The sequence below is a fragment of the Silurus aristotelis genome (assembly GCF_946808225.1).
Source record: "Silurus aristotelis genome assembly, chromosome: 7".
Lineage (NCBI taxonomy): Eukaryota > Metazoa > Chordata > Actinopteri > Siluriformes > Siluridae > Silurus > Silurus aristotelis.
The window spans coordinates 27,976,171-28,114,185 of NC_139580.1; the positions used below are offsets into that span (position 1 = coordinate 27,976,171).

A 138,015-nucleotide genomic window follows, 5' to 3' on the forward strand; every position below is an offset into this window, starting at 1 on the left:
ACCCTTGGGTGTTGATGTTATTTTGCTCCATATAAATACACTCACACACGCCACACACAAATGGAGGCATCCATGATCCACTTTCCTGAATGAAAAGTGGTTAAAAATTTAATTCTGTGTACTGACTTTTGAGGTCAATTTAATACAGCAGGACTGTATCTGTATCTGCTTCAAAAAACAGATGCATTAGAGGTTGCAGAAGTGGAATGGTCCACTTGCTCAGACCACGTCGTCCCAAAAGGAAGCCTCTTCTGAAGCTGGCTCACAAAAAAGCCCACAAACAGTTTGCTGAAGACGACATGTTCAAGAGCATGAATTACTAGAACCATGTCCTGTGGTCTGATGAGACTAAGATAAAATTTTGTGTATTTCAGATGGTGTCCCATGTATGGTGACACCCTTGTGAGAAAAAAGAATATTGTGTTTTGCCTACAGTCAAGCATGGTGGTGGTAGCATCACGGTCTTGGGCTGCATGAGTGCTGCTGGTACTGTGGAGCTGTGGTTCATTGAGGGGAAACATGGATTCCAACATGTACTCTGACATTCTTAAGCAGTACATGATGCCCTCCCTTCAGAAACTGAGCCGAACGGCAGTTTTCCAACTTAATAACAACCCTATACACACCGCCAAGATGGCAACTGCTTTGCTGAGAAAGGTGAAGGTGATGGAGTTTCCAAGTAAGTCTCCAGACCTGAACAATATTGAGCGCCTGTGGAGGATCTTTAAACGGAAGGTGGAGAAGCGCCATGTGTGTAACATCCAGCAGCTCCATGATGCCATTATGGAGGAGTGGAAGAGGATCCCGGCAACAACCTGTGCAGCTCTGGTGAATTCCATGCCCAGGAGGATGAAGACAGTGCTGCATAAAAATTATGCTCACACAAAATATTGACACTTTGGACACAATATACCATATTACCACTGGATGGCACCTACATTATAAGAAAAGAAATAATAGACTTTATAATACACAATAAATGAGAGAAATCTGCCACTTTGAGGTCACAATTTGTACAAAGGCGATGGTTTGACTGACTTATTGTTTATTTACAGCAATATGTACAAGTTAGCATATAATACACACTTTCTGAAAATGACACAACCTCAAATTGTCACAAATGAGTCCATTTTTTAAATGACGAAACTTCTAATGGAAAATATAGGCTTTGGCATGTTTCCAGTAAAATGTTGGCTTTTTTCATTACACACACACACACACACACACACACACACACACACACACAAAGGAAATGCACACAAGCCAGAATCATCAGGGTCTGATTCAGAGTTTACAAAAAGTTCCAAACCCAATGCTAAATCCTGAGTTAAACTGTGTATCGTGCCACAATGAGCTTGTTTACTTCAAGGATTTGACCAAATATACTTCAGGATCTACTTTCTGGAACGAACCCTGAACAGGAGATGGATGTGTTTCACGTGTAACACGCCATCACCAAATATCACTTTGTCATTTGTGTTTTCACTGTAAGAAGGAAATCATTTCTTCGTTCCACTGCATTTTATAAATCTAAAATAACAAGGCACACAAAAGCATTCAGTATCAGATGCATGACCCTGCACACATTCATCTTTCTACACCACAGATCATCAGATCATATCGGCTTCATCGGATGAATCAGATGTACAGAACCGTTAAAGCAGAAGTTCTTAATTACAGATGTCAGGAACCAAGAACTGATCTTCACGAATGGGAGCGCATTGTTTCGAACATGAAACACGGTTCTGTTAGTCCTGGGGTGTGGGATCAATTAAAATCATGTTTAATTCATATTTTTTGGTCGGTGAAGGTTCAGCATTTTCGCTCTCTTTCACCTCAGAATGATATGAAGGCACTGAAATATACAAGAGTATTTCGGTATTCTCATAACTAGAGGTCGACCGATTAATCAGTTTATAGTTGATTGCTGGAACGATCTCAAATGACCGAAAATCGATTTCTCATAATCACAACTTAATTTATCTGTATATTCAGAATTATTAATAGTTTTTAAAAAATTAAGTACTGAAACAATGTTTGTGTCGAGATCACAAAAAAATCAAGTCGTGATAACGAGAAAACAATTCATTTCGTCAAGATCACGGGACAAAATCTGTTTTTTTTTTTATAACGCATGGCTTCTTAGGACTTCCATAGCTATCTGAAAAAATCCATACAGATTCCCCGCTTCCGGTTCACTGTTATTACGAGAGCGGCCTCTAGAGGCAAATCACCAAGTGCTGTTTGTTTTGACTTGAGAATTATATTTATGTATTTATATATTTATTTCATATAGCACATGTTTTCATGATTCAGTACTGTTTTGTTTTGTAATGAAGTTCAGTACTAATTTACATGGCGTGTTTGTTTTTTTAATCAGTATCGATTTCAAAACTATCGGCCGATTAATCGGGTTATTGGCAATACGATTCAACCTAGCTATAGCTATTTGCAAAATCCGATCCGATCGATTAATCAGTCAACCTCTAGCCATAACTCCCAAAATGCTTCAGAGTGCAGAACAGTACACACTAGAAAAATAACCAGTATATATCTTAAAATTACGTGTATTTTGGGATCATTTTCTGCATCTTTGTATATACAGTAATCCCCCGATTTACCGCAGTTTGAATCTCGCACACTTGCTTTATTGCGGAATTGCATTTGCCACATTACTCATTTGTTTGGCTGATTTTCCCGATATCTCACGGAGAACACGATTGACCAAAAAACTTATAGGGAATTGTTTTTACGTTGAAATAATGAAAATATAAGTATTAATTATAAAATGAAGTAAAATGTTAATACAGTACTTTATACATGAAATAGCATTTTTGGGTTGGCGTCCGTTTATTGTGGTTTGTTTATTGTCGTTTTTTCGTAGGCGGATTTGGAATGTAACCACCGTGATAAACGGGGAATTACTGTGTTTATACATCATTGCAGAAGAGTGGGGTATTTTTTACTCTGCAATGTTGATCATTAGATTAGTTTAATTGTTAATGGATGTTGTAGGAGAAAATGAAACCGGATGTTTGAAATGTTTGGACAATAAAGCAGTCTAATTCACCCGCCTGGGGTACATATAAAAGATGCCATGCTCAGGTCTGCTTACTTAAAAAAAAAAAAAAGATTTTAAAAAGAGAAACATTTCCACACATTTCAACACAAACAATAGGCGCTATACGAAAACCACAGGAAAAACAGCATCACTGACAAATCTGCATTTAAAATCAGAATAATGTTTAAAAACATGTTATTTTGTGAGCTGTTATTATATAAAAAGACCAATTAAAGCGTAACAAACACCAAAGCACCGATCACACTGATCATCATAGTGATCACTGTCCCTCGGTTAACTGTAAACTGGTTTTACAGCCACAAAGTGCTGATATAAAACAGAACTGAAATGACACACATAACAACACAAAAAAACATCTTCAGATATGAATGATAGATTTTCCTTATACAAAAAAGGACTTTTTAAACAAAGTGACCCCCTTTCTTAAGTACCTTGGGGTACAGTACCAGTTAAAAGTTTGGACACACCTTCTCCTTCCACATTAATACAGAAGAATCCAAACTATGAAAGGAGGATTTATGTAGTAACCTCTGAACAACCCAGGATATGTTTTAGATTTTAGATTCTTCAAAGTAGGTCCATTTAGCTTTGATGACCTGGGATAATTTTCCAACGATCTTGAAGGAGTTTCCAGGTGTTGGCTGCTTTTCCTTCACTCTCAAACTATCCCTCTCAAACTGGATTTAGCTTAAGTAATTTTAAATGCCAGGTCTTCTGATGCAGCACTCCATTATTCTCCTTCTTGGACAAATAGCTCTTCCAGAACCTAAAGGTGTTTGGGGTCATTGTCTTTTTGGAAAAGATGTTGAAGATCCCACTAAGTGGGATGGCATGTCACTGCAAAATAATGTTGTAGCTATGCTGGTTAAGTGTGTCCTCAATTTTACTTAAAAAACCAACAGTGTCACTAGCAAAGCATCTCCTCACCATCACAACTCCTCCTCCATGGTTCACAGTAGGAACCACACTTTCAGAAACCGACCCTTCACTTGCCGTACATCTAACAAAGACACGATCGTTAGAACCAAAAATCTCAAATTTAGACTCATCAAACAAAAGGACAGTTTTCCACTGATCTATTGTCCAGTTCATGGGTTTCTTGGCCCAAGAAGATCTCTTCTGCTTGTTGTTCTTCTGAAATAATTGTTTCTTTGCTGCAATTAGACCATGAAGGCCTGATTCACACAGTCTCCTCTGTTTTAACAGTGGATGTTGAAATGTTTATCATTTATCTGGATTCTAATCTAAGATGCTGTAAATCATTGGTTTCTGAGGCTGGTAATTCTACTTATTAACTTATCTTCTGCAGCAGAGGTAGCTCCTTTTCTTTCTTTCCTGAGATGTTCCTCATGAGAACCTGTTTCATTATAGCATTTAATGGTTTTGGCCATGAGGTTACTGAGATCAAAGCTAAACTGGGCTACTTTAGACAATCGAAAATATAAAACATATTCTGGGAATCTCAGAATTCCAGATGTGTTCTTTCGGAGATAAGATTTTAAAGATATCTTTGTATATAGTGATTGTTATGCATCATGCGACTTATTCTTTATTCACAGTCTGATAATATACTATGAGCAGATTTCCATGTTAAGGAATACAAATGATGTATTCAGGGGCACGGGTTTTTTCTAATTATACTTTTCGCAAATGAATTTGAAGTTCTTTAGTCTAAGGGAAGAAAAACATTTTCCAGGCTGGTGATAAAACAACACAGTTAAAAACGTTTCACCAGAGACTGTGTGAGTTTCAGAAGTGATGCAGGTTGATGCATTATATTCTTATTAACTCTTCAGCTCTAATTAATTTGGAATACTTTCTTGATCCTACATGGAAATTATTATTTCTTTGCATATCTCAGTAATGTTAGGAGGCTGGGGTCAGAGCACAGGGTCAGCCATGATACAGCACCCCTAGAGGATAGAGAGTTAAGGGCCATGCTGAAGGGCCCCAAGAGTGGCAGCTTGGCAAGACTGGGCCTTGAAACCCCAACCCTTCCGATCAGTAACCAAGAGCCCTAACCACTTAGCAGGCACCTCCCACTTCTTTGCTCTTTGTTTTTATAAGATATACGAGATAGTATCGAAAGTTTCTAGACTAGTTTTGTAACACGCCAACAGATGGCAGCACAAGGCTGCATGCACAGTCACAGGGAGCACCGACCTTCATAATCAATGTACCAATAGACGTCGGTCCTGAGTACCACGTCAGAATTACCACGTCTGCTATTCTGACCACGTGCGTTTCCCTGTCACCAAGCTCTCAACATAATCGCACTTCCGCACCCACCCTAATCTACAGATTTGGTTCCTGTGGACTTCAACCTCTTCCCAAAGATGAAGTTCAAAGGTCGCCGTTTTGACACCATTGCAGAGAAGGTGCTTGACACGCTTAGAAAAAGACATGTTCCAGAAGTGGCAGGAACGCTGGGAGCACTGTATTGCTGCGCAAGGCGACAGTTTTGAAGGTGATAGTGTGTAAACGAAAATAAATAAAGGACTTTCTTGTAAACAGAGCTAGAGTCAAACTTTTTGATACCATCTCATATATTTCTTGTTAGATTAGGTCCCTCCCTTTGGAATGCACAAACTCAGGACTAGGAGCATAGTGGACTTTTAGAACAGAGAAACTGAAAACTAGGGGAAAAATCATTCAAGGTATAGAATGAATGAATGAATGAATGCATGAATGAATAAATGAATGAATGAATGACAGAAGTGTGTTTTTGCATGAGATACAGATGAGCTACTCGCAAGCCAGTTTGCTGTCAAAACTGGACAGGCCGATAGCAAAGGCTTGCAGTGCACACATGGGGTAGTTGTAATCCAGTGTGAACACATCCTCAGCAACACGGCCAAACTGCATCACGATGTAGTCCGCTAGGGGGAGACACAAATCAGAAAGAAAAATGAAAATATACACATTTACACAGATATATTTTCCAGCCATTTGTGGTTCTTCCCCAAACTTTAGCACAAAATTTGAGACACACAATTGTATTTTTTCTTCACTTAAACCAGAGACCCAAACCTGTTCCAGCATGACAAAAATCTGCTCTTCATGGTTTAGAGTGAAAGATCTCCTGCTATAGAGCTTCAAGCCTATTGGGATGAATGTGAACACCAACTGCACCCCCAGGCATCTTCACCTTCCCTCCTACATGAGTACCTGACTTTACTAACACCCCTTTAGTTGAATGAATCTTCACAAATCTCCACAAAATCTATTGGAACATCTTCCCTGAAGACTGCACTTCATTATAACAAATGAGGACTAAATGTCGAAGCATACTTACGATCGTTATCATGGACAATCTGAAAGTTTTTCACAGAAGCCTGCGTGACTCTTCCGTGGAAGTTGAGCACGTAGGACTGTGTATCGTCGTTCCACACCGGAGCCTTATTGTGCAACTCGATGAGGTTCTCCAGTGAGTGATTTTGCCATTTACTTAATAAAGATTCCTGATCCTGTTGATATAATAGAGAAACATTTAAGAACATGAATATTAATGAGTCAAATGGAGAAATTAATGGGACGGAAAACTATTTTCTTGAAACGGACAAATTGTCCTTAAATTGCTACTTGAGTTAGCATATGATACACAGTTGTATATTTCAGCAAAGCCAGATGAGAGAGATCAGCTTAATGTTGAGGAGTGTGTAAAGGACATTAGACAGTGGATGCTTGATAGCCTTTTTCTGCTCAACTCAGATAAGACGGAAGTACTTTTCCTAGGACCACCTGCTGCTAGAAGCAAACTTTCCGATCACGTAGCATCTCTGGATGGTGTTTCTGTCTCACTGTGTTCAGCAGTCAAACACCTTGGTGTGATTATTGACTCGAGTCTTTCCTTTGAGGCTCATGTGAATAATATTACCAGGATCATCTTCTTTCACCTTAGAAATATTGCTAAAGTTAGAAATATGATGTCGTTACAGGATGCAGAAAAACTAGTTCATGCTTTTGTTACTTCTAGATTAGACTACTGTACGCTTTACTGTCTGGGTGTGCGAGTAAGTGCATAAATAAGCTTCAGTTAGTTCAGAATGCAGCAGCAAAAGTCCTCACTAGATCTAGGAAATATGACCACATCACCCCTGTTTTAATCAGTCTACACTGCTCCCAATTACATCTCACATTGATTATGAAATACTGCTACTGACGTATAAAGCACTTAACGGTTTCGCACTGCAGTATCTGAGTGAACTTCTGTACCAGTATGATCCTCCACGCCTACTTAGATCAAAAGGTGCAGGCTATTTGTTGGTACTTTAAATAATGAAGACTGCAGCAGGGGGCAGATCTTTCTCCTATAAAGGCCCACAGTTATGGAACAGCCTTCCAATCAGTGTTCGGGACTCAGACACAGTCAAGGTCAAGGTTATGTCAAGGTTGAAAATGTATTTATGTAGTCAAGTCTTTTATTAGTAGATTTTTCTTAGGTAAAGGAGCAGATCTGGAGGGAATATGTATATGGAGTGTTTGGTGAACTGGAATATTTGTATGCTGTCGTCCCCTCACTCTCACACGTTCACTCAGGTTTGTTGACGGTGGTGTGGTGGGTCGTCTCTTATCCCAGAGATCCCTCATGTCTGTGTTACCTTCTGGTTCTCCCTTTTAGTTATGCTGCCATAGCGAGTCTTGCCAGAGTCCAAACTGCACAGTGACATTAACTTTCATACAACAATAAGGACACTTAATAGTCCATATCCTTCTCTTCCTGTCACCCTCTTCTCTCTCTCTCTCTCTCTCTCTTGGTCGAGTTAAACATGCTCCTGAGTTTCCACTGACCACTGTTCCTGCCCCTCCCCCCACCGTGGATCTTCCTACTTCGTACAGGTCTGCCTCTGGATAGTGTTCTCTTCGACTGGAGGCCACTTTGTGCAGCTGGGGACGGTTTCTCATCAACCCCTTTGGTGGTTCCATGAAATTCCGGAGTAAGAGCAGGAGCTTTGAGGATGGATTTGGACTGTAGTTAATGTCAACAATCTATTACACAGACTCAGGACTACAGTTTGCTTCTGATCTCCATCACTGCACGCCGCAACATCGTTTATCTGTAATAAATGGACATTCGTGCCAACCCAGATGAGGATGGTTTCCCTCTCGAGTCTGGTTCCTCTCAAGGTTTCTTTCTTATGCCATCTCGGGGAGTTTTTCCTTCACCAAAGTCGCCACCGGCTCACTCATCAGGGACAAACTTACACTTATAAAGAACATATTCATTTTTTAGCACCACATTATCTGTGTGAAGCTGCTTTGAGACACTGTTCATTGTTAAAAGCGCAATACAAATAAAAATGAATTGAATTGAATTGAATTGAGCTTTTTTATATGTAGAGTGAGAGAGAGAGAGAGAGAGAGAGAGAGAGAGAGAGAGAGAGAGAGAGAGATACACACAAGCACGCGCACACACACACACACACACACACACGGCAGTCCTGTGGAACCCAAATAAGGATATCCGTGGTACGCCCTGGAGGGGCGAGGTCCACACAGTCCAAAAATAAACACACCGGAGGATAAGGGGTAATCCGGGGCGCGCTTTGGGGAAAAAGCGCAGAGAGAGTACAGAGTACGGAATGAAAGGCGAGCATAAGGACACGTAGCAGCACCATACATTCAACACATACAATAACGAACAAGGGAGTGAGTGTGAGTGAGGAACTTATGTAGGAGCGGGGGTGGAGTGATGATGAGCCCCAGGTGTGCGTGCTTAAGCCTGGAGCTCCAGGGAGAGTGGAGGCATGAGAGCCACCAAAGGGGGTGTGGCAGGTGGATCCCTGACAATTACAAAGTCAAATAACTTTTTATTCAACTACATTCTGTGAAATCAGTCGTTCCATTTATTTATGAGCCGATAAAATCTTCTCAATTACGCTTATCTTATATTCTACTTATCATCGACATACAGTTCAGCGTCAGATATACAGCAAGCAGGACGTTTTGTGAAGAATAAATGATGGAATAAACTCCTGACTCCAACTCGCCACAGCACCTGTGGTCTCATCTGTACGATTTATTAGTTGAAAAGAAGGTTTGGGTCACTTTAATGGAAATCAATCAGTGTTTGACTCATTAATATTATTTTATTCATAGATCGATGTGCTAAGAGTCACATTAGAGTCTTTTCTTATAAACTGAGTTAATTAGGCAAAGAGTCTCATGACAAGAACAATAATAGGAACATTATAGCCATAATAAATCATAGTACTTAGGATACTTAAGTACATTTAAAGGCAAATACTTTTGTACTTTTACTCAAGTGAAAATTTGACTCAAAAACCGAGGTACGTAACCGAACCGTGAGTTTGGTGTACTGTTAAACCCTTGGCAGACTTGAGATTTCATAGTGATTTCTTTGCACAGATTTACAGCTTTTAAAGCTCCAGTTTTGTCTCATCTGTCCAAAGAACATCTCCCACAAGCATTGCGGCTCATCAAGATGCATTTTAGAAGATTTTTAGAAGATTTGATCACTATAGTACAATTATTTATAGTTTTATTATAGGGATACTATGAAATATGTCTGTATATTCACATAAGGATGTATTTTAATTAAAAAAAAATTAAAACCACTCACATTCGTGGGACGAACAGGAACACGCTCGAAGTTCATGTTCATGCCAGGGATGATGACGGTCATCTTGCGTGGGCCTTTGAAACCAAGTACGTTGGTTTCCTACAAAGAAAGCACACAACACAGAGGGTCACACAGCTGCATTTCTGGACTGTCTAAAACAAGACACACGTGTCAGAACTCACATAGCAGATAGCGGCTAGTTCCTGCCGTGTGTTGCTCTCTTCCAGCAGAGCTCCGGAGTTCTTGCTGGGGTTTGTGCCGTTATCATAGACGGTGAACTTCGTTCCCATAAGATTGGATCTAAAGGTAAGCGGTGGAGACAACAAATTATCTTTTTATTTTTTTGAGTCATATTTTTGTCAAAATATGATTTTTAATGTCATGCTTGTCAAAAAAAATTTTTAAGCAGATTTTCATAAAATGATGCTAATAAATAAGAAAAATTTATAAGAATTGTTCTTAATAAGAATTGTTCTTGTCAAAACAATTTATGTCACGTTTTTTTTCTTTTATGTTCACTTTTTAACAGTTTTTCATGAAATTATGTTTAAGAATATTCAAATTCATAATTTACAAATAACTTAAATTAAAAAAAAGTACATTTTATCTAAACATGATTTGGCATGTAAACTTGAAATTTTCCGTTCACTTACTGCACTTTTGAACATTTTTTAATAAAATTGTGCTTATGGATATGAAAATGTATATTTTTTAAAAATGATTAGATTTGTATGTATTGTTTTAAGTAATATTTTTGTCAAAACATGGTTACGTGTTTTCGTAAATTTTTAAAAGTTTTTCTGGCTTCAGGATCGCTGTCTTTACAAGAGCGACCTCTAGAGGTGAATCAGTAATGCCACATGCTGTTTGTTTTTTCACGTCTGACCGTCTGACACAGGGAGCGCAATATTTTATTTAATAAATTTAATTTAACAATTAGCTAATTATATTTATTAATAAATATATTCATATTTATTTCAATGATTTCCATGATCAAGTGCTGTTTTTTTTACTTTTTATTTTTGTAATAAACTTCAGTTCTATTTTACATGGAGTGTTATGTTTGTTTTTTATCCAGTATCCATTTAAAAAACTATTGGTTGATTTATCGGTTATTAGCAAGTAGGTTCCATCCTGGCTATCGGTATCGGTTAAATCTGCTATCGGTCATAAATAAGGACAGCTCTTCAAATTTGAAGCTCATTTGTCTGTATGATGCAGAACAAAATAATAAACTAATCTAGCATTAGGAGAATACATAAATAGGATAGGATAAATACATTTACTGTTACAGAGCAACACCCAATAAAAAAATATTGGGGACCCCTAGTGTAGGAAAATGTTATTATACCTTAGAGTTTTTCCTCTTTTACTGAAGATTGTAGAAATCTTTATTTCCACTACAAGATTCAGATCTTTCAATGACTTCCAAAAACAAGTGAGGTTGTGTGTTTGTGTGTTCAGAAACCTGAAGTGAAAACATGACCGTTCTACAATGGGTTTAACCAGAGTAGTGCTACATAAAGCGCCTACTGTAAATCTGAAAGATCTCAAACTAGCTGGTTGTTTTTTTACCTTAATTTACCTTTTCTCGCTTCATTTTAAACGAGTCTTTAATGCGTTTCAGAAGAAGGAGTCGTTTAAAATAGTGATTGATTCATTTTGAATGAATCTCTAATGTGACTCAGAAGAACTAGTCATCTCAAGAGAGTTGTTTGTTGTATTTTATGTGACTGAAAAGAACGAACAGTCTCAAATAGGAATACATTCAAATTGAACGAGTCTTTAATGTGACTCAGAAGAACGAGTCTTCTCAAAGAGTGATTTGTTTATTTTGAATGACTCTCTAATGTGACTCAGAACGAGTCTTCTCAAAGGGTGATTTGTTCATTCTGAACAAGTCTTTTATGTGACTCAGAAGACCAAGCAGTCTCAAATAGAAATACATTTATTTGAATGAGTCTTTAATGTGACTCAGAACGAGTCTTCTCAAAAAAGATTTGTTGATTTGGAACGATTCTTTGATGTGACTCAGAAGAACGCGTCGTCTCAAAGAGTAATACATTCATACTGAACGAGTCTTTAATGTGAGTCAGAAGAACCAGTCTATGCAGTCATATATACATTTATAAATAATTGGAACTATAGTTAAAGTTGGTGCATGTAGACGTGTTGGGGATCTGCTTATTGAAAATGTAACATTATTTATTTCTGATTAAAGGCATTAAATAAACTAAAAAAAAAAAAAAATTCATTTTGATGAACTAGATAAAAACAAAAATGACTAAAATGATCCGATCTTTCCATCACTGCCCCCCTAGTGATCAAGATGCTTACGTACAACCCTCTCGGCATGCTGCGGTATTCACAAATACGCCGTTGTGGAAGTATAAACCCGGCATGAGAAGCAGCTGCGCTGATATGGTGACAGGCAGACAGAAAGCAATGTTTGTTTAGGCAGAAATAAACATGCACCTCAGTTTTCCCACAAAGCTCTCGGCCTCGCGAGACAGATCTGTGGCATCTACTGATATCAAATAGTTAGAAGTCTTGCTCTTTTTCCTCTTTCGGCCAGCCAACAGGAACAACTGAGAGCGACAGGAATGTAGATAAAAGATGGAGACAGAAAAAAAAACCTGCAGTCTATATTTAATTCTTTACTTGATTTTATTCAGTTTTTTTTATTTATTAGATATAATAAGGTGTAAATAAATACATGGAGGACTTGCATGGTGTGATACATGGTGTGATTTGGACTATTAGGTTTGAAAAAGCCTAAAACATGTTCTGGGGCCAAAAATAGATTCATGTTTGCACAAAATGTTGAATTAATGAAGTGTTCGGGCTACGTGTCGACCCAAGCACTCTGCACCCTCTGACCTTCTTGCCGTCCTCTCTTTCCAGGTGCATGAAGTAGGTGGGGTATAAGCCGCGGTCCATTCCCTTCTTATCGCGTGTAATACGGCACTTTACTGTAACGCCGCGTGGGGCCGGTCTCAGCACGAACTCCTCCGGGTTGTCCACTTCGACAGAGGGACCTTCTGCTGTAGGTGAGGTCGCAGTCACACACTCCTAATGGGAGCATATGTACGTGTGAAAACACATCAGTGCAACAATAGAAACCCGTGCGTGTGTATTAAAGTGTGTACGGAGTTTGAGGCCTTACTGTACTGGACTTGGTGCTGGATGCCGAGGCAGGACGTGTGGACTCGGTATTAGGGGAAAGAGACCCGGCTCCGTCTTCGTCCTCATTATCATCATCACTGACTTCATCGTAGTTCACGCTGTCTGGGAGTCCTGGTGAAAAAAAAAATATATATAATAAGATCAGTGAGATTCTTGGGTATGTGCCACAACTTATCCAACCTTTTAACCCATTGGTCTTCAACCAGGGGTCGTCGGCAGGACTGCCGGGGGTCCCATAATTAATGTTGAATCACAAATAAATGTTTGAAGAAAATATATAAACATATTTTATTCCTTTGGTTCAGACAGACAGCAAATCATTAGTTTTATCAAATACCTTCTGACTTCTAAAGCATGGCCCTTTCACAAACACCTTTGTAGTGCAAAAACAAAAAAAGAGGAAATACAACCAAAAGTTCTTTTCCTGCCCTGTCTCCAGGAAGTTACAGCTCTACCTCTGCCATGTTAATCTGTATTCTAAGTGACTCTCAGGACACTCCTCGGTCTCCGTAGTGTTGCGATACGTCATATACACGTAGCGGCAGTGCTGCTGAGAGAACGCGCCCGAGAATTGAGGAGAAATCAATCAACATAGAAAATATTGGTCACGTTCCAAATAATAAAAGTACTAACAATGCTAAATGATTCGATAAATCGAATTTCAATCGATGCATCACATCGTTAACTTTTATGTCAAATCTAAATCTGAATCTTACTATCCCTAAATACACACTGTTATAAAATGAGGGCTTAAGTCATTAATCTGTAATGTATGGGTTCAGGTCATAGGGAATGCAAATCCATGTGACACAAAGGAAGGAAACTAAACAATGAGGGATCAGTTCATGTTAGAGACCTCCGGAGGGGGCGGAGTTCAGCTCCATGCTGTTGGATTTTACCCATGGTGTGTGGTAATTCAGGATTCGTTGCCCTCAGAGAGACAGAGTTGGGTAAATGACAAGAGAGCAGAACCTCACAGATAGAACGGAGTGTAGACAGTACAAGGCTCATAGCCAGAAGCAGCCAGTGTGTGTTTGTTTTGGCTCAGACAGTGTACTGTGTGTAACTCCGTACTCACCCCGTCTCTGCAGCAGCGTGTGAATGTCTGTTTTAGGTTCCAGCAAAGTTTCAGTGTCTCCGTCTCTGTCAGGCTCCTCGAGCGGAGGAGGGGAAGGCTTCTGTGGCGAGCTGACCGACTGCACTTGGATCTTTGTACTGAGATCAGGAGCTTCTGAACCCAAAAAAGCTGCAGGTCCATCAATACCTGCTGGAGGACAAGCACCTTTGAACACTTTTTTGTGCTTCCGGTGATGCTGGAGAAAAAAGTTAGTGCCAAAACACGGCCTGCTTCCCAACACTGATTTAAAACACAGACATTAGAGCCAAAGGTTTATGCACCCTGACCATTACACCTATCGACACTTCTTCCCCAAACTGCTCTGATTTTATATGAGGCTGTATCAAAAAGTTTCGAGACTTGCTCTGTGTACAAGAAGGTCGTTTATTTTTTTCTACGTTTACACACTTTTACCTTCAAAATAGTCCCCTTGCACAGCAATACAGCACTCCTAGGATTCCTGCCACTTTTAGAACGCGTCCTGGAAGTCTTCTTTTCAAAGTGTGTCAAGCACCTACTGCGATTCACGCTGGATCTCCGCAATAGTGTCAAAATGGCGACCATTGAGCTTCGTCTTCGGGAAAAGGAGCCAAAAGGAGCCAAATCTGCAGGAGCCAAATCTGGTGAGTAGGGCAGACGCGGAAGTGATATCACGTTGTTTCAGGGCAGAACGCACGTGGTCAGAATAGCAGATGTTACAGAGGTTAAAGCGCCCAACGTCTTTTGTCACACTGACTTATGTAGGTCGGTGCTCCCTGTGACTGTGCAAGCAGCCTAGTCTCGAAACTTTTTGATACCACCTCGTATTCTCCCTCTGCACGTTGATGCATTAGATCCTTACCATCGAAGATCACATCGTTGGTGATGCTCAGACGGGAATCAACAAGTAGAGCTTGTTCCTCACTGCGGCGCGGCCGACTGCGGCGTGGCCGAGCTTCTGGGTTCGGCTGCACCATCAACGGCTCTTGCCGCTTTCGTCGCTGTTTTTGCTCCAACAACGCTCTCTGTGTATCGGTAAAAACACAGATACTTGAAGAGTGAACTACAAATTAGAGGCTTTTTCAGACCTCAAAAATGCAGGAGCAAATACTTTGTCACATCCTGTAGCAGCACACAAATGAAACACCATAGCGAGACACAAAAATATCGGAAAGAAAACCAATTCTTTAGTTTCTACCGTGTGTGAAATTCGGACAATAGAGTGGAAATTCGGATATCATTTTCTGATACACTATATGGTCAAAATTTTGTGAAGACCAGACCATAAGATTGGTACAGAGCTGTTTTCCACACCTTTTTCAGTATGTTTTTCATGTTATTATGCAAGAAACTTCATGGTATATTTTGATGTTTCCAGTTTTGGAAACTCCCAGAGGTTTGCAACCCTTAGAGGTAACAATAGCAATTAAACTGTTATCTATAAAGTTACAAAGCATAGAGAGTGTATATAAGTTGATTTTTGAGTTAAGGTTAACATCATAAGAGGCGTCCTGTATTGTACACTTTTAAATTACCATCTGGACGACGATATTGTGTTCCTAGCTGCTCGAAAAACAGGTCAAAATTATCTTTTATAGCCCAAGCAATTAAATTCTTCATCCTCTAGTGGTAAATGATGGTCAGCTAGACTGGTTATTTTGAATCAAATGTATCAGCGTTGAATTCATTCATTTATTTATTTATTGAAATATAAATAAAGTATGCTGCAAACATACTTTTCCTACAGGGATAAATTAACTGAACGGAATGAGAGGAAAATGTGCACGAACATGGTCCTGGGGACACAACTTTTAACGAATTGCCAGTGTAAAAGTCATCATGAGCCACAAGGCTGTTTAATGGTGGAACAGAATGAAGACATTAGGGGTCGGATGATTAATCGGTTTTGCAGATTAATCAACACCGATAGTTGATTGCAGGAACTATCAGCAAAAATCCATACAGATAGTTTTTCCATGTCGCGTCTGAGAATATCCACTGTCATTATACAGTACCAGAGCGACCTCTAGAGGTGAATCACTGACACCACGTGCTGTTTGTTTTGACACGCGAGGCTGCGCGCTGCACCTCATTCATATCAGTTCATAGTGCGTTAACTAAAGTTGCCAGATAAAATAAAAGGTAACACAAACAATTTTGGAAATGTTGAAATTAAACAAACCATTTCTCATTTATTCGCTTTTACTTTATCTTTATATGCCTTTACAAAAGCCAGAGTATTGAAATTATTAACATTTTTTATTTTTATACCTTATGTTTAGTACTATTTTACATGGTGTTATGTTTATTTTAAATCCAGCGTCCATTTTAAAATATATCCTTTGATTAATCGGTTATTGGTAGGTACAATCCAACCTAGCTATGGGTATCGGTTAAATCTACTATCAGTCGACCTCTAGAAGATATATTGTGTAAAGTTTGGACTGAAATAACTCGACTGTCCTCCACAACCCCACTGAACACAGAATTTCCATTCGATTCAACACAATGCAATACGGAAAATGTTTTTTGCAATATGCAAAATCTGATGCTCTGCAATTCAGTACTGTACAGATTTTTCTTTGGTTCAACCAAACAGCAAATCATCAATTTAATTAAGTGCCTTATGACTTCTAGAGCAGGGCACTTTTACAAACAGGCCTTTTCAAATAGAAATAAAAAGCCAGATGTTATTTTCCTGTTCTGTCACCAGGAAGATGCAGCTCTACCTATGCCATGTTACTCTACATCAGGGGTCACCAACCTTTTTGAAACTGAGAGCTACTTCTTGGGTACCGATTAATGTGAAGGGCTTTCAGTTTGATACACACTTCTGAAATAACAAATTTGCTCAAATTACCTTTGATTATATGTTATTATTAATAATTAATGATATTCATCTATATCTAGTCATCTATATTTTAATAGTGTCGTTTTCAAATTTACACTAATGCAAGTGAGATTTTAAAAAAGAATAGCAACCAAAAAAATGAAACGCAGCTGACTGGTAAGTGGCGCTATGGTGAGCAATTTTTAGAAAAGGCACGCAGGCGACTCATGTGGTCCTTGCGGGCGACCTGGTGCCCGCGGGCACCATGTTGGTGACCCCTGCTCTACGTGACTCTCAGGAAACGCCTCCGTCTCCGTAGTGCTGTGATCAAATATTGCTCACAAATTATTGGTCACTTTCTACGTAATAAAAGTATAGCGCATCCACTAATAGATAGAGCGGGCAGCCCGGCCAAACTGAACGATCAGGGGGAGAAGGGCCTTAGTCAGGGAGGAGAGAGGAGAACCTTCCAGAAAAACAACCATCTCTGCAGTCTTTTACCAGTCAGGCCTGTATGGTACAGTGGCCAGACGGAAGCCACTCCTTAGTAAAAGGTATATAATGGCCCAGCTCGAGTTGGCCTAAATGCCAAGCGTAAAGTCTGGAGGAAACCAGGCACCGCTTATCACCTGGCTAATATCATCCCTACAGTGAAGCATGGTGGTGGCAGCATAATGCTGTGGGGTTGTTTTTCAGTGGCAGGAACTGACCTCAGTTCAGAACTGAATTTCAGGAGATGCCTTGGTCTCCGTAGTGCTGTGATCAAATATTGCTCACAAATTATTGGTCACTTTCTACATAATAAAAGTATAGCGCATCCACTAATAATTTTACATGAATAATATGTTAAAAACAATGCATCAGAATGCAAATGCCAACTTGTATCCGATGCATCACACAGTTAACTTTTATGCTAATGCATTGATGCAAATCAGTGAATCTTACCATCCCTAATATATACAGTATGTACTTCGGGCCAAATATTGAACATACAGTTAAATTTGGAACAGATGTTTCTGTATGTCGTTTATGGTCATTTGAAATGATACTCGAGAAGGTAAAAAGTTTGCATTTGCTCCTACCTATTGTTCATTTCAGTTTAGAGCCTCCTATACTGCTGAGGACGGATCTGCATTTATAGCTTAAAGATCACCATTGGATTGCTGTAGATTGATTTTTTTTATATGGATATCCTGAAGTTCAGAGCTGCTCAAAACCATTTGCGCTCAGGACTCGATCAATGGAACCAAAAGAAAATCCTTAATGCCTCTAATGCTCACACACAACACACTAACACTGCCAAACTTAGTACCAAGGTTTGGATGAGTTGCTACCGTGTTACAAGGATGTTCTTGGAGTTATTAACTGTGCATTTTGCCTTTTAAGAGCCACTAAATTATCTTTACACACCGTTATTCAGAAAACATCATTTCCACACCTGCAGCAGGTTCAGCTAATTGTTAACATTTGTGTTAGACAAACATCCCTGAATATTGTCTTTTGAGGAGGAGGGAAAGAAAAAACAAGTGATGGTGATTAGAGAGAGAGAGAGAGAGAGAGAGAGAGAGAGAGAGAGAGAGAGAGAGAGAGAGAGAGAGAGACAGAGAGAGAGAGCGCTACTGACAAGGAAAAACATTTAATGATCTGATATACGGTTTTGTTTTGTGTGTAAATTATGGAGATACATTAGCTAATGAGTCAAGGAAGCTCTCAGAAATGCTTCAGAGTCTTAAAATAAGCACCAAAATACATCGATCCATATCGGTGCATCAGCATAAACATTGCATTGATTAAAAAATTGTGCATCTGCTTTTTATACAAGTTGCCATTTGTATCTCGATGCATCATTTTTAACATACTTGCATCGATAAAAAACAATTTATTTATATATAATTATTAGTAGATCCGATTTCTCCTTGATTTTTAAGCGAGTTCTCTAAGTTCCAATGCGGCTACATGAATATGACGTATCACAACACTACTGGAGACAGAAGAGAAAAAGAACATCTGGTTTTATTTAATCTTTTTTTTGTTGCACTACAAAGGCCTGTTTGTGAAAGAGCCATGCGTTAGAAGTCAGAAGGCACTTACTGTATAGAGCATCCGGAAACTATTCACAGCACTTCAGTTTTTCCAAATTTTATGTTACAGTCTTTTTCCAAAATGGATTAAATTCATTATTTTCCTCCAAAGTTACAACCAATACTCCATCATGACAACATGAAAGACGTTTGTGTTTGAAATCTTTGCAAATGTATTAAAAATAAATAAATCACACAAGTATTGCCATGACACTCAAAAAATTTTCTCAGGGGAATCCTCTTTTCACTGAACATCCTTGAGATGTTTCTACAACTTAACTGGAGTCTACCTGTGGTAAATTCAGTTGCGTAAGCATGATTTGGAAAGGCACACACGTGTATTTTTAAGTTTGGAACCGCCAGGACTCTTCTTAGGAGGGCAGCCCGGCCAAACTGAACAATCAGGGGGAGAAGGGCCTTAGTCAGGGAGGAGAGGAGAACCTTCCAGAAGAACAACCATCTCTGCAGTCTTACACCAGTCAGGCCTGTATGGTACAGTGGCCAGACGGAAGCCACTCCTTAGTAAAAGGTATATGACAGCCCACCTGGAGTTGGCCTAAATGCCAAGCGTAAAGTCTGGAGGAAACCAGGCACCGCTCATCACCTGGCCAATATCCTGTTTTTCAGTGGCAGGAACTGGGAAACTAGTCAGGATTGAGGGAATAATGAATGCTGCAATGTAAAGAGACATCCTCAATAAAAACCTGCTCCAAAGCACCCTGGACCTCAGACTAGGGCAACAGTTCATCTATTACAAGGACAACGACCCTAAGCATACAGCCAAGATACAGATGACTACATTATTACTGCATGTCTTCCCTTTACCACATCCATAAACCTCCTCCTTGGTCTTCTTCTTTACCTCCTTCCTGATGGCTCCATCCTCAGCATTCTCCTCCTGATATACCCCATGTCCCTCCTCTGCCCATGTCCAAAGCATTTCAATTGCGCCTCCCTCACCTTGTCTCCAAAACGTCCTAAATGCGCTGTCCCTCTAATAATCTCATTTCTAATCCTGTCCATCGTCGTCACTTTCAACGAAAACCTCAACATCTTCAGCTCTGCTACCTCCAGCTCCACCTCCCGTCTTTTAGTCAATGCCACTGTCTCTAAACCATACAACCTCTGCCAACCTCTTTCTCCTTATGCTTTCCTGCACTTCCTTGTTTTTTTATTTTAATACATTTGCAAAGATTCCAAAACACACTTCTTTCACATAAATAAAAGCGCTTAGCACCATGTTTTAAGCATCATATTGTGATTTGTGATGAGAGTAGGGAGCAGGTGGAGAAGAGCCTGGAGAGGTGGAGGTACATGCTGGAGAGAAAAGGAATGAAAGTCAGTAGGAGTAAGACAGTGTACATGTGTGTGAATAAGAGGGACGGCAGTTGCAGCGAGAAGAGGTGGTAAAGGTGGAGCAGTTTAGGTAACTTTTAGGTTTAGGAATTCCCAAAAGGGGTGGGTCTCCATCCCATTATGGATTTGCAGAAGCTGAACAAACACCTTAGAAAGTTCAAAATGCTCACAATAAAAACATTATACAATGTTATTCGTCACAGAGACTGGTTTACATCAGTAGATCTGAAGAACGCTTAATTTCACGTAAGTTTATATCCTGCACACAAAAAAAATTACTCAGGTTTACCTGTTAGGGCACAGCCTACAAATGTTTTGACAGTTACTTTCGGCTGGAATTACCAAGGATCTTTACTAAATGTATCGAGGCTGTGCTAACACAGCTAAGAACAGCAGGTCTCAGACTGTCAACCTGTTTGGACGCTGTGCTTCATCACCGTAGCAGGCAGAGGTGGATACGAATCTGCTGGTGTCCCATGTAAAAGACAAAAAGCTGCTTAGTGCCCACGCAGGAAATACTTTATTTGGGTCTCAGTCTAAACTTAAACCTCAGGTCCATTTGTGGTTGTCGCTCCCTGTCATCCCATTCAGACTGTTGCAAATGAGAGAATTTTAGTGCTAGACAGGTGATTGTGTCATCACTTTGCCACTGGAAGAATTTGCACTTTTCTCGAATCAGGGACCCTGCTGGGAGCTGTTTCTCTGAGAAGAGTAGTAACAACAGATGTGCCGCTCACGGGTTGGGGTGCAGTGTGCGAGGGCAGAATAGCAAAAAGGAAATGGCGTCTTGCTACAGAATGTGCACATACACTTCCTTGAACTGTTTACAGTGTTTCTATCATTTAAACTTTCCCTGCAGTTTCTTTGGAATCACCACGTTTTGGTCAGGTCAAACAACAACGCGGCAGTGGCATATTCACAGTCTAGCACAAGAACTCATGGTGTGGGGCATGAAGCATTTTCATTTATTACGGGCCACTCATGTCCCGAGAATAATGAATGCGGCGGAATCTCCTGTCCAGGGGGAATCCCCTGTACGGGTAGTGGACTCTCCACACTCAGGTAGGGAAACAGTTGTGGGTGAAGTGCGAACGAGCTGAAATACATTTCTTCGCCTTGCAAGAAAAAACCCCACTGCCCTCTATTCTTTTTTCTGGGGAGAGACGGTGTACCTATGGGTTTGGATGCTTTGGCTCACCCGTGATAAATGTACTGCTTTACTCATTTCCTCCACTGAGTTTGTTCGTTCCAACGCTAAAAAGAGTAAGAGCTCCTTCGAACTGGCCAGGGAAACTGTGGCTGACATAAATAATCCAGCTCCTAGACGATCGGCTCGGCCTCTTCTGTTGTGAAGGAAGAGTGCATTAAGCAATTTTTTACCCGGCACCAGAAAAAGTGGGTCTCTGGGCCTGGATTGTGTCTGGATAGAGGTTGAATTTAAGTGTTAGAGGTTTGCCTCTGAGGGTGATTGAAACAATAAAAAATGTAAGCGCGGCTTTGACGCACTCTGCATGTGATAGGAAATGGAATGTATTTGAGCTATGGTGCGCACATAGGCAGACTGTCTCTTTTCACTGTTCGGGGGTAGAGATGTTTTCTGCAAGAACTTTTAGATAAGGCAGAGCCATCTCGATTGTTAAGGTTTATCTTGCCGCAATTTCTGCATGCCATGTGGGGATTGACAGGAATACTATAGGATCTGTCTGTGGTCCTTAGTGCACTCTTGATGCGGTTTGCTATGGTTTCCTCACGAGTAACTCTCAAGACTAGTTCAGCATTTGTCCCTAGAGTGAGCGAGTCAGCTTTCACTTATAGACAGGTGGATTTACTGGCATTTTATCCGCTCAATTGTTTGTGCCCTGTCCGTGCGCTGTGTTACTATGTGAACAAGATGAAGAGATTGAGATAACGTAATCGACTATTTGTTTCATAGACTGTTACTAATAAGTGTAAACCTGTTTCCCATCAGCCCCTGACCCACTGGTTATTGGAAGCAATTATATTGGGTTATAATAGCATGGGTCTTCGTCCTCCATAAGGGCTGAGGGCTCAGAGTGCCCGAGGGGTGGCCACCTCTTGGGGGTCGTTTAAGGGTGTTTTAATTAAAGACATTTGTGTGGCAGCGAGCTGGGCTTCATCATACACTTTTTTCCCACTCGTATGCAAATATACTCGCCTGTGTATAAATAATTATAAACCTTTATTGTGAAATAGCTTAAAAATTGAAGCTAATCCGCACTTTTTCACGTGTTTTCTAATTCATCTAATAAAAATATGTAAGAATTAGCACATTTTATCTCGGAAGTCAATTTGTAACAGATAGATTTTTAAAGGTAAAATGAATAAACCTTCCAGTCTACAAAGCTTAATAAACACAATTTATTGGATATTCCACAAATCGTTCTCATGCTAATATATATGTAATCTATGGAAATATTTACTTTTTATACTGTTTTATGTTGTTTGATGCTGAATATTTGCTGTTGTTTGCAGTAGTTTGCCTGTAGCTTAAGCATTTCAATGTGGCTGCACATATGACTAATAAACTTGAAACTTGAACTTGAGATGTACACTACAGTGGTGTTAATACTCAAAATCAAAACCGTACATAAAATATCAGTCTCTCTCACCTGCTTCTCCAGCTTCTGCTGTCTCAGACTGTTGCTCTCATCATTTAGGGAACTGCAAAACAAAAAATTAATTGTTACAATTAAAGAAATGATTAATAATGTAATAACATTATAATATAGTATTGATGACCAGGCTTGGTTCTACTACCGGCTTGAAACACAGAACACAGACGCCACACGAGGACAGATATCTCTGCATTCATTAAAGTTTCAGACCGGCTGGGTTTCAGGCGGCTTCATCAGGATCAGTAAACAAAAAAACTCTGAAGCATTAAAGTGTCTGTGGTATAGACTTCAGTCTTCCAAATAAACGGTAAATAAAATAATAAGATAAAGATTTAAATGCAGTATAGGGACCTTTTTTCCTGGTATAATTAGCTCTACTATAATGCAAAGTCTTTCCAGTAAGTTTTGGGGTGTGATTTTGGGGATTTGTGATCAACTACAAAAGCATTAGTGAGATCAGACATTGAATTTGTTGTAGATCTTCTTCTTTTACGATTGTGGGCTTCCAACAGTGTGGGAAAAGATCACATACTGTTTTATTAGATATAAAAGGTGGAATAAGGTGGTTTCGAAAACTAACACACTATCACCTATAAAACAGTCCCCTTGCACAGCAATACAGCGCTCCCAGCGTTCCTGCCACATCTGGAATGTGTCCTGGAGGTTTTTGTTTTTCTTTGGAAGAGTCAAGCACCTTCTGCGATTCGAGCTGGTCATATTAGCACCAGTTGCACAGCTCCTGATGTACACAGGATAATGTTTTTGGCACACTGAATAATGAAGGTCGGTGCTCCCTGTGACTGCGCATGCAGCCTCGTGTTGCCATCTGTTGGTGAGTTACAAAACTAGTCTCAAGCTTTTTGATACCACCTCGTATTTGCAGGTTGTGAAGAAGATTTAAACCTCGTTTGTGGGCTTAATGCATGTGATGTAGGAAACGAAAACATGCAATAGCACGTAATGACACCGAATAGTGGAAATTATGAAATCGGAAGAGCAGTTTAGATGATGTTGCTCTGAATTTACCTTGTTTATTTACCAAGATGTTTTCATATTTTATTTTCTCTTTTATTTTCTCATTTTATATTTATAGTCCCTTTTATTAAATGCTAAATTTTTGGAGCAGGTGATCAGGTTTTACATTTAAATGCAATTTATATTCTGTATTTAACTATGCTTGTGACAAATAAAAAATCTTGAACCTTGAATCTTCAAAAGATGTGCTCTTTCATTAAAATGTTTTCAAACTGGAGGATAATGTTATCAGGGAAAGCACTGTAACATTTTGCTTTTCTGATACTGACAGAAACCTGGAGTATCAGCTAATACCAAAACCCATCCGATATGCGATTTTCTGATATCTACTCAGTTTTAAAGTGTTCAACTGACACATTCAAGATCTTATTAAGGCAGATGCAACCTCCACTGAAACAGATTTTCCGGACTATAAGCCGCTACGTTTTTCCCACACTTTGAACCCCGCGGCTTAAGCAATGAAGCGGCTAATTTATGGATTTTTCCTGGGTTTTTCCCGGTTTCACAAACTTCAAGCCAAAAAAATTGAGCACCAAAACATTAGACCAATGAAATTGCCGAACGGGTTCAGGTGAACCAGTGAAACTCTTTATATTAAATCAGATGCGCTCCCACTGAATCGGGCCGCACCACATCATAAATATGGATGAGGTTCCTCTGACGTTTGACCTGCCGCTCACTCGGACTGTCTACAGGAAATGCGAATCATTCGTCACGCTGAAAACAACCGGGCATGAAAAAACGCACTTCACCCAAGCACGGCATCGGGAGAAAAGCTTTACAGATGGTGATTTTTAAACGCACGACGATGCCAAAAAAAAAATTCGAGACAGAAATTGTTGTGAAAGTAAGGAGGAACACTTTCTTGGTCGGCTACTGTTTAGATACAAGCCGTTGTAACGTGTTGAGTCTGGGTTAAGGGAGAGCTCACTAACTCCAGTTGCAACAGAAATCATATAAGCACAGACAGGTTTCCAAAACTCATGCTTTTTAATTTTTCTTGGCAACAGCGTTACGGGTTAGTCAAAGAAACTTAGAAATGAGCATCAGAAAATAATAAGGACATATTCCTCGGTCTTGCACACATGCAGTAATACCGGGAAAATGCGGCGGCAGGCTATTCCCAAAATACCGCTCTGCTCTTAAAGGAGCCACAACATATTTCACCGGTTACACCGTGTAACAGACACTGTCTTTCGTTAAAGCCTGTGTAAAGTTCATTAGTTTCAGTGTAGACACCTGCGGCTTATAGACAGGTGCGGCGTATTTATGTTCAAAATAAAAATCTTTGTCAAATTCAGTGGGTGCGGCTTATATATAGGTGCGCTTTATAGTCCGGAAATTATGGTAACCTGTATTTGAAGTTAAAAACTCTATAGAAACAAACTAAAGACATGTTTACAACCAGTGTTTGCTGATATGTTGGATGCAGGCAACTTCAGATTCTAGAGAGTGGTTTGATTGGACAGATGTGTGAAAGAGTGTAGGCTGTAAATTAATAAATGCAGGTAGCCCCCCGAGTTACAATGGTTCGACTAACAATTTTTTAATCATACGATGATGATAGCGATACGACAAAATCACATTCCGCACGGCAAGCAAACATAAGAGCGTATGCTCACGATTTGGCGAACATCCACTCACCCGCATCCGGCACATACAAATATATTGTACAGTTTATACAATACAGTTTATACAATACAGTAGTGTAAATTGCTCCATTTTGCTAAATTGTGAACTTTGTGAAGAACAATTTGCATTATACTATACCATACTGATCACTCTTTTCGATTCCTGGTTAGGCTAGGCCATGTCTCGAAATCGGATCGCATTTCCATCGTAAAATGGAATACCCGTATTTACATGTTAGCTTAAGGCTAACATTTTCTTATGCTGTGCGATTTTTTATAGTCATTTGCGCTTGTTGGTTTTAGACCGTACAAACTTGATCCCCATGCCACACTGCATTATCTCGGTTGTCATAATGATAGCCTGTACGACAAAAACTGAAACACACAGGAAAAAGACTCGCTAATGGTTGCTAGAAGCAAAAACAGAAAAAGCAGAAACTTTTGTTTCGAATTGTGTTCATGACCCGCCTTAAAAAAACGCCGTACAAACACTCCTTTTCCCTCTATTACTTAATACGTTTTTCTACTTGATGTACTCGTTTCTACATTTCCCTGAGGTGGTTCGAAGTCCATCGTAGGAGAAGTCACACTGCAGGAAAAAGTCTGAAAACTTTGGAAATCCATCAAACGATCGCCATTTATCGGCTGTCGGTGAACAAAGTGGCGATCAATGACTACAGATTTTGCCCTGGATTATAGGAATCTTGTATTTTCAAAATCTTAATTTTGGTGGAGTTTGAATGGAGACTTTAAAAAGTATGGAGTACAAATATAAAAATGTATCCTAACAAATAGTCCAGTGTCTTTAAATGGGCACATTTTAAGATCCAAAACCCAATTCCAGTCATTTTCCAAGTTTATAACAGGATCTAAAATCTAAGCTACTTGCTGATCGAGATTCTTCATGCATTGTTCAAAAAAAAGAATAAATTGTGTACAATTCCTAAAAATATTTAAACACTTCAGAGGTAATACTTCACCTGAAACTCACAGGTAGGATGTGTGATAATAAACTGTCAGGTAAGCAGATGTAAAGGTAGTGAAAGTGCATCTTCCTTACCTGGCAGTGGCGGTGGAGGAGAAGCTGTTTGAGCTGGAGGGTCTTTTGTTCCCCGAGGACACAACATGAAAACACAAAAAAAAAAAATACAATAAGATTAGCGAGGATGCAGTGAGGCTTCGTTCTAGCAGGATGCAAGAGATCATCGTGTACCTCTCTGAGTTTCGCTGGGAGCCCAGCATGCTGCCTGGATTCGGCCCAAAAAACAACACAATGCTGTGTGTTGACTTTAGGCTTCGTTGTATGAATGTTTCATGGAGTGTGTGTCTGACACGGAGGACACAAACCTCCTTCTTGTGACACCTACTTGGTCACCATGGATACGTAAGCAAAAAAAAAGCCATAGCCCTCACCCGCCCTCAGCCTCAAGAAATACAGCTTAAACACACACACACACACACACACACACACACACACACACACACACACACATAAACAACACTGCTAAAATACTAAACAATGCACTATCGTTGCACAGACAGAAGAGTGTGAGTACACCTGATTATTCTAACATCCAAAGTGAACTGCATTCAGTGGGAACTATTTAGCATAACAATCTACTCAGTAGATCTGACCCAGATACTGCTGTTTTAACATGCATGCTAAAACAACAGTGTGAGAAAAAGGGGGATGTATACATACATACATACATACATCGACATATTCTTAATTGGCTGCACCTCAGAAATTTGTATTACATCATAATTTCATCATAATATCAACTAAAGGTCGCCGATTCATCATCGCTTTTTCCATCGGCATCGATGGAACTATTATCCATATTGATAGTTTTTCCGGGCTTTCGGTCCGCTGTCGTTACTAGAGTGGACTCTAGAGGCGAATCACTGACGACGAGCGCTGTTTGTTTTTACACGCGCGACAGTGTTCGCTGCCGGGAGAGCGCTTTATTATATTCATAATTCATTAACGATATAATTATTCATTCATATATCCACATTTATTTCATTAGCACATTTTTATGATTCAGTACTGGGTTTTTTTTTTGGTAATGAAGTCCAGTATTATTTTACATGGAATGTTTGTTTTTTATTCAGTATCCATTTGAAAATCTATCGGTTGATTATTCGTTATCGGCAAATACGATCCAGACAAGCGATCGGTATCGGGCGACCTCTAATATCAACATTAGATGGAGATATCACTCAGCCCTGGGGCTGGATCACATGCTGTGAAAGGAAGGAATTGTCCATCATCACTGCTGATGTGAGAACATCATAACACACACACAATCACCAAGTCGAAATTCTCATCACAGTACAGAGACGCTTTGACTTCTGCTTCAGCATATCAAACCCGAGAAAGCTTTTACATCTGGCAAGAGTAAAGAGCAATACGCAAAGTAGAACAATTGTGTAGAAAAACTACAGTACGCAATGCTGTGTGCAGGTTGTAGGTGTGTACCTGTAGGACCAGCGGCTGTAGATGGGCCGAGACGACGTGTTCAGTGAATCCATGGTACGCGTGAGTGAGTTTGTGAGTGAGTAGAGCTGTGAGACGAGCAGATCAGACAGCCTCACCTGCACTCAGGTCGTCACCTCCTCCCTGCTTCCTCTTCCTGCCCCCTCCCCTGAGCCCTGGCCATCACTATGGCAACAAAACCTTTCAAACATCCTTTGGACACCCAGGCCTACGGTGAGCAAACAGCACATGGGAGGAAAAAAGCCTTCAATCACCCCCGAATCCCATCATGTGAATGACAATCATCTATATTTCATCTACAGTGGGATAAAATATTAAACCAAACTCTCTGGAAGATCCCTGACGGTATTAACGCAGCTTTTAGTGTGCCGTCGAAACACACCGGTCTGATCTAACGGAGCATTTCGTCCAATGTTGTTCTCATCATCGACATCTAATAAGCAACGATTCCATCCGTGTTCTTCTCCAAAATGTGTGCCGAGGAGAGACGGTTTCCCAAACAAAGAAACCACCAGAGGGAGCATGACAGCGTTGCCGGGAGACGCACACACACCTTTGGGCACGGTTTACACGTGTGTGTTCTCTTCCAGATGAACACCTTTGTGTGTAATTAGCAAAAATTGACCAAGCAAAACAAGACCTGGAATTTAAAAAGGTTCCAGTTGAAATCCCAAGAAATCTCACACACACGCACACACACACACACACACAGTTCATCAGAAAACAGTGGTGGACAGTAATTAAGTAAACGTAATTCGTTACTGCACTTAAGTCGTTTTTTCACTTATCTGTACTTCATTTAAGTATTTCCATTTGGGGAGTCTTTAACTGTAACTTCACTACATTTCAAAGTCCACAAAAAAAACACTAAAAAAGGAAAATAAATATTAGTGTTTTTTTTTTTTTTTTACCGCTCATTTGCACGGTCACATCAACAATTATATAAAGTCACGGTCAATGAAACTGGTCGGGACTCAGAGTGTGCACCCACCTCTCGGAGAAGTTCCCCCACTCATACAATCAGAAAGGAGATGCGGGGCGGTTGGGTGACGTCGCGTCAGTAAGAAGAACTGAATCCAAATAAAAATTATGGATGACAAAAAAAGGTCTAAACCCTCAGGAGCCCAATTGAGTAAAAAAAAAAAAAGAAAGGGGGGGATGTGCAGAAGATAAATGTGTATATGCAGCTCTATCGCTCATCTCATTATGAGAATAGTAAAGGCTAATGCATTTAATGAAATAGTCTAATAACTGTATTTCACTTAGGTTTTGCTGCTGTTGCCTGATGTGATTTTACGCATTGAGCAACAATATTTCTTTTAGCTGCATAACATAAAAATTTATAGTATATCGTTTATCATAATGTGTGTAGCAACAAAACGATTGCACCTTCACTTGTCTAGTTGGATTGTAGTTAAACAGCACTTATAGACTGGTTACCTTCAATTAAGTGGATGTCATAAAGGTTTTCTGTGATTGTACTGAGGTCCTGAGGTCAGTAAGGAGAATCTCCAATGCAGCTTAAAAGGCTCATTTAAAACACGTATATTATAAAGATATACAGTGGAGCAATAAAGTATTTAGTCAGCCACCAATTGTGCAAGTTCTCCCACTTATAAAGATCAGAGAGGCCTGTAATTTTCATCATAGCTACACTTCAACTATGAGAGACAAAATGAGAAAAAAAAAATCCAGAAAATCACATTGTCTGATTTTTAAAGAATTTATTTGCAAATTTTGGTGGAAAATATTAATAATAATAGTATTTGGTCAAAAACAAAAGTTCATCTAAATACTTTGTTATATACCCTTTGTTGGCAATAACAGATATTTAACGTTTTCTGTAAGTCTCCACAAGGTTTTTACACAATGTTGCTGGTAGTTTGGCCCATTCCTCCATGCAGATCTCCTCTAGAGCAGTGATGTTTCGGGGCTGTCGCTGGGCAACACGGATTTTCAACTCCCTCCAAATATTTTCTATGGAGTTGAGATCTGGAGACTGGCTAGGCCACTCCAGGACCTTAAAATGCTTCTTACGAAGCCACTCCTTCGTTGCTTGTGTGGTGTGTTAAAAAACCCAGCCATGTTTCATCTTCAATGCCCTTGCTGATGGAAGAAGGTTTTCACTCAAAATCTCACGATACATGGTCCTATTCATTCTTTTCTTTACACGGATCATTCGTCCTGCTCCCTTGACAGAAAAACAGCCTCAAAGCATGATGTTTCCACCCCCATGCTTCACAGTAGGTATGGTGTTCTTTGGATGCAAATCAGCATTCTTTCTCCTCCAAACACGACAAGTTGAGTTTTTACCAAAAAATTCTATTTTGGTTTCATCTGACCATATGACATTCTCCCAATCCTCTTCTGGATCATCCAAATGCTCTCTAGCAAACTTCAGACAGGCCTGGACATGTACTGGCTTAAGCAGGGGGACACGTCTGGCACTGCAGAATTTGAGTCCCTGGCGGCGTAGTGTGTTACTGATAGTAGCCTTTGTTACTTTGGTCCCAGCTCTCTGCAGGTCATTCACTAGGTCCCCCCGTGTGGTTCTGGGAGTTTTGCTCACTGTTCTTGTAATAATTTTGACCCCACGGGGTGAGATCTTGCATGGAGCCCCAGATAAAGGGAGATTATCAGTGGTCTTGTATGTCTTCCGTTTTTTCTAATAATTGCTCCCACAGTTGATTTCTTCACACCAAGCTGTTTACCCATTGCAGATTCAGTCTTCCCAGCCTGGTGCAGGTCTACAATTTTGTTTCTGGTGTCCTTTGACAGCTCTTTGGTCTTGACCATAGTGGAGTTTGTAGTGTGACTGTTTGAGGTTGTGGACAGGTCTTTTATACTGATAACTAGCTCAAACAGGTGCCATTAATACAGGTAACAAGTGGAGGACAGAGGAGCCTTTTAAAGAAGTTGTTACAGGTCTGTGAGAGCCAGAAATCTTGCTTTTTTTGTATTTGTCCAAATACTTGTTTTCCACCACAATTAGCAAATAAATTCTTTAAAAATCAGTCAAAGTGATTTTCTGGATTTTTTTTTTTTTCATTTTGTCTTTCATAGTTGATGTGTACCTATGATGAAAATTACAGGCCTCTCTCATCTTTTTAAGTGGGAGAACTTGCACAATTGGTGGCTGACTAAATACTTTTTTGCCCCACTGTAGATGTAAAAAGTATCTTATGGCTACAATTAGCCAAAGAGTTTTATGGTTCTTGGTTCTGAGAGTTTGATCAATTGTCCACAATGGCATGTATTTAATTGTGCAATAAATGCATTAAGAGTGATATTTCTACATGAAATGGAGCTCTCTGAAATGTCTTCAAATTTGTGGACTGCTCTGAGAATATGTTCTTATTCATCCAGTTACAGTAGCTAAAGCAGAGTGGAGCTTCTCAAAGCTGAAACTAATCAATGGGGTAGATGTTGGGTCATGGCGTGGTTCACACTGAGCCTCTTTCAAGCTCGAACCGCCAATGCTGCTTGGTGGTATCTACTTATTACCAACATACAGTCCAGTGTCAGTTAGAGAGGAATAAATTATGGAGGAAACTCCTGATTCAAACTTACCACAGCACCTGTGGCCTTTTTTGCGTTCTTTTTTTTTAGGTCATTAAAAAAAGGCTTCGGGCCCATGATAATTTATTAGATATCAATCAATGTTGACTCATTAATATAATTCTATTGATAAGATTTGTGCGCTGAGAGTCACATTAGAGTCGTTTTACATAAACTGATACGATTAAGCACGGAGTCTTGTGATAAAAATGATAATAGGAACATTATAGCCATAATAGAGTACTTTGGATATGTAAGTACATTTGAGGGAAAAAATGTTTGTACTTTTACTTAAGTGAAAGTTTAAAGGGACACTTTTACTTTAACTGAAGTCAGATTTTACCTACTGTATCTCAAGTACATGCTTTGTTTACTTCGTCCACCACTGGTAATTAGTGAAAATTGTCCAAGCTAAACAAGATCTGGAATTTTAATAGGTTCCTGTTGAAATCCTAAGAGATTTTACACACACACACACACACACACACACACACACACACACACACACACACACACACACACACACACAAACAACTTCAGTTCATCACTTCAGTCAATCAATAGAAAGGCATTGATACACAGAAAACACACTTTTTTTTCAAGTGGCACAGAAGATGGACATCAAAGCTTAACCACAAGCTGTTAACCACACACACACACACACACATACACACACACGCACACGCTATCAGAAAGCATCTCCAAGTCCACGTTCAGACACACACAGATTCGCAGTGAACAAAGCCTATTTGAATGAGATTTGCCAAGAGAGACACGAGCGACCGAGACAGTTAGTGATGAGAAGTCCAGTGACGTCACAAACCTGACAAAGGACTTGAAAATACAGCGTGTCTGGACGTAGTGAGTAACCAATGAAAGAGAAAACATTGAATTTCATGTCAAAGGTACAACGATGTTTGCGCCGCCCACTGACAAACGCTACTAAATTACAAAAGTGTGTCATTAAACAGCACGTGCCAGCACACATATAAAAAAGTATTCTGCATGTCGGTATTGTAATATATATTAGCATATCCTTTCTAAAACTTGAAGGATCCAGAGTGGTTCGGTACTGAGGTATGGTCTTGGAACCCCTTGCCATGTATCCTCCAATCTCATCAGGCTTTAGAGGAAAAGATTCAAAGCTGTTATCCTGGCAAAGGGAGGTAGTACTGACTATTGACTACTGAAAGGGTGCCAATAATTGTGGCACACAGCAAAATTCTTTCTTTGCATATCCCAGTGGTGTTCGGAAGCTGGGGTCAGCCAAGATGCAGCTTCCCTGGGGCACAGCATTAAGGGCCTTACTCAAGGGCCCAATAGTGCCAGCTTGGCAGTGCTTGAACCACCAACCTTTAGTTGTAACCCAGAGCCTTAGCCTTTGAGCTAAACACTTTCCTTAACACCCAGCTCCAATAACACCCATTACAACATCTAAAGGAATGCAGGCCTCACTTGCCTAAATTGAGGTCAGTGTTCATGATTCTACAATAAGATTCGACATCCAGGGCAACTCCAAACTGAAAGCCACTGCTGACCAAAAAAAAAACCCACAAAGGCTCTTCTCACATTTTCTAAAAAAACATCTTGATTATCCACAAGATTTTGTTGGCCGTCTTGTTACATCTGGCATAAAACTCACACAGCATTTCAGCTTTGCAGCTTTAGGACCATAAGTAATTGCCAAAATTGGGAAAAAATACTGAAGAAGATTCATCAGTTCATGACCTGGAGCTCATACACACTTAAGTTATACAGCAAGACAATGACCTGAAACACACCAGCAAGTCCACCTCTGAATGGCTCAAAAAATAAAAATAATAATAATAAAAATAAAAAGGAAGGTGGACTAGTTAAAGTCCGGACTTAAATTCGTTTGAGATGCTGTGATGTGACCTTAAACAGGACTTTCATGCCCGAAAACCCTCTGATGTGGCTGAATTAACACAACTCTGCAAATAAGAGTGGGCCAAAAAATGCTTGATTGCAGAAGTTGGCGCTACACAACCAGTTATAAGGTTTAGGGGGGGATTACTTTTACACATTCGGTGCAACCCAGATGAGGATTGTTTCTCTCTTGAGTCTGGTTCCTCTCAAGGTTTTTTTCTTTATGCCATCTCGGGGAGTCACCACTCGCTCTTTAGGGACAAACTTACACTTATAAAGAACAATGTTCATTGTTAAAAGCGTTATACAAATAAAAAATTAATTGAATGAATTGAGTTTTCATTTAATAAATGAAATCGTCATTTAAATTAAAACTGCATTTTGTATTTTACTCGGGTTAGCTTTGTGTAATATTCTCAATTAGCTTGATCCAAGTCGTTTAAGTGACAAATGTGCAAGAAAATAAACAAATCAGGAAGGCGCAAATAGTTTTTCACAACACTATTTATTTTTATTCATCTTTTAAGCCACTCAAACTTGGCTCTGGTCTTTTGTTTAGGACATTGTCCTGCTAAGAAGTTCATTTCCTCCCAAGCTTCTGGGGAATGAAGCAGGTATTTCTTTTCTCTATCCATTCTTTTTTCAGTTTTAACAGGAGACTCAGTGACTCAGTGCATCCTCACAGCATGATGCTGCCACCACCATACATCGCTGTAGGGATGGTGCATCTTAGGTTTCCACCACAAATACTGCTTAGAGTTGTGGCCAAAAAGCTCTATCATCATCTAATTTAACAACAAAATATTACATATCACACTTGGGTCAGTCAGATGGTTTCTGGGGAGCTCCAGACATGCTTTCAGATGGCACTATTTAAGTAACGGCCTCTCTTCCTACTTCAAAGCGATTGTTGGTTTCTCTGCAGTGTCTCTCATAATATGCGCCAAAAGAGAGCTTCTCCTTCTAAAAGATTTCTGATGTTATGGATGTGACGCATCGAGAACCGTTTCAACATATCATGATTTTCCATATAACTCGACCACAGATCCGGTGAGGTACCATACAAGTGAAAGACATGAGCAGGCGTTCTGATCGCCTATGACGTCCTGAGATCAGATGTCAGCTCCTGTAACATCTCCCGGCTGAAATCTGTCCCAGCTGTAAGGTGATGAGGATGGCAGCGCTGTGTATTGTTATTACATCCGCACTTCTACTCAAACTGTTGAGTCACAATGGCTACAGGATTCTGAGCTCATTTAGAGCACGAATGTGTGACAGCACCCTCATTACGTGGAACAGAACAAAGCATGCAACTGTGTAACTGAGACAATTACAGCATAATTATGACATAATTCAGAAACCTTTTATTCTGATTCTGCGTTTTTAAAATGAATAAAGCCTGATATTGGAAAAAAAAAACTAGCATTGATGGATAAAGAAAGGGCTGTGGGCTGCCGATACGATACTTATCACGATATTGGGGTTGCGATATGATACCATGCCATACTGTAAGCAAAGCGATATATTGGGATATTTCTTATTTTAGGAATAGGATATAATTTTAGGAAAGCTGTCATTAAGAACACACCGATTCTTAGCAAAAATTTGATTCAACCAAAACATGGGTTTAATGAATTTGCATTCATTAAAATAAACATTAATTAATTTGCATCTAAAATTACGCTGCTAAACCTAAACCCAAAACCTCAAACCCATACACTGAAACCTTTACCTGTATCACACATCAATGGCATCAAGTGTATTGCAATACATAAACACAATTAGCATCATTGTATTAAACCTTTTAGTTTTTTTGTTGTTTTTTAATATGCACATAGTGGTTACGAAACCTAAGATCTTCGAGCCACAAATTAAGGTTCGTCTGGTTATAAATGTTTTGTTCCTGAGATGTTTAAAACCATTTTAATATTTTCCCGCCTTTGGAAAACAAAGCGAAAACATAAACAAAGCATATTGCCGTTGGCGCAAGTCAGTCAACGCTGTTACAGCTTCCAGCGGAGGTTTTTACAGCAACGCCCCCAGGAAACAGGGGGATGTTAACGCTAACGTTAGTGCCGTGCCCTTCTGCTAGCACTTCCTGTTTCACAAGTTCAAAGATAAGAAGACTGCTGTCTATTTAGTGGTTGGGATATGAACTTAAAACGAAACAACTGCCCTGAATCATGTATATTTTGAAAAAAATATATATATCGATATTGCGTTTTTTTGAGAAACGTTACAGTATCAAACAAAATATCGTGATACTCACGTGTATCGATATTTTCTTACACCCCTAGATACAGGTCGCTCTAGTCTAGAGTTTCTAAAGACAAAGTCTTTAGAAGAGAATATACATTTTAAATTAAAATCGTATCTAGGACGGCACGTGGAAGACTACAAATACAACTCGTGCTGATGAAGGAACGTGTGGATAGTTGGATACACTACATGGATGAAAGTTCATGGACACCTGAGCACAAGATTGCTTCTTTTTGAATATCCCATTCCACATTTAGTCTCCGTTTGCTGTTATAACAAGCTCCACTCTTCTCAAAAGATGCTTTGCTAGATTTTTCTGGAGCTTCGTTAAGCCACATGGGTGTTAGTAAAGTCAGGTACTGATGCAGGTGAGAAGGTGAGGAGGTCTGGCGGGGCTGTAAAGCAGGAGATTCCAACCCATATAAAGCAGATCTTTATGGAGCTGGCTTTGTGCACAAATGTCATGCTGGAACAGGTTTGGGTCTTTAGGTTCAAGTGAAGGCAAAACATTTCATGCTGCATCCAAAGACGTCCTGTGCAACTTTGTGTAACAGTTTATGGAAAATCCACGTATGGTTGGAAATAATTATTTTGCCCATACAGTGTATAAACAATCAAATCATTCACGGTGTTCCTTTATTTCAGCATTGAACCTTTTAGGAAGTGATACAACTCGACATTAAGTACAGGAAATGCAGTAGGTGATATAGTTTTTGTGTGGATATAAAGGGAAGCTTTGTACCTGCAACTGCTGTTATAAGGACTCTTTTATTCAGAATGCAGGATGTCGCTTTCGTAACTGTTTTATCTGTTCTCCTCCTGAACACGAGGTCGAGGTTAAATGAAGGAGTTTAATATACACTGTAGAGACAAGAGTATTAAAACGTTTTGGAGACACGGTGAGGAAGGAGAGATTGAGATGGTTTGGACATGTGCAGAGGAGGGACATGGGGTATATCAGTAGGAGAATGCTGAGAATGGAGCCACCAGGAAGGAGGAAAAGAGGAAGGCCAAGGAGGAGGTTTATGGATGTGGTGAAGGAAGACATGCAGGTAGTTGGTTTGAAAGAGGCAGATGAAGAGGACAGGGGGGTATGGAGACAGACGATCCGCTGTGGAAGGAGAGAAAGAGAAGAGAAGACACAAGTATTGCGACTTTTCCAGCCAAACTTCAAGCACAAAGTATTGAAGTATTGAAGTATTCAAGCACAATTGTATTGAACGTCATTGGATGCAGCAGGAAACGTTTCCTTCACTTGAATTAGGAGACCCAAACCTGTTCCAGCATGACAGGAAGATCTGCTTTGAAAGATGTGGAAGATCTGCTGTAGAGCTCCAACCCTATAAATACCTGACTTTACCAACACTGTTGTATCTGAATGAACTGCCACAAAAATCTAGTGAAACATCTTCCCAGAAGAGCAAGGCTCATTCTAACAGCGAATGGAGACTTTAGGTTGAATACACCTCTCTACTGTGAACCGCTCTTTCAGTTGGTACCTCAATAAGTACTGAGTGCAAACTAAGACCTCTGGGTTCTACATGGGTTCCCTATAGTTCCTCTGTACTTCCTCCAAAGTCCTGGTTCCTGCTCCCACCAAATCAAACGCTTTGAGTAATGCAGTAAGTCACCACCACAACCCCTGAGGCCTGAAAACTATAACACAATCAACAACAGTGTTTTGTTTCTGAGCCGTGCAGCTGCACTTCCTTGAACACAAAGCACTCTTTGAGGTGAAGGTAAGGGAGGTTCAGCGAGATGTGAACTCCTCCACAGCACCTGTTACTCTTGTGCTCTAAACCAGGATTCGTAACCGTTTCCAGATATATTTAATATGCGGACAAAAGTATTGGCACTCTAGAAGACCCAAACCTGTTCTAGCAACAACAAAAAAAGGACCGCTCCATGAAGAACTGCTTTTTATGGGTTGGAGTGGAAGATCTCTTGCTATAGGGTCTACAGCCCTTGTGGCGGACTAAGCAGAAAGCTCCACAAAATCTATTGGAACATCTTCCCAGGAGAGTGGAGGTTATTGGAAAAGCAAATGGAGACTAAATGTGGAATAAGATGTTCAAAAAACACAATCTTATGCTCAGGTGTCCACAATTAATGTACATTGATATGCAGGTAAAAGGTCTATTAGTAAAACTAGCATTACAGGTATTATTAATAATAATAGTAATAATAATATCATCATCATCATCATCATCATTATTATTATTATTATTATCATTATCATCATTATCAGGACACCTGGACATTTTCCTTTTTAATATCAAATCCATTCCAAATCCAATGAATATTCAGTTAATAATAATTAGAATAAAAATGATCCGGATCGTGTTTTCCGTTTGCGCTTTTTAGATCGCAGGATGAACGCAGTAAATCTTTACAAACATCCTGAATCAAATCATTCAATCAATCAATAAATACATAATTACATTTACTAGTATTTTCTTAATGCTGGCATTATAATTCTTTTTTTTTTATAACGTAAACAAATATAAAAACGCATTTATATATATATATATATATATATATATATATATATATATATATATATATATATATATATATATTTATTTATTTTTTTTTAATGTAGACAAAAGAATTTTAATTACAGGTTTTTAAAAAAAAAGATAAGCATAAATATAGTAGTAGCAGAATTAATATTATTATTATTGTTATTATTATTATCATTATTAGGACACATGGACATTTTTATTTTCGTTTTTAATATCAAAACAATTCATAAAATTAATATTTAGTAATTAATAATTTAAATAACAATTATCCGAATTGTGTTTTTTACGTTTGCTCTTTTTGGACAATCGCATTCAACCAATTAATAAATACATAATTTTATTTACTAGTATTTTTTTTTTTTTATGCTGGCATAATTTTTTCTTTTGTCCATGTAAACAAATATAAAAATGCATTTTATTTAAACAAAATATATATTTTTGTTATAAATCTAAAAATGTCAACAAAAAAAAATGTTGAAGAAAAAAGATTTTGAATTAAAAGTAAAAAAATAAATAAATAATAAGAATAAATATAGTAGTACTGATATTATTATTATTATTATTATTATTATTATTATTATTCAGACACCTGTACATTTATTTCCTTTATAATATCAAAATATATTCATGAATTAATAATTAGATAATAATAATATTAATAATCACAGTAAATCAAATAAACAAGAACAATAAGCAGTGAAAGGAGGTGGATGTTTTTAGGAATAAGGTATTAGTATATGAGGTATGCAAGTCTGGATGTCTGAGATGCTGGAACAGATTTATTTTCCATTTGATCAATCGGATTTATTTCATAATAATGCAGGGAAATAGATCAGAAATATATATTTTCTATTTTCCTTTTTACAAATAAACCCAAGAGAAGCTGCATTTGCCGCTAGCATGCTAACTGCTGTTTAGATGTGATGGAGATTTGTAGCTCTATTACATAGAGAATAAAACCAGCAACAACCCAATAGTGTGTATCTGTAAAATATTTAAAGATCTTCTTCATTTTATTTGTGTGTGTGTTTTAATTCCGTCCTACAGTCTTTAAACCCCTGTACATCCTCATGTGTGTGTGTGTGTGTGTGTGTGTGTGTGTTACAGCAGTATGCTAGCTTTAAGGCTAAAAGCATTAAAAAAAAGTTCCCAAATAAACCCATTACAGGTTTTATTTCTCAAACACCTCAAATCGCTCGTTTTCCCCCAAACTGTTTAAATTCCATCCCGAAATTATTCATTATTTCGCTTTGTTTTGGTAATTAGGTTTTATTTTCTTTACCTGCTATAGTAACTCATGTTTATCCGGTTGCTATGGCTCCCACAGCTGTTGCCGCTCCCTCTCAGGGCCAGTCTGACTGCTGTGGGCCACAAAAAAGCAACCACCGCTTCACTCCGGCCTGCCTACAAACCCCCTTCCTATTGGTCCATTCCGATGAATACTACACGTAAAACTCCGTTTGATTGGTTGCACAGGAAATGTTGCCAGATTGTTCTAAAATGTCCTGCATCGATTTTTATGCCCCCTACATTTATTGATGAGAAGATCGGATCATTTTAGTGAGTCGGTTCTTTAAATCTCGATCATTAAAATAATTTTGGAGTCATTTCGTAAATTGATCAGAAATTTAATGAAATGTTACATTTTCAATAAGTTCAATAGTTTAATCAAATTAAATTAAATAATCAAATAAAGTTTCAATAATCCCCCGACACGTGTACATACAGCAGCTTTGACTAGTTCTGATTATTTATGTATGTATTATGGGCTTTAAAAACGCGCAAATACGTTTTAATGCACTAATTTTTATTAATGCGCGATTTATGCAGCGCACATTTCTGTCCGTATTTTATTAAAAATATAACTAAATAAATATAAAAGAGTCGAAATTACGCAACACACATTTATCGACGACATCCTTTCTATACTCAGATATTTAAAAAAAAAAAGTAAATAAGCACCGAAAAACTTTTTTATTCACTAAACATTTGTTTTAATAAGTCTCAAATCAAGCACCCAAAGCCACCATGATGCATCCGGCAAATAAATCCGTCCGTGTGGAAACATAGTAAAAATTCCATTTGGTGTCTTGATGATTTATGTAATTTAAAACACTTATTTTAAAAATATTCAATTATTTAAAAAATTATAATTTAAAACATTTCCAAAAATATTTTTGTCTTCATCAAAGATGGAAAGTAATGAAGTACAAATACTTTGTTACTGTACTTAAGTCGATTTTTCTGGTATCATTATTTTACTTCACTACAACTTTTTACTTTCACTCATCACATTTTTACACAAATATCTGTACTTACTGCTTCTTACTTTTTCAAAACAGGTTTGTTACTTCAGTTTTAAACTATTTGGTGAAATGTCAATATTTTTTCAGCTAATCAACATGTTTCCTGTCATTGCGCGGCTTCTTTATCTACCGCTGGTGTATCATTTTCTGGCTTTCACACACACACACCACAGACGTGACATAGGCTAGTTTACGAAGCTAACAATGAGCAAGGCTGAAGGCAACAAGAAGTATGTGGTGAACATGGATAAGACAGAGGGAGTCAGCGATGTAAACATGACTGAGAACTTGATCATTATCATCTTTCCTCTGCTTGTGATCTATGTGGTGGATGTTCAGCCTGGATACATTCATTACGTAACAAAATTGGAAATTAGTTTTGCATTAATATTAATTAGGGCTTTTAAAATTAACCTGTAAATAACGGTCACGCAAATTAATTTGAACAGCAATAAGTGAATTAACGTGCAATTTATGCAGCGTGCATTTTTGTTTGACCATTTTTATTTAAAAAAGATCTAAATAAATATAAAAGATTCGAAATTAAATACTGCAGCGCAACACACATTTATTCACGATGTCCTTTCTTTACTCAGATATAAAAATAAATCAATAAACTTCACCGAACAAAAAATTTAATCAGTTTTACCGATGCACCAAGTCTCAAATCAACACTAAAATCCACCATGATACAGACATCCGGCAATTTAACGGTGTGTTTTGTGGCATTTTGTTCGAACTTAACTTAAGTTCGTTCGAACTTTGTTCGAACCACAAAAAATTACTATGTCTTTTTTTTTATCTTACTAATAATAGCAATACTTCATTCGAATCTGTAAAGTGTCTACTTTTACAATTGGTTCCCGAGTTACCATGGTTTGACTTATGATTTTTCGATCTTACGATGCTGATAGCGCTACAACAAAATAGTAAATATATTTTACATTTCACGCAACAGGCACAGGCAGCAGCATACGATGTATGATACATTGGACACGCAGCTGGGAGGAGCGTATCTCTCGCCCAGTAAAGTTGTCTCAGTGAGGACAAAAAAGAAGAGGATCCCATCAGTTTGGAGCAGAAAACGAGCACTTACGATATTTTTATACTTACGATGGGGTCGTTGTAACGTATCTAAAGGACTACCTGTATTTGTATAAACTCATGATAACAATAAGGGGGAGTGGTGGCTCCAGCGGTTAAGGCACTGGGTTACCGATCGGAAGGTCGGGGGTTCAAGCCCCGGCCAAGCTGCCACTCTTGGGCCCTTGAGCAAGGCCCTTAACCCTCTATGCTCCGGGGGTACCTTACGAGGGAAATATCAAGGTCCGTGATGTCGGAGTGACGTGGGACCGCCTTCTCGTGGGCTCACCACCTGCAGGAGGGACCGTGAGGGACGGTGCTGTGAGGATTGCGGATAAGCGGGAGAAAATGAATTAATGAATGAAAATGAATCATGATAACAACAAAACGCTGTGCTTTAGTAAAATAAAGAAAAAAGACAGGGGGCGCTCTCTGTTGTCTTTGCTATCGCTCTTAACAGACACATAAAGTATTAGATTAGATACCACATGAAAGGTATCACCTTTCATGTGATGACCTTAACTGTTTACGTAATTTAAAACACCCAAATTACTTCAAAACATTTACTAGAATATTTTGTCTTCATGCTCTAGGTTGAGTTTGGTTTCACTAATAATAAACATATATTGACATAAAGCATATCTATCTTAAAAATGTGAATAGTATTAAATTAAGGTACATTTACAACAGATAGAAATGTGCGATTGAATTGCAATTAATCACGTGTTAACTCATGACATTCATGCGATTAATCACGATTAACCTTTGAATCAATTGACCAGAGTATATGTGCACTTACGAAGTGGTATCAAAAAGTTTTGAGATTAAGCGCCACAGTTTCGGTCGCTTTCGGCGAATGTCCTCAATCAGACGTCTTAGATCCTTGCAGTAGAACCTGCTATTAACGGTCTGACCACTGGGGAAGAATTCTCAATGCACAATGTGGTGAATGTGGAAAAAGACAATGAGCATTTGGTCGTAGAGATGTTGAACTCTTGCACTGTGAAGACTATTGTTTCGTCTCAGGGTCGCACCCGTACACCTGAGTTTCGTCACTGGTACTGATCCACAACATGAAGGACGGTTCATCCACGGCATGCTGACTGAGTTCTTAGCAGACTTCGACACAGTGTTCCCTCTGCTCCTGGGTCAGCAGTCTGGAAACAAACTTGGCGGCAAAGCGGCGCCAATCAAATCACACGTGAGGATCACCTGGACTGTTCCTTATGACACACTGACAATGGCAGCTATGTAGGCGATTGCTCGCCATTCATGCATGAGTTGCCAGATGGTTTCGACGTTTTCAGGGGTTGAGCTCGTTGAAGGTCTTTCTGATATCTCGTCGTCTTCCAGTGATGTTCTTTCTTGAAGAGAGCCATTCAAAACACCTCAAATTACTTGTTGCAGCGTCACCGTAAACTTGCCGAGTCATGTCAAACATCCCTGCGGCAGATTTGCCCAGTTTTACGCAGAATTTCACGTTTGCTCTTCATTCAAAGTTGCTGTCCATGATGAAATCACAGACAAGGTCATGCTTGTGGTCAGAACAGCACCATTTGCACAGCTCTTGATGTACACAGGACAATGTCTTTTAGCACACTGACTTGACTGTGCATGCAGTCTTGTGCTGCAATCTGTTGGCCTGTGACAAAACTAGTCTCAAAACTTTTTAATACCACCGCAATGTACAGTGCCAGACAAAGGACTAGACACAACTTCTTCCTCAGTGGTTTATCTTTATTTTTTTATTTTCAGCATCATAAATTAAAATTACTTTGGAATTATGTAATAAATAAAAACATGTTACAACCCAGAATATGTTCTATATTTTTGTTTTTAAAGTAGCCACCTTTTGCTTTCATGACAGCTTGACATTCTCAGCCTCGTGAGGTAGTCATGATTGGTTTTCCAACAATCTTAAGGAGTTCCCAGAGGTGTTGAGTGCTTGTTGGCTGCTTTTCCTATTTTTTGGGATGTTATTCAGTTTTCTGCCACAGTTTTGGTGGCTTCTATTCTAAAAAGGAGCTCATGAACATCAGAGCTACCACCCAAGTGGACTTATTTGGAGTTTTCTGGCTTCTACCATGGATTTACTTGCAATTTTGATCTCAAGGCGGCATGTAACAATGTGAAGCCCCGCAGAAGAGGAAAACACTCGGGTGTACTAGTGCGTCTCCGCCGGCACAGATTTCAAACCACGCTCCCTAGGATATTCCTCTCTAAGGTGCACTCAGTTTGCAATAAAATGGAAAAGCTGACCATGCAGACTTTCCTACGTCTTGTGTTTTGTGCTTCACGGAAACATGGCTGGGTACGTGGCTCTGCGCTACAGCTGGGTGGATTTAGCGGATAGACACACAGAGCACAAAACAAAAGGTGTATCTATTACCAACAGTTGATCTGTAAAAAAGGTCTATGTTAACAACAGTTGGTGCAACAATGTGAGAGTACGGTCTCAACTCTGTTCCCTGGACCTGGAGGCCTTCACCATTAACTGCAAATCCTTTTACTTGCCCCATTAATTCTCCTCATTCATTCTTCATGTTCACATCCCAGTGCAAGGTAATGTGCGTAAAGCACAGTGTGCACTGGTTGACGAGATGCGTGTCAAACCTGGACGCCTTGGTTATTGTCCAGGGAGACTTTAATAAAGGTAATCTCTCCCACAAACTTCCCAAATACAAACAGCTTTTTGTGCCAGACCAGTGTGGGAAACATACTGGACAATTGTTAAACCATCATCAGTGGTGACTTTTGTGCTGTCCCCTGTGCCACACTGGGCCAGTCCAACCACATCAGGTCATGTTAAGTAAAGTTTATTTCTATAGCGCTTCTCACAACGGACATTGTCCCAAAGCAGCTTCACAGAATTTTATGGTACATCATGGTGCATTGATTACTGCATACAGGCAGAGATTAAAACTCTACAAACCCATTGTGAGAACATCAAAGAAATTGGACCAGTGAGGCTGTGGTGGAACTTCAGGCTTTACAGACTGGGATGATTTTAGGTCTGCCACAAACAGTCTGGATGAGTACACAGACACCGTTTACATCATACATTAACTCCTGTTAGAACAGCTTCATTCCATCACCCCCCAGAATGAGTTATAACAATGACAAACCCTGGTTCACAGCTAAACTCAGACAGCTTAGGTCAGAGAAAGGAGCCACATTCAGAAGTGGGGACAAAGGAAAAGACAAAAAGACTAAGTACAGATTTAGCGAGGAGGTGAGAAGAGCTAAAACAGAGAGAATGAGAGAATGAAACAGCAATTCCAAACCAACGGCTCTGCCTCTGTCTGGAAAGGGCTTAAGGCGATCACCAATTCAAAGTCTAGAGCCCCCACTCTGTGAACAACCTGCAAATGGCTAATAGCCTGAATGAGTACTATTGGCACTTTGAAAGACAAAGGGACAGACCTGCCCTGAAACGCCCCCCCACCCCACCCCCCAGCCATTGATAAACAGTATCCCCCCACCTACATTTCCATACCTGGATTACCCACGCAGCTCTGTAACCTCAGTGACACCCCACCACAACCACCCCTCACACCTCTCACCATCAAAGAGGAAGATTCGAATAGGCTGTTTAAACGTTTGAACACCCACAAGTCTACAGGCCGGGACTCTGTCACCTACAGATCTAAACATGGCCCTCCACCTAATTCTCCAACATCTAGACTCCCCAGGATCCAACGCTAGGATACAGTTTGTAGACTTCAGCTCTGCCTTCAACACGACCATCCCAGCTCTGCTCAGCGACAAGCTCTCCCAGCTGAATGTGCCTGACTCCAAGTGCAGTTGGATCACGGACTTCTCGACAGACAGACGGAAATTCGTGAAGCTGGGAAAGCATGTTTCTGACTCTTGGACCATCAGCAATGGATCCCCCCAAGGCTTTGTTCTTTCTCCTCTGCTATTCTCCCTGAACACAAACAGCTGATCATCTGGTCAAAAGTCTGTCAAACTATATATATAATATATATAAAGTTTATAGGACTTTGGTGAGACCTGCGATGTTGTATGGTTTAGAGACAGTGGCATTGATAAAAGGCAGGAGGTGGAGCTGGAGGTAGCAGAGCTGAAGATGTTGAGGTTTTCGTTGGGAGTGATGAGGATGGACAGGATTAGAAATGAGTTGAATAGAGGGACAGGGCATGTAGGACGTTTTGGAGACAAGGTGAGAGAGGTGAGATTGAGATGGTTTGGACATGTGCAGAGAAGGTACATGGGGTAGGAGAATGCTGAGAATGGAGCCACCAGGAAGGAGGAAAAGAGGAAGGCCAAGGAGGAGGTTTATGGATGTGGTGAGGGAAGACATGCAGGTAGTTAATTTGAAAGAGGCAAATGTAGCGGACAAGGGGTATAGAGACGGATGATCCACTTTGGTGACCCCTAATGGGAAAAGCTAAAAAAAGGAGAAAAAGAGACACAAGTATTGAGACACTGCACTTTTCCAGCCAAACTTCAAGCACAAAGTTGTACACAAAATTGTATTGAACGTCTTTGGATGCAGCATGAATGCATGAATGGAAAATAAGTATTTGAACACCCTGCTATTTTGCAAGTTCTCCCACTTAGAAATCATGGAGGGGTCTGAAATTGTCATCGTAGGTGCATGTCCACTGTGAGAGACATAATAAAAAAGAAAAATCCAGAAATCACAATGTATTCTTTTTTAACTATTTATTTGTATGATACAGCTGCAAATAAGTATTTGAACACCTGAGAAAGTCAATGTTAATATTTTGTTTGCAATTACAGAGGTCAAACGTTTCCTGTAGTTTTTCACCAGGTTTGCACACACTGCAGGAGGGATTTTGGCCCACTCCTCCACACAGATCTTCTCTAGATCAGTCAGGTTTCTGGCCTGTCACTGAGAAACACGGAGTTTGAGCTCCCTCCAAAGATTCTCTATTGGGTTTAGGTCTGGAGACTGGCTAGGCCACGCCAGAACCTTGATATGCTTCTTACAGAGCCACTCCTTGGTTATCCTGGCTGTGTGCTTCAGGTCATTGTCATGTTGGAAGACCTAGCCTCGACCCATCTTCAATGCTCTAACTGAGGGAAGGAGGTTGTTCCCCAAAATCTCGCAATACATGGCCCCGGTCATCCTCTCCTTAATACAGTGCAGTCGCCCTGTCCTATGTGCAGAAAAACACCCCCAAAGCATGATGCAACCACCCCCATGCTTCACAGTACGGATGGTGTTCTTCGGATGGTACTCATCATTCTACTTCCTCCAAACACGTTTAGTGGAATTATGACCTAAAAGTTCTATTTTGGTCTCATCTGACCACATGACTTTCTCCCATGACTCCCCTGCATCATCCAAATGGTCATTGGCAAACTTAAGACATGCCTGGACATGTGCTGGTTTAAGCAGAGGAACCTTCCGTGCCATGCATGATTTCAAACCATGACGTCTTAGTGTATTACCAACAGTAACCTTGGAAACGGTGGTCCCAGCTCTTTTCAGGTCATTGACCAGCTCCTCCCGTGTAGTTCTGGGCTGATTTCTCACCTTCCTTAGGATCATTAAGACCCCACGAGGTGAGATCTTGCATGGGGACCCAGTCCGAGGGAGATTGACAATCATGTTTAGCTTCTTCCATTTTCTAATGATTGCTCCAACAGTGGACCTTTTTTCACCAAGCTGCTTGGCAATTTCCCTGTAGCCCTTTCCAGCCTTGTGGAGGTGTACAATTTTGTCTCTAGTGTCTTTGGACAGCTCTTTGGTCTTGGCCATGTTAGTAGTTGGATTCTTACTGATTGTATGGGGTGGACAGGTGTCTTTATGCAGCTAAAGACCTCAAACAGGTCCATCTAATTTAGGATAATGAATGTAGTGGAGGTGGACATTTTAAAGGCAGACTAACAGGTCTTTGAGGGTCAGAATTCTAGCTGATAGACAGCTTAAATACTTATTTGCAGCTGTATCATACAAATAAATAGTTAAAAAATCATACATTGTGATTTCTGGATTATTTTTTTTTTTGATTATGTCTCTCACAGTGGACATGCACCTACGATGACAATTTCAGACCCCTCCATGATTTCTAAGTGGGAGAACTTGCAAAATAGCAGACTGTTCAAATACAGTGGAACCCGGTTATCTCGCCCTCGGTTACCTCGACAACCCTATTAAGTCGACGTTTTTGAAGTGGAACTGCCAAATTCTCGCTTTTTCTAAGCATTTTTTATCGGTTATGTCGAAAAAGAAGGGGGGGAAAAATTTGCCATTTAACGTCGGTTATCTCGGTGCAGCCGCAGAAGAACTCGCGGAAATGCCGGAAAAATCAAGCCTTACAGATGCTACAGGTGTTGTATTTTATACTGGTGAATCTCTGCTGTTAGATAGTGCTAGTGTTCGTAGTGTTAGTAGGGGCGCGGCGCGGCTTTGGGAAGACAAGAGCAGCCGTTGAGAGAGTGCCGGTGGGAAGGCACGTACCGGGAAACGCATGAGCGATAACAACGACCGCCGTGAACCAACATATACCAACAATAACGGACAGTGAGAGTGTGGAAGTTTAAATAGGAGCTGATGATGATGATGCTAAACGAGCACCATATGTGCGCGATTAAAGCCGGGGAGCTTCAGAGAAAGCGGCCGAGAAAGCACCTGACACGCTGCTTTGAAGGGGGCGTGGCAGGTGGATTCATGACAGATAAACATGTACTGTATGTATTTTTATAGCATGCCTTTATCAAACAAACCGCGGCAACACTGTTGTGTAAAAAAACCCTTCAAAAACACGTGCATGCACATTCTCATTTTTTAACGCACATCATGTACATAAAGAAATTTCAAGCACGTTAGTATATTGCCGCCATTTTGATTTTCGTTTATCTCGATCATCGGTTACCTCAATGCTTTTTGGCGACCCCCTAGGACATCGACATAACCGGGTTCCCCTGTACTTATTTTTTCTCACTGTATATATTAACTTTAAGTCAGTAGTCTCTAGTGTCAGCACTTTGTATTAGTCACTATGTCTTGGTAAAGTAAAGTCAGGAAAGTCTCTCCAATGCTTTTTTTATTCTGTTTTGGTCAAATTTACAGGCTGAGAGAGAAAACAAGAGATAAAGTAATGATTGTTTATTACAGATTACTCACATCAGGAACGATCTGTCATATCAGAAACTAACTGGTCTCAAAGACAACCCACAAGACATTTCCAAACCTCCTTTATTCTCTGTGTAAAATTAATTATAATGATGTGTATATGAGGATTCCACAGTGCTGCTCAAGATAAAACAACAAATCCTGTCTAGCGTGGGAAACAACCTAGATAGTTTCTTCTGGAAATGTATATTTAGGAAGGCTTTGGCAGTGGAATAAAACTATATGGACAAAAGTACTGGGACACCGGACTTTTCCAGCCATATGTGGTTGGACTCACACAATTGTATCAGACGTCTTTGGATGCAGTAGAATGGAAATGTTCCTTCATTTAAACTGGGAGACCCAAACCTGTTCCAGCATGATACCCCAGTGCACCAAGCCAGCTTCGTTAAGCACCCCAGGCTTTACATGGGTTGGAAGATGAGGAAGATCACCTGTTACAGATCTCCAACCCTATTAAACACCTTTGTATGAATGCTGACTCCACTCCAGGCCTCCTCACTTTCTCACCTACATTAGAACCTGATTTTACCAACACCCTTGTGTCTCATGGAACATTTTCCCAAAAGAATAGAGCTTATTGTGAGAGTAAAAGGAAAGTAAATCAATGTATATATATATATATAAAGCTCAAATACCACTGACTGACTTACTCACTCATCATGAAATCTCAAAAACCACTGAACGGATTGCAATGAAATTTGGAACATACCTTCCTCTTGGGTCTTAGGTGCTCACTAAGAAAGGGTTTTGAAAAATTCGCCCTGGATCGCGGCTAACTCGCGAAAAACACGATTTCTCACGCATTGTAAATTCTTCTAAATAACATTACGGATCCTAATGAAACTTAGTACATTGTTTCTTATTAGATGTTAGATGCACGATAACAATTACTATCAAAGTAGTTTGCCCTGTATCGGTACTACAAAGGGGTAGTACGTTATTTGTTGACGTTACGTTCTGATCTCTGATCATCCAGACCTGCTCAGTGCTTACTGCTTATTGCCATATTGCTTAGCGTTCTGCCTTCCGTAGCGAAGCACGGGTACTTTACGCTAGTGTAAAATAAGACGATCAAAAATACATCAATTTATGGTCAATCTTTGGTGCATATAATGTAGCTAAAAGTCTTGTGAGGCTCAAGATTGTGTCACTAAGAGAAACAAAGATCACAGGATCAGTGATAGCACCCAACAATCCTCCTCACCTTAATTTTATAGTGCACTGAAAAGCTATTGACTGAATATGATATAAATATAAACTGAATGGTGATGATTGGCATCATGAATGTTTTCAGAGTTAAAATAAATGTCCAAGTATCACAAAAGATAATCTCTGAAAGAATTATCAAAAAATAAGAATAATGGTGCCAAGTACTGTGTTGTGTTCTGTATTTGTAAAAACACTCTAGTAAGAAAATATTTATGTTAAAACACACATACGCACATTGACCGTATGGTCAAGGTCTAAATTGAATTTTCCTGCATGTATTTTGATATTCAGTATAGAAATGTATTAATATTTGCTTATTTTTCATGATATAATTTTAGATTTTGTACTTTGTAAAATGAATCCAAGCAATTCTATGATGTTTACAGTTAATTACAGGAAAGTTTTAAGTTGGCTACCTCATGCCCTAATGTATGAATATCTCATTACACAGCATGTGTGTTTCCCCTCAAGCTGCAATGTCGCCTTAAATGTTCTGGTTCGAGACTGACAGGACTGAACAGATGCAAAGAGATCATTTCCTCAAGCTCCAGCAGAGAGCTGGATGGAGCGTGTTGCTTTACCGAAGCTGAGGCTCTGAGCAGAACACAAATTGTGGACACCTGAGTATTTGATTGGTGTGTGCTTTTTAAACATTCTACATTTGGTCCCATTTAGCATAAGCTTCACTCTTCTGGGAGGATGTTTCACTAGATTTTGTGAAGATTTGTGGAGATTCATTCAGGTACACGGTGAGGTCAGGCGTTCGTATTCATCCCAAAAAGTGTTGAAGCTCTATAGCGGGAGATCTTCAAATCCAATCCATGGAAATTAGTTTTGTTTCTCCTGCATCCAAAAGACATCCGATACAGTTGTGTGCTTTTAACTTTGTGCTAGCAGTTTGGGGAAGAACCAAATATAGCTGAAAGTATCCCAAAACTTTTTTCTATATACAGTGGTGTGAAAAAGTGTTTGCCCCCTTCCTGATTTCTTATTTCTTTGCATGTTTGTCACACTTTAATGTTTCAGATCATCAAAATAATTTAAATATTAGTAAAAGATAACACAAGTGAAAACAACATGCAGTTTTTAAATGAAGGTTTTTATTACTGAGGGAAAACAAAATCCCAAACTACATGGCCCTGTGGGGAAAAGTGTTTGCCCCCCTGTTACAACTGTGGTTTATCACACCTTAGTTCATTTTCTCTCGCCACACCCAGGCCTGATTACTGCCACACCTGTTCGCAATCAAGAAATCTCTTAAATAGGACCTGCCTGACAAAGTGAAGTAGATCAAAAGATCCTCAAAAGCTAGACATCATGCCGAGATCCAAAGAAATTCAGAAACAAATGAGAAAGAAAGTAATTGAAATCTATCAGTCTGGAGAAGGTTATAAAGTCATTTCTAAAGCTTTGGGACTCCAGTGAACCACAGTGAGAGACGTTATTTACAAATGGTAAAAACATGGAACAGTGGAGAATCTTCCCAGGAGTGGCCGGCCGACCAAAATTACCCAAGAGCTCAGCGAAGACTCCTTCAAGAGGTCACAAAAGACCCCACAACAACATCCAAAGAACTGCAGACCTCACTTGCTTCAGTTAAGGTCAGTGTTCATGACTTCACCATAAGAAAGAGACCTGGTAAAAATGGTCTTAATGGCAGAGTTCCAAGACGAAATCCGCTGCTAAGCAAAAAGAACATGAACGCTCGTCTCAGTTTTGCCAGAAAACATCTTGATGATCCCCAGAACTTTTGGGAGGGCGGCCCAACCAGTTATTAGGTTTAGAGGGCAAACACTTTTTTACATAGGCCCATGTAGCTTTGGATTTTGTTGTCCCTTAATAATTAAAAACTTCATTTACAAACTGCAGGTTGTTTTCACAATTAGTTTGATGATCTGAAACATTAAGTGTGACAAACATGCAAAAAAAAATAAGAAATCGGAAATTCACACCACTGTATTTTGTATATAAGGGTTGATGTGAAGCTACACCTGTGTCTGATGGTTTAAACAAGCTATGAGGAAAGTGTAGGCTTTTTCAGGTCATTTACCAGCATCTACAAGTTAAAGCTTGATGATTTCAGTGCAAAACCAGTCTTTAGAGCTATTAAAATTGACCTATTAATCATAAATCTTAAATGACACAAAAATATATATATTTAGCTCAGCAAGGTCATTAAGAAATATCAGTGTAGAACTCTGCAGTGGTGAACAGTAGGGAAGTAAATGTAATTCATTACTGTACTTAAGTAGCTTTTTCAAGTAGTACTTTATTCAAGTATTTCCAATTAAAGGAACTTTCACTTCAACTTAACTACATTTCAAAGTCAAAAATCTTATGTTTTACTGAACTACATTTTGCGAAATCAGTATATTTATCAGTGAATAAAAACTTAACTGGTCAAGTATCGAGCGCTCGCTTCGTTTTGAACTTGTTTTGATTGGCGCTTGGTGGAATCTACTTAGCACGAACATACAGTACAGAGTTGGTTCAACAGCAAGCAGAACATTTAGAGAGGAATAAATGATGGAAGAAACTCCAGACTCTAACTCAACACCCGTGGCCTTATTTGTGTGATTTTTTTTTTTTTTTTTTTAATTAGTTGAAAAGGTTTCGGGCTCATGATAATTGCAATTTGAATTTTAATATTGCCTCATTAATATAATTCTATTAATAGATTGGTGTGCTAAGAATAACATGAGTTTAGATTTTTTTTTTTTATTTACTCTTCCTGGAGTAATATTTTACAGTGTCTCTACTTTAACAAAAGAACATGGTTTGTGTACTTTGTCCATCACTGGAACTGGAACCGGAAATTTAACAATGTTGGATAAGGTATAATACATTTACAGTAATCCTTAGCGGATTTTCGGCTATCGTAAGATGGGGGGGGGTTTGAAACGTAACCCTTCTGATAGGCGAAAATCCGTGTAGTGGCAACTCAATATGTATACAGTACAGTATACAAAATACCTGTATATCTTAAGGCTTTATAAACCGTCCCAACACTCTTTGATTCCGTAATTGCATCCTACAGCAGCATAGCTTTTACCTTCCTTAAGCATGTCTAAGAATTTCAGAGATAGTAAACATCCTCCTTCTGCGTTTGGATTCGGTATCAGAAGCCTTAGAAGGCGCAGAACGTTTACACGGCATTGTAGGGCTTGGAATTAAACTTTTTAAGAAAATTTCACAAAGCCACAACCCTGCAGACAATCACCACACGCAGGAATAAGACGTGGATTTAGACTGAACAACGTGTACTGCAGTGCAGCCAGTACGCGGGAGAGAGACGATCACTGAGCCAATCAAAAGCTGAGCCAAGCAAAATCTGGCGATGCAGCAAAAAATCCGCAAAACTAAATTAGATAGGTTAAATGTAAAAACCGAGACGAGGGATTATTGTATTGCATAAACAATTTTTTATTAGTAATCAAAAATAAACAGCTGTAACATTTTGGGTCATTATCTGAGATTGCTGAATGTACAGAACTGTTCGACGGCTGGTGTTTGATGTTTGATGTAAAGCCACTGATGGCTTTTTTGTGCTGTAATGACCCTACACTTTGCAGCTGCATTTTTGAACAAAAATGTTTTTAAAAAACAGCCTTGCTGTGATAAACCCCGGAGTGTAACAGCACCTGTGTACACGCTTTTGGAGTCTAACAGTCAAACAGTGGAGCTCCAGGGATCTCCTTCTAAGGCCTGCATGAAGCCATTCCTTTCCAATCTTCTGTCTGAAAGACATGAGGGTCATTAGGTTGAGTGCATATTTAAAACAGTGAAAGGAAGTGGGGGGAAAGTTAGATGGGTTCTGCTTCAAACACATAAACACAGATGCTACATATGCCCCAAAGGCTAACTACATTCACTCTGGTGTTTATTTTTGCAGGCTTTTTTCGTACATTGAAGCATTGGTAATGCTAAAAACACAGTGCTAACATGTTTGTGGATTTCCTAATGATGTTTTGATGAATTTAATGAAAACACAGCACAGTAAACTTCCAAACCAAAATTTAGCTCTTATCATGCAACTTCCAGTAGTCTTCTAACAGAAATCGTATCAATGCCAAGTTGAGTATAAAAACCTGAACTTATCTTGAGTTGATTTAGTAGAAAAGAAAGAAATGTTCAAATCACCGGCCTCAATGGACCTTTTTTTTTAAGAACTAGCGTATTAAAAAAACGAACATGCTGTAATATCTGACATTGAACTCACCAACTGTGTAAGCCAAACTAAACAAGCACAGTTCTGGACATAAACTATGACGTAACCCGCAGACTCTGTGTCGTTGGTTCTGCTATTATAAAGCTGGCACAGGAAAACGCAGTGGTCTGTTTCTTTACATGATCTGTTTGGAATGACGCCACAAGTGTTGGCTTCTGTGCTTGATGGAAAAGTACTGGGTGAACACTCTGCACCACTTGTAGGCCCTTAGAGGGCACATCAGTTTTGTTTGGGATTCAATTAGGCAAAAGAGTAGGCAGCCACAAACAAAGTACTAGTGTGTATCCACAGAATACCGCTTATAAGGGAGCAAGAATATGGCTCACCAAATCTGGATTGCTAGAGACTGAAAAAAACTTAGCCTGCTCAGATGAATGTGAATTTCTGCTAAAGAGACCAGATGATGTAGTTAGAATTTGGCACCAAAAGCATGAGTACATAAAGCCAGCCTGCATTGTCAGCCAGCCTGCCTGGTGGGGGTGGTGTAATGATGTGAGGAATGGTTTCTAGGGACACTTTGGGTATTGTTGCTAATGTTCATAGCCACACTATCCCCATAGTCTGCTGGCGACTTTCTGCATGAACAAGCAAAATTCACATTAGTCTGGCTTCATGAACATGACCATGAGTTCAGGGTTTTTCTTCCGCATCTGAATCTAATTGAACACCTTCGGCATGTGGTAAAACAAGAGGTTCACAACATAAAAGTGCACCTGAAGAATCAGCAGGAATTCTGTGATGCAACAATGTCAACGTGGATCATAATCTCAAAAAAAATGTTTCTAAAATCTTGTGGAATCCATGCTATGAAGCATTGAGATTACTGTGAGCGCAAAGTGAGTTCCTAGCCAGTACCGATTTGCAGTGCATGTAAAAAAAAAGCGGTGTGAGTGGGTTGAAGTTCAGTTTAAGGCTTGCTTTAGAAATTTGCACAAACCGCTACAACCAGAAGAATATCCATTGAATGACGATTCATTACAGTTTCATCATTGTTGGGGTATACGGTTCTATAATGGACTGAACTGTTATTGCATTAATTAATGTTTTTTGGATTAAGAAGATATTTATTTTCTTTGTATTCATTCAGTATAATTAGTTGATTTTAGTTGATTTAATTAGTTGATAAAAAAAATAAATAATTATAGTTATGTGGCATACAAGAGGAACAAGCGATTACAATTGTATACAGCAGGGCCGGTGGGTTTCACTCCAACCAATCGAGGGCCACACCTGATAGTCATTGAAAATGAAAATCAATTAATTTAGACTGGTACAATTTGATGTGGCCCTTGAATGAAAACCTACACCCACACCAGCTCTCTGTGGAAAAGTTTGGACTCCCCTAATATAGAGCAATACAATCAAAATGATTCATTCACGGTCAGTAATTAATGGATGCTTTAAACCAGATTACAGCCTCAATGGGAAACCAGTCTATCACAAGACACCATGCATTTATAGACACATTTATGCATGCACTCACACACATAGGCACACACATTTACACAGACACGCACACACATTTCCACATATAGTTATTAAGTGTAATCAATCCACCTTGTGCCACATAAAGCAGGCCACCCCATCACCCAGATGGCAAACACCACAGCCTTCAAACATGGCCGCCACAGGCTCTAATTTCCCACAACACACTTATTTTTCACACTTAGTTCTCTAAGAACAAACCTAAGTCTCATCATTTACTCATTCACCATCTCCTGAGACAGTGTTACCTTCAACTCCACAACTCCACTGTTTTACATGTATAGGACAGGAAGAGCTGTATAATGTTATTGCAAAAGCTAAATCGACAACATGTCAGTTAGAACCAATTCCTACTAAATTACTGAAGAAAGTGTTATATACAACTGGTGAACCTCTTCTGAATATTATTAACTCTTCACTATCGTTAGGACATGTCCCTAAATCCCTCAAGTTAGCAGTTATTAGGCCCCTCATTAAAAAAACCTAATCTGGATCCAAACACGCTTTCGAATTACAGACCAATTTCAAATCTCCCATTTATGTCTAAGATTTTAGAAAAGATTGTCGCTGCCCAGTTATGTTCCTACCTGCAAGAGAACAATATCTTTGAAGAATTTCAGTCAGGTTTTAGGCCCCATCATTGCACAGAAACTGCTCTAGTTAAAATCACTAATAACCTGTTTTTAGCTTCAGACCAAGGCTTCATCTCGTTGTTGGTTCTACTAGATCTTAGTGCTGCATTCCACACTATAGACTATGATCTCCTCCTAGATCGCCTACAGAATTGCATCGGCATTCAGGGACAGGCATTAAGATGGTTTAAATCCTACCTGTCCGATCGTTACCATTTCGTAGATTTAAATGGAGAGCTATCCAGGCTAATGCAAGTAAATTATGGCGTGCTATAGGTATTTTAGACACTTGTCTTTCAATTATCATATCAACCAAGTTACAAAAACAGCCTTCTTTCACCTTAGAAATATTTCTAAGTTAAGAAACATGTCTATATCTGATGCAGAGAAGCTCGTCCATGCGTTTATGACCTCTAGAATAGACTACTGTAATGCATTACTAGGTGGATGTCCTGCATCATTAATAAACAAGCTTCAGTTAGTCCAGAATGCAGCAGCCAGAGTTCACACAAGGTCAAGAAAATATGATCACATAACCCCAATCCTATCGTCCCTACATTGGCTTCCGGTTAAGTTTCGAATAGACTACAAACTATTACTTCTCACTTATAAAGCACTAAATGGTTTGGCTCCCATGTATCTATCCAGTCTTTTAACACGCTACAATCCGTCACGCTCCCTGAGATCTCAAAACTCTGGGCTTCTAGTAGTTCCTAGAATAGCAAAGTCCACTAAAGGTGGTAGAGCATTTTCACATTTAGCTCCTAAACTCTGGAATAGTCTTCCTGACAGTGTTCGGGGGTTCAGACACACTTTCCCAGTTTAAGTGTAGATTAAAAACATATCTTTTTAGCAAAGCCTACACATAACACACATCACATCATAACCTTGTGCTCCAGAACATCTGATCACATGCACATTATCAACTTGTGCTGTTAATATCATGAACAGCAGCTACGCTCATTCCTCTCCACTGCTTCTCTTTCTCTCCCCATCCCGAGACACCCTGAGGTTCCTCCAGCTCCAGTCACCTCCCACTTCGTGATGATTACGGACCTTTGAAGAAGTAGATGCCGAACTCGCAAACATCCTGAACCATCTAGAGACGTACCAGTGCCATTTGGATCCCACTACATGTGTGGAGTTTGACATTGGACCTCCTGGAGTGTTTAAAGGCTCTGGCATGGAGAAGCTGATGCTGGATCTGTGATGATCACAAATGCTGAGCTTATAAAACTAGGAGCTACTGACCATATAGACTGTATAAGACTGCAGAAAGAACATCACTTATAATCTTATACTCCAGTAATCATGTTGTTCTCACTTTCCAGTGTTCTGTATTGTTGAAAGATTTATGATCAAACACTTGATGTCACCCAAATGAGGATGGGTTCCGCTTTTGAGTCTGGTTCCTCTCAAGGTTTCTTCCTCATAACATCTAAGGGAGTTTTTCCTTGCCACAGTCGCCATGGCTGCTCATCAGGGATAAATACACACCATTCACCTTAACTGTTGATTTGTGTAAAGCTGCTTTGAGACAATGTCTGTTGTGAAAAGCGCTATACAAATAAACTTGACTTGACTTGACTTACTCATCCATTTACTAACTCGCTCATTAACTCATTTACACACACATTAATTCACTTGTTCATTTGCTCACTCACTTTTCATTAATTAACTCACTCATTTATTTGCTCATTCTTTCACCCATTCACTCTCTCATTAACTCACTCATTCACACACACTCATTCACTTAATCTCACTCGCTCACATGCTCATTTATTTACTTACTTATTTACTCACACACACCCTCACACATTAACTCACTCATTCACTTTCTCACACTTACTCACTTATTCATTCATTCATTCACTCATTTACTCATAAATGTACTTACTCTTTTACTCATTCACTCATCCATTCACTCACTCAATCACAGTTTAAAAGGACTTTATTCATTTAGAGTTGGTTTTACTGTTTTAACCTGTTGCACAGTTTTTCTTGCCTTCTCCAGTTAATCCTGTTCGACTGCAGCTTTGCCTGTGTTTGAATTTGGATTTGTGTACTGCGATTTCATTAAACTGCCCAGAACTCACATCTGCATCCGTCACCCTCTTCCTCACATTACACAATTATAAACCCCTTTTTATTGTGCTAAAGAATGAACTAAATCCGTTAAAAAAAAGGTCCAGTGAGTGTAAGCACAAGGACAGTAAAATGCCACGTCTCGCATGATCTGCATTGTTTGGCCTGTCCACTTCTCGGTTTTGTTTAATTCTACTTCTGTCTTTTGTTAAGGTTATACAGATTTCCTCCAAAGTCTTTGGACAACAAATCCTGTGTGAATAGAATAGGAATCTCAAGCAAAACAACCCTGTACCCCTGCAATCAACCCCCTGCCGTAACCCTGCCTCCACTGCCTGTCAAACAGCATGCCACAGAAAAATAACTGCCTTTCCAAAATATTATATAATATCCCTTACATAACACCAAAAAGATACAGGACTCTTTTTTTGGTGATAATCGAGTTTGACACAGTTCAACTGTCAGCAACAAACAAAATAATGCAGGATAGGACAATAAATGCAAGAAATGAGTGCAAGGTCTCTACAAAAGGTGCATTCATACAGAAAAAGTGACGATTTGAATTTTTTACACAAAGACGAAACTTTGGGATTCAGAAGAATGAAATAATATATGCATATGAGATATGCATCTCCATTAGGGTGGTAAGATTCACATTTGCATCGGTGCATAAAAAGTTAACAAGGTGATGCATCCATTTAAAAAAAGTGTGAATCGGATTCAAGTTAGCGTTTGTATCACAATGCATTGTTTTAAACATTTTTGCATCTGTAAAAAGTGATTTATCGATATATATATATAAAGCTTAAATACCACTGACTGACTCACTCACTCATCATGAAATCTCAAAAACCACTGAACGGATTACAATGAAATTTGGAACATACCTTCCTCTTGGATCTTAGGTGCTCACTAAGAAAGGGTTTTGAAAAATTCGCCCTGGATCGCGGCTAACTCGCGAAAAACGCGATTTCTCACGCATTGTAAATTCTTCGAAATAACATTACGGATCCTAATGAAACTTAGTACATTGTTTCTTATTAGATGTTAGATGCACGATAAAAATTATTTTCAAAGTAGTTTGCCCTGTATCGTTACTACAAAGGGGTATTACGTTATATGTTGACGTTACGTTCTGATCTCTGATCATCCAGTCCTGCTCAGTGCTTACTGCTTATTGCCATATTGCTTAGCGTTCTGCCTTCAATAGCGAAGCACGAGTACTTTCCGCTAGTTTAAATATATAATTATTAGTAGATGCCCTATACTTTTAAAAAGTGACCAAATTTTTCGAGCGAATTCTCTCTTCACATAGAATACAGATTAACATGGCAGAGGTAGAGCTGTAACTTCCTGCAGACACAACAAGAAAAGAACGTCTGGTTTCTTTATTCTTTTTTTTGCACTACAAAGGCGTGTTTGTAAAAGGGCCATGCGCTAGAAGTCAGAGAGCATTTAAGTACATTTATAATTTTCTGTCTGTCTGAACTGAAGAAATAAAAGTGAACTATCTGTATTATCTTGAATTGCAGAGTATCATCTTTTTTTCCATTGAATCGCATTGTGATAAATCGAAACGAAATCAAGTCGCACTGCATCAAGATGTAAATCGCATCAGTCTCAGTGATGGAGATGCACATCCCTATATATGTATACAGTATAAGTTTCTCTGCTTTTTTTTTTCTCATTTTTCTGTAATTTCTCCCCCAGATTCTATCAAGGAGATTAAATATAATTTTTCTTTGTTTAATATTTAATCATCCTCATCAACATGGTCTTGAACTATAGATTATTATGAAACACAAATAGTCACATAAACCTGATTAATTCAAGTCAAGTCAAGAAGCTTTTATTGTCATTTCAGCTGTGTCGCAGTACAAAGTAAAATGAGACAACATTCATCCAGAACCCTGGTGCTACACAATAACACAAAACAACATAGAGCTACATAACAGAACACAGAGCTAAGGACTAAAGTAAGTTGTCCTTGCCACATAAAGTGCATTAGTGTGCAACCTGATGCAAATAGTGCAAGACAAGACAACACAAGACAGTGTAGGACAAATACACAAAACACAAAATAGCACCGCCAGTAAACCTACTGTATATTATACAGAATTTATAATATTTTATAAATTATTTAACCAAGCAGGCATTTTATTTAAAATTGTGTTAAAACTGTACACCGTTCAAATGTTGATGATCACAAATGTTAATACTGTAATAATAAACTCCATTAATAAAAAAAATGACAAGCAGTTTAATGTTTTGCATTCCCCCCCCCCAGGGGCATCGTCATCCTGGAACAAAAATGCTTTTGCCATAATCTTATAACCACTTCCCATTTTGTCAAGCTCTACAGGTTTTACAACTATATTTCCCATTGTTATAAATGATTAGGGAAATCTGTTTTGAATGCAGTCTGTGTGACCTCATATTTATAATCATGGTTGAAAAATTCTCCAGTTCCTAGTCACTCGGATGTAGTTGAAAAATATAAAAATATACTTCAAAAATATGTTACGCATATAAATTCATAGCGTTGCCAATAATGTGTTTGCACTTGATGTTTATGAGAGCGGTGTGAATTTACAATAAAGACACAAGTGTATGGCAGTGAAGCTAAAACAATACAATGGACTGTGAAACACTAAACATTCTTTATTGCAGCCTAGTTTTTATATCCAAGTGTATTAAAAGAACCACAAGCATAGAATTATTCATAAATGAAATTTGTCTGAATGAATAATGTTGATGAATAATGGCATTATTATTATTATTATTATCACAGTATACTGCTCACCTGCACATTACATTAGTTTGACAATATGATCATTATTTGCGTACTGTATGCTGACTCTACGGCAAGAAATGCAACATCAGCTGTTTTGCTCTAAAGCTGTACCGCCAACCGAAAAGATGTAACGAGATAATGTAACAAAACCTCTCTTCACACATTCATCAGGACAATAGTATAAGAATAAAAGAAGTCATTCCTGCTATTAAAGAGTGTATTTAGTGCACAGACGCACCCAGAGCTTACTGTGTGCTTTGTCGCTGCGCTTGCACCGTCTCGGTCAGAAAGGTTTGGGGCTTAGTTCCAGTGGAGAAAAAAATGTAATGCTCACTGTGTGCTTCAAACGATGTGACAACAGTTTAAGGAAGAACCACAAACGGGTGTGAAGGTCACATGTGCACAAACCTTTGGTCGTAATATACATGTAGTTTACACCCTGTAAAAATTGATGTTTATTTGTATTGCGCTTTTAACAATGAACATTGTCACAAAGCAGCTTTACACAGATAATGTGGTGATTAAAAGTGAATGTTCTTTATAAGTGTAAGTTTGTCCCTGATGAACGAGTCGGTGGCGACTGTGGCAAGGAAAAACTCCCCGAGACAGCATAAGGAAGAAACCTTGAGAGAAACCAGACTCAAGAGGGAAACCATCCTCATCTGGGTTGCACCCAATATCCATTTATTGCAGATATATTGCAATAAATATATACATACAGTGAGGAAAATAAGTATTTGAACACCCTGCTATTTTGCAAGTTCTCCCACTTAGAAATCATGGAGGAATCTGAAATTGTCATCGTAGGTGCATGTCCACTGTGAGAGACATAATCTAAAAAAAAAAATCCAGAAATCACAATGTATGATTTTTTAACTATTTATTTGTATGATACAGCTGCAAATAAGTATTTGAACACCTAAGAAGTCAATGTTAATATTTGGTACAGTAGCCTTTGTTTGCAATTACAGAGGTCAAACGTTTCCTGTAGTTTTTCACCAGGTTTGCACACACTGCAGGAGGGATTTTGGCCCACTCCTCCACACAGATCTTCTCTAGATCAGTCAGGTTTCTGGCCTGTAGCTGAGAAACACGGAGTTTGAGCTCCCTCCAAAGATTCTCTATTGGGTTTACGTCTGGAGACTGGCTAGGCCACGCCAGAACCTTGATATGCTTCTTACAGAGCCACTCCTTGGTTATCCTGGCTGTGTGCTTTGGGTCATTGTCATGTTGGAAGACCCAGCCTCGACCCATCTTCAATGCTCTAACTGAGGGAAGGAGGTTGTTCCCCAAAATCTCGCAATACATGGCCCCGGTCATCCTCTCATTAATACAGTGCAGTCGCCCTGTCCCATGTGCAGAAAAACACCCCCAAAGCATGATGCTACCACCCCCATGCTTCACAGTAGGGATGGTGTTCTTGGGATGGTACTCATCAATCTTTTTTCCTCCAAACACGTTTAGTGGAATTATGACCCAAAAGTTCTATTTTGGTCTCATCTGACCACATGACTTTCTCCCATGACTCCTCTGGATCATCCAAATGGTCATTGGCAAACTTAAGACGTGCCTGGACATGTGCTGGTTTAAGCAGGGGAACCTTCCGTGCCATGCATGATTTCAAACCATGATGTCTTAGTGTATTACCAACAGTAACCTTGGAAACGGTGGTCCCAGCTCTTTTCAGGTCATTGACCAGCTCCTCCCGTGTAGTTCTGGGCTGATTTCTCACCTTCCTTAGGATCATTGAGACCCCACGAGGTGAGATCTTGCATGGAGCCCCAGTCCGAGGGAGATTGACAGTCATGTTTAGCTTCTTTCATTTTCTAATGATTGCTCCAACAGTGGACCTTTTTTCACCAAGCTGCTTGGCAATTTCCCCGTAGCCCTTTCCAGCCTTGTGGAGGTGTACAATTTTGTCTCTAGTTGTCTTTGGACAGCTCTTTGGTCTTGGCCATGTTAGTAGTTGGAGTCTTACTGATTGTATGGGGTGGACAGGTGTCTTTATGCAGCTAACGACCTCAAACAGGTGCATCTAATTTAGGATAATAAATGTAGTGGAGGTGGACATTTTAAAGGCAGACTAACAGGTCTTTGAGGGTCAGAATTCTAGCTGATAGACAGGTGTTCAAATACTTATTTGCAGCTGTATCATACAAATAAATAGTTTAAAAATCATATATTGTGATTTCTGGATTTTTTTTTTTAGATTATGTCTCTCACAGTGGACATGCACCTACGATGACAATTTCAGACCCCTCCATGATTTCTAAGTGGGAGAACTTGCAAAATAGCAGGGTGTTCAAATACTTATTTTCCTCACTGTATATATATATATATACTTTTGAACCGCTTTGCTCAAATTCGGATAAGGGGTTGTCGTTTCCAGGTCGCCCAGGAAGGGCTGTACGGTTAATATTTGTCTTGTTGTCTTAAAAATATAACTGTCTTGAGTTCATGGCTTCATTGCAATGTGCATGAATTTGAGGTGACCCTTTGGATTGTATGCATGACCTTGTTTCAATACCGGGACAAGATAGTGTGTGTGTGTGTGTGTGTGTGTGTGTGTGTGTGTGTGTGTGTGTGTGTGTGTGTGTGTGTGTGTGTGTGTGTGTGTGTGTGTGTGTGTGTGTGTGTGTGTGTGAGGGTAGGTACTGAAAAAGTGCCATGGGCTACGCAGTGGTGCGTGTGAAAGCAGCAGAAGTAATTGTGATGATTTAGTGAGTAGGGATGCCATATTTGTGCAGCAGAGCAAGCGCAAGGTTAAGTGCTTGTGTGAGTGAGATAGAGGGGACTGGGACAAAGGTCCTTCAGCTTTATGAATCAGGTGAAGACAAAAAAGTTGTGTGTATGATAGTGATTTCCGAGATGCGTACACAAGCAGAAGAAGCACACATTAGTTCTATAACTCAAGACCTTTTGATTTTAGGATTATTAGACAGCAACTAGATAATAACCAGGGTCGGGAAAGCAAGATAATAAAAAAGAAAAAAATCTAGAGCCTGATTTTGTATTCTATTTGGACTTCTATTTGTATTCTATATGTGTATATGTGACATGCTCAGGGGTTCACTGGGCTTAAAGAGGTTACAGAGCTCCAGTTCTTCCACTCCAAACTCTTCCACTCCAAACTTCTACACACCTTTTCATGTCTTTTCAAATAATTTATTTTAAAGTGGGATTAGGAAAAAGAAATCTTAAATTTGATTAAACCTAATGCTAGTGTATCTATTAAAAGATTCTAGACTAGTTTTGAGACTAGTTTTGTAACACACCAACAGAGGGCAGCACAAGGCTGAACGCACAGTCACAGGGCGCACCAACCTTCATAAGTCAGTATTGCCAAAAGACATCGCACTGTGTACATCGGGAGTGGTGCTATTCTGACCACGCGCGTTACCACGTCTGCTGTTCTGACCACGTGAGCACCCTGTCACCAACCTTTTCTCACCAGCGAGTTCAACCTCCGCACCCATCCTACTCGTCAGATTTGGCTCCTGCAGACTTCGCCGTCTTCCGGTCGTTTTGACACCAATGCTGGATATCCAGTGCGAATAGCAGAAGGATTTCCAGGACACATTCCAGAAGTGACAGTATATTGTTGTGCAAGGGGACTATTTTGAAGGTGTTAGTGTGTTAACATAGATAAATAAGTACTTTCTTGTAAACAGAGCTCGTCTTGAATCTTTGTGATACCTCCTCATATACAGTAAAGATTATCTAAGCACACATTTACGGCTTCCGTATGAACTAAGAGTTTAAGCAGCAGCCAGGCGTATGTAAACACACTGCCATAGAAAAAAAAAGACTGAAGTAATGATCTGAAGTAATTGTTGCTGCTTTATTAATCTGGTTCATAAGGCCATTTAAACTCAAACATTCAACAGTGAGGAACATTATTTACAAGTAGGAATGATTTAAGACAGCTGTCAATCCTCCCAGGAGTGGACGTCTCAAAAAAGACAATGCAAATTGTAAAAATGCATGTGTACTGAGACATTATGGAAGAGATTACAGAAAGAAATAAGCGGATACTTGCTATGGTATTAAGTTGGGTCTTGCAGCATTATTTTGATAATATTAACATTAGATACTGATTTGTTTTAGTAGACAAGGGATTGTGGGGGAAAAGCTGGTCTTCGCACACATGTACTACTACTTTCGGCTCCTCCCATTAGGGGGCGCCACAGCGGATCATCCGCATGTTTGATTTGGCACATGTTTTTACGCTGGATGCCCTTCCTAATGCAACCCTCCCCATTTATCCAGGCTTGGGACCGACACTAAGGCTTGTGCAACCCTGATGACTGGGGTTGGTTCCCTGACTGGGGATCGAACCCGGGCCACAGCAGTGAGAGCGCCGCCTCCTAACCACTAGACCACCAGGGAACCTTGGGCTTTGCACACATGTAACAGGTATAAATTGGCAGGATGAAGAATTGATTCCTTCCTAGTAAAGTGTAGGAGTGGATGTTTGGTCCTGGAGTTAACCGGAATAGACGGTTGGTTATTGATGAGACTAGAAGAGGCGGTCAATTAGCCCTATAGATGTGTAGATAGAAACCAGCGATCTTCATTGCTCTCGTTAAAAGTACTTCAATTTAGGTGTGAAGCTTTAGAAGAATAACAGTGTGAAAACATCAACAGTGTTCTACAGATTTTTAGACACATGCTCCTTTGTTTTGCAAAAAAACAGAAAATTTGGACAGTGAATGAGTGGAAGAAATATATATTAAGTCTACAAGGGAGATTTTTTGTCTCTAACAGAAGAACTTTTGTAAGACAGAGAACAGGAGAGAAGATGTGATCAGACTGCCTCACCCCCACAATCACACATGGAGGTGGATGCTTAATGGTTTGGGGCTATTTTGAAGCAGGGAAGGTTCCGGAAAGTGAAATGAATCCTGAACCAACATGGATCCCATTTCATACTTCAACACCATGCAATTCCATCTGGACTGCAGCTCTTCGGAATCGACTTCACCAACAAGACGATGAAGCAAGACTGTCCAAGCTCTTCAAGTGTTATTTAAAGAGCAAAACAGTCATCTGGAGTGATATCTATCATAAACAGCCTGCCCAGTCACCACACCTAAATCCTATTGAACTGCACTTGGATGAACAAGAAATCAACTAGTGAAGAACATCTTTGAGGTACGGCAAAGAATTTCAGCTGAACATTCGGAGAAATAAACCTTCCACATGCCGACAGTGTGTAAATCCATTCCTTATTCTAAAGGGGGATTTTTCCAATTAAAAAAATGTGGACATTTATACATTTGTTTCGTCATACTTGCCGCATATAAACAAAAGGAACAAAAACGTGTGTCTGGAACAATAATTATGAATAATTGTTAAATGTACTGTACACATTAGAATTTTTTTGCAATCAAGGCAGTGCAACGTTTTGAAAGTGTAACAAGCCCCCTCCCTTTTCTAAACTAAATAGTATTGTCTCTATCTTCTATCTGATTGCAAAAGTAGAACACTGGCGAGAAGAAAAGCTGAAGGGGGAAAGTCCTGAGCAGACCTCTGAAGCTTCTGCTGTCCTGTCCTGTTGTGTCTCCAGTGACAGGCTGGGTGCAGACCACCACCATCGCAGTGTGTCGCTGTAATCTGATGCTGCCATCATCACATGGTGGAAATTTCCATGCTCTTCTCCTGGTTTAAATGGGTTTGGACTAGAAGATCGGATCAGTCGCCCGCCTCATCTCAGAGATCTGAAGAACGTGTGTGTGTGTTTGTATTTTTTTTCCCCTGGCCATATCAGGTGAGTTAAGTTTATTGAGATGTCAGGGGTATTTTTTTGTGAGTGTGTTTATATCCAATGCATGCGTGAACATTAACACGGTAGATGATCATAGTCATAAATAGACGATATTTAGTGCATGTGAGGTGTGTGTGTGTGTATGTGTTTGTGTACGAGAGAAAGATTCCATGCAAAGTGTTTTTTTTTTTTTTACTTTGGGAATAAAACCAAAATAAGATATTTAATGCATAATAGGCTTTATTTGTGTTTCTTGTGAACGGTCTGGTTTGACTTAGATAAGCGTATCTGCAGAAGGAAGCAGGGGCGTGTGTATGTATGTATGTATATATGTGTGTGTGTGTGTGTGTGTGTGTGTGTGTGTGCGCGCGCGCGCGCGGAAGGTTTGTGAAAACAAAAATGAAAAGAAGAAAACATCAAGGGTTTGAGTTACAGTTTCGTGCATGGTTGAAACCACGTTTTTGTTTTTCGCAATGCAAATGTATTTTAGGTTGGTTGAAATGGCGCGCGCACGCTTCGGCGCATTGTGTGTGTGTGTGTGTGTGTGTGCGTGCGTGTGTGTGTGTGTGCGCGCGCGCGAGTGTAAGCACGAGCGCGTGGCTCCTCCGCACAGCTTATTGAATCCTTCATAAGGGAGACAATGTATAGTAGTGCAAAAACGCAATGCATAATAATGCTTCGACAGGTAGATAGACGTAGATGAAGTAACATGGGTAACATATTTGTAGCGTGCGTGCGCGTTTGTGTGTGTGTGTGGCTGCATGCATGGGGGGTGTGTATGGTATGGAGCTCCAGGGTATAGGCTGCATTGTGTAAAGAGCTCGTGCACCAGGGTACAGTGTGTATTTATTAATACTGCATGCATGATGAGGATGCAGGATTTATATATGGAGTTTATTTCATGATTTGTTTATTTATTTAATAATGCAGACATGACTCTGTGTGTGTGTGTGTGTGTGTGTGTGTGTGTGTGTGGATAAAAGACCGCGAATAGACCTGTATACACTTGGCTTCTTATCATTGTAGTGGAAAATTACCTTTATGCATGTCAAGTTCTATTTATATGTTTATAAGTTAATATTTATAATATCATTTACACTGCCTAGGTGCCTAGATCTATTAATAAAATACAACCTCTTTTCTAGCCTCCAGCTGGGATTTTATTTCGAACGTGTTCGAGTTACTGATTTATTATCCCAGTGGCTAAACCACTTTAAAACATTTAGCTTATTACTATTTCCAGCATGGGCTTCATGTCACTTACAAGAGGAATAAAACGTCACGCTATTTCTCTGAAATACAGGCTCCTCGACTCCTAATCCACAGCAAACTATCCCTCTGTAAACACAAGCGCAATTGAATTCTGTCTAGTGAATGGGCTTCTGAGTGAATCAGATGAGCATGGGTTCGAATCCCACCACCAGGCTGAAACTATAGGGCCTTTGAGCAAGGATCATAACCCTTAATTGCTCAGCTGTATAACTGAGAGAACTGTATTTATGAGATATGAAAAATGGCATATAAATGAAATCGATTTTCTGAAATATATCGGAATCTGATCAGAAGTAAATAGTTAAAAACCAAAGCTTAATTTAAGAAGTTTCGAGCCCCAGCACTGCCCGGCTGGGCCCTTATCAACAGCCTTAACCTTGCATGCTCCAGGGATGCCATATTCTGGCCTTAACTTCCTAACAAGCTGGGATATGTGAAGGAAAGAATTTCATATATATATATATATATATATATATATATATATATATATATATATATATATATATATATATATATATATATATATATATATATATATATATATATGTGTGTATATGTGTATATATATGTGTGTGTGTGTGTGTGTGTGTGTATGTATATATACATACATATACTGTACATACATACGCGTGTGTGTGTGTGTATATGTGACATGCTCAGGGGTCCACTGGGGTTAAGGAGGTCACAGAGCTCCAGTTCTTCCACTCCAAACTTTTCCACACCGTTTCATGTCCTGTCACGGTGCTTTTCTTTGCGTACAGGAACGTCGTCACACTGGAACACCGTTCGGCTTCCTCAGATCCGGCGAAGGAAACTTTTCGATTCGTTACATTCGTGTGCTGTTTCATTACGACGTTGAGGTGTGTCCGCTTATTTTCAGGCAAAGATTGCGGTTTTAGTACGATAATTGTAGGTTGTCGAGAATGATATGAGAATATGAATGCGTGTGAAAAGGGCTCGAGGTTTTTTTAATTCAACACTCCTGTTCCTCAAATAATTTTATACAATGTAAATATAATTTAACAATATTAAATAATAGAATAGGATAGAGTATTTTATTATTAATATTAAGTATTATGTTAATAGTATGCTAATTATTTATTTATTTAGGAAGACACCTGCTTCTCAGAATGAGAATCTTCTTTATTGTCAAGTATCATGGGTTGTATGTACAAAGGAATTTGTCATTTTGTGCTTTTTTCTATAAAAGATTTATGAAACTATGACTGGGGACAAAAAACCTTTTGGAAAGTAAAATTATAAATAAAGATAAGGACGTTAACTATACAGTTTGTGCAGGGGATGTAAAGTGAATCAGTGCAGATAATAATGTAAAAGTGAGGCGGTGCAAATGTTATTTCCTGAATAAAGTCTAAAGTGCAGGGTTGCGATATAGTGTTTTATGTATCTGAGAGTTATTTCTGGGTGAATTGCCCCGTTACGCTGCCATTTCAGTAACAAAGGAGCCGCAGGTTGATGGTGATCTCCAGGTTGCAGTGCATCTCCGTCTTAAGGGTATGAATCCTCAACGGATCACAAAACTCGCAATTCAGAACACGTTACGTTTTTTGAGTCACGGATCGGATCTATTAGGGTTCTGAGGAGACATATCATTTCCAACGAAATGCTACCATACATGTGATTTGAATGATTTTTGGATGCTTTTCAAGTTCTTCTGCTCCTCCGCTAGACATTGTTGTCGACCGATTAACACGTCCCGTTCACGTGAACACATGACTGCTGTGTGGACTTTCTTGAAAAGCTATATCAACAGGACAAAAAAACCCTTTCTGAGGTCGTTAGTCTGTGCCATATAGCACGTGTATATCAATATTTTTGAAGTGTGAAAGACGTCAATTACGAAACGGGTTACAAGTTGAAGTTTAATAGTTCTTAACAAAAGTAAGATTTGATGGAAAGCCACATCAGAACAGAAAAACGGCGTATTTGTGCTAATCTCTAATAATAATGTTTGTAAACGATGTCTTCGTTCTATATGACCGTAGAAGGATTTCATCCTTTCTTTTGAAACAGAAGAAATGGCGTAAAAGAAACTGCGTGTCCAGTAGTAAAGATTTGGTCTTGAATATTTCACTCTAATGCTTCAAATTTACTTCATGTTTTTTTGCGTGTGTTTTCTGAACCTCCCATTCCACATTTAGTACCCTTTTCCTATTCTGATAAGCTCCACTCTTATGGGAAGATGTTTTACAAGAGTTTGTCTGGGTTTATGAGATTTCATGGGGTGAGCAGGCCTAGAGTGCAGTCAGCATTCACATTTATGTTCGGTAGGGTTCTATAGCAGAAGATTTTGCAATCCAACGCAGCATATCTCCATAGAGCTGGCCAGAAAAGGTTTGGGTCTCCTGGGCCACATGAAAGAGAAATAAGATTTCAGCTTTGTTTTGGAAAGAACAACTATTGGCTGGAACAGTACTTTTAACTCGGTCCAGTTAAACATGCTCCTGAGGTTCCAGTGACCACTGTTCCTGCCCCTCTTCCCTCCGTGGATCTTTAAACTTCGTCCAGGCCTGCCTCTGGATAGTGTTCTTTTCGATTGGAGGCCACTCTGTGCAGCTTGGGATGGTTTCTCATCAACGCCTTGGGTGGTTCCATGAAATTCCGGAGTAAGAACGGGAGCTTTGAGGATGGATTTGGACTGTAGTTAATGTCAACAGTCTTCTACATTAACTCAGGACTACAGTTTGCCTCAGATCACCATCACTGTATCCCGCAACATCGTATATCTGTAATAAATGGACATTTGGTGCAACCCAGTTGAGGATGGATTCTCTCTTGAATCTGGTTCCTCTCAAAGTTCCTGTTTTATGCCATCTCTGGGAATTTTTCCTTGCCACAGTCGAACCTCTGCAATACTGGCATTTCCAGAGCATATTGCTTTTTGGGTTAGATCACCCTGTTATTGTTTGACCTAGCAGATTTCCTGTAGGTTAACAGTTCTGTTTGTGATCACTTACTGACAACAAAGTCACAAATCTGTGACTGAATCACCAATCCAAATCGGAATGTGAACTTTATCCTCTCGACACAGAATGATCCGGAGGCATCATCACATTCATCATTTTCCGCAGAGATTTTCTCGCTAAGTACCAGACTGAAATATCAAGCTCCAGCTTTTTAGCCTTTTTATACAATCTGGCTCAGATTGGTACACACCAGATCTCAAGAACTTCATTCAGTGTGAGGTTCATGACTGTCAAATGGCCTGTAGTTCGTTAATTACACTCACCTGCCACTTTTGTTAATTACACAGAACATCTGCATGTTATCCAATCAGCCAATCACGTGGGAGAGCGTGTGCAAATACAGGTCAGGAGCTCAAAGTTAATGTTCACAGGATGTGAGCTCACTGATTTGGCATTGGGTGCTGGTGCCAGATCAGACTGGATTGAGTATTTCAGAAACTGTTGATGTTCTGGAAATTTCACACAAAACCTCTTTGAACATAATGGTGTAAAAGAAAAAAATTCATTACGCAGGAGATTTATTTCTGGAAACGCTTCTGTGAAGAACAAGACTACTTTAATACACTACAGCCAAAAGAATGTGGACATCTGATTAGTTTGCTATGAGCTTTTTAAACATCCCATTCTACATATAATCCCTATTTACTGTGTGTAGTAAAGTCAGGTCCTGATGTGAGGTGAGGTGAGGAGGCCTGGGGTGCTGTCAATGTTCTCATTCATTCATGTTCAATAGTGTTGGAGCTTTATAGCAGGAGATCATCCACATCTTCCATCCCATGTTAAGCATATCTACAAGGAGCTTTGTGTATCTTGGAACAGGTTTGGCACTCCTAGTTTAAGTGAAGGTGTGCCTCTGACATTGTGGTGACAGTTTGGGGAAGAAGCAGATATCGCTGGAAAGATCAGGTGTCCCAATACTTTTGTCAGTGTATTTTATGTTGCCTGGGTTTTTTATTTCTTCAATTTTGAGGGATTTAAGATGATCCCAGAAAATCAGCAATTTTTGAAATACTCAAAACAGTCCATCAGTGAGATCTTGGTGTGAACATTAATGAGCAGATGTTCCTATGAAAGCAGTCAGTGAGTGAATAAACCATGAGAGGTTTTCTGGGGAAGGACTTCTAACGTATGTAATTTAAAACATTGTTTACTAGTCACTCATTGCTAATAGTTAATGATAAATTATAGAAAAACTTATGCATAAATATAATACATCAATCTTATGAATCAGCAACAAGTGCATTCAGTATATACATGAGTGTGTTTGGGTATTTGATATGAAAGTTCTTAATTATATAAAAATATTTGACAAAATTCCTTTTGTTTGAAAAAATATTGTCCTACCAAATAAAATGAAAACTGGATTTATTGTAGATTTTCATTAAATATAGACATACACACACGTACAAACTTGCACACAATTATTTACACCTAGAGGCAGTTCCGAGTAGCCAAACCATCGGTTGGCCTGTTTTTTTTTTTAGAGGTGGGAGGAAACTGGAGATCCTGGAGCAAACCCACGTGCACATAGGGAGAACGTTACAACACTCCACAGAGACAGTAACTTGATCCCAGGATCAAACTGGGATTTCTGGAGCTGCGAAGCTAATCTCCAGATCCACATTGCGACCTCATAATAGCTGACGTCAAAATGCTTCAACAAATGTTTCAGATCTGTTTGACGTGCATCCTCACGATGTTGTTACGATGCTAGCAAATATCGTGTTCCGCTATCGTTTCTAACTCTCTTCGGTTTAGATTTAAAGTATAGGCTGTGTTTGTATATAAAAAAAACTGATCCAACAGTATTTGTAGATAAACAAATGTTGAACACAGATATCGGTGACATTCCTGTGATAAGAACGAGAGCTGTATATTAACATTCACTGTGTGTGTATTAAACATGATACGAGGTGGTATCAAAAAGATTCGAGACTAGTTCTGTTTACAAGAAAGTGCTTTGTTTACACGCCATCACTTTCGAAATAGTCTCCTTGCACATCAGTATGGCGTTCCCAGTGTTCCTGCAACTTCTGAAATGTGTCCTGGAAGTCTTCTTCTCAAAGCGTGTTAAACTCGGTCAATTGTGTTGTTCACTGTGAAATGAAAACTCACTGCTAATACTCATACTCAAGTTCCTGTTGGCACATTTAGCACATTTTTTAAGATGATAAGTTCCTGTAAAGGTTTTTTGTGAGTGTTGTCTCAACACCATCCCTTCTTGCTTGTACATTAGCGATCCTGCATATGACCGTGCCCCTGTGCATAAAACCAGCTCCATGAAGATCTGCTTTACATGAGTTGGATGGTTATAGAGCTCCAAACCTACTGAGATGAATGTGAACGCTGACTGCACCCCAGGGCTTCTTACCTTACCTACATCAGTACCTGACTTTACTAACACCCTTGTGGATGAATGAATCTCCACAAAGATCTAGTGGAACATCTTTCCAGAAGAGTCCTGGAGCTTAATTCTAACAGCAAATAGGGTCTGAATGTGGAATGGGAGGTTCAAGATTAAACACATAGCAATCGTATGGTCAGGTGTCCACAAACGTTTATCAAACGGACTTAAACATGGATAACGCCATTGATCATTATTTTATATATATATATATATATATATATATATATATATATATATATATATATATATATATATATATATATATATATATACACACACACACGTGTATATATAGTGTATATACTATATATGCGTGTGTGTGTGTGTGTTTCTATTTTTTATAATAAATATACAGTTATAAAGTAAAAAATAAAAAAATTCAATAAAACAGCTTTGGATTTGTTAGCATGAGTGTTTAGATTAGCACTGCTGTTTGTGACTTAATGATTAGCAGCGTGTAATATAGAGAACATGACGCAGGTTTTGAGAAGGACCGCACCGAACACTTTCTGTCTCAAGGCCATTATAGTATTTTACCACACACGCATGTTAGTTAAAGTTCAGCAGTGCCACTGATCTTCAGGTTGAGCAAATAAACAAGAACGTGGTGACAGACACCTTGTCTTTCAAGGGTGCGGCATAAAAACACTTTCCTATACTAAAAATGCGTTTTCCTCAACGTTTTCCCCTCAGTATTGCGGGTGTGTTTGTGTGAACAATGAGAAAAATTGTGGACTCTCAGGAGTTCATGACCACTTAATGTTTTTAGGTGCTTGAACGAAGTGTACTTAATATTTTTTTAACATCTAAATAAAGTTTAGACATTAAGCCGTATTATATTATCACTCCCTAGCTTTTAACATTGTAACTCAAACAGAACAAAAGGGCCATGGATGTGATACAAACCAAGTTTCATAATACGTCCTGTTCCTGACCGGATTATTACAAATATTACAACTACACTATACGGACAAAACTTGTGGACGTCTGATAAGATTGGTATGTGCTTCCTTTTGAACATCTCATTCCTTATGCGGTCTCCATTTGCTGTTTCAATAAGCTCTACTCTTCTGGGAAGATTTTGGACTAGATTTTTGTGGAGATTTGTGAATATTCATTCAGCTACAAGGGTGTTAGTAAAGTCAGGTACTGATGTAGGTGAGGTGAGGAGGCCTGAGGTGCAGTCAGCGTTCACATTCAATCACTTTCAGTAGAGTTGAAACTCTATAGCAGGAGATTTTCCACTCTGGTAGATCTACATGGAACTGTCTTTGTGCACATTTCAATGAAGAATTGTGTGTCAGGTGTCCCAATACTTCTGTCCATACAGTGTAAATTGTGTGGTATTGTTCAGAAATAATACAATAGCTTATATTTAAAAATATCAGATGCTATAGACGTGTATTTCTAGACACAACCTTGAGACAGTCATGTTCTTTTGGCAGACAAAAGCAGCTATTAAGTTCTTATTTATAAAAAATAAGAAATTATTTGCTGAATTAAGAGCATTTCAAAAGCTTGCAATTGGTATAATATCTTTGTATTTGATTAATTTGTAATCTTCTGAACAATTATAGATATTTAAAGATATTTCCGCTAAAAAGACAACGCTACAGATCCAGATGTTTTTTCAAATTACTAATCGAGAGAATGTTACTTTAGTCATGTTGTTGTACTTGGGTTTTATGTTGACTAGTTACGGCTAAAAAAAAAATCGCAATCGTTAATCGGTCAAACAAAAATTTGATTTGTATTTTTTTTTTTTGCCATATCGCTCAGCACTACTTGGATCGTTATCTGCTAATCAGGGATGCGTTTCGAGATAGTCACGCTTGCTGCAATGTCGTTTTTTCCCACTTGGCCTGGAGTTCAAAAAGGGAAAAGGGTCAACTTGGATGGTGTAACTCTACACTGATAACGCTGTATAAATAGCGTTGCAGGTAAATCTCTTGCATCAGCCACCTGACTTTGCTGATGTCCAAGTCTTCACACCGAGTATGAAATAGTGCATGATTACTGAGTACACTGCACTTCAGATACCAACACTAATATATTTATAATATATATAAATTGCAGAATTTGCTCTCTCTCTTATATACATTCTTAACTTTGTGTTATTGTGTAGACATTAGTGCCGTTTATTTTTATTCCTGGTGACACTAAATAAATATGCATATGATTTACTCTGCCAGATGGTCTGTGGCTGGCCTTGAATTGTCGATACAATCATATGCAAATCATGTGATCCTGTGTCATATTTTCTCATTTTTTTCTGCGTTGGTCCAGGTATACATCAGTGTCCTTCAAAATCCTGATATAATCATGTTTAGGGATGGAAAGGGGTTTCCAGTATATTTCCAAAAACATTTCATGGAAATTTTTGGGAAATATTCCAAATTGAAAACTTTCCGTGAACTTATGGTAATTAATGGTAATTAGAAATTTGAGGAAAAGAATATAAACTGTATCATACAAACCTAAACTTTTGTTTGGTTTTAAGCTGATATGTATGCAAACTAATGCCATAAAAATGGCATTTTTATTTTTAATTGTTAGTATAAATTCAATGCACAATCTCTTACACAAAGCACAAAGAAGTTTTAAGCATAAATTTGTGTAATATTCATGTAATTTACTCGACAAATAGCCAACATAGACATTTTCCAGCATTATTGTGTGTGCAGGATTAAAAAACGGTGTGTTATCGAGGAAAACGCAGTGCATGTAGGGGGTGTGGCCTCAGTAACCATGCAGTAAATGCGTTGTGTGCACGTGATTGGAGAACGTGCAGGGTAGAAATTGACCTGAAATCGCATTTAATCTGGTTAGTTTTAAAACGATCATGCAAGATTACATTCAAGTTCCCTGTTATAGGCTCACCTGCAATTTTGTAAAAATTTATTCCAGTATATTCTTGTCAATTGTAATGGAAATTTTCCAGTTTTAAAAGAAACCCTATACATGATGCATTGCTGTACATCCACAACATCTTCACCCGTACGTCTCGACAGTTGCAGACGTGGTTTTAGTGAGGTTTTCTTTTCCACCTTTTCATTTTGATGAGGAAATTGCTGGTTTGTTCATGGTACTGCACTCGGCCTTGTCTAAAACACTGAGTTATTGTGTCATAGTTTCATACTGCAGCACTAATTAAGGCTAATTTGCATATTTCTATAGAGGAGAGAGGTTTGGAGTCCTGATTCAGCAGTTCAGCATCTCATGTGTTGGGGGTCGAAGGAGAGTTTGAAGATAAACCGGGCTTCGCAGCCATCCGTGGCGTTTTGAACTTGGTGTGAGTTTAGTCACCAGGGGGCTAGTGGGAAACCTGTGCTTTGTTTTGACCGTTGAGCCAAAGCTTGTGATTGGTCTGAAGGGGTTGAGCCATGGACTTTATAGATGTTGGACGCCATATAAGGAATGAGCATCAGCGAAGGAAAGCGCTTTCTCCTTGAGATAAAAAAAAAAAATGGACAAACACAGTAAGAGCGACTGTTCTTTTTATATTTATGATCATTGTTTTGGCTTTGGAGGAAGGGGGATTGGGGGTCTTTACAATAATATAGCACTGAATATTAGAGCTAAACTGTATAGTTATAATGCAGCCTGACTTTTGCTATATGGATTCCTGGTTTTTTGTTCGTTTACTTTCGTGTGCACGTGTGTCTGTGTTCCCTAAAACTGATTAAGGAGTTAGTCATAAATATATATAAAAATTCTAATGGTAAGATCTACGCTACACTCTACGCAAATGTGAAATCTTTTATGGGAATGTGTTTATCTTAAAGTTTTGTTTAATCCTGTCTCTTATACGGGAATTTCAGTCCATCACTGGGTGTGTGTGTGTGTGTGTGTGTGTGTGTGTGTATGTGTATGTGTATGTGTGTGTGTGTGCGCGCGCGCAAGATAGCACGAAGCATTTGATTGGTAGTTATTGTCACTGCCCCACTTACCCAAACAGTTGTGTGTGTGTGTGTGTGTGTGTGTGTGTGTGTGTGTGTGTGTGTGTGTGTGTGTGCACCTGTGTGCACCTGTGTGCACGTGTGTCTGTGTGTGTGGTCAGTTTGTATGATTCTGAATAAAATGTCTCCCCCCCCCCCCCAAAAAAAAAAAAAGTCTCCCCTCCATAGTGTCCACAGAAGGACAGAGCAAAGAGCAGTTGATGCAATGTGTGTGTTATCTTGTCCACACTCGACTCCTGTGTGCTCTGTGTGTCGGATGACGCAGGTTTCTGAGAGGTGGGGTAAATTTGTGCGTGTGTCAGGACTAATGCTAGCGGCAAAGGGGACACGTGATTGGCTGTCTGAGGCCCTCCCTCTGCTCTTTATAGCTACCACTCACCTGCAGGAGTAAAAGCAGCACGCTCAAACATCTCTTTTCAGCTGGGAGCCCTGCCCTGCCCTGCCCTGCCAGTGAGTACCCATAATTCAACTGCCCGCGTTATTTTAACGCCGAAATCGCTAGCGGTTTAAATCGAGCCGATTCACTTCTGCGATTTGCTTATGTGAAATACCATTAAGGTACTTCTGACTTGATTATCGTTGTCTTTTTGCCCAGAGGGTGGGTTGTGTGGGGGTTTTGGAAATGCCTTTGTCAATAGAACTAGGTGTGAAAAAGTTTTACTGCTGTAAAAGTAGACACGGTTCGAAGCTGAAGTGCATTCCTTACAGGAGCAAACCTGCTGTGCAGATCTTTCACTAGGTTTATTTGTATTGTGGGGCGGGGCGAGGGGGAAATGTATTTACCTTCTAGAACAACAGCTGGAAAAATTACAATGACTTCGAATTTGCAGAGCTTTTAATCACAGTATCACATTAAACTGGATTTTATTTTAAAAAATAAAATTTTTTTACATTCTTGCAAGCATGAAACGTCACATGGCCAGGGGGGAGAAATTAGGCTTCGTAAATGCTCGAACATTTGTTTTAAAGCCCAGTGAGCACCGCTTCGCTTCGCTTCGCTGCTTGCCAAGTCAAATAAACGTGTTCGAGTCGGACGGCGTGCATCATTTTACCTCAGAATGAACCATAATGAGATCGATGACTGTTAAACCGTTGACAATAAAAAAGTAGAACGTTAAACTGGACTCTGTTTTTCCAGCCAAACATTTACGCACTTAAAATTAACCACCTGTATCATTCGTATTCGTATGAATGGGGGAGGATTTTTTACGTGACAAACCGCTCTTTATTTCTCACCGATCATGAATGCAAAATGAAAAGTGTGCATGTTTGGATACTATGCAGATAAAAGTAGTGGCTGCAAGAGTTTTTTACTCAAATTCCCGCATAGTAGAAAAAATGAAAAAAATCTGATTATTAGTACAATAAACCGTACAGATCAGTTTATTCATAAGCAAATACACCACACCTCGTTCAGCGCTCAGAACTTTCTCCCTAACGCACCGGGCTGCTCCCTTTGAGTGCCAGTGCTTCTGGAAAATTTGTAGCTTTCCATAAACGAAGTCCTCAGGGTCTGAAACAATCCGAACTGCAGTACGTCACGTTCTATCAAAAGAGCATTGTGCGAGCGAAGAGGAGATGTTGAGGTATGAAACATTTTGCTGTGCAAACCAATTCGCAGCCTGCTGAAGTGTTGCGTAACTCAAGACTGCTTCTGGCTCTGAGGAGAAGCCTGTACTTTGCATGACACCTCATTATACCGGCGATCTGGTAAAAAAAAAAAAGACATATTGAATCGTGGCTTGAGATGTGCTGAGACTTGTAACCAAAGCTTGTGAGTTGTACGATGTCCTGTTTTAACCCGCTACCCTGGGCTCCTGGCCAAGCGTGTGAACGTCTTGCGCCAATATAAAGTGCTGCAAATGAATAGAACGTGTACAGCAATCCTGATCCGTGCATCCAGCGACGGAAAATTACGGAAATTTACTGGAACATTTGATTATTTTCTTAATCAAAATTAGTTAGGGGTGTAACGGTACACAAAATTCACGTTCACGTTTTCTTTTTTTTTTTTACGCATTTCATTATTATTAACAATAACGAACATCAACATTTTACATTTTTAATACAATTTAAAATCAAATGCCTGCTTGGTTTTAATCAAATATATACAAGTATAATAGAATAAATCAAATTAATGCAATACACCTTTTTATTAAATGATTACATCGAGTAATTGTTTAAATTGGCACAAATTAAATTGATTCATTAAAATTAAATAAATGAAAAAAAAAAAGTTTACATTTGTTAGACTGCATTTGGGTAATGCGGATTTGTACACGTGTGTGTGTGCGTGTTTGTTACATATAATATTTAGTTTTCTAAAGATATCTTTTACTTATTTCAGCATACTTTAACAAATGTCTTCATTCCTTCTATTCGTTCACTTCCTCGATATGCGGAATTGTCACGGAATTTTTTAAGCTGGACATAAAACGTTGTCGATGACCGGAAGTGGCAGCGATTTTGCACTTGTGCTAAACAGAATTGTGTTTACGGTACAGATCGAGTCGAGACAGTGACCCTGCGCTCAGAGTGTGAGGCGGAGACTAAACAAACTTGCAATTCGCCATTCGTGAGGGATTTTTAACTATGTTCCGCATGTGAAACACTGCATTCGATACACATGCACACCACAAACGAAAGCCCTGTACTGGAGCGGTTTGGTATGTATGTGTACCGTTAAACAAATGCACTTTTTGTAAACACATACTTCTTTACTTTTGTGGCATTTGGTAGATGCTTCATTATCCAGAGTAACTTAGAAGAATGCTTTGATGTCTACATCAATAAACACATTCTGATGCTGCTTTATTACAACACAAACTAAGAACTTTGTTTTGGTAGAAGCGCTTATTCATGTTGCTAGAGGATGGAGGTCTTTTGCAGGTGATTTGAAGACTTCTAGAGACTTTATGGACTTTTAGTGAAAGTGTGTTTTACCACTTTGGGGCTAGAACAGAGAATAGTCTTGAATCATGTCTTCCTTGTATGGAATGTGGTGCAGTGGTGGAGGATGGAGGGAAGGAGATTGGTGAAGTGGTAGAGAATGGAGAGAGAGAGTGTGGTGGAGTGGTAGATGATTGAGGGAGAGAGTGTGGTGAAGATGTAGAGGATAGAGGGAGAGAGTGTGGTGGAGATGTAGAGGATGGAGGGAGAAAGTGTGGTGGAGATGTAGAGGATGGAGGAAGAGAGTGTGGTGGAGTGGTAAAGGATTGAGGGAGAGAGTGTGGTGGAGTGGTAGATGATGAAGGGAGTGTGGTGAAATGGTAGAGGAATGACAGAAGGATGATAGAAACTAAGTCTCTCATAGGAACGGCATATTCGGGTTGTTCGATATTCCCCATGTGTTATTTTTTTGTTTAATTGTATTAATTTTAATTATTAGAATAATTTATATTAGTATTATTATTCGACGTTCCTGACCAGTCTCCTCATGCTCTTGTTTTGCAGGTACGGATTGTCCCACCAGGTTTTTAAATACCTCAAAGTTTTGCCTGCAATCTTCTCTTCACTTACAGACCATGGAGCGCATGGAGCTGAAGAAAGTGAGCACTGAGGCGGATGACGACAGCAACGACAGCCTGGACGGGCGATTCTCCGTCCCCGTCGACTCCGAGAAGGCCACCATGAACAGGTCAGACGTTTGAAAAGCCTTCCAGATCCATGTTCTTCCCAGTCCTCAATACTTTTACTTCTGGTTTTAATTCTATTATGTCTACACAAATGTTCTGGTTTTATCAGCACTACCATTAGGTGCATAAATATTTGGACACTGACAAAGTTGCCTACCACAGTCTACGAGGTGGTTTTTAAAACTAGTTTTGTAACCCACCCACAGACAAGGGTGCATACATGGTCACAGGGAGCACCAACCTTTATAAGTCAGTGTGCCTAAAGACATTGTTCTCTCTACACGGGGCTATTCTGAACATGTGCGCTGCCAGGTCTTTGATTTAATCGTGGACAGCAAGTTAGGACAAAGAGCAAACGTGAAATTCGGCGTGAACCTGGGCAAGTTATGCATTTTAGGTTGATTACCATGTGTGTGTGAGTGATTATGCCTTGTGATGCATTGGCCCAGTTCAGGGTGTCCCCTACTTTGTGCCCTAAGTTTCCTAGAATAGGCTTCAGGCTCCATAAGACCCTGTGTGGGATCAGAAGTATGATGGATGGATGGCTGGATGGATGAATGGATGGATGGATGGATGGATGGATTGATGGATATGATCTCAAAAGCATTTTAATTTTGAGGATGTGTATACGTATTGAATTTGGTGGACGGTGTTGGAATTGCAGCACTTTTTATACAGAGTTCCCATTTTTTAAAGGATCAAAAGTAACTTGATAGTTGATGGGTCAGCTGTTCCACAGCCAGGTGTGTTTCACTCGAGTAAGTAAGGTCTAGAATGAAGTCCGAAGAAGTGCCAGTGCCAGTGAAGCGAGCAATCATAAGGCCCATGAGCATCATAAGCATTAGGTGTGGTCTTTTAGCCTTTTTGATACACACTGGTGAGCTCAAAGACACCAAAAGCCCCCTTCAGAACAGTCAGCCAGAGGAACATCCTCCAGGGCGACAGGCATATCTGTGTCGAAGTGAACTATCAAGGGAAGACCTCACTAGAGTAAAATATAGAAGATCAGGAAGATCAGATTAAGCATATGTGTGTGTATATATATTTATTGAGGTCTATAATAAGTGGCTCTCGATTGAATGTTTTACAGTCAGTATCTTGATGAAGAGGATGCTGAGAGTCAGAAGTTTCTCACAAATGGAATAATGAAGAAGAAGAAGTTTGAGGAGTATCATGAAGAATATGTAAGATCATTATAATTCTAGTTGTTATTATTATTGCATGTAATTTATCTCTGTACAGTTTTGCTTTAAAATAATAAGAAAATCTATTATTTAGGTAAAAAGGTCTAGGCAACACTCTCTTTCTCTCTCTCTCTCTCTCTCACACACTTTCTTTCTCTCTTTCTCTCTCTCTTTGTTACAGCACCCAGGTCATGCGTCTATGGGGATGTCTGTGTTTAACCTCAGTAATGCCATCATGGGAAGTGGGATCCTGGGCCTCTCCTTCGCCATGGCAAACACTGGAATCATCCTGTTTTTGTAAGTATGACTTGGTTATTATCAGGATGCTCTTTTTCTCTCTAATAAAGTAAAATCTGGATATATTCACTATTTGGCCAAAAGTATTGGGACACCCTACTTTTCCACCCATACGTGGTTCTTCACCGAACCGTTACTACAAAGTTGTACACACAATCGTTTCGGACGTCTTTAGACGCAGCATGAAAATCTTTCTTCACTTAAAGTAGGAGACCCAAACCTGTTCCAGCATGACAATGCCCCTGTGGAGCTCCAAAGCCAGCTCTATGAAGATGATCATCTTTCCATGGGTTGGAAGATGTGGAAGATCTCCTGCTATAGAGCTCCTATAGAGCACCCCCATCCCTTCTCACTTTCTCACTTAGATCAGTACCTGATTTTACAAGCACACTTCAAAATCTAGAGGAACATCTTCCCAGAAGAGTGGGGCTTATCTCGTACAACCCGATTATTTATTTAGATATTTTATATAAGCCGTTCGATATTAGCTGTAAACACTGCACCACACCAGTCTGAACGTGCTCTCGTTAATGTAACACACACTTGTACTATTTCTGGCTGAGGAACTTCAAGTCTCTGGCTTTGCTCTTTAAACTCTTGAGCCAGACGGTGGTACAGACTGAACCTGACACAGAAGCACACAGACTGAGAGATCGAGTCTTAGCGAGAACCGCGTTAGCATGTCTGTATTATTGAGCGTGTTTAGACTGACTGACGGCGGTCAGCTGGTTCACTCGTTTCTACTGACCTCGCATTCTCCTCATAGCATAAGGATAAAGAGAACACCTTCCTCAGCGCTAGATCCGGTTCTCACCTGACTAGCGGGTCAGTGTTTTGGCCTCGTCTCCATCACTCTTCGACTCCCTCCTGCGTCAGGTGGCTATTTCGGTTCTCCGTACTCCGTTCTTGTGCCTGGTAACTCTATCAGACACAGATACCCAGGCTTCCCTTCAGCTCTTCTCTCTTATTTATTTTTTTTTCCTTCCCCCCCTTGCTGTCTTTCATTCTGTCATTTTCTCTTGACAGATATCAAGTAGTGTCGGTTGACAGGAATACGCAGGTTGACGTTGGAATGTAAGGGAGGATTGATGGCCTCTACTGAGCGTGTACCGCGTAGTTAAAAATAACCTCCATAGCACAGTCGTGATGTGTTTCTCCACACACACACACACACACACACTCGCTTGAGCAGGTCAAAAAAGTGCGCTGTGTACCACTGTATTTTAAAAAATTAGATTGATTTTACAGTGTTTAAACACAATCCTATGTCCCACGGTGGAAACAAGTTTTTGTTTTGTTTTTGTTTGTCCTCCTGCAGCATTCTCCTCTTTGCTGTTGCCATTCTCTCACTCTACTCAATTCACCTGCTGCTTGTTACGGCTAAAGAAGGAGGTAATCATTAACTCTCTCACATACACACACACACACACACACACACACACACACACACGTGAGAATATAATTGATATCGTAGGCATCTCCTTTTCTATTTCTAGATTAAATGGCATTGTATGGGTGTCATGTGCTATTTTTCTCTTCCCCTGAGCATATCATGTATCAATATTTTCAGGTTCTCTTATCTATGAGAAGCTGGGTGAAAGGGCGTTCGGCTGGCCGGGGAAAATGGCGGCCTTCGGCTCTATAATCATGCAGAATATCGGCGGTGAGTGTCGGAGTACAGCCGAACATGTCTTCATTTCATCATTATTGCAGTGGTAGTAACGGAGTTCATATGGACTTGTCCAGTGTGAGCACATTGTGATCGAGTTGTCTTTGCGCAGCCATGTCCAGCTACCTGTTCATCGTGAAATACGAGCTGCCGGAGGTCATCCGGGCCTTCCTGGGACTGGAGGAAAACTCAGGGTGAGTGGTGGCTGCAGGTTGAAGTCTTTTTAATCCAGAATGAGAACGGGGTCAGAGTAGATGCATGCTTGAAAAAAAGAAATGTTAAGGGAAATATTGTCCAAAGTGCATTCCATTTTGGATAACTCCTCCCACCCACTACTGAGGAGTCTGAGGAGTACCTTCAGTGACTGACTCATACAACCACGACCACAGAGCACCACAGGAGATTTCCACCTGTGACCATCAAATTATATTTCTCCTTCCTCTGGGTGTTACACAGCTGCTCCACTATATAGATATAGAGAATATAGATAGTTATATAGTTTCATATATAGATAATTTAGATAGTTATATATAGATATAAACGATATATATAATGTAACTCGGAAAACAATCGTTGGCGAGAAGCCGCAAGTGGCTCGAATGTTCAGAGTTACATTTCAAAACAAAGTTTGTATTATTAAATTACATAAAAATGTATGAAATACTATTTTATTATTAATTTTTGTTGAGTTTAAACTACAGTAAATGTACAATTCCCCTTGAAAAAGGAACCATTTAAAAGCAGAGAGTCAAAACCTTGCGATATTTTTGTTACCAACAATATGCACTGCATATGATATGAAAATATATATTCATATCTATTATTGTTATTTATATCGTCTATGCCATTTTTATATATTGTTAATATCGTGAGCAATTGTATTACAATTATTGTAGTCTGACACTTCTGCTATCTGTTTTACACAATTTATTACATTTAATTTAAAACTTCATTTACATATATTTAAATGTTTTAATGTTTTGTTTTTTAATTTTACTTAACATTTTATTTTATTTTGCATTGAGGTTGGAAAATGTCATTTCAATGTATGATGGAGGCAGTTTTATTTGACCCTCTTGTAAATTTGAATGGGAATTTTTTTTTATTATTATTATTTAATTATTCAAATTATTTAAATTAGAAGTAGTAATACTTTTACATAACAAATTGATATTCAGGAGAAAAACATTTTCACATGATCTCTGTAGTTCATTTTTCTTGCTTTAAGTATGCGTTTATGCTAACATTACTGTAAGAGTGCTGTAGTGTGTGTGTGTGTGTGTGTGTGTGTGTGTGTCTGTCTGTGTGTGTGTGTGTGTGTGTGTGTGTGCTTCACATGGGTTTAACATGCTTCACATGGGTTTAAGTGCTTGTGTGCTTCCTCCCCCGCTGTAGTGAGTGGTACCTGAACGGGAACTACCTTGTGGTATTCGTGTCTGTCGGAATCATCCTGCCCTTGGCCTTGCTCAAGAACCTGGGTAAGCCCTGTTCCTCACTGTGTTCTCCAAAATCTACATCCATTTCCTACTGTGATCTGATAGATTTGTTTAGTTTTTTGACTTCTGCATATTTCTACACTCACACTACCCAACTGCTAATCATACAGGTTGATAGTACAGTCTTAAACCTGTGGTTCTGTACAATGAATCAGCACAAAATTGAGAATTGGAATGTGTGTGCTCTTGTGCAGGCTACCTGGGATACACTAGTGGCTTCTCTCTCTCATGTATGGTCTTCTTCGTGGGTGTGGTGAGTAGTTTTGTTTAATTATAATTTTTTTCTACTAATGTTACTCTTCAAGATGTATATCGCCTTTTAAAAAAGCATTATTACCATCATAATGACATTTTTTCATATTCATCGTGTTTGAAATAAAAAGATTTACTTACGCATACAGTTGGTGGGTAAAATAATCATGTTAATAACTAGAGGTCGACCGTTTGGATTTTAGCGATACCGATTGGATCGTACTTCCTAATAATCGTTTAATCAACCGATAGTTTTTAAAATAGATACTGGATAAAAAAAAAAAAACGTCCACTCCATGTTAAATAGTACTGAACTTTTTGACAAAAAAAAAAAAATTTTAAACTGTCCTTAATCATGAAAATGTGTTAAATTAAATAAATATTAAATATTGAAAAATTGAATGTATTCATTAGTAATTATAATTATATAATTCAACAAATAAATTGATATACTTTTATTCATAACATAATTCATAAAATTCCTCTGTTACAGCAGCAAAGAAAAATAAATATATAACAAAATATTACAGACATAATACAGTTTATACACAACACAATGTATAAATACAAAAAGAAAAACAAAAAAAGAGACCACGAGTAAGTAGTTACGCTAACAGACATATTGCACATAGGTAATATTGCACGGTTTTAAATTATTGTTGTGTTGTTTAAAAAAAAAAAGAAAAACAAAATATAATAAATATAATATAGCGCTCTCCATGCAGTGAATCGCCTCTAGAGGGTGCTCTCGTAATGACAGCGGAAGCCGGAAAAACTATTGGTATGGATTTTTGTTTATAGGCGATAGTTCCAGCGATCAACTATTGGTGTCTCGACCTTTTATTAATAACTAAGGGACATTTTAGTTTGAAAGCCCACCTTTATTATCAAATACAGATATGATATGAGCAAAACATATTATAAATTCAACTTTCTAAATATGTCTCTGGTATTGTTCAGAGATTCGTTTCAATTGTGGGGGCGTAGGGGCCATGTTCAGGAATCCCTGATTTTGACTTCATCATCACCTTCAGCATCACATAAAAAAAAATTCATAAAAATTGTTAATATTTGGGTGTGTTTGTGTGTTTCAGTTGATTTATAAGAGGACTCAGCTTCCTTGTCCTTTGCCGTTCTTCTTCCACCATTCGGCTAATACGAGTCTAAACAGTTCGGAGCTGATGAATCCGTTGCATAACGGCTCAGCTCTGATGGGGTTTTCTCGAGCAGACGTGAGCAGCGTTCACCCGGATCCCCATTCCACCGCTCAACCCGTCTCTGGAGTCCACTTGACGCATCACCCAGATGACTACGAGGACATGTGCACGCCAAAATACTTTGTGTTCAACTCGCAGGTGAGGAGTTTTACAGCAATATAACCGTAAATGATCATTTTAATTATTATCGGAATAAATATTTATAGAGAAAACGCACAATAAGATCATTTCAGAACCGTTTACAGTGGACAGTTCACGCTTGGGGGTGTGATATTGACAGAAAATATCATCTCTATTTTGGGGCATTTTCACGATTTTCATGCTGAGGTGGTCAGGGTAGCGTATGTGTAATATAATTGTGCAATTTTATAATTTTTTTGAATACAGTATTATAATGAGACCTGGGTCGGAGTTATACGAAATCGATGATATTGACCATTCAGGGTTAATTATGGGTACAAATAGTTTTTCCAGCTCTCAAATCCATATGTTTACCTTTTTTTCATCCCCAGACAAAGGTTGCATAAGGGTTTAGTTTCTTCAGTTATATGCGTTATATGGGCAAAAGTATTTGGACACCTGACCTTTTCAGCCAGGCTCCAAAACCTAAAGACGCACACACTTGTTGACGTTTTTTGAGCATGATACAAAGTGTACAATATTTCTAGCTCCATGAGGATATGCTTTTCATAAGTTTGGAGTGGAAGACCTCCTGCTATATAGAGGTTTCCCGGCTTCCTCACCTACATCAGTACCTGACTTTTCTAACACCCTTGTCTTTAAATAAGCACAAATCTCCACAGAAGCTAGTGGAACATCTTTCCAGAAGAGTGGAGCTTATTATAAATGTAAATGGAGATTAAATGTGGAACGGGATGTTCATAGCAATCTTATGCTCAGGTGTCCACAAACTTTGGTCCATAAAGTGTGTGTATCTTTAAATTATACAAACTACATGGGTACCATTTGGTTCTTATGTTAAAAGGTGTACAGTTGTATTTTTATCCAGTTTTTCTGGATATTTTTTAGCTACAAGAGAGTCTTCAGGACAGAGGCGTTTTGTTTGTTTGTTTGTTGTTGACTGTGTTACAAGCCTAATAATAAACGGAACTGATTTTCTGTGTTTTTTGTTCTCCAGACTGTTTACACCGTTCCTATACTTGCATTCGCCTTTGTGTGTCACCCAGAGGTCCTTCCTATTTACAGCGAACTCAAAGAGTGAGTAGCGTTTTGCACGTCGCTGCTGCAAAACTGTCAAATAAATAAATTGATGAATAAACAAACCAAAAAAAAAATTTTTTTTATTTATTTATTTATTTCATTTTGTTTTCCAGTCGCTCTCGGAAGAAAATGCAAAACGTTTCGAACTTGTCGATTCTGGCCATGCTGATCATGTACATGCTGTCAGCGCTGTTTGGCTACCTCACATTCTATGGTACGTGTACACACGCACACACACGCACACACACACACACACACACACACACACACACACACACACACACACACACACACACACACACACACACCCAAGACATGTATGGCATTATCAGATGTGCTTGTTATCAGTTTAATGAAAATTTTTCTCCACTCTCTTCTCTCTCACACACACACACACACACACACACACACACACACACACACACACAGGTAACGTGGAGGCAGAGTTGCTGCACACCTTCACCAAGGTTTATAAGTTTGACACGATGCTTCTGTGCGTGCGCGTCGCCGTGCTCACGGCTGTAACGCTCACCGTTCCAATCGTCCTCTTCCCAGTGAGTACCCAAGCAACGTTTGTGTATACACACACACACACACACACACACACACACACACTATTTACAGTCACATGGGTCAATGATTTTATAAAAAAGAAAAGCCCTTGATACAGCATTGTCTGATTAATAGCTGCTGGGATTGTCCTCTGTTTTTATCTAATTTGTGTAATTTTTGTGTATGACTCGATTTAAAACGCTCGTTAATGAGCACGTGATGAAATCAGACACGTTTTGTGTGATAATTGATTAACAATATGGAATTATTTCAACGTACACATTTTCTTGCCTCATATCTTGAATTTTATGATCATATTAAATGCATATTTGACTGAATCATGCAGTGCCCGCGGTAGGTGTGTTTCGCTTTATACTCGATAACGTCAAATCGCACGTCGTTACATTCAACAATGAAATGATCGTAGACGTTTCTTCTTGTTTTGATCATTTAATGCCATTTGGCAGACGCAATTATTCAGAGCGACTTAAACTTGAGCAGTTGAGGGTTAAGGGCCTTGCTCGAAGGGCCCATGAGTGGCAGCTTGGTGGTGCTGCGATTTGAACTCGCGACCTTTCGGCCTCCTCGTTACCTCGACGTTTCTGAGCAGCAGCAGCAGAAAAACATTCTCGTAAATATGCGTTGTATGCTTAAAAGTTTTTGGACATCCGACCATCAAATATTAAAGTATGTGTTTTTTGAACATCCCGCACGTGACATTGGGTCTCAATTTGCCATTATAACAAGCTCCACTTTTCTGGGAAGATGTTCCTCTAGATTTTTGTGGAGATCCATTCAGCTACAAGTCAGGAACTGATGTAGGTGAGGTAAAAGGGCTTGGGGTTCTTTCACAGTATCCAACTTGTGGAAAGCAGATCTTTATGGAGGTACCTTTTGGATTTGGGTCTCCTAGTTGGGGTGAACTAGACAAAGACGTCCTGTACAACTCAATGCTTACAACTTTGCATATGAGTGGAAATCTCAGGTGTCCTAATACTTTTGCTTGTATAGTGTAGTTGTCTTCATTTAATATTTACAACCAGAAATAATATTTATCCTAATCTGGTTCTATTGGTAGTAAAATTTAAAACTTGACGTCGGTGGAAAAAAAAACAAATTAGTGGGTTATGTAAGAAATTGAAACTATCAAAATTTCTGTATATTTGCTGTTGTATAACTGCAGATTAAATGAGTATATTAAAATATTAGAAAGTGCTCGTTCACGTGAGATGAGTGTCACGCATATTGTGACTGCTGTGCTGCCTAAAAGCACACACTGTTCCCCCATGAGGCCACAGAACAGCAGCAGTCGGACGTGTCGGATCGGCCATGTGTGTGCCCTTTTACACCAGACGTGTGTCTGTACTCGTGTTATACATAGTCGACGTTTCTGCTTCTCGAGAGGGCGAGATCTGTCAGCACTAGGGGGCCCTGTTGGGTTTTCTTAGATAATCCCACACACATTCTTACACTCACACACACAAAAACATAGATTTTTATTATTAATTTGCATTTGCAGCATTTAGTAGATGCCTTTGTCCAGAGCAACGTACAAAAGTGCTTTGAGGCTCTAGTAATGAATAGATCTAATCTATTCTAAATTAGAGATTAGATTCTAGATCTAATTAATCCACCAAATTCCATTAACATAATGTAATGAGCTTTCTTTCCACATTAAATAAGATCATAAGAATAACAATCCAAATTACATCAGATGTTTAAATAAATGTTTAAAAAAAAATGATTTATCAAGTAATGATTAGTTACATTTAATGTCCACTAGGGGGTGCACTTGTGCAATCAGCTCTGTTATTTTTTTTTTCATGGATTTTCTTTTCCCTTCTTTATGCCATTCTGCAAACGCCTTTATCCAGAGCAACGTACAATTTACACCTGCAGTTAAGCTGTTAAGGGCATTGCTCAAGGGCCTAACAGGTTGATTAGGTGGTGCTTAGATTTCAACATTTAAAAGTCTCTTTGCCATGTAAAAAAAAAATGCAAATGCCCACTAGATGGTGCTATTGTGTGTGTGTTTGGTGGGGGTGAGCAGCGGGGTAGCTTTATCCTGGTCAGAGTCTTTGTACAAAAGGAGGCAGTATTACATTCCTTATGGGACCCCAGTTTGTCCCAGGACACCATTGTGTATGACGTGTAAATAGATCAAATCCAATCAAATTTTATTTGTCACATACATACAGAGTAAGACATGCAGGGAAATGCTTTTATACGACGGTCCGGCATGAGGGAATAGAACTGAAATCATACTGAGTATAACATTGTTTGGTGTTTAGAGCAGCAGATGTAGCCCTACAGCACCAAAACTCATTTTGGAAACGAGGAGGATTTCAGCAAGCACTGGTGTGAATGTAGAACCCAATAATTGTCAACGTTTTTGTGTTTCTCGAGTCGCTCGGTTCTTTGGCTCGATCAGTGTGGCTTCGTGGAAAGTGGGAGGGGGGAGTGAGAGCGAGTGGAATATTCCACTGTAGCCATGAGGCGATCGGTGTGTGTGTGTGACCTTGCTGAGCATCAGATAATGCAATAGCACTCGGCTGCCACTTGGAGTGCTACAAGCACATTAGATCAACAATTAATCTGTACACTGTATTCTCAGGTTCACAGTTTGTCTTCTTAAACTTGCTGAAAAAAGAAATTGGAGAAATCTCTATAATGTGATTTTTATTTTTTGTTAGTTTGTTTTTTTAGAAATTAAAACCTTGAGGTCGACTGATTAAATCGAGGATTTATCGAGATGTTCTTGCACTTATCGTTGAGCATAGGACAAGTGACCATGAACCCCCTTCAGATTTCTCTCTACTCGTGTAAAAACATTGCCTGAAGAATTTATTCTCTTTATCGTCTGAATGTTTACACTGATGCAGAAGCGAGGCGCATCCCCCAGCTCCACTCGCTGGTATTATCATTCAGCTTGCGTGCTTTTGCCTCGAAACGACTTTGTAACCTTTTTTTTTTTTTTTTTTTTAAGAAGAGGGTAAAAGAGGCCATTTCGATATTAAGGGCTGGATATAAACGAGGCACATTGTGCGTTTCTTGGCAATCGGTGTCCTTTGCATTGCTGAAAGGTCAGCGAGAGACAAAAAGAGATTACATTTGCTGTGTCTCCAGGCTGCAGAGTCCTTGGCTTGGTAACGGTGATAAAGAAGGATGATAAACTGTTTCTCATGAACACCGACGGCACATGTGTTTACCTACTGGGCCTGTTTTCCTCCATCAGTGTAAAAAACTCTGATTCTATGATTCAACACTCGACTGCAGACTAGTAATATTTTACTTATTTTGAATTGATATGTTTGGCCATGTCCACACTGATATGTTTTAGTTTGAAAACGCATATTTTTCTCTCTTGTCGCCTTCCGTCCACACTCAGTCAATAAATAATTAGCTTTTTTGAAAACTCTCCAAAGTAGATAAATTTGGAAGCCGCATTTCCAGGAAAATTAATAGGCGATGATTTCAATCATTGCCACGATGTTTAAAAAAGCCGGAAAATAAATAAACGTCAGGCGAAAACGATGCATAGCTGAAGTTCCATTTATTTAATGATATCGCAAAGAGCTTATTCACGTCAAAAAACCTTTAAAGGAGATTGTAATCGCAGCACTGGACGCGATATAACTGGACTGTATTAGTAAGAACTCGAAACGAACAGCCACTGGCTCGTTTTTTGGATTCGATTCAGAACATCGCTGACAGATGACGGTCATTTTAGCGATACTGAATATACAGTATAATCTGCCTTTGGAATTTTGAAATGTCAGCCTTCCCGATGCAGCAGATGGATTAACCTCCCAGCTGAGCAGTGAAGCAATGAAACCGGCTTTAGCACAGGATTAATGCCACTAATTCCAACAATGCAGCCGCTGATTCTACAAATCGTAGTCCAGAATAGTTGCTTGTTTTGTGTTTTTTTATTTTTATTTAAGAATGAAACAATAAAGCCGAATATGTTCACACTGGTGTTCCATGATATATTGCAGTGGCACACTGCCACATGTTTTACCTCCTGGGTAACTGGCATTACAGAGAGTAAAAGAGAGATAGAAAGACTGGATGAAGATCACACATGTATCTGAAAGCTCTTTGGTATACGCCAGTGGACGGCGAATTTTTCAGTCCCGGGCGCTCGAGAAAACGAAATGTCACAACCAGGTGCCAACGAGTCCTTTACTGAACAAATCTGATGCAAAAGAGCAAAGTGCTGGCATCAGGCTGCTAAAAATAGCGGCTAGACATCGAGCTGTGAGACGGAGGAAGAGAAACGAGAGACTTTTAAAATGAGTAATTCAATAGATTATGGTGGGGGTTGTTTGTTTTGTTTAGGTTTTTTTTTATATTTGGCTATTACAATTTTTTTTGTTCTTATTGTAAATTAATGTATTTATTGTAAAAGTATTTTTCTGGTTTGTTTTTATACTCTGAAACCTACCCTGATAAAGAAACCCCTCATTGTGTTGTTATGTAGAATATATACGACCTGTAAGACCTTTATATTTTATAACAGCTTGCATATTCATTAGTTTGTTCCCTGTTGTTTTGTTTATTTTTCCATACTAGTTCATCCTCGTTTACACGCCTTTCTGCATCTTCAACGCGGTTACTCGTAGTTCTTGCCAAACTTGCCATACTGTGGTAAAAAAACTACACAATGGCAGTCTAAAGGTTTCCATTCTTCATATTTGGTCGACTGAGTCACCGCTTTATGAAGCTTTAATTTGTGGAGACAATTAGCAAACAAAAGCTTTCATTGGTATCTGAAGTAAAGTATATCTGAAGGCTGTTGGTGTTTTGTTTATTTTAAATACACCCCTCGCTTTTTTAATGTTTGAGGTCACTAAATGCTTTGTTTTTGTTCAGATCAGCGTGTCACTGAAATATAATGTCATTCAAACAGTCTGTCGTGGACAATAAACTGACGGCACACATCAGAAGCTATGACACTCCTCCTGAGCTGGCTGATGCAACACTCTGAGGACATTTCACTACTTCTGCACTGTGCGTGTGTGTGTGTGTGTGTGTGTGTGTGTGTGTGTGTGTGTGTGTGTGTGTGTGTGTGTGTGTGTGTGTGTGTGTGTGTGTGTGTGGTGAACCTTCCCCCAGTGCATTTGCTTTCCCAGGCTTGTGTGTGTGTGTGTGTGTGTGTGTGTGTGTGTGTGTGTGGAGCTGCTGATCCTGCAACTTAGCTTCTATGCTACAGTCTGTTAGCTACCTGCTGCTAGCTTTGGGACACAGTGCGTTTCAATTGAACTTAAATCTAGTGATGTGTGAATAAAATTTCATACTCGATTGACCACCGGTTCTTTATAAACTTATTTTGAAAACAAAATGGTGTCATCTTCTGAATATTATGACTATACTGTAATATCATGGGACTTGGGTATGGATTCAGCGTGGACCTGGAGGCTTCCTGTCACTTGTACCAGGTGTAAATGGCGTATGGAAATGACATTACAGCCACTCGACTTCGCTTGAAACGCACCCTGTTTTCTAAACAAAGTTAGCAAGTTTAGTAAAAAAAAACAAACACAAAAAAAAAAACACTAGCAAGGTGAAAGCTGGGAAAGCCGTGGCGAAATAGCCTCATCCATCTTGTTTTCCCAACTTCTTATTTTGGTGAAATTGAAATCGAAAACATACAGTGCTGGTTCGGAAAGTTCTAGAAATCATCTAGAAAGCTGTTGGGTGGTTTACACTTCACACGGTAGACGGCTGCTTTCATGGAACGGCTTGTTGTTCATTGCATAGGATTCTTTTTCAAAATGAAAAATGTAATAAAAAGCGCATCGTACGGATTACTTCAACATTCTCACGCTTTACGTTTGATCGCAATGAAAATGGTCAGATTTCCTTCAATGCCTGCTTTTAATTTCTTTTCAATTTACCACAAGACCCACAATATCCTGTCTTCATAACGGGATAAATCTTTAACTCCCGTGACGCCAAATAATTTAATTTTTTATTTTTTTTAACAGTGAACTGTTTCTAAGGTCATTGACTCGCTCCTGTAACGAGCTGAAATGTTCACATTTTGTCTGTATGTGTTTTTAGATTCGCTCTTCTATCACTACGCTGCTGTTTGCTGGGCGAGAGTTCAGCTGGATCCGACACATCCTCATTGCCGCGGCCATCTTGTTTTTCAACAACCTTCTCGTCATCTTTGTTCCAACGATCAGAGATATTTTCGGCTTTATAGGTAAGTGATGTTTGGTGTGTCTGAAGTTAATCGTCTGTAGCTTTATGTGTGTGTGTGATACTAATATTGGCAGCTAACTAGCATGATACACAGCTGTTAATGCACAAGCTGGACTTGGTCATCCAGGCGCTGCTATTCTTATTTAAGTTTAGATTGTACATATTGTTTCAAGTATCTTGAGATTTACCACACATCATCTGGGTGTTTTGGTACATTGTGTGGCCAAAAGTATTGGAACACCAGCTTTTTTCACCTATATGTGGTTCTTGGCATGACATTTTCTCTTTAATTAAAGCAGGAGATCTATGAAGATATGTTTTGCATGGGTGGGAAGATGCGAAAGATCTCCTGTTTTAGAGCTCCAACTTTATTGTGACTGCACCCCAGGCCTCCTCACCTGACTTTACTAACACATTTGTCTGAATTAGTGCAAATCTACACAAAATCTAATCGAACATCTTCCCAGAAGAATGGAGCTTATTATAACAGCAAATGAGGGCAAAGTGTGAAATGGGATGTTCAAAAAGAAGCACATAGCCATCTTGTGCACTGGCTTTGCTGCAGAAAATTTCTTACACAAACCTGACCTCAAGCAGGACGCAGCCATTTTGTTTAGGTTGGTCCCTGATTACGCCATAGACGTGCATCACAGGGGTGAAATTTTCGAAACATGGCGGATATGTAGAAAGTATTGCAGAAGCAATTAAAAAAACAAAAAGGCTGATCTGATACCTGGTGTTTTAACTCATTTGATAAGTATGTGTGTGTAAAAATGGACTGTATTATAAAACTGGAAATAAAACACGCCACTTTTCCGTTTTCCTCCTGCTACAGGCTCATCTGCTGCCACCATGCTGATCTTCATCCTACCTGCTGCCTTCTACCTGCGACTCGTAAAGAGTATACCGTTCAGATCCACTCAGAAGATATCAGTAAGTTTGCATTGATGCAATAATGTATAGAGTTTGTTTATCGTAGGATTTCGCCTCTACGATTGTGTGGCCAAAAGTATTCAGACTTTTCCAGCCTTATGTGGTTCCTCTACAAACTGTTTAAAATTGGAGGCACACAATTGTATTGGATTGTATAGGAAGTGGTGGCATTACATTTTCCCTTCACTCGAACCAGGAGAACCAAACCTGTTCCAAGGTCAGCTTTAGATATGCTTTTGGAATATATGGAAGATCTTCTGCTATAGAGCTCTTCAGACCTCCCCTTCATTAGTACCTGATTTTTACTAACACCCTTGTGGTTGAATGAATCTCCACAAATCTCCACCAAATCTAGTGGAACATCTTCCCAGAAGATTGCAGCTTATTATAAGAGCAAATGCAGACGCCATATAGAATTGGATGCACATATGTGAAATATGTTTGGGTTTATATAATGTAGCTCTGTATTTAATTTTAAACTTTTAGTATGGTTTAGATTAGATTCAACTTTGCGCAAAATACAGTTAGTGCATTGGGATCAGTGTCAAATATTTACATGTGTACAGGGCGATAAGAATATGATATATGATGGATATTAATAAGCAATGACAGAATAATGGATCATATAAAACAAATAATATTAATATTAATAAACAGTACATGGTAAAGGCTTTTATATACAATGAGTTCAATGGTCATGGATAGCACATATAGCTAAACATTGCTTTGTGTCCCCCAGGCTTTCATTTTCCTGATAGTGGGCATCATCTTCATGATTGGCAGCTTGTCTCTTATCATGCTCGACTGGATCCACAATCCTCCTGGAACTGGAGGTGGCCACTAAACTCTGCAAAAATCGCAGACTGAGGGTTATTATGTCATACGATATACAGTGCGAGACACGTTGCAGGAGACGCCCTCCCTCTCTGCATTACAGAGTTACAACATTCAGTCAACATGACCTCTTTCACCCTCTCGGTCTTTTACATTCTCTCATCATCCCGCATCTTCATCCTCATCCTCATTGTGTCAGTGTACATCTTCGGGGAGGGAAAGAAAAGAGAAAGAGGAAAGGGTCTAAACCGGCTGCTTTTGGACACTGCAGATGAATGGTGCTTCAGGAGGTCGTTCTTGTGATGGATAAAAAAGCACTTGATTTTTTTCGCGTTTTTACGATTTTTATGTATGTTCACAGATGGGCGCAAAACAAAAAAACGACAATAACAAACACTGGCACCAATTGATGATTGTACACACCAGAGAGCATTTTAGTGTTTTAGTCTTGGGTTTCTTTCTTTAGAAAAAAAAAAGTGCATTTTATTTGTTTCCTTTATATAGCATTAATTAGTGTTTTTTTCAAATCTTTTTCAAATCTTCCATTTGATCATTTTCTACTCTCTGAAAGAATTCGGAAAAACACAGTTTTGCTACTACAACGTTATCCGTTGATGAACGCGGCAGGGTCGCATGTCTCAATTTTACCCTCTTTAGCGTACGAAACAAAAAACCCTCGGCGGTGACCTCTATGCAATGATTTGATCTACTCTAACCGTAAGCGTGAGCCTTGGGGATCTCATCCCTGAGCGCTGAGTGTGAATCCGAAAAATCCGGTTTTATTCCAACTCCAAATCCATCGTATAAGACGAGCGCGACACGAAAATAGGACAGCTGGCTCTGACCTTTTATGGCTTTGGGTGAATCAAAGAGCTCAAAACCAGAATGGGCTTCATGGTCATCGTCATCAGCCGCATTATGAACACTACCAAGCACCTGTTTAATACTGATACACCCAGTAAGAGTAAACACTCATTAAAACGCATTGGGTCCTGAATTGGTGGTACGAGGTGGTATCAAAAGGTTTCACGACTACCTACAAAAAAAGTACTTTATTTATCTACGTTTACACACCTTCAAAATAGTCCCCTTGAACAGCAAAGAGAATCGCACTGGATCTCCGCAACGGTGTCAAAGCAGTAACCTTTGAGCCGGATGTTCATCTTCTGGGCAAGGGGCAAAACAAGGGTGAGATCATGTTGTTTCACGTGTGAAGAGGGCTCCGAGACAGGGTGCGCACGTGGTCAGCATAGCAGACGTGGTCAGAATAGCACCAGTCACATAACTCCCAATGTACACACACTGACTTCTGAAGGTCGGTGCTCCCTATGACTGCGTGCAGCTATCTAGTCGAACTAGTCTTGCAACTTTTTGATACCACCTCGTATATTTGGTAGTGCGATTCTGTGAATTGGGCGCGTCTTTACACCGAACCCTCATGTCCTCCAAAACATTTGATATATACTAACTTGAGTATTAATATATCCGGTTTTATAAAGTTTAGCAAAAAAACTAAACTGGAAAGGTTCCGCTGTGGCTGTTATCGTCACGCCGTACCGGTTTGTTAGTCGTGTCCGAGTGAAGTCGTGTCCTCATTGGGTGCAGAGACCATTAGACAAACCAAACACTGCTGATGTGACTCTCTTTTGTGCTGAATTATTATTATTATCTATATATTTTTTGTTATTGTTCCTATCCGGCCAAAGTGGACAGTATTTATAGATCGTTTGTTGATCTACCTAGACATAGACAGATATTTCAAATGAAATGGTATATTTTGTGCATGTTTTGGATCATGGTCTTTTTTGACAGTTGTATATTCTTTGTAAATAATCTTGCTATACGGTACACTTCATTTATTTCTTCTGGGTGAAGATATCTGGCTGAGATCATCTCAAGTGTTCACTGATAGTTGTATGTATTTTAGTTCTATTTGTTAGTTGACTAACTTTCTTTCCTTCGATCTTTCTGAGCTTGCTTTGTAAATTTTGTGAGGGGAAAACAATGTATTTCTATTATTTCGTGTTCTGCTTAGCAATTTTTATGAATGAACAAAACAAAAAAAACCTGAAGTGTTTTTTTTTTTTTTTTTTTATGCTACTCATTTGTCAGTTCCTGATGGTACATAACTGAAGCATGGGTATGGCTGTATTACATATGGCTGAAGATAATCTCCTGCTCTTCCTTCTCATTTTTTGGACACTATTTTATGCCCTATAATGCCTTGGTGTATGGTGGGGCAGGGTCCAGTCCACCTGCAACAATTGCAGGTTAACACTGATTCTTATTGCTCACTGTAAATCAGGCTGTAGACACCCATGTGTTGCACGTTTGTGTATTTGTGTATTCAGTGTCTAATGGCAGTGTCATGCTGGAAGGGCTTTAGCTCTGTGCCTTGATGTTCCCTCAGGTATTTTAAAGAGGAGTCTGGCTTCATCTGTGGAGGGGTTCCATACTGATTTTTTCCCCTGAATACCTCAATGACTCTCTTTTTTGCATATTTATTGCTGAAAGTGCTGAAAGTTCATGATCCAGAAAGTTAAAAATCCAGAAGAATCCCTTCCACAGATGAAACTTCGAACCCACAGCTAGAGCTTTCATCTCTTCAATTGTTCTACCTGAGTGCCATCCAAACCCACGGGGAGCAGTCCAGCCGGCTCTGCTTCCTGTGGATCAAACGTACGTGATTTGCGTATTTACTGTGTCAAATGGGGTTTTTTTGTATCATCGAAGGTGTTTCAATAATATGTAATATTCAAAAAATAAAAAAAACCTAGAAACTGACTTCTTTCTTGTGCTGTCTTGGTGTTGGTGTGACGTAATGGTGCAGCGACACACTTAAAAATTTAAAATGCAAATACCATGGATGAAGGAAAAAACCTTAACAATGACGACCAAGACTGACAACCTACAGCCAATAAGTGCTAAGAAAGGTGTGGCTAGATACGAGTGCAAATTTGACTAAAGGTAAGATGGGAGAACAAACATTTACAGTACATAGTGACATAAAGAGGTGCAGTCTTGGCGTAGTAATGATGTCCTCAGTCGAGTAGAATGGTGGAGAAAGCTACAAAGTCGAGTTGCGTACATGGCGGAACAACGATGATGTCAGTAGCAAGGATTTGTCTTGGTAACCCTTCTGTTGCACCGTACATGAAAATATTGTACGGTTCAAAGGTGAGGCTCGATACCAAGTAAAGGGGTGATCGCTCAGAGGTTAAGGTACTGGACCTTGAATCGGATGGTCATATGTTTAAATCCCAGCACTACCAAACTACCACTGAGCAAGGCCATTAACCCTCTGGATAAGGGTGTCTGCCAAATGGCATATATGTAAACATATGTGCTAATTCCCAGTCTCCAAGTGCGCAAACAGTAACATGATGTGGCGAGGTGCAGTGGCTGATGGGTAGGATTGCGAAATTCTGGGAATTCCGAGTTTTCATAGGAATTAGTGGGAATAAACTGGGAATTACAAAATTGCAGGTGAGCCTATAACAGGGAACTTAAATGTATTGAACAAATAATCTTGCAGCATAGTTTTGGATAAAACAACCAGATTTAATGCACATTCATCAATCACATGCCCACAGCAAACTTACTGCAGGGTTACTGAGGTCACGCCCCCTACATGCACTTTGTTTTCCTCACATACCACACACAATTTTTTTAATCCTGCACACACAATATTGTCAAATAATGTCCATCTTGGTTAGTAGCCAAATAAATTACATAAATATTGAATACATTTGTTTAAAACTGCCCTGTGCTGTGTGTAAGCTACTGTGCAACAAAATTATACTAACAAGAATCAAAAATGTTGTTTTTAAAATCTGTATTAGTTTGCAAGTTCGGAAGGTCTGGGGGTTTAAGCCCCGGTATCGCCAAGCTGCCACTCTTGGGCCCTTGAGCAAGGCCCTTAACCCTCTATGCTCCGGGGGTCCCTTACGAGGGAAATATCAAGGTCCGTGACGTCAGATTGACGTGGGGCCGCTTAGACTGCTGCCCCCATGACCCGAATTACGGATAAGCGGGAGAAAATGAATGAATGAATGAATGAATGAATATTAGTTTGCATGCATGTCATCTTATTACCAAACAAAATCTTCATATTTATTTGTATATGGTACAGGTTATATACATCTTCCTAAATTTTTAATTAATTCCCATCTTCTTTCGGCTGCTCCCATTAGGGGTCACCACAGCAGATCATCTGTCTCCAGACCCCCCTGTCCTCTACATCTGCCTCTTTCAACCCAACTACCTGCATGTCTTCCTTCACCACATCCATAAACCTCCTCTTTGGCCTTCCTCTTTTCCTCCTTCCTGGTGGCTCCATCCTCAGCATTCTCTTACCGATATACCCCACGTCTCTCCTCTGCACATGCCCAAACCATCTCAATCTCACCTCCCTCACCTTGTCTCCAAAACATCCTACATGTGTTGTCCCTCTAATAAACTTGTTTCTAATCCTGTCCATCCTCATCACTCCCAACGAAAACCTCAACATCTTCACCTCTGCTACCTCCAGCTCCACCACTGTCTCTAATACATACAACATCTCAGGTCTCACCACAGTCTTATAAACTTTCCCTTTCACTCTTGCAGACACTCTTCTATCACAAATCACTCCTGCTATCATTCTTCTCCACCCACTCCACCCTGCCTGCACTCTTTTCTTCACTTCTCTAACACACTCTCCATTACTTTGCACTGTTGACCCCAGGTACCTGGACTCCTCCACCTTCTCCACCTCTTCTCCCTGCAACCACACGAATCCACTGCCCTCCCTCTCATTCACACACATGTACTCTGTCTTACTCCTACTGACTTTCATTCCCCTTCTCTCCAGCGCGTACCTCCACCTCTCCAGGCGCTTCTCCACCTGCTCCCTACTCTCACCACAAATTACAACATCATCTGCAAATTCCCATAAATTCCTGGTAAGTCTCCAACTCAAATGAAAGTTCCCGTAAAAAGTTTTTGAAAATGTATTCGAAATTTTACACCCCTTTGCAACTCTGATGTGAGACGTGATCCTGCACATGATGTAATCAACTTGAACTATTACAGTATTGTACAGAAGTCCTAAGAGGGCATGAATGATATGTTTTTTCTTTCTTGTTTCCTTGTGATCTTGAATAGTTATGGTTATTATCCATGATGTTGCGATCACAAGAAAATTAAGTCATGATAACCAAAAAAAACGTTTGCTAGGTTGAGATCACGAGAAAACAAGAAAGAAAATAAATATTGTAAAGCATGGCCTCTTAGGACTTCCATAGTATTTAGATGCTTTCATGTAACAAAAAAACAGCATTAAAATAAGTGTTGCTTTATTCATTTTTATAAATATACTTATTTATTTAAGCTATTTGCCTTACGGATGTATATGGTGTAACACTACGCTTCATAGCTCCCAGGTACTTTGTGTCCTAGTCTGACTAATAAACGGTGTTAGTCACAATGATCTTCTGGTAAACTGAGAAAACTGATCTCACACACAGACCTTTACCCTGAAACAAAATCTAACCAGGCTTCTGTCTTTGCTGTTCTCACTTTGACTTCCTGTATACACACTCTTTCACCCTCAACACATACAGTGAGGAAAATAAGTATTTGAACACGCTGCTATTTTGCAAGTTCTCCCACTTAGAAATCATGGAGGGGTCTGAAATTGTCATCGTAGGTGCATGTCCACTGTGAGAGACATAATCTAAAAAAAAAATCCAGAAATCACAATATATGATTTTTGAACTATTTATTTGTATGATACAACAGCTGCAAATAAGTATTTGAACACCTGTCTATCAGCTAGAATTTTGACCCTCAAAGACCTGTTAGTCTGCCTCAAAAATGTCCACCTCCACTACATTTATTATCCCAAATTAGATGCACCTGTTTGAGGTCGTTAGCTGCATAAAGACACCTGTCCACCCCATACAATCAGTAACAATCCAACTACTAATATGGCCAAGACCAAAGAGCTGTCCAAAGACACTAGAGACAAAATTGTACACCTCCACAAGGCTGGAAAGGGCTACGGGGAAATTGCCAAGCAGCTTGGTGAAAAAAGGTCCACTGTTGGAGCAATCATTAGAAAATGGAAGAAGCTAAACATGACTGTCAGTCTCCCTCGGACTGGGGCTCCATGCAAGATCTCACCTCGTCGGGTCTCAATGATCCTAAGGAAGGTGAGAAATCAGCCCAGAACTACACGGGAGGAGCTGGTCAATGAGCTGGGACCACCGTTTCCAAGGTTACTGTTGGTAATACACTAAGACGTCATGGTTTAAAATCATGCATGGCACGGAAGGTTCCCCTGCTTAAACCAGCACATGTCCAGGCACGTCTTAAGTTTGCCAATGACCATTTGGATGATCCAGAGGAGTCATGGGAGAAAATCATGTGGTCAGATGAGACCAAAATAGATCTTTTGGGTCATAATTCCACCAAACGTGTTTGGAGGAAGAAGAATGATGAGTACCATCCCAAGAACACCATCCCTACTGTGAAGCATGGGGGTGGTAGCATCATGCTTTGGGGGTGTTTTTATGCACATGGGACAGGGCGACTGCACTGTATTAAGGAGAGGATGACCGGGGCCATGTATTGCGAGATTTTGGGGAACAACCTCCTTCCCTCAGTTAGAGCATTGAAGATGGGTCGAGGCTGGGTCTTCCAACATGATAATGACCCGAAGCACACAGCCAGGATAACCAAGGAGTGGCTCTGTAAGAAGCATATCAAGGTTCTGGCGTGGCCTAGCCAGTCTCCAGACCTAAACCCAATAGAGAATCTTTGGAGGGAGCTCAAACTCCGTGTTTCTCAGTGACAGGCCAGAAACCTGACTGATCTAGAGAAGATCTGTGTGGAGGAGTGGGCCAAAATCCCTCCTGCAGTGTGTGCAAACCTGGTGAAAAACTACAGGAAACGTTTGACCTCTGTAATTGCAAACAAAGGCTACTGTACCAAATATTAACATTGACTTTCTCAGGTGTTCAAATACTTATTTGCAGCTGTATCATACAAATAAATAGTTTAAAAATCATACATTGTGGATTTTATTTTTTTTTTATTATGTCTCTCACAGTGGACATGCACCTACGATGACAATTTCAGACCCCTCCATGATTTCTAAGTGGGAGAACTTGCAAAATAGCAGGGTGTTTAAATACTTATTTTCCTCACTGTACACCCCCCTACTAGTGTGAGCTGCCACTGGTACAGGTTAGTACAGTAGATGTGTGTGACCTTTCTCACTGTGCGTCATGATGACACGACCGATTACATACAATACACCAAGAAGCTAAGGAACATCATGCACACACCTGAAGGCAAATCCACCTATATGTGGACACTAAAGAACATAGAAGGAACAACCAGTAAGAGGTTCAGTAAATAGTGCTCTCCTGGCTCAAGTCTCATGTAAATATTCAATCTGCAGATCTAAAAAATAATGACTTCTCTACACTTTGAAGTTCCACAAGGTTCTGTTTTAGGCCAGATGGTTTTTTCTTTATATATGCTAGTGCCTTTGTATTGGCTTCCACATTGTATTGGCTTCCACTGCTATGTTCATGGAACACAGTTTTATTAAACAGTGGATGCTTATTATCTCCATTCTACTTAATCCTGACCACACAGAAGTATTTGCACTAGAAGCACATGCAGCTAGAAGTTAGCCTTCTGATTACACAGTAACGCTGTATAGTATTTCTGTTTCATAATCTGAGGCAGTTTAATGCCTTGCTGTGCCTCCAGTCTTTAAGCAGAAGTTTTAAGAATTTTGTTTTAGAATTTTTACTAAAACAATGCAGAAAAAAAATAGTTAATGGGTTTGTTTCGTCTGGGCTGGACTGTAATGTCTTACTATCCTTTGTGTTCTAGTAAGTGCATAAACAAGCTAAAGTTAATCCAGAATGCACACAGCAGGATCCCTTACTAAAACCAGAAGATATGATCTTTCCTCTATATTTCAATGGCCCCATTTAACTTTCACATGTCACAATAATTACAATGTACATCAATATAATACCATGTGCAATATCATATTTAGAGATGGAAAGTAACAATTTACTGTAATTGATTTTTTTTTGTGTACTTTTATAGTTTTTCTATAGTTATAGTTTTAATTTTGTGTATTTATAATCACATTTTACTTTTTCTTAAGTGTTTTTAGTTAGAAGTATTATACATAACATTTTTGAATGTTAAAAATAATATATATATATTGAAAGAGGGAAAATTACTGCACTGATTGAACAATGGGCAGAAAACAAACTCGCAAAAGTCACAAAAAAGAAAGATGGAGATAGACAAGACAGAATCAAAAGTCTTTCAATTGAAAGTTGCTCAGTGTGTGAGCTTACTGTCTAAAATCTGAATCTGCATTTGCGATTTTTTTCATTTTCATAAATGACATTATAACAAAAGATTTTTTTTTTTTTTGCTGCAAAACTGTATAACTTCCTTTAGAGTCAGGACTGTAGTGTTTTTTTTTATTATTTGTTTGTTTGTTTGTATTTGTTATTGTAGTTAAATTTGTAAAGGTATTCGTTCAATTGAATACAACTAGTTTGAGATTTATATTTATATGATTTCTAGGCCGGTAACTTCACTTGTACTTAAGTAAAAATTTTATTGTAGTAACAGTTCTTTTACTTAAGTAGAATACATCAATACTCTTTCCACCTCTGATCAAATTATGTGCAATATTTTCTTAGTTCCCTACCATCTCTATTGTATCTTCTATTGTATTATTCATTTTTTAATTATATTTCATCTATATTTCTTTATTGTACACTAAAGCAGTGTTTTTCGCATAAGAATTTCCTATAGGACTAATGAAGTTCTTAGTTTATATTCTTATATTTATCTTATTTTATTGTAAAATAACTACTACTGACATATACAGTTTTGACCTCTTTATACCTGATTGAAATGTTTTACTTTTATGATTTGGTACACATAATTCACTTATAGGGTACAGGCTCTTTGTTGGTACCTTGACTCATGAAAGCTGTTGAAGGATGGCAGAGCTTTCTCTTCCAAAGTAATATACTGAAAAACTTACTATTTATTGTTCAGGGCTCAGACACAGTTTTTAAAGGAGCAGATCTGGATTGTACAAAGGATATCTATCTATCTATCTATCTATCTATCTATCTATCTATCTATCTATCTATCTATCTATCTATCTATCTATCTATCTATCTATCTATCTATCTATCTATCTATCTGTCTGTCTGTCTGTCTGTCTGTCTGTCTGTCTGTCTGTCTGTCTGTCTGTCTGTCTGTCTGTTATCTATCTATCTGTCTGTCTGTCTGTCTGTCTGTCTGTCTGTCTGTCTGTCTAAAGTCTAAAGTCTAAAGTCTAAAGTATAAAGATACGTCAGATCTTTGTTGATGGTAAACACTTAATAACTATGAAGGTGGCAGTTACAGAAGGGAATGACACGATTTGGTGTCTCTTTCGGTTCTCAAAGCTGATAGTAAAGCTGAAGCAGTGTAAGGACCTGTGTGATTTTGGCACCGGACAAATTGTGTTATCTGGATGACTGGATCAGAGCATCTTCAAAACAGCAAGTCTTGTGGTGAGAACCTACCACTGGTTTAAGAAGGGACTAACCCAAACAAAACCCGAAGCTCCTACAATAGACACATGGGAAATAGACAATGGAGCAATGGAAAAAGACGACCTGGTATGAAGAATCACGTTTTTTTTTTTTTTTACATTATTTGGACAGTTAGGCACGTGTGTTTTGCAGGCTGACGAAGGCAGTGTGATGCTCTAGGGCTTCTAATGGTGTTCACTAATGCCAGGATAATTCTCACTATATATTGCATACATTGTTCAGGGATGGTTTAAGGAACATTTAGGGTTCACCATATATTTACATATATATTCTTGATAGCAGAATTAGTTGATTTGTTCGCTAGATTTCTACTTCTACTCCTGTCTTGGAGCGGTGAAACACAAGATGCAGATGTAGAACCATCCTTACAGTCACACTGTCTTTCTGTATTTTTTCAGCCAATCTTTTCTTTTCTATATTGACGATGTTTCTACCTAGTGTGCTTCGCTGACGTCAAAAACAAGATAATAAGAAAGTGCTCTGCATTTGTTGCTATAAAGAAAGGACACACTAGTGATATGTCAAAAAGAACAGTGTGTGAGTGGCCGCATTGGCATCGCATGCACTCATCCTTCCAAGAAATGTAGGAAAATTTAAAGTTTTGTAATGTTTACAGGTTTTAATAAATTTCTGATCAGATCAGCTCTTTTGTATCATCTCCACAGTGGTCACATAAATTAAGGAAATGTGACATCATGCAAAAAACAGCTTACTGTTAGAGTTGAGGGAGAACTTTATGATCCGGAGCTCTGACTGTGCCGTGCGATAGACTGACCCCATCACTCACTGCCTGCTGCTCTGAAACCTGCGGAGAGAAGGTGAGGGGGTTCACTGTTCATGTTCCATAAACAGACCACAGAAACTAAATCTATAATCTGAATATATATATATATATATATATATATATATATATATATATATATATATATATATATATATATATATATATATATATATATATATTATACCTGTGACTTTTCCTCTACATAAGTAATTCTCAGAATTGTAACATGATATTAATGCTGCTTTCCTTTCATGGAACAACTATCAGTTCAGAGAAGAGATGTGAGGAAACACTAACATATGGTATTATTTGTTCTTAGACAGTATTGCAGTAAGAATCAGTATAATACAGTATAAGTAAGAATCAAATATTCAGTAGAATCAATTAAGTATTCGATTACAATTGTCTACACATCACATACACATAATTTAAAACATTACATACAGTACATTGGACTAATTGTAGCTCCAAAGGGTTTTTTCTCTCCATTCAGAAACAATGCCTTTATGAACATGGAATTTCTTAACAATCAGTCCTGGGATAAACTAAATAAAAATAAAAATCCTGGCAGCTTAGAGTTCTCATGGTATACTTCATGTGTAATCCAATAATAAAACCCAACTGTGCCAGTTAATAAGAAGCTTTCATTCTGGAGGATTTCTGAACTCAGTGCCTCTGTACCACTGGACATGTGGAAAAGGTGGAGGGGAATGTTTCTGGGCCAAATGCTCCCCAGTTTACACTCAGTTCTGGTTTCAGAATTATGGTCCCTCAGACCTTGGAATCTAATCACCCGAAACACATGACAATCACGATAGGATTGTTTATACAGACTTCAAAAAACAGTCTGATTTGATACAAACCCTGGCAAAGTAAAGCAATGCTTATCCAATACCGAATATCATACAAATTTGGATGATCTGCAGTACAGAATTTACCCCTCATTAACTTTAGTGTTACAGATTGGTGTGGTTTTATAGTGAGGGTCCAAAATCACAAATGTTTTAAGTTATTTTGCCTCTGTACACCACCAAAGTGCATTGAACTTTAGGGCCAAATCAACAATTTCGTACCCTCTTACAAAGAAATAATTTCACTTTGGCTAACTCACTGCAGAATTCTGTGAAATAAACCTCTTTACAGCAACCAGCCCAATTCATGAATGTATATTCAGATTGCTGGAAAACTGCTAATAAAAAGTCCTGCCCAAGTCAAGTCAAGCTTTGTCATTTCTACCATATATAGCTGATGCAGTACACAGTGAAATGAGACAACGTTCCTCAGGAACCCTGGTGCTACATACAACAACATAAAGCTACATAACAGAAAACAAAGCTAAGGACTAAAGTGTGTCCTTGCCACATAAAGTGCATCGTGTGCAACCGAGTGCAAACAGTGCAGACAAAAAACAGTGCAGACAGACAACACATGACAGGGTGGGACAGATACACAAAACACAAATAAAGCGCCGACCAGTAAACCTACTGTATACTCTGAATATACAGTAATGTGCAAAAGAGGATTATAAAGGACTATAAACAAGAGAGTATTTGTAAACAAACACAATGCAGCACAAAAATAGCAGTAGCAGCAGTCGAGAGGTGCAAAAAGAGCATTTAAACAGTATAACATGATTAAATATAAATTATGAATAAATGGTGGTGGAATGTATTGAGATGAGTAATGAGCGTGTGTGTTGAGTTCAGGTTGTACAGTTCAGTAACACACAGTTGAGTGAGTGTGTGTGTCTGTCTGTGTGTGTGTGTGTATGTGTGTGTGTGTGTGTGTGTGTGTGTGTGTGTGTGTGTGTGTGTGTGTGTGTGTTCAATTTCAGTTCAGGTCTATGTGTTAAGGAGCTTGATGGCTTAAGGCAAAAAACTGTTGCACAGACTGGATGTAATGCCCGAATGCTTCAGAACCTCTTTCCTGATGGCAGGAGGGTAAAGAGTGTGTGGGGTCATCCACAAGGCTTTGCAGATGCAGCGTGTGGTGCAAATGTCTGTGATAGAGGGACCTCTGTAGATATCCTCTGAAGGATCTTGCGATCCGAGTTCCCAAAACAGGCAGTGATGCAGCTGCTCCGGATGCGCTCAATTGTCCCTCTGTAGAACAAGGTTAGGAATGGGGGGAGGGAGATGAGCTTTCCTCAGCCTTCTCAGGGAGTAGAGACGCTGCTGGGCTTTCTTGGTGATCGAGCTGGTGTTGAGTGACCAGGTGAAGTTCTGTGCCAGATGTATACCAAGAAATTTGGTGCTCTTGACCGTCTCCACGGAGGGTCCATCGATGATCATTGGAGAATGGCCACTTTGTGCTCTTCTAAAGTCAACAACCATCTCTTTAGTTTTGTCAACGTTCAGAGACAGGTTGTTGGCTCCATACCCAACTGTTTACTGTTTCACCTCCTCTCTGTATGCTGTCCTTCCTACCACGGTTGTGTCATCGGCGAACTTGATTATGTAAACAGCAGTGTGGTGGTGCTGGAGATGTTGTCGGATCCGGACTGACTGAGGTCTCTCAGTCAGCAAGTCCAGGATCCAGTTGCAGAGGGAGGTGTTTAGGCCCAGTAGGCTTAGCTTCTCAATCAGGTGCTGAGGGATGATTGTGTTGAATGCTGAACTGAAGTGTATTACCAGCATTCATACGTAAGTGTCCTTATTGTCTAGGTGGGTGAGGGCCAGATGGAAGGTCGCAAAGATGGCATTGTCAATGGAACGTTTTAAACAATACCAAACTGCATGGGGTCCAGTAAATGTGGAAGCTAGGTCTTGATGTGCCTCATGACGAGCCTCTCAAAGCACTTCATCATGTTGGGTGTGAGTGCGACGGGGCGCTAGTCATTGAGGCAGGAGACTGTAGACTTCTTCGGCACGGGGACGATGGTCGTAGGAACAAGGTTGCTGCTTGACAAGTGAGATGTTGAAGATGTCAACGAAAACATCCGTTAGCTGTTCTGCACATTCCCTGAGCACTCTGCCAGGAACGTTGTCTGGTCCAGCAGCCTTCAGTGGGTTGACTTTGCATAGAGTTTTCCTCACTTCAGCTGTGGCTAGACAGAGCACCTGGTCACTGAGAGAAGGGGTGGTCTTCCTTGAATCCACGTTGTTCTGCACCTCAAACCGGGCGTAGAAGTCGTTCTGCACATCTAGGAGAGAGGCGTCATGGTCTTGTAGTTTGTGAAACGTCTGGATGCCGTGGCACATGCGCTAGGTGTCTCCTCTGTCCTGGAAGTGGCTGTGGATTCGCTTGGCATGTGCATGCTTCGCCTCTCTGATGGAATGGAACAGTTTGGCCCTTGCTGTTTTTAAGGCCGTCTTGTCCACTGCTCTGAAGGCGGAGTCTCTTTTTTCAGGAGCGCACACACTTTTGTGGTCATTAACGGCTTCTGATTGGAGTGTGTACTAATGGAGTCTTGGAGATGGTCACATGATCAATGCACTTGCTGATGTAGCTGGTCACTGATTATGTGTACTCCTCCAAGTTGATGGAATCGCCTTTGGTTGGCAGCCTCCCAGTCATCTCCCAGTCAGTGCATTCAAAACAGTCTTGAAGAGCAGAGGTGGCTCCTGCTGGCCAGGTTTTTACCTGTTTCAGAACCGGTTTAGAGCGTCTGATAAGCGGTCTGTATGCTGGAATTAGTAGCCGGGGTGGGGGACAGGGCTCCGCATGATACGTGCTAGGGATGTTTGTGTCAACAAGATTCGGTGTGTCTGTCCCTCTCGTTCCAAAGTCCACCTGCTGATGGAGAGATGAAGTCTTACCACACAGAGTGGTAAAACAAGATTTTAAAAGATTAAAACAAGATTCTTTGGCAGATAAATACCAGGGTTACTTGTGACAGAATTATAAAAAAAGAGTGGATTATAGAAAAGGAAAGGAAGGGATTGTGATCCAAAGCATACCACATCATCTTTCACATGGAAGGCAGTGTTGTGGCATAGGCATGTACGTGGTGGTATCAAAACGTTTCAAGATCAATGGTGTTGAACAAAGAACAAACATGAAATTCTGCTTGAAACAAAAAAAGAAACATTATATACGTTTGACATACGGCGATGCTGCAACGAGTGGTTTAAGTGGCACGCATTAAACAATGTGGAAACCATTCAGCAACTTGTGCATGATGATCATGAAGAAGCATGACAAATTTACATGTCAATAATGGTTCGAAAACTGAACCACTGAGTCTTTCAGTAATTGTGAAGCACCCACGTACAAGAACTATTGCTAGGTAAAACACAAAATATACAAACATGGAAACAATATAAACATAATAAACAACACTACTTACTACTTGGATGTTAGATAAAATACATGACTTGAACCAGTTATGGTGTATAAACGTGGTTCAGGTTTTTGTCATTATGCCACTGTATGACATCACACATGCCAAAAGGTTCAAGCTATTTGTTGGTACCTTGAATAGTAAAGGCAGTAGGAGGCAGATTATTTTTTATTTTTTTTGCAAATCCCCAAATATATGGAACAACATTCCAGTGCTTTGGATTTAGACCTCAGTGTTTAAGTTAAGGTTAACAGCAGGATGTAACTCTGTAGAATAAGATGTTGGTCTTTTGATCAGAAGGTCAAGAGTAGAAATCCCAGCACCACCTTGCTGCCATTGCTAATGCCCTTGAGCAAGGCTCTTAACCCCCACCTGCTCAGTTGTATAAATAGGATAATTGCCACTCCAAGTATGGATGTCTGCTAAATAATGTGAATGTAAATGTAGGTTTGAAGTACATGTAGTAACACATTTGTAAATCATTTTTCTTAGGTAATTGGGCAGAAGTGTTTTGTGGAACTGGAATGATTAACAATGATCTAACTGTAATGAATGGACATTGGGTGTTGAGAACGAGGATCGGTTCCCTTTGGAGTCTGGTTCTTTTCAAGGTTTTTTCCTCATGAAGTCTCAGGGAGTTTTTTTTTTTTCAACACAATCACCACTGGCTATCATTCATTATGGATAAACTTATAAAGAACAAAATAAAGCGTTTTACACATAAAAATTGAATTGAAATTGGAATGTATGGTGTCAATCCCCACTCTCAGACCTTCACTCAGGTTCATTAATGATGTGTCACAGGCTTGACACTTTATATATCATAAATTTTATGGAAAAAAGCATTGGGACACCTGAGTTTCCCAACCATATGTGCTTCTTTCCCAAACTGTCATTACAAAGCTGAAGGCACATAATTGTATCAGACATTGTATGTAGGAGCATGACATTTTCCCTTCACTTCAAACTAGGAGACCCAAACCTGTTCCAGCATTACAAAGCAGATGTCATAAAGATATGATTGACATGGCTAGGAGTAAAACATCTCCTGCTACTGACCTCAACCCTATTGAACACCTCTGGAATGAATTAGAATGCTGACTGCACCCCAGGCCTTCTCACCTCACCTATATCAGTACCTGACTTTACTAACACACTTGTAGCTGAATGAATCTCCTCAAGTACACTCCAAATTCTAGTGCAACATCTTCCCAATCGGGACTAAATATGGAATGCTCAAAAAACACAAGCAGGTGTTCACAAACTTTGGAAATGTAGTGTATATAAATTTTGTCATATCATAATAATCTCTCTCTCTCTCTCTCTCTCTCTCTCTCTCACTTTCTCTCTCTGTCTGAAGGATACTTAAAAGTGAGAGGTTCACCACCTCGAGGAGCAAATACTTATTCCAATAAATATTCAAATCACAGAAACCATCTCATGTATAAGGAGTGTTCTTAAATGCAAAAAACATGACTGCACATGTATGAGTCGTTCTGCTTGAACGATTGTAAACCATTCAAAATAATTGCTTCCCACACTTGAAAGGTTAACCCTCATCATTATCGTATGTACTCAGAAGCAGTATAGTCGGTATTGGCAATGGATCCTGTTGACACTGATAACTGATGAAGGAAGGTCAGCGATTACGTCAAGTGGAGGCTGTGCCCGACACTGTGGAGGTGTGTGTTCACTAAAGCACTCATCCAGAACAACATGAATCCACATTACATTATTGCTGCGCTTCAGTGAGGTCGCTGACTCAAACACCAGGACTCATTGTATTTACAAATCACTGTTTACTTAGAGACATTTCAAAGCCAAAAAAATGTCAATGACACCAATTCAGATTCATTTGCCAGCAATTTCTGAGATGGACAGAACAGAGAAGAACAGACTGTAATTCACATAAGGAAGCTTTAGGTTGGAGTTGTGAGGAATTTTTAATGCATAGTGTATTTTAATGCATAGTGTAGTGTTTACCTTGCAGCTTTAAAGAAATACAAAAAAAAACTAAAGACTCACTAAAAAGCACAATTTGAAAACACGTTTTAAACTTTCTAGAAGGATTTCTATGAGAAACTTGCAGTCACCTGGTTCTTTCTAGTCGCTGGGAATGTTTTTAAAACACATTCTTGATCCCTACATTAGACATTTCATACCTTTACCATGACACATCTATTGATTCATGCTTTCCTGGCTTTATTTAAACTTTCAGCAACAATTTGACCGGGCTTGCCAAATGTTGTCGCTTGTAACAGGTCAAGGATGTTCAAAGCGGTTGCCAAATGATAAAAATCCCTCTCCATTTGTAAGAAAAAAAAAAAAAAAAAAAAAAAAAAAAAAAAGATTATGAACTCTGGAAGAATTCTCAGTCATGCAAGGTATTTCAAAGAGCCAAACAGTTTTAATCAGAAACAGGAAGCAGGTAAAGATAATAACCGTCAGGATGGTTGTAAAGCAGAACCTCATAGAATCAATGCGAGAGTCTGACACTTACAGTTTTGTTTATTAAGGTACAAAGAATTAGAAATTAGGAATAGATTTTGTTTTCTGGCTCAAACATCAACCAGGGAGTCATGTTTCACAATAGCGGTGTAGTGATGAGGCATATCACATGCTACCAATAATTAACTTATCAGGTCTGGAACATTCACATCATGCTGAGTCACCCTGAGTAACCCTACTTCAAACAGCGCACAGAATGATAATAACATATATAGCAGACTTCACTTGTGGTTAATTAGATTGGTTTAATTAAAATGAAAGTCATTCAAATATATTGAAATTCAGAGCCTTTATACAAGTTTATGGGTTTCTCTCCTCTAAACAGGGAGAGTGCTGAGTGCTGGCTACTGAAGCTAATACACTGACTAGGCATAAGTACCTCAGGGAATTGGGGTAAAAATACATGCTACATATTGTGCAATTGATTTAATGATTTTTTTCAGGTTTCTCACAATATTTTAATACTCATAAAAAAGAATATTTTTACATTTATAGCTTACATTTAAAAATAATAATTTATAATAACAATTTATAAATGTATTATGTGTAATAAGTTTATGAATTTGCATAAGTTTATACGTTTTTCACCGCATTATTTGTGTAAAGCTGCTTTGAGATGATGTTCATTGTAAAAAGCGCTATACAAATAAAAATGAATTGAATTCAATACGTTGATGAAAAGTTAGATTCCTGCATTTTTCTGATCTCAAAAAAAAAAAAAAAAAACAGAACAATAAGAACAAAATAAACACCAAAAAACAAAAACAAAAATCATAAAAGAATTAAATAGTCTGAGGCTTCAATTATTGTTAATATTGTTCTCTAAAACAGCTTCACAGAGATAAATTTGAATGTATAAGTTGGTTTCTTATAATTGTATGTTTATCGCTAATGAGTGAGCCAGGAGTGACTGTGGTGAAGAAAAAAACTCTCTGAGAAGACATAAAAAAGTAACCAAGAGAGTAACCAGACTCAAAAGGGAACTCATCCTCATCTTCAACACTGAATGTTCATTCATTACAGTTCAATCGTTGTTGAGGTGTGCAGATTATCTACCATACAATCTAACATACATACATACATACATACATACATACATACATACATACATACATACATACATCATTATTCATTTGGACTTGACCCATTTAACTAAAACCAACTATTTCTGAAGCCCATCTTACTAATATAATAATAAGCTACACAACATGCCTTCCTCCTGTCCAGGATCCAAGAATAGCAAAGCACATTTTCAGTCCCGTGTTTTTGGAGCAAATGAGTAACTTGTTTTGAGTCAGTAGCAGTATCAGTGTGTTGTGTCAGTATCAGTGTTATGCAGTTACATAACGGTTTGCTTCAGTGCTGGAATATGACGGTCGTACCTCAATGCCGAACCGAACCACAGTCGCATCCCTTATAATCCCCCATACACCCAGACACTAATGCTGCTACTGACTCAATGCAAGTTATTCATTTGCTCCAAAAAAAGACGGAACTGAAAATGTGCTTTGGTATTTGGTATAGTCTATGTACAGGATGGATTAAAGGACAGGCCAAGGTTCAGTGATCATGAATGCGTTTGGACACTGTAGGACTTTTATCAATTTATCTAATGCTGTAGGATGTGTCTGATTGGTGAGATTATTAATGTGTGTGTGTGTGTGTGTGTGTGTGTGTGTGTGTGTGTGTGTGTGTGTGTGTGTGTGTGTGTGTGTGTGTGTGTGAGACAGAGAGAGAAAGAGAGAGAAGGCACTATTTTTTTGTATCCAGTAAAAATAATGTCTCTGAATTGACCAGAGTTACACCATCTCCTAGGCTTTGTCAACTTCTACAAATGCTGCATTTAGGAATATATCACAGTGCCACTCTACATCTTCTTGTACCACCAAAACAGCTCTGATCCATTCAGATCTGGACTCCACAAGACCTTTGAAAGTGTGCTTGTTTGTCAAACATTAATGCTAAAACCCAAGGTTTCCCATCAGAACATCATTCGGGACATCACCCAGAGCATTGCTCCAACCATCAAATTTTAATCTCACCATGGACCTCATGTCCTCCATGGATACTCTACATGGCCAAAAGCATGTCTGACCAGCATGTCTGACTGATTAATTCCTCCTTTTCTGTTATACAATCTCCACACTTCAGATTTTAGAGTGTCACTATGTGGATTTGTGATCATTCAGCCACAAGAGCATTAGTGAGATCAAACACTGATGTAGCATTGAGAAGGTCCGGAGTTCAGTCAGAGTTTTAGTTCATCCCAAAGGTTTTCTGTGGGGTTGAGAAGGTCAGGGCTTTGTGTAGAATACACACACATTGCATTTCCTCCACTCCAACCTAAACACACTATGTTTGTCTTCATGGAGCTTGCTTTATATAGAGGTGCATCATCATGATGGAACAGTGTTCTGGAACCATAAATTAACCACTAGTCTCAAGATATTACTTATCCTCATCAATACAGTTGACTTTGTCCTCATCCTGAATTGTCCTGTGTTCTTTCTTATGTTCAACTTTGAAATGCATTCTGACTTGTAGCTTTGATTCTTAGTCTCGCACCAAGCAGGAGCCTCACTTTCATTTTTGCAACTGAAGTCACTGCCCATGGAATCTGGATTATTTGATTTGTTCCTTGTCTGTTTGGGAGCATTAGCAATAGCTGAAAAAATGCAATCGTGACCAAACCTCGAATCGATCTTCTGCAGGTCAACAACCTCCAGAAGGAAGTAGCATCACAATGAGGCACCTGTGACATAAGGCAAAGCAAAAAGAAAAAAACAGACTGGCTATTGACCAACGGTTTCAACTTCCACGTTCTACACAGAAAACTTTGTCCAAGTAACAGTGAAGCAACTTCACATGATCATATTTCACAGACTCCAGAACAAAACAGAACAGAAGAGGACACATTACCTGTAGACGTGTGTACTGTAGAAAAGGTCCTCGTGAGGGTGTGGTGTGTTATTAAAGAATCCCATGTCCTACAAAAAAAACAAAAAAAAACAAGCAAATGATGTGTTAAGAATAGGGACATTATGTGCACAGAGATGTTGCACTTCATCATCTTACATTGTTTGGCAAACCTTTTGTTTATGTGTAGAAATGAATGGCAGTAGAACAAAATAGGGAAGAAAAGTGTAGAAAAAGGTCTAAAAAAGATTTGAGTTTCTAATTTTAGTGAATACCAATTATAAATATGACCATATTCAAGATTCAACCCTGGTGTACAAGATTAATTCGTTCCCATATCCTCGTACTCGTACTGTTTATTTTTCAATAAGAATTGATGTAAAAGCAATTAATTAATAATAGGGTTTTTTTTACAACCTTCTTTCCAGGGCCATCACTACACTTCTTGAGACCCGTGATGCTAAACTTATAATGAAATAAAACAAAAACATTATAAAAACCAAACAAAAAGCACAATATTCACACAGGAGAATGACGAGAACACACTCCAAACAATGTCTATGAAACGACTGAGCATGAAGCGTGGGGACGGAGGTGACGGGCGACGAGTAGAACATGTGACTGGAACTTAGACGTCAAAAGAAACGCTCCTCTTCCCGAAATATGCTCCCACAAAGATATTTACTAATAAAACCGCTCGTAGACCGATATTCATGTACTACAAAGCACTCGTACACCGGGGTTCCACTGTATATATATTATTCATATTATTATTAATATTACAGAACTTTTCTGTTGAAGCTTCTCCATTTTGTATTTATACAACCCCCTTGAGTGTTGAACATTTGAATACAGTTTCCTGCCTGTCTCTGCCTGTCTCTGTTTGTCATTCGTTTGTTTACTTCCTCATCTCTGGTCTAAATCAGAGTTTTCCAAGTTAGGAAAATATGATTCTGTATAGAAACAGGCTGAATACAGATGTTCAAGTTATCAATACAAAGAATTACATACACTATGGACTTATGGTGCTCCCGCATAGACAACAAGCCAATAAATATATATTTGATTCAAATATTTACTCCCCCCAGGAGTATTAAAGCATCTTTATGATGTAATGACATTCCGGGAATCTGAAGGGATCCGATGGAATGTTAGAGTTTCCTCCCTGTGTACTGAGTCTGGAAGCAGCAGCGACATCATTTCCTTTGACAGGAAATTAAGCCGCTATTAGCGCCACTAGATCAACATAAGGCCAGAAGCGTGTAGGCCATGCAAGACCAACTTCACATTGCTCAACTTAGTCTGTACTTCTGCATCATTTTTAACATTCGGACATTTAAATTTGCTAAAAAAAAACAATTAATGAAATTAACTGGAATTTTGGTTCAATCACCATTATACAGTATGAACCATAAAAGGTGTCTATTTATACTCTTTAAATAAACTTTCTAGACTCTAAATTCAGGATGAATTCAGATGTTTTGAGCAGTGTGTCTAAGTGTACCCTGTGTTCTCCAGTGTGGGAGGTCTGATTCTAGTGTATTTGTCTACCTTAAACTGATCCACACTAATCCCTTGCAGTGTATCTCCTCTCTCCCATGCCCCTCTGCCCTGAACCCAGCAGAAAGTCAGCAGGTTCAATCGTCCACTCAGGATACATCACCTTATTGGAAAATTTTGAAGAAGATCTGTGGGAGTGGCTTCAGCTCCCTCGCCCTGATCTCTTCATGTGTCCACTGTTTCCTGGAATGTGGCACTAAAACTACTTTCCCACCAGTAAGTGGATTAGACCTTAAAGCTTCCTTTTAAAATGCGCCCATGCCGAATCTTGTTCCCACCGGCTTTGTGTTTAGCCCTTTAGATAGAACGTTTATGACAGATAATCAGTCATTATGGTTCTTTCCTGGGTTTAGACATGCTTATGCATGCAGTATAAGATTTGAAGCGTGTATCTGAGACTGTATAAATGTCATAGTAGCCTCCTGGTTTTCACAGTGACACCATTTACTGATGTAAAACACACAAACGCTAATCACTCTGAAACATACTGTATATCACACTAATGTATATTGTAGATATTTCCTGTTTGTATTCGCAGTGTCATATCTCATCGATTATGTGGCACCTTGTTTAGTTTAACAGAGCCTTTAAGCATTCCAGCTGTGAAGATCATATGTGAGATAAAGTCAGTTTGGTTAAAGTACAAAATGCACTATTGTGACAGAGTAAGAGTGAAATTCCTGCGATACAAATCTTGTCATGCAGGATATTGTTCTTTTGCATGCATCACAATGAAACAACGGAAAATTGAAATATAGACATAGGAAATAGGAATTGGAAAAATTTCATGGATCAAAAATGGAAAATGGGTTTGTATGTTTGCTTGTTCAATTATTTATTTATTTATTTATTTATTTATTTATTTATTTATTTATTTATTTATATGAATCATTTCATACATAAAAATTTTATCCCCATCTCTTCCTAGGACCAGGATTTTTCCAATATTTTATTAAACAGGTTAGAGACGGATTATGTTAAAATGCAACAAGGATTACTCAGAAAGCCCCTGGGTGTATATGTAATATAGTGTATTATTGTAAGATTCCCATGGCCCAGGTCAGAATTTCACAGTGTACATGTTTCCAGCAGGTGTGTGTTTGGTATTAAAAAGAAAAAGGAAAAAAAAAAAACTTATAGGAGATCAGGCTCAGAGCCAGTGGTATATGAGATTCCCTCTGTCCAGCACAGTGGGAGATGGGGTGGAGATTCACACTCTCCCTGACCTTTGTACTGGATAAATTATTAAGTATACAAAGTTGCTTAATTTTATTTTCTTTTTTATTTCCAAAACTATGGAATCCTGTTTCACTTTTTTGCGCCTTTGACACTTAAAACCACCTCTACTCGCCCCCCACTCACTCCCTTTGCCTTGTACTTTATGCCCTTGCCATGTCAAGAAAAACCTTTTAAATATTATTCAGCTCTATTATGCCAGTTGAGGCTTAAATAAAACCTCTTTTTTAAGTATAATCAGTATATTCAGTTAACAATAAGTGAGACATTTAACACCTTAACTGTATACTCTATGATTCATCGAAACAAAACATGGGTCATTTTTAAATAATTATTATTTCTTGACATTTCACAACACATGCAACTCTTATATCCTTATCAGGATAGAGGAATCTATACTTAATAGACACTGGTTAAGGTTCTGGGTTATTAATCAGAAGGTTGGAGGTTCAAGCACCAGTACCACCAGGCTGCCATTGTTAGGTTCTTAGAGCAAGGCCTTTAACCCTGACTGACCTTGTGCTCAAACCCCAGCAGTGCACTAACGGATATTTGACAATAAAATAATGCAAACATCTGTTTTTGGGTTATGGGGGTGGAAAACAGGAACTAACGTGTTTTACAATTTTTACACAACTTCATATTTCTGCTCTGGACTGCTTATGCTTTAAATCTCTAACTCTAAGAATTTTTAACCATACATGCAGAGGCAAACGTTTATAAACGTTTTATGGTTCAATAGGTCAGACATTCCCTTGTCGATTTTTCTATTGTCCTCTGAGCCTTGAGGCCTTGGCTCGCTAAAGAACAGAGGCGCGCCATGAAAGCCAGCGCCGGTCCTTAAGCCAGGGTTAATGCGAGACGGAGCGGGTTTGCCCTTTGTTGCCCAGAACGTTCAACAGGATGGATTTGTACCACTCGATAAGTGATGATGAGCCTTTGTCTGTAGGCACTCATGCAAATGATATGACTGAGGAAAGCAAAAACAAACCAAACCTGACCTACTGCACTCAGGACACTTCTACTCCTGCAGTGTGTTAGTATATATACATGCAAGTCTACGAGGTGGTATCAAAAAGTTTAGAGACTAGCTCTGTTTACAGTAGTATTTAATTATTCATGTTTACACACTATCATCTTCAAAATAACCCCCTGGCACAACAATACAGCGTTTCGTTCTACTTCTGGAATGTTTCCTGGAAGTCTTCTTTTCAAAGTGTCTCAAGCACCTTCTGTAATTCGTGCTGAATATCCGCAATGTAGTCATTAGCAAGCTAGCGACCCTGACTTTAGAGCTGGATCTTCATCTTCAGGAAGTGTCAGCAGGATCAAAATCTAGCGAGTAGGGTAGGTGCGGAAGTGAGATCATGATGTTTCATGTGTGAGGAGAGCTCGGTGACATGGTTCGCACGTGGTCATTATAGCAAAATGACTTTTGAAGGTCGGCGCTCCCTGTGATTGCGCGTGTAGCCTTGTGCTGCCATCTGTTGGCGTGTTACAAAACTAGTCCTGAAACTTCTTAATACCACCTCGTATCGCTTGTGGAACCTCACTTTCCAAATCCAGGAGCATTAATATAACATTGTTCCCATTTTCTAACTTTTCTAACAAGCTTCTCTCTTCTGCTTCACTCTTTAAACTCAGTTTTGATTTGTGGCTGTGAGGATTTTTCCATTTGGCTGCAAGAGCATCAGTGACAACAGTACAATTACACTAAATAGTCTTGCATAAGTAAATAAACATTAAAAGTTTAAAAATGAATGAAATATTTGTATCAGCTCATTAGAGTCTGACTGATGAGGTTTCATCAGCCTGTTCTTCTGAATAAGAACATAAGCTGGATGACGCATGAACGTCTTGTGCAAAAACTGATGCACGTGGATTTGTTGTTTGTTTGTTTTTTTACAATGGGCATTCTAACTGTTAGAGCACTTAACGACATCCTAGAGCACTTAACGACATCCTACACATCTGTGTGGAGAACTGGGTTTGGAGAAGGACAGCGTGTGTGTGACGATCAGGTACATGACTATATTTTAGTCATATATTGTATCATATCAGAAGTAAATAGAAAGATATTTAATCCTGATTTGGTTTTAGTCGTGTAGTCAGTGTCCACATAATGTAAAAGAATATGTGATTCAATGCACCAGGTGCTATTGCTTGCTGGTCCAGGAATGCTCATATATCTATTGTACATATATATCAATAGATATATGTATCCATAGGAGTCAAGGGCTCTCTACACACCTCGATAAAGAGCAAGCAGTGATGCACCGAGTTCTAATTCACTTCTATTAGAACCAGCAGGAACTATTTGTACTACACTTTAGATTTTCCCTCAGCCTTGAGCACAGATGAACCTGTGACTGGATCCCTAATTTTGTTAGGTATTAACCAGTACATGTTCTGCAGTTCTGGAGATGATCTAAACCCACTTTTCTGCACTTTACAATCTTGCTGTAGTAAAATACACTTACTTACACTCGCTTATTTCTCCAGCTTGCAGCACATCAGATTCAGGAACCGACTGCTTGTTTTGCTGGACTGTGCAAAACCACCAGGGTTGTTATCGCGTGGCCTTGCTGATGCAAATATGTTATAATGTATGAATCAGATTCTGTGATCTTTGGCGTTTTGAATGACATTTGGTCTAATCAGCAAACATCTAGTGAATTGATGTGTGAAATGCTCAGGAATGTCCTGCACATACCTGGTGTAACAGATTTTTATTTTTTTATAGCAGTCATTCTGACATGTCATAGTAGTACAAATACAGTGATATTAATGCTGGTTCCATTTTGTTTAGGTTTATAATAAGAAGTTCCTGTAAGTGGAGGTCACATTGAATACTTTCAACTTTTTTTTTGACAACTGTTTAACAAGATAAATATGTAAATTTAAGTACAGCTTGTAATATATAAGTGGGAAAATAAATATAAAGGCTCAGGGTGGAGAAGAATGTGCAGAAGCTGGTGAGAAAGTACATATACATATATATATATATAGTGTTGTAAAAACGTGTTTGATTTCTTTTTGTTTTTTTGCATGTGTCACATTTTAATGTTTCAGATCATCAAACTATTTAAATATTAGTAAAAGAGAACACAAGTAAACACAACATGCAGTTTTTAAATTAAGGTTTTTATTATTGAGGGAAAACAAAATCCAAAACTACATGGTCCTGTGTGAAAACCTAATAATTTGTTGGACCACCCTTAGCAGCAACAACAGCAATCAAGCGTTTGTGATAACTTGCACTGAGTCTGTTTTAGCGCTGTGGAGGAGTTTTGGTCCACTCATCTATGCAGAATTGTTGTAATTCAGTCACATTGGAGGGTTTTCTAACATGAACCGCCTTTTTAAGGTCATGCCACAGCATCTCAATAGGATTCAGGTCAGGACTTTGACTAGGCCAGTCTAACCCAAGTCTTCATTTTGTTGTTCTTCAGCCATTTAGAGGTGGACTTGCTGGTGTGTTTTGGATCATTGTCCTGCTGCAGAACCCAAGTTCGCTTCAGCTTCAGGTCATGAACAGATGGCCAGACGTTCTCCTTCAGGATTTTTTGGTAAACAGCTGAATTCATAGTTCCATTTTTAACAGCAAGTCTTCCAGATCCTGAAGCAGCAAAACAACCCCAGACAATCACACTACCACCACCATATTTCACTGTTGGTATGATGTTCTTTTTCTGAAATACATTGTTACTTTTTTACACCAGACGTAATGGGACACACACCTTGCAAAAAGTTTAACTTTTGTCTCGTCAGTCCACAGAGTATTTTCCCAAAGGTCTTGTGGATCATCAAGATGTTTTCTGGCAAAACTGAGACGAGCCTTTATGTTCTTTTTGCTCAGCAGCGGATTTCGTCTTGGAACTCTGCTATGAAGACCATTTTCTCCAGTTTCTTTCTTATGGTGAAGTCATGAACACTGACCTTAACTGAAGCAAGTGAGGTCTGCAGTTCTTTGGATGTTGTTGTGGGGTCTTTTGTGACCTCTTGGATGAGTCGTCGCTGAGCTCTTGGGGTAATTTTGGTCGGCCGGCAACTCCTGGGAAGGTTCTCCACTGTTCCATGTTTTTACCATTTGTAAATAATGGCTCTTACTGTGGTTCACTGGAGTCCCAAAGCTTTAGAAATAACCTTCTCCAGACTAATGGATCTCAATTACTTTTTTTTTTTTTTTTTCTCATTTGTTTCTGGATTTCTTTGGCTCTCAACATGACGTATAGCTTTTGAGGATCTTCTGATCTACTTCACTTTGTAAGGCAGGTCCTATTTAAGAGATTTCCAGATTGTGAACAGGTGTGGCGGTAATTAGGCCTTGGCGTGGATAGAGAAATTGATCTCAGGTGTGATAAACAACTGTTTTAACAAACAAGCAAACACTTTTTTTTTTTTTTACACAGGAGTTTTTTTAACCATGTAGTTTTGGATTTTGTTTTCACGTTGTGTTCACTTGTGTTATCGTTTACTAATATTTTATTAAACATTGTGACAAACATGCAAAAAAAAAAAAGAAATCAGAACTCCATATGCTACCAAGAGAATCAGATCTTTCAATATGGGTTTGTGTTATGGATAATTGGTGTAGATCTGTGGATTGGGGTCTTTTGTAGATGGGGTAAAGGGGCAGTGGAGGGTGGTGTTCCACAGTATTCCTCCTAGCGATGTGTGCTCTATTGTTTGTACACAAAACCACGTCATTAGGTCTCGCCCATCTAAGGCGTGTGTGTGTGTGTGTGTGTGTGTGTGTGTGTGTGTGTGTGTGTTAAAGCTGATGCAACCAGCCCATATAAGTCACTCTGCCGGTAGCTGCGGTACTTATTCGAGCCCACGCTTCTTTAGAAAATACAGCTCCGGCTTCTATCTTTCTTTTATTCTAGTCTTATAATAAAGATTATTTATTCTATTCTTCATTGATCTTATTTTTTTTTAGGTTTCCGGATTGATTGATAATTAAATAATCGTCTAAATTAAAATTTATATTTTAAATAAGAGGAAGCGGTACAAAACCCGCGCATCAGAACAAAACCACGCAAAGGGATTTTTTTTTCTTCTTTCTTTCTTTCTTTTTTTTTTATTCTAAATCCGCTTTCGAAGGTAAGATCATTTATTTCATTATAAATAAATATTTTATTTTGTATTTTATATACCTGCTTCTGTTTTATAGTGTGCAAAAATTTTTTTTTATCGAAATGTAATATTAGATTTGAATACACAGAATAGACATTTTATTTTATTTTTTTATTTTCTCTATACGTGTCCTTCAAATTCGAGGCGAATGAGCTTCAGCTGAAAACGAGATGGAAAAATACAATGATGATCAAACCCGCAGTCACGTGACCTAAAGGATGCATATAGAAATAGATACAAATTAAAATACGTAAATGAAAATGCGATAAATGGAAAAATTCGAATTAAAGAGTAATCAATGGGATCGCAGTGTTCATGTGAGATGTCTGGTATGTGTAAGGTTTCATCATCTTGTTCTGGGTGTGGATGTGGGCTGAACAGACATATTGCGCAAACGGATGGGGAGGAAAAAGAAAAAAGACGGATGCACGTGGATTTGTTTCCTTTCATTCGAAAACCTTAGAAACGATCTAAAGTCTATTATAGTAATAATTTTTATTGGCATTAGTGGTGTTTTTAGTGTCTAACAGGAATGTGTTCTATCATTGGGATTAAAACTCATCCCCATCTCTACCACTGTATTTCTTATAAGGATTTATTATCATATATTGTGTGTATATATAAATATATATTTTGTATTTTTTTTATATATTTGGTGTTCTGGGCTGCAGTGTGTTTAGCGAACACACATACACACGGGCACGCGCCGGTCTGTGCACGCGCCTGTCGGAAATTTCCACTACACGCACGCACACGCGCGCGCGCGCGCCTTCCGTGACTCAGCCTCACCATTTTTTTTTTTTTTTTTTTTTTTTTTTATTTATTTATTTACCGAAAGCCCTCCCCTTTCCGGTCGTGGTCACGTGGGTTTTGGGGTTCTTCTAAAACACGGCTTAGGTCTCATTCACTGTTCATTGGATATCCCCATTCGAAATAACTGTGTGTGTCCTACAGAATGAACATTACTCCAGGTAAAGCAGAGATGAGCCGATTTAACATCTCGCCAGATGAAGACAGCACCTCCAGTACCAACAGCATCGAGTACTCAAACACCGCCAAGAAAGTACCCCTGAGCAGGTACTACCTTCCCCAAAACTCACCCGCACACATCCTATGACGCAATGATCAATGAAAAGCGTTTCTTTATTCAATTTTTTCTCTCTCTCTAAATTCCAGCCAATACGGCGACGTGGACGCTGAGAGCCAGAACTTTCTCCCAAGTTTCACCGAAGGAAAGAAGAAATATGAAGTTGAATATGTAAGTGGCAATTGTGACCGAATAAGTCCAGTGTGTGAGACCATCACGCCCAAATGTGCTCCTTCCCCCCACAACTAAAGAGAACGCGTTTGCATAAAATTTCACTACATGGCAACTAAGAGGCCTGAGCGATGTTCCGTGAAGACAAGGTCAAGATGTTTTTTTGGTGCAGATCTTCTGACCTTCCTGAACTGGAACACTGAATAAACCCCAGACCTTTTTATATCATACATCAGTACCTGATCTCACTAATGCTCTCGATCACTAATCTCCAAAGCCATGTGTCAAAAACTAGTCGAAAGCCCTTTCAGGTCCTAGGATTTTATTATAACAGACGATCATCTCTGAAGAGCATGTGAACGTGATGATCATTAACATATTTTCAATTTTCCAACCCTTTTTGTTAGAACATAGAATATCGGTGAGTCATGAACCATTCAGTGAAACTAAGAAAGAAAGGTGTGTAGGCTAGAAGAGAATGGGGAAATGGGGCAAGTGCGCACCTGTGTATGCATTCTAGAAATCGGTGTAATCTAATCTGCATGTTTTTTTTTGGGCTCTTCTTCTAGCACCCAGGCACAGCCTCGTTCGGGATGTCCGTGTTCAACCTGGGCAATGCCATCATGGGCAGCGGGATCCTCGGCTTGTCTTACGCCATGGCCAACACGGGCATCGCCCTGTTTGTGTGAGTATCCTGCATTGACGCTGAACAGATTATATAATAGTCCTCAAGGGGACATTAAATTGACCAGCTGCAATGAAGTGCTCTTTTATTAGGACGGACTGTTATGAGCAAAAACACCGCAAAGCTTTGGGTAAATCAGCTCCAGGCAGAACATCCTGCATGATTTAGATAGATAATTATGGAAAATTGTTTAAATAATCTTTTTTATATATATATATATATAATATTCGGTTTATTCTGTGTTGAGGTTGGAACCTGTTTTAGAGCTGATCAGAACTTCAGGGTTGTACAAACAGATTTGTGTAAATGTGTGTGAGAGCCAGTGTGTGAATGCTCTGGTTTTTACACTCACAGTATCTTGCAGGAAGAGCTAAACCTCTTAGCAGGTTAATACCTCTGCAGGCCATCTGTTCATTTTTTTACATATATATGTATACACACACACACACACACACACACACAATGTCAGGTGACATGAATAGCATTAATGAATAATGAACTTGTTACAATGGCACCAATTACATGGATGGGATTTATTATATACTCAGTTCTTGTATAAATATATATTATATATAAAAGCACAGAGTATATAATAAATCCCATATAGAATGTTAACGATGCACACATTTTATCAGTGCAGCGTGCGTTTGCGAATCACTATTTTTATTTTTTTATTTATTTATAATGATTAAATAAATATACGAGGTAATTCAAACACAAATGTATCCTTAATTTACACGGATATAAAAACAAACGATAATAAACTCCACCCGAAAATAATTTTTCATCGCTAAACCTGTTTTGCAAAACCCACCATGATGCACACATCCGGCAATTAAATCCGTCCGTGTGGAAACGTCGTGCAGAAGTTCCGCTTGGCGTCCTGATGATTTGCGTCATTTTAAAAACACCCTAATTACTTTTTAAACGTTTCCAAGAATGTTTTGTCTTCATGCTCTATGTTGAGTTTGGTTTTACTAATAATAAACATACATTTGCATACATTTTTGCTACATAAACAGAATACAGTATTTCCCAATACTGTTTTGTGAAGAGTTTGTGAAGAGTTTATAGTTTGTACTGACGTTAAATACGGTTCACTGTACCAGCGTGATTAGATCAGACAGCTCTGCAGTTGTGCGTCTGGTTTATTAGCTCTTTATCTATCACGTTTGTTGCCTAAACACAAAGCGTTAACACGCCTGGTTCGGCTCATCAGGCTTCCTGGAAACAGTCTGAATTTGAACCCCATTGGCAAATCGTAGCATGACTGCAGCGACATGCTTAATAATTAAAAGTTTTTTTTTCTCTCGTGTGTTTGATAGCATCCTGCTGGTAGCCGTGTCCATTTTCTCCCTTTACTCTGTACATCTGCTGCTCAAGACCGCTAACGAAGGAGGTTTGTAGCAGTCTAGTATTTAATTTTTTTTAAGAGAGAGTTAACTCGAAATGGGACAGGTTTTGATCGCGTATCATGATTTGTACACAAGGTTCTATGGTCTACGAGCAGCTGGGCTACAAGGCTTTCGGCTTGCCGGGGAAGCTCGCTGCGTCCTTCTCCATCACCATGCAGAACTTTGGAGGTAAGATGCAGTATTTTAGCGCTCTTGAGAATCATTTTGTATGTATGCATATATATATATAATATACACGTCTGTCTTTCATTTCCAGCCATGTCCAGCTACCTGTACATCGTGAAGTACGAATTACCGATCGTCATCAAAGCGTTTAACGGAGATCAAGAGTAAGATTCAATGGATTTTAACTATTTTTTTGTATTTGTTAGATGTTTGCTGCCAGTTTAAGTGCTTTCGAGTGTTGAAGCATCTCATTGTAGTGTAGTCGGCAAAGTGAAGACGTAGCTCGAGTGCTCAGTCAAAGGAGTCCTTTTTTTTTTTCTTCTTTTTTCTTTTTTTTTGTACACGGCCTCGTACCACACAGAGCTGGCAGTGAGCTAATGCTTGAACATTAGACTGGTGAAAAACATCTCTCTGAGTGGGATTCATCTAATAATAATAGAAATGGAGTAAAAATAATGCATGTAATTGTGATGTTTTGTATTAATGATTTTTCTTTCTTTCTTTTTTTTTTTTTTTTTTAAGGGTATGGTACACTAACGGAGACTACCTGGTGTTGATCGTTACGCTCGCCATCATTTTGCCACTTTCGCTGCTTAAAAATCTGGGTGAGTTCCTTTCCAAAGAAATCAGAGTCGAAAAAGAAGTTCAAAGCGAATAGACGTACAAACCTAACGTTTGATCTTGATCACAGGTTACCTTGGCTACACAAGCGGCTTCTCGCTGTTGTGCATGGTCTTCTTCCTGATCGTGGTAAGCAATCTGATTTCACTCTCCAACCTTTTTTTTGTTTTTTGCCGACGATTCCGGTTATGAAACAAGAGCTGAACATCTTTTTCTTTCATTAGGTGATCTACAAGAAGTTCCATATCCCGTGTCCCCTGACCAACGACCTCATCAACATGACCCTAAACAGCACGATCACACAGCTCCAGCACAACAACACGGCCACTGTTTACAACGAGGATTCCTGCACGCCCAAATACTTCGTCTTCAACTCTCAGGTACGAGATGCAGATGATACATCAAGAATGTGTTCATTTTTTGGGGTGCACGGTTTTAATCTTTCCTCTTTTTTGTTTCGGCGCAGACGGTGTACGCCGTGCCCATTCTGACCTTCGCGTTCGTGTGCCACCCGGCCATTCTGCCCATGTATGAGGAGCTCAAAGAGTAAGTTTTCTGAAGACATCTGAAGTGGTTTCTGGACGAAATGGTTTAAACGTTAGGATTATCTAATCTCATTTTTTATTATTATTTTCTTTAGTCGTTCTCGGAGAAAGATGCAGGGCGTGGCTAATGTTTCCTTCCTCGCCATGTTCATCATGTACCTCCTCGCTGCTCTCTTCGGCTACTTGACCTTCCACGGTAAGTGCAAGCGATTTTTAGAAATCCTCCTGCCAGATATTACAAATTTGGATTGGCTCTAGTTTTAAACGTAATCCCCGCCCCGATTCACTGCACTGGTAGCTCTTACGTAAAGTTTGAGAAAGACTCCAGCCCTGACATCTGGCCTCTGTGCTGTTTGTCATGGCAGGAAAATAACATTTGTGTGTTTGCTGATGTTCTTGGCCTGGAAATGTTACGTAAGCAAGGGCAATTTTTTTTTCCCCTCATGAATTTTTAGGAACAGCACTGTGCCAGAATAGGGGGTAGATCATGTAATAAAAAAAACCCTGTTTGTATTTTTTAGATATGGTCGAGCCTGAGCTGTTACACACCTACTCCAGGGTGTACAAATTCGACGTGGTGTTGCTGATTGTGCGTCTAGCCGTGCTGACCGCCGTCACACTGACCGTCCCAGTCGTCCTCTTTCCTGTGAGTACGGCTGTTTTAACGATCGCAGGTTATGACGTCGCTTGATTGAAGATCTAAATCTCAATAAAACGTTCCTACAAATCTGTTCTGTCTCAGATCCGCACCTCGGTGAATCACCTGTTAGGAACCTCAAAAGAGTTCAGCTGGATCCGTCACATCATCATCACCGTGGTCTTGTTGCTCGGAGTCAATGTGCTTGTTATCTTCGTCCCAACCATTAGAGATATCTTCGGATTCATCGGTAGGTCAACCTTCACGACACGCCCGTGACTTTTTTCGGCTTCATGTCAATTTAGTCTAACAGTGCGTCATGTTGTTGGCTTTTAAGGTGCTTCTGCTGCTGCTATGCTGATCTTCATCCTGCCGTCTGCTTTCTACATCAAGCTGGTGAAGAAGGAGCCCATAAACTCCGTGCAGAAGATCGGGGTAAGGGAAAGAGGTCTTGTTGAATTGTGCACATTTTTTTTATATACTTTATATATATCTTATTTAAAAATCATGTCTTTTACGTTTATCCTGCAGGCCATGCTGTTCCTGGCCGGTGGATTCGTTGTCATGTTCGGTTGCATGAGTCTGATCTTCCTGGACTGGTTCCACAACACTGGTGCACCTCAAGGCGAGGGTGATGGACACTAAAAAGTAGCGTGAGCGACGGGCTCAATGGACGTGCGTCTCCAGCGGTGCTGTGCTGCAGTCCTAATCCTGACCTTCACAACAACCCCAAACACATATGGTGGAACCCTGCTCTTGTTCCAGCTCAGAGCAAAGAACTTTATACCATTCTGAGAGAATGTGCTGAACTCTGTACAGTATGCTTTTAGGCCACAAAGATGGTGCTTTTTATCTTATTTTGTTGCCAGGTTTTACTTTTTTTTATTTTTTATAATTGGTTCTACTCAAGTCCTGATTCCGTTTGACGCGTTCCATAAACCGTGAACGCAAACGCAATCGACAGACTGATCTCAGCGCTCAGTATTTCACTTCTCAGACGCGCATCCGAAAGCTTCATAACGCAACTCGCCTTCCTCACCTAGTATTCTACTTTTTACCTTTTTGCCAAAAAAAAAAAAAAAAAAACATCAACAACAATTTGCTACTGGTTTGTATATTGAAAAGCACTTAGTAATCAACTAATACGTGAACTTCGTCGAATCAGACTACTCCGCTTTGCTCGTGCTAGCTACAGCGTCATCGAATGTATTATATTAGTCGACTTGTAAAAATAAAATCGCGTAGATTTTACTAATGAACAAAGTCCTAACGTTTAGTCTTTCACCAGAGGTTTTGGTAGTCAAACAAAACACTGTCTGGGGGAGGGGGGGGAAAAAAAAAACAAGGTACTGGACAGGTTGCTTGAGGTACACTAATTTAATGTCATTAAGGTACACTACAGTCACTGTTCCAACAGAAAACGAATGCAAATATCCACCAGTACCTTTTTTTTAAATATCTAAATGAAGGATGATACACTGAAAATGTATTTCTGAGCATATTTTACAGCAATAACCTCGTTGCTCTAAAGTCTAAACTGCTGTCCTCCTTGAAGGCACCAAAGTGTTTCTGTGAGATGTGGTTTAAAGAAAAGAAAAAAAAACTACTGCTGAATCTCACGTTACCTAACAGACAGTACATTAAAATTCTTAATAAACAGAAGCAGAAGATGAGGCTTTTATCGGACGAGATTTGACGGTTAAAGCGAGAGCGAGATGGGGGGGGGTGGGGGTAAAAATAAAAAAGACACGAGAAGGTTTACGGAAAAACGGTCTCATCCACTGGTTTGTTGTGAGCTGCTGAGTGAATTCAAGCCGCCATTGTGCAGCTCACACACACACACACACACACACACACACACACACATTAGTATGACCTCACTCTGCTTCTCACTAACATGTCATCTATAATGTATTGTCTGACATTTATTTATAGAACAATGTAATTTAATCTATTTTACTATATTTATATAATGTAAATAGTTGTACAGAGCAAGCAAATGAAGTGTGTGTATATATATATATATATATATATATATATGTGTGTGTATATATATGTATATATATATATATATATACATATATGTGTATGCCATTTTTATTGAAGTTATATACTGTATGGTTTTTTTTTGTTGTTGTTCAGTGTTTCAAATATAACGAAATATATGATGGGACTGATGGGTCTCGTGACTCAAAGGTCTGGGGAAAGTGAAGTGGACCAGTGTTACACTTTTCTCTGCATATAAAAGACTGAACTTGAACACAAGAGCCCACGCTGCTCATTGCAACATTTGCTGCACATTTCTCGTATGTCAAGACTGCTGATGGGGGATGAGGGAACAGCGAAACCTGGGTATGAACGGCCAGTCGTACAAGTTCTCTTGTTTCAATGAAACACACTGTATATCATGTAATTACAAGTATGTCCAATAAACTGTAAAGACTTACGTTTTGGCGATCTGTTGTCAGTCTTTTGACACCCACAGCGGTGTTTATTCAATCTTAATCAGATACGAGGTGGAATCAATAAGTTTCGAGACTGGTCTTGTAACACGCCAACAGGTGGCAGCACAAGGCAGCACGCAGTCACAGGGAGCACCGACCTTAATAAGTCAGAGTATCAAAAGACGTCGCCCTGTGCACATCTGGTGCTATTCTGACCATGTGCGTCGCTACGTCTGCTATTCTGACCACCCTGTCACCGATCTTTTCTCTCACGTTAAACGCGATCTCACTTCCGCACCCACCCTACTCAACAGATTTGCTGAATTCGCCCTCTTCTCGACGATGAAGATCCAACTCACCGTTTTGACGCCATTGCGTGCAAATCATAGAAGGTGCTTAAAGAAGAAGACTTGGCAGGATCACTGGGAGCACCGTATTGCTGTGCAAGAACCATGAAGATGAATTTGGACTGTAATTAATATAAACAGTTGCTACAGTCCTAGTGGATTATGCCTACAATTGCAGTGAACAGTTTTTGCTTCTTTTCTTTTTACTTGCTTTACCGTTGCCTCAAAGCAGCTTTACAGAGATAAAGAGGTACGAAGAGAATGCATAAGTTTTAATTATATTATAATTATAACTGTAAGTTGATCCCTGATGAGTGAGTTGTGGTGAAAGGGAAAAAACATCCTGAGATGGTGTGAGGAAGAAACCTGTAGTCTTGAGTCATTGTTGCTGACTAGCAGTCCAAAAAACATCCTTAATGCTCCAGTGTTGCTCCATAATCTCATGGATCTCCAGATTGTTGCTGCCGCACAGAGCCTCCAGTCGAAAAAGAACCCCAACCAGAGGCATTCGAGGTATTTTGCATTGAATTGTTCATCATTGATCAGATGATAACCTCGACAATGATGGAACTGTAATGAATATGGACATTCAGTTTTACTCAAATAAGGTTTCTCTTTTGAGTCAGGTTCCTCTCAAGGCTTCTTCCTCATACAATCACCACCGTCACCACTGACACTGTCACCATTTCTGATCAATTTATTTATGTAAAGTTGCTTTAAGACGCTATACACTGTACGAAGAACATTAATCTGAATGGGATTTACAAATGAGACAGTTGCTGGAATTAAACAGATCTGACATATTGAAACATTTCCTACATATAGATCAATTTATAAAAAATAAAAAAAACAACAACAAAAAAGAACAAAACCTGCACCTGGTTAGAATATTTATTTATATGATTTTCTTTCTCTCTTCCATATGCAACAATTGTTCTTTCTCTGCTTCAATATCTTCTCTCTCTCTCTCTCTCTCTCTCTCTCTCTCTCTCTCTTTATATATATATATATATATATATATATATATATATATATATATATATATATATATATATATATATATACACACACACATACACACACACACACACATGTAAATATTTATTTATTGGAGCTGGAGGTAGCAGAGTTAAATATACTGAGATTTTCATTGGAAGTGACAAAGGTGGACGAGTTTATTAGAGGAACAGCGCATGTAGTACGTTTTGGAGACAAAATGAGGAGCATGGGGAATATCGGTAGAAGAATGCTGAGGATGGAGCCAGGAAGAGGTTTATAAGGACATGAAGACATGCAGGTAGTTGATTTGAAAAAGGCAGATATATATATATATATAGTACTAGTCCAACCCGGTACTAGTAAGGTGTACCTAATAAAGTGGCCGGTGAGTGTATATACAGTGGAGTAAAAAAGTGTTCCTGATTTTTTTGTTCTTTTGCATGTTTGTCACACTTTAACGTGTGCTCATGTGTGATAAACCACAGTTTTAACAGGGGGCAAACACTTTTTCACACAGAGCCATGTAGTTTTGGATTTAGTTTTCTCTTAATAATAAAAACCTTCATTAAAAAACTGCATGTTGTGTTCTTTTACTAATATTTAAATTAGTTTGATGATCTGAAACATTAAAGTGTGACAAAATAAGAAATCAGTACCACTGTATATATATATGGATTTTTCAGACAGTAATACAGTCTCTGATAAAAACATTCATTTCCGGTCAGGATATTTTTGAAGCCTTGGTGTTTTTGTGGTGTCTGCCAAAAAACCTTGCTCTCTGAGTGTGCTCTTCTCAAGAACCGGTTAGACGCCACCATGAAATAAGATTATAATGATCGAGTCGATTTGTAAGCTGATAGTTTGTGGTAAAAGTAAACTATATGCACAATCCTTTACTTGAACTAGGAAACCCAAACCTGTTCCAGCATGACAATGCCCATATGCACAAAGTCAACTCCATGAAGATATGGTTTGGAGTGAAAAATCTCCTTCTCCAACCCTTTGGGATGAATGTGAATGCTGACTGCACTCCAGGCCTCCTTACCTTCTCACCTACAATCAGTACCTGACTTTTCTAACACCCTTGTAGCTGAATATATCTCCACAAAATCTCCACAAATTCTACACAGAATCTAGTGAAACATCTCTCCAGAAAAGTGGAGTGTATTCGTATTGATTATGACATGATAACATTATGAATGGTAAAGGGAGTAACGCTGATTATCTCTTCATCATGGTATCTGTTAGAGGGTGGGATATATTAGGCAGCAAAAGAACATTTTGTCCTCAAAATAGTGACCTCACCACACCTGTAGTTGTAATGCAGGTGCAGTCTGCCTGAACATGAGGTGTGGTTTCAATCGAGATTGAGCAACTTTGATAGAAACTATAAGGGTTGTTTGGTGCTTTGAATGGCAGTGTTGGAAACACCCATTTGTCTCACACACAATTCAATTAATTTTTATCTGTAGAACGATTTTATCAAAGGACGTTGTCTTGAAGCAGCTTTACAGAGATGAAGCAGTAATAAAAGAATGTATACATTTGCTCCTTTTAATTTAATCCCTAATGAGTGAGTCAGTGGCAACTGTGGTGAGGGAAAAAACTCCCTGAGATGGTATAAGGAAGAAACCTTGAGAGGAACCAGACTCAAAAAGGAACCCATCCTCATCCTCAACACTACATTTCCATTCATTTCAGTTCTATCGTTGTTACGGTGATTACCGTAATTTCCGTACTATAAAGCGCACCCATATATAAGCCGCACCCACTGAATTTGACAAAGATTTTTATTTTAAACATAAATAAGCCGCACGTGTCTATAAGCCGCAGGTGAAACTAATGAACTTTACACAGGCTTTAACGAAAGACAGTGTCTGTTACACGGTGTAACTGGAAAAAAATGTTGCGCTTCCTTTAGGAGCATAGCGGTATTTTGGGAATAGCCTGGTGCCGCATTTTTCCGCTATTACTGCATGTGTGCAAGATCGGGGAATATGTCCATATTATTTTCTGATGCTCATTTCTAAGTTTCTTTGACTAAACTGTAATGCTGTTGCCAAGAAATATTAAAAAGCACGAGTTTTGGAAACCTGTCTGTGCCTATATGATTTCTGTTGCAACTTTAGTTAGTGAGCTCTTCCTTAACCGTGACTCAACGCGTTACAACGGCTTGTATCTAAACAGTAGCCGACCAAGAAAGTCATTGTTCACTGTCTTCCTCCTTCCTTTCACAACTATTTCTCTCGGGAGTTTATCTTTTGGCATCGTCGTGCGTTTAAAAAAAAACGTTTTTTCTCCCGATGACGTGCAGCTCAGAACACAGGTGAGGTGCGTCATTGGTCTAATGTTATGGGGCTCAGTTTTTTGGCTTGAAGTTTGTGAAACCGGGAAAAACCCAGGAAAAATTTATAAAATAAGCCGCTTCGTTGTTTAAGCCGCGGGGTTCAAATCGTGGAAAAAAGTAGCGGCTTATAGTCCGAAAAATACGGTAAATGCAACTTGTGGTCATGAGCCATTGTCTGCTGACAGTTAATCCATCTTCAAAGCTGTGTTGCTCTGTAATCTCATGGAACACAGGCTGTTGATGCAAAACCATCCCCAGCTGCACAGAGTGGCCTTCAGTCGAAGAGAACCGCATCCACAGATAAGACACAAGGACGAAACAGGCAGATCCGAGGAGAGAAAAGAGACAGGAACACACACTCTTCTTCACTCTTTACCCTTTCTGCTGTCTAGAAAAAGGTACAGAAGCATTCAGGCCCTCACATCCAAACTCTGTAATAGGTTTGTTTTACACACAAACACACTCAAACCAAGACTTTGAATCTTTTAACCCAAATAACTACTTTCAAACTACTGATCTTCACATAGAGTATTTATTATTAAACTGGCAACGTATTAACACACATCTACTGTACTGCTGCTCCATTTATTACCTCATTGTGTTGTCTGGTTTGCATTTAACATCGTTTGTGGACATGCATTTTATATTATGTCCTAATCAATTTTTTTTGTTGTTGTTATCTTGTTGTATTTTGGGATTTTTCAAGGGTCCTGGAAGAATGTTGCTCATGCACTGTACTGTATATGATCAAACTGATTTGAAATGTGCTTTCCCATTTTACTTTCCATTGGCCATCACATTGATTTGCATAAACAGACCAGAGGACAAGGAAGAACGTTTGAGAGCTGCTTGGTACAAGGGTTTGCAACGGTTTTGTTTTTCGTTCTATTCAAGCAGACTAGTGTATCTGCTCACAGCAATTCTAATTAAAACTGCAGTAGTGTGAAGTCGGAGGATGTTCCAAGAACTTAAGCATCGCTTCCGGCCTGCAAACATTTATTAACCTTTCAGAGAGTTGACAACTATCTACATTTAGTAGTTCCTCCTTCACAGGAAACCTTTTACACATGCTTCCGCCTTCTGTCTTTTCTTTTTTTTTGTGCTTTTCTAAGTTGATGATAGTTTAATAATGAGATTATAAAATTGGCTGTAGTGATCTGAGCTTTCTCCTCATGAGACAATTTTTTTGAATGTGGTGTAAATGAAAGACCTCTGCACGTTGCTCTGGTTTAAAAATTTACCACATTATCTGGGGGGGAAGGTCGTACTGTTTCTGCATTAATGTGATGGTTTTCTCAGTTTTTCTGGTCTGCCCTCATAAGGTTTCGCAAAACTTCAAAAGTACACAAGAACGAGCAGAACATACACAATATCATTAATATGAAAATTTGCTATGCA

General features: G+C 39.3%; 3 protein-coding genes and 1 long non-coding RNA gene across 12 annotated transcripts; 2 read left to right on the top strand and 2 right to left on the bottom strand.

The window, feature by feature from the left end:
* Window positions 1-1,028: 1,028 nt before the first annotated feature.
* tulp3 (TUB like protein 3) lies at window positions 1,029-61,530 on the bottom strand. 5 transcript variants are annotated; one of them, XM_083546416.1, is made up of 12 exons: window positions 61,438-61,530; window positions 26,577-26,618; window positions 22,845-22,896; window positions 14,810-14,972; window positions 13,930-14,118; window positions 12,832-12,962; window positions 12,546-12,737; window positions 12,141-12,253; window positions 9,848-9,965; window positions 9,666-9,764; window positions 6,378-6,549; window positions 1,029-5,961 (listed from the first exon to the last, which is right to left on the bottom strand). In XM_083546416.1, exons 4-12 carry the CDS (start codon window positions 14,922-14,924, stop codon window positions 5,828-5,830), a joined length of 1,263 nt encoding a protein of 420 aa, XP_083402542.1. In that variant the 5' UTR covers window positions 14,925-14,972; window positions 22,845-22,896; window positions 26,577-26,618; window positions 61,438-61,530; the 3' UTR covers window positions 1,029-5,827. The 5 variants fall into 5 exon arrangements, with proteins under 5 accessions (XP_083402542.1, XP_083402540.1, XP_083402541.1 ...); XM_083546414.1 differs by lacking the exon at window positions 61,438-61,530 and adding an exon at window positions 39,528-39,679; XM_083546415.1 differs by lacking the exon at window positions 61,438-61,530 and adding an exon at window positions 39,528-39,647 and having other exon boundaries at window positions 13,930-14,115.
* Window positions 61,531-66,765: 5,235 nt separating this feature from the next.
* slc38a4 (solute carrier family 38 member 4) lies at window positions 66,766-99,875 on the top strand. 5 transcript variants are annotated; one of them, XM_083546352.1, is made up of 18 exons: window positions 76,579-76,660; window positions 76,810-76,924; window positions 77,006-77,111; window positions 81,045-81,228; window positions 82,317-82,410; window positions 82,592-82,707; window positions 84,026-84,099; window positions 84,278-84,370; window positions 84,489-84,570; window positions 85,772-85,854; window positions 86,067-86,125; window positions 87,219-87,479; window positions 88,480-88,559; window positions 88,676-88,776; window positions 88,992-89,116; window positions 95,181-95,325; window positions 96,160-96,257; window positions 96,997-99,875. In XM_083546352.1, exons 3-18 carry the CDS (start codon window positions 77,099-77,101, stop codon window positions 97,099-97,101), a joined length of 1,713 nt encoding a protein of 570 aa, XP_083402478.1. In that variant the 5' UTR covers window positions 76,579-76,660; window positions 76,810-76,924; window positions 77,006-77,098; the 3' UTR covers window positions 97,102-99,875. The 5 variants fall into 5 exon arrangements, with proteins under 5 accessions (XP_083402480.1, XP_083402476.1, XP_083402477.1 ...); XM_083546354.1 differs by lacking the exons at window positions 76,579-76,660; window positions 76,810-76,924; window positions 77,006-77,111 and adding exons at window positions 66,766-66,969; window positions 77,857-78,041 and having other exon boundaries at window positions 81,113-81,228; XM_083546353.1 differs by adding an exon at window positions 77,857-78,041 and having other exon boundaries at window positions 75,705-77,111; window positions 81,113-81,228.
* A 7,373-nt stretch (window positions 99,876-107,248) lies between these two features.
* On the bottom strand, window positions 107,249-117,269 carry LOC310728759. Its single transcript, XR_014534331.1, has 3 exons — window positions 117,223-117,269; window positions 116,995-117,055; window positions 107,249-107,534 (listed from the first exon to the last, which is right to left on the bottom strand). It is a non-coding gene; the product is annotated as an uncharacterized lncRNA (long non-coding RNA).
* Window positions 117,270-124,745: 7,476 nt separating this feature from the next.
* On the top strand, window positions 124,746-132,203 carry slc38a2 (solute carrier family 38 member 2). The gene is made up of 16 exons (XM_083546391.1): window positions 124,746-125,121; window positions 126,109-126,231; window positions 126,331-126,412; window positions 126,982-127,097; window positions 128,423-128,496; window positions 128,588-128,680; window positions 128,769-128,841; window positions 129,200-129,282; window positions 129,369-129,427; window positions 129,523-129,678; window positions 129,765-129,844; window positions 129,939-130,039; window positions 130,365-130,489; window positions 130,586-130,730; window positions 130,818-130,915; window positions 131,012-132,203. Exons 2-16 carry the CDS (start codon window positions 126,110-126,112, stop codon window positions 131,123-131,125), a joined length of 1,521 nt encoding a protein of 506 aa, XP_083402517.1. The 5' UTR covers window positions 124,746-125,121; window position 126,109; the 3' UTR covers window positions 131,126-132,203.
* Window positions 132,204-138,015: the final 5,812 nt, after the last annotated feature.

Excerpts from the sequence above, each read along its gene's own strand:
- slc38a2 (XM_083546391.1), top strand. The coding sequence starts at position 126,110 with ATGAACATTACTCCAGGTAAAGCAGAGATGAGCCGATTTAACATCTCG. Across the intron at positions 129,283-129,368 it reads TTCGCTGCTTAAAAATCTGG|GTTACCTTGGCTACACAAGC; the intron begins GTGAGTTCCTTT and ends TCTTGATCACAG. Across the intron at positions 129,428-129,522 it reads TGGTCTTCTTCCTGATCGTG|GTGATCTACAAGAAGTTCCA; the intron begins GTAAGCAATCTG and ends TTCTTTCATTAG.
- tulp3 (XM_083546412.1), bottom strand. The coding sequence starts at position 26,758 with ATGCTGGGCTCCCAGCGAAACTCAGAGAG. Across the intron at positions 12,738-12,831 it reads CCAGCACCAAGTCCAGTACA|GAGTGTGTGACTGCGACCTC; the intron begins GTAAGGCCTCAA and ends TGCTCCCATTAG. Across the intron at positions 9,765-9,847 it reads AACTAGCCGCTATCTGCTAT|GAAACCAACGTACTTGGTTT; the intron begins GTGAGTTCTGAC and ends CTTTCTTTGTAG.
- slc38a4 (XM_083546350.1), top strand. The coding sequence starts at position 66,835 with ATGGTGGAAATTTCCATGCTCTTCTCCTGGTTTAAATGGGTTTGGACT. Across the intron at positions 81,229-82,316 it reads GAGAAGGCCACCATGAACAG|TCAGTATCTTGATGAAGAGG; the intron begins GTCAGACGTTTG and ends AATGTTTTACAG. Across the intron at positions 86,126-87,218 it reads TGGTCTTCTTCGTGGGTGTG|TTGATTTATAAGAGGACTCA; the intron begins GTGAGTAGTTTT and ends TGTGTGTTTCAG.